The sequence below is a fragment of the Netta rufina genome (assembly GCF_964035555.1).
Source record: "Netta rufina genome assembly, chromosome: 4".
In the NCBI taxonomy this organism is placed as follows: domain Eukaryota; kingdom Metazoa; phylum Chordata; class Aves; order Anseriformes; family Anatidae; genus Netta; species Netta rufina.
The window spans coordinates 76,603,300-76,711,723 of NC_140127.1; the positions used below are offsets into that span (position 1 = coordinate 76,603,300).

At 68.2% G+C, this 108,424-nt stretch overlaps 9 protein-coding genes across 13 annotated transcripts; 5 read left to right on the top strand and 4 right to left on the bottom strand.

Annotated features, from left to right (window-relative positions):
- Window positions 1-6,432: 6,432 nt before the first annotated feature.
- SIGLEC1 (sialic acid binding Ig like lectin 1) lies at window positions 6,433-19,804 on the bottom strand (the record flags this gene model as incomplete). The annotated part of the gene is made up of 22 exons (XM_084286556.1): window positions 6,433-6,450; window positions 6,857-6,929; window positions 7,012-7,111; window positions 7,804-8,100; window positions 8,236-8,490; window positions 8,595-8,888; window positions 9,262-9,513; window positions 9,633-9,920; window positions 10,631-10,885; window positions 11,343-11,645; window positions 12,275-12,535; window positions 13,037-13,336; window positions 14,494-14,760; window positions 15,219-15,521; window positions 15,768-16,019; window positions 16,692-16,991; window positions 17,373-17,427; window positions 17,512-17,711; window positions 17,976-18,239; window positions 18,577-18,873; window positions 18,962-19,318; window positions 19,744-19,804. The coding sequence occupies 22 exons, from the start codon at window positions 19,802-19,804 to the stop codon at window positions 6,433-6,435; spliced, it is 5,052 nt and encodes a 1,683-aa protein (XP_084142682.1).
- An 8,945-nt stretch (window positions 19,805-28,749) lies between these two features.
- Window positions 28,750-42,164, top strand: HSPA12B (heat shock protein family A (Hsp70) member 12B). Its single transcript, XM_084285872.1, has 13 exons — window positions 28,750-28,964; window positions 30,880-30,941; window positions 33,206-33,306; window positions 34,443-34,567; window positions 35,294-35,480; window positions 35,926-36,030; window positions 36,201-36,317; window positions 37,049-37,220; window positions 38,162-38,248; window positions 38,521-38,625; window positions 40,021-40,279; window positions 40,487-40,590; window positions 40,826-42,164. The coding sequence occupies exons 2-13, from the start codon at window positions 30,899-30,901 to the stop codon at window positions 41,476-41,478; spliced, it is 2,058 nt and encodes a 685-aa protein (XP_084141998.1). The 5' UTR covers window positions 28,750-28,964; window positions 30,880-30,898; the 3' UTR covers window positions 41,479-42,164.
- Window positions 42,165-42,168: 4 nt separating this feature from the next.
- ADISSP (adipose secreted signaling protein) lies at window positions 42,169-50,326 on the bottom strand. Of its 2 annotated transcripts, none has more exons than XM_084285874.1 (6): window positions 50,285-50,326; window positions 48,320-48,421; window positions 46,542-46,684; window positions 44,815-44,953; window positions 43,182-43,304; window positions 42,169-42,674 (listed from the first exon to the last, which is right to left on the bottom strand). In XM_084285874.1, exons 2-6 carry the CDS (start codon window positions 48,336-48,338, stop codon window positions 42,574-42,576), a joined length of 525 nt encoding a protein of 174 aa, XP_084142000.1. In that variant the 5' UTR covers window positions 48,339-48,421; window positions 50,285-50,326; the 3' UTR covers window positions 42,169-42,573. The 2 variants fall into 2 exon arrangements, with proteins under 2 accessions (XP_084142000.1, XP_084141999.1); XM_084285873.1 differs by lacking the exon at window positions 50,285-50,326 and adding an exon at window positions 49,124-49,160.
- Window positions 50,308-53,268, bottom strand: SPEF1 (sperm flagellar 1; the record flags this gene model as incomplete). The annotated part of the gene is made up of 5 exons (XM_084286557.1): window positions 50,308-50,384; window positions 50,644-50,704; window positions 51,809-51,965; window positions 52,120-52,231; window positions 53,136-53,268. 4 exons carry the CDS (start codon window positions 53,266-53,268, stop codon window positions 50,690-50,692), a joined length of 417 nt encoding a protein of 138 aa, XP_084142683.1. The 3' UTR covers window positions 50,308-50,384; window positions 50,644-50,689.
- A 2,837-nt stretch (window positions 53,269-56,105) lies between these two features.
- On the top strand, window positions 56,106-61,427 carry CDC25B (cell division cycle 25B; the record flags this gene model as incomplete). The annotated part of the gene is made up of 16 exons (XM_084286559.1): window positions 56,106-56,271; window positions 56,462-56,575; window positions 56,669-56,720; window positions 57,255-57,296; window positions 57,428-57,464; window positions 57,572-57,664; window positions 57,749-57,868; window positions 58,086-58,220; window positions 58,457-58,531; window positions 58,789-58,959; window positions 59,082-59,177; window positions 59,332-59,394; window positions 59,487-59,585; window positions 59,814-59,947; window positions 60,848-60,959; window positions 61,080-61,427. 16 exons carry the CDS (start codon window positions 56,106-56,108, stop codon window positions 61,218-61,220), a joined length of 1,650 nt encoding a protein of 549 aa, XP_084142685.1. The 3' UTR covers window positions 61,221-61,427.
- Window positions 61,428-61,759: 332 nt separating this feature from the next.
- AP5S1 (adaptor related protein complex 5 subunit sigma 1) lies at window positions 61,760-63,123 on the top strand. Its single transcript, XM_084286670.1, has 2 exons — window positions 61,760-61,987; window positions 62,664-63,123. Exons 1-2 carry the CDS (start codon window positions 61,791-61,793, stop codon window positions 63,073-63,075), a joined length of 609 nt encoding a protein of 202 aa, XP_084142796.1. The 5' UTR covers window positions 61,760-61,790; the 3' UTR covers window positions 63,076-63,123.
- Window positions 63,124-64,467: 1,344 nt separating this feature from the next.
- Window positions 64,468-66,532, bottom strand: LOC311209428 (C-type lectin domain family 4 member F-like). 2 transcript variants are annotated; one of them, XM_084286761.1, is made up of 7 exons: window positions 66,430-66,532; window positions 66,203-66,319; window positions 66,029-66,103; window positions 65,908-65,955; window positions 65,658-65,809; window positions 64,765-64,877; window positions 64,468-64,677 (listed from the first exon to the last, which is right to left on the bottom strand). In XM_084286761.1, exons 1-7 carry the CDS (start codon window positions 66,482-66,484, stop codon window positions 64,521-64,523), a joined length of 717 nt encoding a protein of 238 aa, XP_084142887.1. In that variant the 5' UTR covers window positions 66,485-66,532; the 3' UTR covers window positions 64,468-64,520. The 2 variants fall into 2 exon arrangements, with proteins under 2 accessions (XP_084142887.1, XP_084142888.1); XM_084286762.1 differs by lacking the exon at window positions 65,908-65,955.
- Window positions 66,533-70,214: 3,682 nt separating this feature from the next.
- LOC311208622 (RING finger protein 145-like) lies at window positions 70,215-75,361 on the top strand. 3 transcript variants are annotated; one of them, XM_084285460.1, is made up of 10 exons: window positions 70,215-70,534; window positions 71,174-71,282; window positions 71,375-71,466; window positions 72,734-72,969; window positions 73,091-73,266; window positions 73,376-73,516; window positions 73,672-73,854; window positions 73,965-74,112; window positions 74,292-74,648; window positions 74,745-75,361. In XM_084285460.1, exons 1-10 carry the CDS (start codon window positions 70,402-70,404, stop codon window positions 75,189-75,191), a joined length of 2,022 nt encoding a protein of 673 aa, XP_084141586.1. In that variant the 5' UTR covers window positions 70,215-70,401; the 3' UTR covers window positions 75,192-75,361. The 3 variants fall into 3 exon arrangements, with proteins under 3 accessions (XP_084141586.1, XP_084141588.1, XP_084141587.1); XM_084285462.1 differs by having other exon boundaries at window positions 72,937-72,969; window positions 73,736-73,854; XM_084285461.1 differs by having other exon boundaries at window positions 74,777-75,170.
- Window positions 75,362-82,962: 7,601 nt separating this feature from the next.
- Window positions 82,963-92,909, top strand: EBF4 (EBF family member 4). The gene is made up of 16 exons (XM_084286338.1): window positions 82,963-83,079; window positions 83,218-83,281; window positions 83,345-83,400; window positions 83,661-83,734; window positions 84,350-84,418; window positions 88,049-88,130; window positions 88,961-89,078; window positions 90,113-90,243; window positions 90,310-90,436; window positions 90,757-90,845; window positions 91,029-91,094; window positions 91,367-91,541; window positions 91,640-91,822; window positions 91,980-92,183; window positions 92,282-92,357; window positions 92,474-92,909. The coding sequence occupies exons 1-15, from the start codon at window positions 83,008-83,010 to the stop codon at window positions 92,350-92,352; spliced, it is 1,581 nt and encodes a 526-aa protein (XP_084142464.1). The 5' UTR covers window positions 82,963-83,007; the 3' UTR covers window positions 92,353-92,357; window positions 92,474-92,909.
- Window positions 92,910-108,424: the final 15,515 nt, after the last annotated feature.

Consider the following 108,424-nt stretch of genomic DNA (forward strand, 5'->3'; position numbering starts at 1 on the left):
CATGGCCCCAGAATAAATGTGCACGGACACGGGGAAACTGTGCAGTGCATGGGGGAACTGTGCATGGACACGGGGACCGGGCACGGACGTGAGGGAACTGTGCAAAAATAAGGAGATCGGACACGTGCAAGGGGAAAAGTGCACGGCCCCGGAATAAATGGGCTTGGACATGGGGGAATTGTGCATGGACATGGGTGGGGGAACTGTGCATGGACACGGGGGGACTGTGCATGGACATGGGAGAACCGTGCATGGATGCAGGGATCGTGCACGGCCCCGGAATAAATGTGCACGGACATGGGGGAACTGTGCAGTGTATTGGGGAACTGTGTATGGACATGGATGGGGAAACTGTGCACGGACACGGGGAAACTGCATGGACGCGGGGGAACTGTGTATGGACACGGGGAGTGTGCACAGACCCGAGGGAACCGTGCACAAAAACGGGAACCGTGCACGGATACGAGGGAAACGTGCACAAACACGGGAGAACTGTGCACGGGCACGGGGACCATGCATGGAAACGTGGGAACCGTGCACAAACACGGGGATCGGGCACGAGCACGGGGGAACTGTGCACAGCCACGGGGGAACTGTGCATGAACACGGGGACCGGGCACGAACACGAGGAAAACGTGCACGGCCACGGGGGCCTTGCAAGGACACGAGGGAACTGTGCACGGCCACGGGGACCGTGCACGGACGTGGGGAAACGTGCACGAACACGAGGGAACCGAGCACAAACACGGGGCAACGCGCACGGCCACGGGACAAGTGTGCACGGCCACCGCGTAAACGTGCCCGGACAGAAAGCGTGCCCGGCCGCGGGGGGAACACGGGGGAAATGTGGGGGACACGCGTGTGCATGGCTGTGCACGGCCACGGCGCCGGTGTGCCCGGTCCCCGGTGACTGTGCGAGAGGTGGATGGGCACGGGAAAGGTGCACGGGGACGGTGTGAGTGTGCAAGGACACGTTGGGAGTGTGCACGACACGGGGCAACTGCACGGGGTAAACGGGCACGGGAGCAGGGCACGGGCACGGTGTCGGTGTGCACGGGAAGTGTAAGTGTGAAAGGACGCGGTGTAAGTGTGCAAGGACACGGTGTAGGTGTGCGGGGACACGGTGTAAGTGTGCAAGGACACGGTGCCGGTGTGCACGGACACACTAAGGGTGCACGGACACGGGGTGAGCGTGCAAGGTGTGAGTGTGCAGGGCTTCACACGGGCTCGAGGTGACCGCACGGAGACGCCGTGAGCGTGCACGGGGCGTGTGGCTGGGCACGGGCACGGGGAGCCGCGTGGACACGGAGCTGCTCGGCACGGACACGGGGCGGCCGCGCGTGGGTGGGTGCTGTGCAGCCGCGCACCGCTCCCCGCAGGGTTCCCTGGTGCTTTCTCCTTTTTCCCTCGTTCGTTGGTTTTGCTTTTGGTTCGTTTTGGTTGTGTTTGGTTGGGAATTGGGTTGTTTGGGTGCGTGCCTGCTGCCGGGGGCCACTTTTCGTTTGGTTCTCTCGTTGATTTCTGGGGTTGTTTTTTCAGAGCGCACGGCGGGAGCGCACACGCGGCGGGTGTGCAGCACCCAACGTGCCCGTGCCCGGGGGGGGGCAGCGTGCCCGGACCTCGTGTGCCCGCAGCAGAGAGGTGCCGGTGCTCGGTGCCACGGTGGGGGCCCAGCGGGCAAGGTCCCACGCGGCGCTGCGTGCCCACGGGGCGGGGGGCGCTTCCCGTGCCACCCGCCCGGTACCGGGCACTTTCTCCGCAGCCGGGCGGGGGTCGCAGCCCCAGGGCCACCCCCGGGGCCGGTGCCACTGCCCGGCACGGGAGAGTCCCGGGAGGCCTCGGCGGCTCCGCCCGCACGGGCCCCGGTTTCTGCCCCGGGGGCAGCGCCCAGGAGCGGGACGGGGGCGCAGGGACCCCCGGGTCCCCCCCGACGTCGCCCCCGTCCCGGGGCCCGCTGCGCGGTGCCCAGCCCCGCCGCGCCCCGCACCCCGGGACCCCGACAGAGCTTATTTCGTTTGCGGGACCCGGCCGGCCCCGGGTAACCGGGGTGGCCCCGGGGCTGTCGGGGCGAGGGGAGCCCCTGTCCGGCCATGGGGCCGCTCCCCGCCGGGCCCCCCAGCTCCGCAGCCCCGCGGCCGGGATGCGCTGCCCCGGCCCGGCCCGGCCCTGCCCGACCGCCCGGCTTCGGTGCAACGAAATCGGTGGAAATCAAACGAAATCACGGAGCCCGCTGCCGCAGCCGCCCCCGGCCCGGCGGCTCCCGGTCCCGCACCTCCGAGCCCCTGCCCCGGGGCTCCCCGTGCGCCCATCCCGGCCCCGGGCGGCTGCGGGGCTCCGCGCCCCAAACGAGTCCTCGGCCGTGGGGCTGCCCCGAGCCGGGCAGCGGTGGGGACCGGGGATCCCAGGTCCCCCCCGCGCTCCTGGGACCCAATTTCGGGCGTCCTCTCCCCCCGCACCCTGGTTCTGGGAACCCCGCGTGGTGACCCCTGCTTCTAGGGTCCCTGCTCCGTGGGTTCCTGGTCCGAAGACCTCACTGCTGGGATCGCTTCTCGGGCTCCAGGCAATCCCATTGCCCCCCCACATCCCCAGGCACTGGGGTGCGGTGTCCCCACAGAGACCTGTCCCCCTCCCCAGCCCACTCCGTGGCACACCGGAGCTCCAGATCGCAAAAACAGTCCCTGGGGGGGGGGGGGGGTCTGTGTTAACGGTGCCTCAGTTTCCCCTCTCCAGATGTGCACAGCCCCGCAAATACCCACGGCAGGGGACACGGTGACAACAGCTGTGAGGCGGCACCTGGGCATGGGGACCCCAGCCCAGCACAGGGCAGCGTGCACAAACCTCGGGGCTCAGCTTGCCAAAGCGCCTTGCAGGTTGTTTTGCCCTGGAAGAAGCTGCCCTGCGTTTCACAGGCTGGCCTCTGGCTGCTGCTTCACCCTGCACATCCTGAGGGTCCCCAGGGTTTGGGGCAGCTGCACACCGGTGCTGGGCTGGGGTGACCTGGGGGGGTCAGCACGCCGTGCTGCCAGCTGTGCGGAGCCACGCTCTCAACATCTCCACCTTTCCCATTTTCCAGCCCCCCTGCTCTGCCCTCCCACCCCCCCGGTGGGCTGCTTCCTCAGGGGGCCAAAACAGCTCCAAAGCACGGTGCCTTCTGCAGGCACCCATCACTGCCACGCAGAGGCAATTCCAGTTAATGAGCATCAAATTAATGGGGTGGGGGGGCCTTGTCACTCCTCATCCGTGGAGCCCGAGGGTGCTGCTGGGCACGTGGGTTTCAGCAGTGGCCTTAGTGATTTTGGGGTACCAGGAGAGCCCCAATAAATCCCCAAAAAAACCCCTCTGTGAGCAGCAGGAGCAGCAGGGTCCCCTGGAGCTGGCAGGGGGGCTCTGTGCTGGGGATGCTCCTGCAGCACCCGTGGTGTCCCGTGGGTTTATGGAGCAGCATCAGGAGGTGCAGGGCTTGGTGCTGAGCTACTGCCTGGGAGCTCCGGGGATTTCACAGCACGAGGGGCCAGGAACAGGGCTGGGTGTTGGTGGGGGTGGAGGGAAGCCACCCCCATGGGGCTTAACGAGATTCATCGATGACGATGGGGAGGAAGAAGCGGGACGGACTCAGCAGATGTGACCGAGGGTGCAGAGGGACGGAGGAGGACGTGACAGGCGTCGGCGCTGGGATGGAGGAGAGGTGACCCCGGCCAGGACCGGAGCTGGAGCAGAGCAGAGGCAGCAGGGGGGTGCTGCTGATGGTTTATTGTGGGCTGAGGGGTAAATCCTGGGGGCACAGAGCACGGGGGAGGCAGCACGGCGTCGCCCCGCACCTCTCGCCCTCGTGGACACGCGGTAGAGCCCAAAACCGAGCTGCTGGTTTCTGCAGCTCATTTCCCCCCCGCCGGGCAGCAGGGCAGAGGGCAGGGCGAGGGACACATCTGCACGGGGCCGTCACGCCTCTGCTCCCACGGGGCTCATTTCCTGACCGAGCGGGGCCTCTTTTACGCCTCTGAGCCCGGCAGGCCAGCGACGATAATTGCAGCAGTCATCAGCGTCACTGGTGCACCGAGGCACGGCTGGGTGACACTTGTGGACAGCTCCCCCAGCACAAAGCGACGTGAGCCAGCCGAGCCCTCCGCGTGCCCCCACATCACCCCCGCAACGAGCGGCGGGTGCGTTTCAGCCGGCCCGAGGATTATTACTGCCAGCCAACAAATCAAAGCGCGCGCTAATTTATCCGAGGAGAAATGCCTCGCACATCTCTGCAAGGTCCTCTGCCTGATGGCAAATCCCTGGCCTCCAGTTCACCTTCTGACCTGCCCTTATTCCCTTGCTCTGCCTCGAAACCATGTGATGGGAGGATTTGGCTTAACGTGCGGCGCTCCAGAAGGAAAGGAGGAGAAGGAGCTCAGAGGGACCGGAGGTCATCGCTGGCTCCCGTAGCGCCGGCCCTGGATTAAGCAGGGAGCGCACCCCGGTCCTCTCCCAAGCCCTGCAGCTCCCCGGGTCCCCCTGCTCTCCAAGCTTAGCAGAGCTTCGACACAACCACAGCGAGCTCTCAGCTCTCCCACGGTGCCACCCTGTGCCCGCAGCCCCTCTGTGGGTCCCTCAGCAGCTGGGACCCCCCGGTGCCCCCCCAGACCAGGCTGCGGCGGTCGCGGTGCCGGGAAGGGTCCCCAGCTGCCACCAGTGCCCACCAGCATCTGCCCCAGCCCCCCGGTGAGCGGCTGGGCACGGCGGGCAGCAGGGGCCAGCTGGAGCAGCTGGGCCACCCAGGGGGGGGCTTCGGGTGAGAATTAATGAACTTCAGCCTTGCGAGATGAGGAGGGAGGGAGCTGAGGAGCACCGGGCCCCTCCTTGGAGCCCGGGGCTCTGTCGGGTGCAGCGCAGCGAGCGGGTGCTTGGGGAGGATGGAGAGGGCTCTGGCACGGAGATGCCTTGAAAAGGTGATGTCCAGCCCCAGGGGGGGACCTGCCCAGGTCACCCCAGCTCCACCTGGACTCATCTTCCCCGGGCGTGCAGCTTAGCAGACGATGGAGGTTTAACCTCGCCGCTGCTGGATGCGGGGGGAGCTCAGCAGGAGGCTGGGGGGGGGTCCCTGCTGCCCCCACAGGCTCCGCTCTGCTCCCATCACATCCCTCCCCACCCAGCACTCACAAGCTGTGAGAGCAAAGCCAGCCCCTTGCTTGGGGAGCTCAGGGCCCCCCCAGGTCACCATGTGTGTCCCCCACAACAGGTCTCAGCCCCCAACCTCTGCACCAGGAGCAGACCCCGAAGCCCCCCCCAGCTTGCCCAGCCCCTCGTCCTGCCGAGGGTGACTCCCTGGGGATTCCCACAGCACCTCCAGACCTGGCTCCCCCCTTAATCTGTCCCACAGGGAGGGATTAGTTCTGCTTTACCAAATCAGACTTTCTATTTCCGTGACTTGTGTCCTCTGCTCCTGTCACTCTGCTGCCCTCGGGAACCACTGCTGGCTCCAGTTGGGTGGCACCGGGGACCCCACAGCGGGGCAGGGGCTGCGGGGACACCCTGAGTGCTGGCAGGGGGACGTGGGTCTGCGTGTGCCAGCTGAGCAGCAGATTAGCTAGAAATTTTGGATGTGGCTCGAAATTTGGGCCCCTTCCAGCCCAAACCGTGCAGCGATTCTGTGGGGTTTGGGAGTGGAGAGGCAGAGGGGTGCTGGGGCCAGGCAGGGGAGGCGATGGGATCAGAGGGGGGGTGTGGGCGCTGCCCCACGCCCCACGCCAGCCGTGGCACGCTCCCCCAGTAACCAAACAAAGCAGCAAAGCAGCCGGATAACGTGGGATTAAGCGCCCACGTGGGCGAGCATCGCCCCCGCCGCCACCACCCCGCTGCGTGGGCACCCACGGCACAGCCGGCCCCGGGGCACGGGTGGCCTCAGGGTGACATCTAACGGGGAGGGGACAGGGCTGCGGCAAGCAAACCCCCACGGTGAGCCCCTGGCAGAGCCTCCTGCCCGCTGTGCCGGGGAGGTGGGCTCCCCCCGTTCCCAAAACAGCCCCCAGGGCGCAGAGCGCAGCCCCCCCCCGCCCCACAGATGCGCACTGCTCACACTGCTCCGTGCTTTATTTCCAGACAGGTGAGTAGCACGCAGCCCCCCCGGGGGCAGCAGCTCGGTGGGGGGGGGTGAGGATGGTGGTGATGGAGAGGCTGGCACCAGGCTCGCACCCCCCTTCTTGGGAGGGGGGTCCTGGGATTTTGGCAGCTCCGAGCAGCCACGGAGCGCGGCGCACCGCGCGCAGCCGCAGCACCACGGGCGCTGTGCCCAGCACAGCAGGGGAGGGAAGGAGGGAGGCAGGGGGGGCTTGGAGGGGGTGTCAGGATGGGGCTGGGCTGCCCCAAGGTGGCTCTGGGCCCCCCCCGTGTCGGGGGCTGTGCGGTTTCCAGCTGCTACAGTCACTCCTGCGCCAAAGAGCCAGCGGCTTAGGACGCTCCATCCACCTGGAAAGGGCCAGGGCTGGCTGGGGAGACCCTGCCCCATGAGGGGCAGCACCCATGGTACCCCGGGGAGCACCCACATGAAGCCCCCCCCAGGGAGAAGCCCCTCAGGGGGTGCTGGGTTGCAGCCCGGACCCCCAGTGCCCATCTGCCCAGACCCCCACGATGGCCAGACCCCGACCCCAGCCAGCCCCCAGCACCATGCCCCATGGCCACGCCGGGGCTGGGGGCATTCAGGACCCCTCAGAGTTGGTGAAGGGGAGAGAAAACGGGGGAAAAGGGATCGGGGGGGTGAGGGCAGGTTGCAGGGAGCCCGTGGGTGCTCCAGGACGCTGCTCCCCACGGGCACCCGATGAAGGGAGCTCGGGGCAGGGTCCTCAGAGCCACCCCCAGCACTGCCAGCTCCTACCTGCGGCTGCTCCTGCTTCCTGCTCAGCTCGAAGGTGTCCTCAGCCCGCGGCAAGCCCCAAATCTTGCGCAGCCTGGGCAGGAGGAGAGGCAGCTGCCACCCGCTGCGCCCCTCCTACATGTCCCCGTGTCCCCATCCCAGCCAGGGGACATTACCTGGGCCACAGCCTCACGGCCAGGAGGGCCAGCAGGGCCACGCAGAGCAGGGTGAGGAGCAGCCCGGCCAGGACGGTGAACACCAGGAGGTGGGAGAGCGCTGCGGGAACAGGAGGGGGGGGCCCATCGGTGCCGGGGGCTGGGGACAGGCTGGAGGGGCTCTGGGGAGCCTCCTCCTCCGGGTCCCTTCCCCGTGCCTGCAGCCGCAGCGTGGCCCTGGTGTGGGGTCAGTGCCTCGCCCCCCCATGGGACCCTGCAGCTGGGGGGGCGCAGTGTGGCACGGCACAATGGGGACCCCATGGGGACATTTGTGCTGGCCTGTCCCTGCCCGTTTTGCTGTCCCAGGCGGGACAGGCTGGCACATCGCTGTGTGCCCCCCCCGCTGATGGCATCCTGTGCCCCCCTCTGCCAACACGTGGAGGGTGGGGGGGCCGTGCACAGCGGCAGACAGCATGAGCACGCTCTGCTGTTCACTGAACCCTGCCCTACCCCTTTTCTTCTCATTTTTTCATCAAACTTTAGCATTCAGCTCAATTTTCTGCTCGTGGGGGGGGGTGCTGCAGCCCTTACACAGCATCCTGCCGCCCCCAGCCGGGGATGCTGCAGGAGCAAAGCCCCTGGGAACAAAGCACCAAAATCAAGCAGAAAACGCATGCTTCGGCAGCGAATCCTCTTTGCCTTTTCCACCTAAAAACTCAAACCTCTCCGGATTGCTTCCAAAACCTGAAATCCCACAGACCACCCCCCCCCCCCAAAAAGCAGAGCATCCCCGCGGGGTCCGGCCCCACTCACTGCGGGTGTCGAAGTAGGCGCTGGCCGTGGCGTTGCCCAGCGGGTTGGTGGCCACGCAGCTGTACTCGGCCGCGTCCTCGGGACCCAGGGCCGCCATCTCCAGGCGCAGGGCGTTGAGGGAGGCGGCCGCCCGCAGCCCCGGGGTCGAGGCCGTGGCCAGGCTGGAGGCCAGGAGGTGGCCGCGGCGGTACAGGGCGAGGGCGGCGGGCGGGTGGCTGTCGGCCACGCACAGCACGATGCCCACGCGCCCGCTCAGGTTCTCCAGGAAGGTGCTGACAGCCACGGCTCGCGGGGGGTCTGCGCGGAGAGGAGGGGGCTGGAGGTGGGTCATGGCGCAGGGAATCCCCTTCCCGGGTTATAAAGAGAGGAGCGGGGCAGGGAAAGGGGGACAAGAGCCCCTGCCCTGTCCCCGAGGGGCTGGGGGGCACTCACAGAGCACGGTGAGGCTGAGGGGGGGCGAGGCCACGCTGCCCCGCACGCCGCTGGCCCGGCAGTGGTAGAAACCAGCGTCGGCGCTGGAAACGGGGCCGAGGATGAGGGTGCTGGCCGGTCCCTCCCGCAGCCACCGGCTGTTCTTGTACCACGTGTAGTTGGCCTCGTCGCCCACCCAGGGCACCGCCGAGCAGTTGATGGTGGCCGTGGCACCCTCGGGGACTTCTGGAGAGGGCTCCACCGTGACTCGGACACCTGAGCAGGAGGAAAGGGCCGTGCAGACGGCGTGGCACGGGGCTCACGGGGACGCCCCACGGCCGGCTCGGCGCGGCACAAGCCCCGGGCAGCGCGGTGCTCACCGCTCGCCGCGAGGAGCAGGGAGGTGGTCGCGGTGCCGAAGCTGTTGTTGGCTGAGCAGACGTAGAGCCCCGTGTCCCCGGGGCCCAGAGCCACCATGCGCACCCGCAGGGCGTTGGGCTCAGCCTGGACGGAGGCTCGGGGGTCGGAGGGGCCCCGGGTGGAGGCGAGGGGCGCGCGGCCCCGCAGCAGGGTGATGTCGGCGGGCGGGTGGCTGTCCACCGTGCAGAGCAGCTCGGCCTGCCGCCCGCCCCACGGCTCCACCAGGGACACGAAGGACGGCTCCCGGGGCGCGTCTGCAAGGACAAGGACAGCGCGTCGCCTCCTGGCTCCGGGTGGCCTCGGGGGAACGCGTCCCCCTCCGGCTTGGGGGGGTTTGTGCGCTCGTTGCTGGCTCAGGCTGGGGAGATGGGGCACGGTGAGGGTGGGGGAAGCATCCAGCAGCCCCCCCGGTGGGGCAGCAGCGTGCTCTCCACCACAGCACCACCCCACGGGGTTTTACACCATTTTAACACCAAATTATTTCCTTCCCACACCCCCTTCGGAACAGCACCTCGGGCACCCCCGGGACGGGACCAGCGGTCACCAGATGGCGACACAGCCCACGCTTCCCTCCCCATCAGCTCTCCCCGCTGCGGGGCAGCCCCTGCAGCCCCCCCTTTTACTCACACAGCACCCTCAGGGCTGCGGGGGGGGCTCTCCGGCTGCGCGCCCCCGTCCGCGCTTGGCAGCTGTAGGCGCCGGCGTCGCTGCTGCGCGCGGCGTGGAGCAGGAGCGCGGCACCGGGGCCCTCCCGCAGCCAGCGCCCGTTCTTGAACCAGGCGTAGACGGTGCCCGGCTGGGCACCCGCGTCCTCGCAGCTCAGTGTCACCTCCGTGCCCTCCTGCACCTCGCTGCCCGGCCGCACCACCACCCTGACGGCTGGCGGAGACACGGGGAGGGGGGTGCTGGCATGTGGCATGGCACGGGACCCCTCAACGTGCCCACGGCGAGGCTCGGAGGGGGGCACCGAGCCCTGAATCCCCCTGTGCCACGCTCACCTTGCACGTGGAGAGGCAGGGATGTGCTGGTGCTGCCGAGGGGGCTGCGTGCCCGGCACTCGTATTCGCCCTCGTCCTGCGCCGCGGCAGCCGGCAGCTCCAGGCGCAGCACATTGGGAGGGGGCGAGTGTTGGCCGGGGGTCGTGGACACGCTGGAGACCACCAGCTGCCCCCCCCGGTGCAGGCTGACCTCGGCCGGGGGGTTGCTGTCCACGGTGCAGAGCAGGATGACGGCTCTCCCCCCGCTGCTCTCCACGAAGGCCTTCAGCTGCATGTTCCTCGGGGGGTCTGGAAATGAGAGGGGAGGGGGCTGTGGGCCAAGCCCGGGTTCCCTGCGCCTCCCTCGAACCCAAGCCCAGCTCAGCACACGGCACAGCCACGCTCGGAGCCCGTTCCCACCTGCAGCCTGCTCCTGGTTTGGCCCCCCGGGGGGGCTCACACCCGTTCCAGCAACCCCCCCCTCTGCTGGGAACACCAGGGCTGGCGAAATGGCAGCAAAAACCTGGGCTGTAGCTCAGGCCCGGGACACCAAGGTGGTGTTAGCAGCATTTATCCTGCATTTCCCACCCAAAATTAAGAGCAGGGAGAGACGGGACACGTTTTTGAGGCTCTCTGGAGGGTGTTTCCAGGAGATCCCCTCGGCAGCCACCCCTCGCAGCAGACTTATGAGTTAAAACCATCTTTTTCTACTAAAAAGGAAAACCTTCCATTCTGACTTGCAGCTAGGGTTTTTGCACATCTTTTTTTTTAAACAAAGTCTGGTTTTAATTTGCCAAAGCAGGAAAGAAAAAAAAAATATATATATATATATATCCTGCAATCTTCCCCGAAAGCCAAAAATGTTTCTGTTGCAGCTTTGGTTCGAAATGTAAAGAAAAACTCGTGGAGCTGGGAGGAGCGGGGACCTCGCTGGCATTGTCTGCAGCCGCAGGCTGTGCCCAGGGGGGGTTTCAGCCCAGGGAAGGGGACGGGGGCTCCGAAGCCCCCCCCGAACTCACAGAGGACGCTGAGGGTGCTGGGGGCCACGCTGCGGGTGCCGGCGGGGCTCTGCACGGCGCAGTGGTAGGAGGCGGCGTCGGCGGCCACCACGCTGGGGAGGACGATGCGTGGGGCCGTGCCGCTGCTCAGCCTGACCCTGTTCTTGTACCAGGTGTAGGTCAGAGCCTCCTGGGCTGCGCTGTCCACGGCGCACGTCAGGGTCACGGCGTCCCCTTCACGGACCTCCGAGGAGGGCGAGATCCAGACCCGGGCGGCTGCGATGGGAGAAGGAAGAGAGTCAGGAAAAAAAAAATGAGCTCTGGGCTCCAGCACCAGCTGGGGCTTCTCTCTGGGCTCCCTCCCTGCTGCTCCAGGACAGAGGTGATGGGGACACCGCAGCCGTGCCATGGGAGCTTCCTACAGCCACACATCCCCCTGGGGACGGAGTTGCAGCCCCTGCTCCACGTGCGCACTCCCCCTTGCCACCCTCCACCCCATAAACCCGCAGCTTCCACCATTCCTTCCCTATTTCCATCCTATCCTAGCCCTCTCCCCCCTCCTCCTTCCCCCATGAGCATCCTCCAGCTCGTGTCTGCCTCCATCCACACCTTCCCTGCAGCCCCCAGCACCCGTCCTCCCCTTGGCACGCAGCCGGTGCCTGCCTCAGCGCCGTGCCCACCCCGTGCCCACCCCGTGCCCACCCCGTGCCCACCCCGTGCCCACCGCACTCACTCCCTGCCGTGAAGTTGGCGGCGGTGCTCGCGTTGCCGTAGGCGTTGCTGGCAGCACACACGTACTCGCCCTCGTCCTCCAGCAGCACGTCGCCGATGCTCACCCGCAGGCTGTTGGTGGCCGCGGTGACGCTGAGCCGCGGGGAGGTGGCGGGGGCGGGCAGCGCGCTGGAGGCCACCAAGGAGCCGTCCTTGGAGAGCTCCAGCTGCGCCGGGGGGCTGCTGTCCACCTGGCACTGCAGCACGCCCCGACGCCCCCCCGGAGTCTCCAGGAAGGAGCTCAGCACCGGCACCCGGGGGGGATCTGCAGGGCGAGATGTGGATGGGTGTCAGCAAGGTTGGGTCCCCGGGGGTTTTTTGGGTACCTTTTTTTGGGTACCCCTCGGGGAGCACCCACACGGCGGCACCACGCGCTCGCACAAGCATCAGACAACATTTCCTTGCCTGGAGTTTCCCCCCCACTGTCCCAGAGGGACGATATTTCTCCAAAACTTGAGTCTTGAAAAGTGTAATTAGGCCAGTCAAAATGTGTTGTTTTAACAGAACCAAAGCACTGGTTATTGCATTTTTCCCCTTTTTTTAACAGCAGGCAGCTGCGGTCTGGGGTGGCACCGCGCTTCCACCAGACAGCCCTGCCTGAACGGAGACACCTTCAGGTGAGGTGGCTTCTACACAAACCACGGCCTTATCGAGGAGACACACTCCCCAAAAACCCTGCTTTTAACATTTTGCTGTTTTCTCTGGGCAGACAATTCTTCACTGCAGAGCTGTTGCTAAACCCCAGCCTGCCTGCGCGGGGGCCATCCGGGGACGGTGCCAGCAGCAGGAGCCGTGCCGTGCCCCGCTGTGCGCCCCGTGCCACGTCCCACCCCACGTGCCGTGTCCCCACCACCCCTAGGTGCCCCCAGGGGTGCCGTCCCCTCGCCCACTCACACAGGACACGCAGGCTGACGGCCGGGGAGATGCTGGCACCGGTCCCCGCGGGGCCGTGGGCTTTGCAGTGGTAGGAGCCCGCGGCAGCGCTGGCGACGTGGGGCAGCGCGAGGACGCGGCCGGGGCTGTCCTGCAGGCTCTTGCTGTCCTTGTACCAGGAGAAGGCGGCGTCCTCCTGCGGCTCCCCCGGCACCTCGCACGTCAGGGAGACGTCGTCCCCTTCCAGCACCTCGGCCGACGGCGAGATGAGGACGCGGGCGGCTGAGGGAGGAGAAGAGAGCGTGGGGGGCACACAACGCCTCGCAGCGTTTTGGTGCCCCTGCTGCAGCCCGAGGCTGGTGCTGGGCGTTTAGATCAGGGACCCAGCACCATCCCCAGGGGATGCTGAGGCCTCTCCCCAAAAAAGTGACCGGTCCTGAGCACCAGGGTGAGGGGAGCAACCCTTGGAGGCCGTGCCCAGCTGCGGCGCACGGGGTTTTAGCACAAACCACTCTCCCTGGGGGCAGCAGGATCGCACCCCCTGCAGAAGCCCGGCCTCATTCTGCTGTCTGGCCACAGCCTGAGATGCTCGGTGACATTTCTCTGCCCCGCTGTCCCCATGGGACACCCAGGGCCATTATCCCTCCCCACCCGCCGGCTGCGCAAAGGCAGGAGCAACGCAGAAAAGGTCACAGCCTGCGCTGGCTCTCACCCAGCCCTGCCCCATGGCGCTTGCCACCCACCAGGACTGGCCCCAACGCCCGTGCCACAGCCCCTGCTCACCCTGCACACGGAAATAGAGGTGCTGGGACACGGTGCCGTGCGCGTTGGTGGCGGTCAGGCTGTAGGTGCCCTCATCTGCCAGCGTGACATCCCGGATCTCCACCCGGAGCGCGTTGGGGGTGGCCGTGGCGCTGACCCTCGGGTTGGTGCCGTGCCCCGTGCCGCTGGAGGCCACCAGCTCCTCGCCCCGGTACAGGGCCAGCCGGGCAGGGGGGTTGCTCGCCACCGAGCCCTCGAAGATGGCCAGCCGGCCCCGCTGCGTCTCCAGGAAGGCGGTGAGCTGAGGGTCCCTCGGGGGGTCTGTGTGGGACAGCGCGGCCATTGCGCGGATACCTGTCCCCAGCGCCACCTCGGGAGGGGACAGGATGGGGCAGGACGGGATGGGACAGGGACAGACAGCACCCGAGCAGCCCAGCTCACGCTCAGGGGCGGCGGTGCAGGGGGCTGCAGCTGGAGCGCGCCTCCACGGGCCGGCAGGGTGACCTCCGGGGGGCACAGGGGGGGACGGATCCCCACGGGAGGAGGCACTGGGACACCCCGAGGCACTCAGACGTGAGCACCTGCACCCACAGTGGATGGCCCAGGCTGTGGGCATGGCCCTGGGGGCCTCGTGTCTGGGCAGAGGCGTGCGCACTTGGATGTTGGCTACGTGTAAGGACCAACCCCAAGGTAATAACCGCGCACAGACGCGCTGCGCCCCCACCCCCCTGCGCTCCATGCGGTGCCACAGGGCCCCTGCAGCAGCCCGAGGGCGGCCCCTGCCCAGAGAAGAGCAGGGGCAGGCAGAAAGCTGCTCCTGCAGCGCCTGACAGCCCCCAAAACATGCCCAGCACACCAAAGATCCCCAGTGTCCCAACATCCTGAGAACCCCAAATATCCCCAGCTCCCCAACATCCCCAGCACCCCAACATTCCCAGCACCCCAACATCCCCAGCTCCCCAAATATCCCCAGCACCCCAAATATCCCCAGTGCCCCAAATATCCCCAGCACCCCAACATCCTGAGAACCCCAAATATCCCCAGAACCCCAACGTGCCCAGCACCCTAAATATGCCCAGCACCCCAACATTCCCAGCACCCCAACATCCCCAGAGCCCCAAATATCCCCAGCGCCCCAAATATCCCCAGTGCCCCAACATCCCCAGCCCCCCAACACCCCCAGCACCCCAAACATCCCCAGCACCCCAAATATCCCCAGTGCCCCAAATATCCCTAGCACCCAAACATCCCAAGAACCCCAAATATCCCCAGCTCCCCAACATCCCCAGCACCCCAACATCCCCAGTACCCAAATATCCCCAGTGCCCCAAACATCCCCAGCACCCCAAACACCCCCAGCACCCCAACATCCCCAGCCCCCCAACACCCCCAGCCCCCCGAACATCCCCAGTGCCCCAACATCCCCAGAACCCCAAACATCCCCAGCACCCCACACACCCCCAGCCCCCCGCACTCACACAGCACATCCAGCAGGACGGCAGCAGAGCTCTGGCTGCTCCTCCCGGTGGCGGCGGTGCAGTGGTAGAGCCCCGCGTCCCCCCTCACCACCCGCTGCAGCACCAGGGACGCGACGGGGTCGGGGTCGGGGCCCCGGGGGAGCCGCTGCCCGTTCCTGTACCAGGTGACGTTGGGCAGGTTTGGGGACCCGCTGCTCACTTGGCACGTCAGGTTGGCGGCGCTGCCTTCCGGCACGCGGGGGGACGGGGACACCACGACGCGGGCGGCTGAGGGCAGGGAGAAGGCGGGGGGGGGCTCAGCTGCAGCACCCGGAGCTGCAGGGGGGGCTGCGGGGCTGTAAGGATGGATATATGGCCCCGGCACCACGATGCCATGAGCGGCACCACTGCGGTGGGCAGGCTGCGGGCACCTCTGTAGGTATGGCACCGCGGCGTGCGCAGCACCCAGGACCACTGGGAGCCCAGGGGAGGGGTCCACGGGGGCTTTTGGCTGCACCCTCCCCTTGCAGCACCCGCTGGTGGCCCTCCCCAGCACCCTGAGCACACTTTTTGGGATCGATGCTGCTTGCTACCCTGGGTTTCATGAGCACGTGTGCTACCGACGCTGCCTCTGCCTTTACGCACGCAGTACCCACCCCTCTCCACCTCCCCTCTCCCAGGATTTCCCCAGGGTCACACCCTGGGGGCTCAGACCCCGGTGCCCCCCTCCCCAGCACCTCACTCACTCTCGGCACTGAAGGCCATGGAGGAGCTGGCGTTGCCCTGCGTGTTCCTGGCCTGGCACACGTAGGTGCCCTCGTCCTCCAGCACCACGTCCCGCAGCTCCAGCCTCAGGCTGTTGTACGAGGCCGTGGCCTGCAGCCGGGGGCTGGGGGCCGGGGGGCAGCCCCCCGTGCAAGCCAGTGCCTCTCCTCCTCTCCACAGGGTCAGGTTGGCCTCCGGGTCGCTCTCGACGGAGCACTGGATGATGCCCAGCTGCCCGCCCCGGGTCTCCACGAGGGAGCTCATCACCGGCTGCCGGGGGGGGACTGCAGGGACAAAGCAGCGTGGGTGAGAACCGTGGGGTTAGGGGAACCCCCCAAGCTGGGGGAGTCCTGCCTTCCTGCCTGCACCCACCCAAGGTGGAGGGTCCCACGTCCACCCCCTCTCCACGAGGGACCCGCGTGTCCCCAGCACCTCTGAGGACCACGAATTGATATCACGGGATGCTCCTGGGAATTAGGGGCCTTTCTGGACTTCTCCCTCCCCCAGAATGGTTCCCCCAGGGCACTCACAGAGCACTCGGAGCGTGACGGCCGCCGAGCTGTGGCTGTGGCCGCTGCCCTGCGCCAGGCACTGGAAGGCTCCAGCGTCGGCGCTGCGGATGGCCGGGAAGCTCAGCGCCGGCTCCGCGCCCTCGCGCAGCCACCGGCCGTTCCTGTGCCAGGTGAAGGTGGCCGGCCCCACGTCACCCGGCACCTCGCAGCTCAGGGTGACGGCTTCCCCCTCCCGCACCTCCGCCGAGGGCTGGATCAGGACTCTGGCAGCTGCCGGAGGGAAGGGAGAGGCTGAGCCATCGGGGAAACCTCTGCTGCGGAACCTTTGCCCCCCCGTTGTGGATCCGCCTGCACAAATCCCCCCCACGCCACTGCCCTGCAGCGCACGGATCCGGGCAGCCCCCGGACAAGGGGTCACGGAGCTGGGGGGTGGTGGCAGCCAGCTGGGATGTCCCCTCCTGAGCCGTTCTCACCAGTTCTCTGCCACCAGCAGGGACCCACGGGTGCCTTCTGGAGACGTCGGCTCCCTCCAGGCACCCGTGTTTGGTGAGAGGAACCGGGCCAGGAGAGGGGCTGGGGGGGCGGTGAGGGGCTCAGGAGAAAAAAAACCCAGCTATCAGCACCACCCAGACCAGCGTTATTTCCCTTGAAACCTTGAGGTCCATCCTGGTTTTTTGTTGGCATCCTAAGGATGATGCCCCTGGGTGTGTTTTTGGGGGTTTTCCCCTCCTCCCCTCTCATTGCTGCTTCCCCTCCACCCCAGATCTCCAAAGCAGGGGCTGTGAGGAGAGGGAGCAGGGGACCCGCTCCGTGCCCGGGTGCTGCTCCCAGAGGGATCCCACAGCCCCACAGAAACACCCCAAAACCCCCATATCCGTGCCGGAGGAGGTGCCGTGCCCCCAGCCCCGGGGACGGGAGCCAGCTTGGCACAGCGGGACTCACTGTGGGTGACGAAGGGCTGCGTGGCGCTGGCGTTGCCCAGGGTGTTGGTGGCAGTGCAGCGATACTGCCCGCCATCCTGCGGCCTCACACCACGGATCTCCAGGCGCAGGGCGTTTCGGGAGGCCGTGATGGCCAGCCGCTGGCTGGGGGCCGCCTGCGAGCCGCTGGTGGCCACGAGGTTGCCGTCGCGGTACAGCGCCAGGGTGGCCGGCGGGCGGCTGTCCACCGAGCAGTGCACCACAGCCAGCCCGCCGCCCTGCGGCTCCTGCAGCAGCGTCAGCGAGGGGGTCCTGGGGGGGTCTGCGGCACAGGGAGGGGGGGTCAGAGGCTGTGCCAGCCCCCGGAGAACCCCAGCATCGTGGCCCTACCTGGGCGGCCGCGTGCGCGTCACGGCCACCCGGCCCTGCCAGCGAGCACAGCTACTCCTGGGAGCTGCTTTCCCCCTGACGTCAGCGGGTTTTATTTATGAGCAGCAATGTCAGAGCCAAACCCAGGGCTATTTTATTTTCCCCCTGACTTGCAAAAGCTCCTGAGCTGTCATTATCCCCGCTGGCTCCTGGGGTGGTGACCCCCGAGCGGCGTTTGGGGCACAAGGTGCCAAGAGGAGCCTGGCACTAAGGGATTTCGCCCACGGGGGCCCCCCGTCCCCGCAGGGTGATGGCCAGGGCCACGAGCACTCACAGGTCACGCTCAGGCTGACGGGCTGGGACGCAGTGCTGCCCCGGTCGTTGGTCACCTTCACGGAACCACAGAACCACAGAAAATCACAGAATCATCCAGAACCGCAGAAAAATCACAGAATCTCCGAGTCCGACCTCACCTTGCAGGAGTAGAAGCCGGCGTCGCTGGCGGCCAGGCGGTGGAAGAGCAGGGTGTGCGCGGGGCCCTCCTGCAGCCAGGCGCTGTTCTTGTACCAGGTGTAGTTCAGCTCCTGGCCCTCCCTGCCAGGCACGTCACAGGACAGCTCCGTGCTCGTCCCCTCCTGCACCTCGGCCGCGGGGCTCACGGAGATCTCGGCGGCTGGAGGAGATGGGAGCTCGCTCAGGGCGGGCAGGAGACCCCCAGCAGGCTGGGCAGGGGGCTTTTTCCGAATTTAATGCCCCCCGGAGCGAAATCCTGCATCACTGAGGACCTGTGCTTGGGCGCACGCAGAGGTACCCAAGGTACCCAACCCAGGGCAGATGCTTTCCCACCCGGTCCCATCACACCCAGCCTGGATCCCTCATCGCATTGCCCCTTTCAGACTGGGTTCCCCCCCCCAGCCAGCAGCCCCCCAGCACTTACAGAAGACGTAGAGCATCACGGGGGGCGCCGTGCCAGCCCCGAGGGCGTTGTGGGCTTCGCAGCGGTACTGCCCGTGGTCCGCCCGCCGCACGCCCCGCAGCGTCAGGGTGCGCTCGGTGCCCGCGGCGGCGCCGTCCTTGTACCACTGGTACGCAGACACCGGGGGGTAGCTGCTGGTCACCTCACAGCTCAGAGACACCGTGTCCCCCACGAGGATGTTCTGCCCCGAGGGGGTGATCGACACCCTGGTGCCTTTGGGGGCGTCTGCGGGGGGGGACACAGTGACGCGGTGGCGGAGGGGAAGCCGGGAGGGACCCCGGGGATGCTGGCGCAGAGGTGGATGCCGGGGAAAGGAGCCCTGAGAGGCTCTGCACGGAGGAAAGGAGCAGGGAAAAGGGGACAAAGCTGGGACAGAGGTGGCAGAAAGGGCAGGGGGGGGGCACTGCAGGGTGGCTGTGGGACCTGCACGGGCGCTGGTCGTGGAGGAGCAGGGAGGGAGAAGCTGGGGACCCCCTGCTCTGGCTTTCTGCGAGGGACCTCGGGGTGCCTCAGAGCAGCAGGAGAGGTGTCCCCGCGCCGCGCTCCGAGCCGCCCCACGTACGTCTCACCCGCAGGACCAGCTCCCCGCTGGCCTTCTGGGAGCCGTGGAGCACCTCGCAGAAGAGCTCCCTGGCGTGGTCCTTCCAGGAGAAGGAGGTGGCGAGGCTCAGGTGCTGGCCGACCCCGCTGGTGTCCAGCTGCAGGCGGCCGGACACGGAGGAGACGCGTTCATCGTAGCCCGCCCAGCGCAGGGCCACCTCGCTCAGCGGGCACACGTAGGGCGTGGAGCACTGGAAGGTGACCTCGGTGCCCTCCGACACCTCCTCGCTGGCCGCGATGCTGGGGCGCTCCGGGACATCTGGGGACGGGGAGCCGAGGCTGGGACGTCCTCACGGGATGGGTGAGCACGGGGTCGGAGGGGGGGGGGGAATCCCCGCCGTACCCACCTGAAACGCTCAGCTCCACGTCCCGCTCCGCCGACCACCGGTCTCCGTCGACGATCTCGAAGCGGAATTTGTAGGGCCCGCTGTCCTCCGGGGTCACCCCCCGCAGCAGCAGGGTGCAGTTGCGAGCAGCCGGGTCCCCCAGGAGCTGAGCTCGGTCCCGGAACCTGGCATCCACGTCCTGGCCCTCCGAGTGGTACACCACGGTCTTCTGGTTGCTGTAGTCCTTGTACCAGATGGCCACGATGCCTTTGCTGGCCGAGATGCTGTCGGGGAAGCTCAGCGTGCAGGGGAACACCACGCAGGAGCCCGTGATGCTCCTCAGCTCGGGGGGGTAGCTGACACCCCAGGAGCCGTGGGCTGGCGGAGGGAAGGCAAAGGGTGGGCGATGGGGGGTGGCCGATGGTGCCCGGCTGCCCTACGCCACCCCACGAGCCCCGTGCCACTGCTCCTGATCCCAGCCAGCCAGGGCCACGGTGGGGTTTGGGAGAGGAGAGCTGAACCCTCCAGGAGGAAGCGTGGAGGGGGAGATAAATGGGGAAGGGTCCGGCCGGGGGGCGATGCTCCCAGCTGGGCTTCCAGCAGGCAAAAGGCACCGGCTGGACTCAAAGGGCAAAGGCCCTAAATCACCAGGAAAAGGGGAAATTTGCCCTCTGAGCCCTTCGGGAGCTCATTTCCTCACCCCTCTCCCCATCTCCTTGTCCTTTCTCCATGTCCCACCGACATCCCACCCCATCCCACTGGGGGGGTGCAGGGGGCAGGGGGCTGGTGCGGTGGCACCTTACCTGGGGCCACAAGGCTGGCCAGGAGGACGAGCCACTGCAGGGGGGACGTGGCCACAGCCATGGGGCCGGCGGCAGAGGGCAGGAGGTGTCGGGTCGTTGCGCAGCAGCCCCTGATGGCAGAAGGGTGGCCAAAAGCCCCAGAACCACGTTAATACACCCAGCCCCACATCACCTCGCAGCGTCCCTCCTGGCCCCAAAGCCCCCTCACCCCGTGCTGCTGTTCCCAAGGGGTGACCCCAGGAGGTGACCCCACAAGGTGACCCCATGGCTGTCCCCAGCAGCCACCGCACAGCCCCGGCGCGCCGTCAGCGGTCGGGATTAAACAGCAGCAGCACTTCCCCCTTTTTGTGCTCTTCCCATCCGTATTTTGCTCTCTGCGGGCTGGGATTTATTAATCGAGGGGAAGGAAGCGCCGCGGCCCCTGGTTTCGTTTCCCTGCCTCCCCTCCCGGTTTCGTTTTCTGGCGGCGGGGCCGGGGTCCCGTGAGCAGCCCAGTGGGGGCACCGGGGGTTGGGGCTGGGGCACGGCAGCTCTGAAAACCCAAATCTTGGCTGGGTTCAGCAGGAATTGATAAGCTGAGTGTGTGGGACGGAGCAGCAGGGGCTGAGCATCGCCACCCCGACACCGACAGGACGGTGCCTGGATGGGAGAAGGGAAAATGGGGTGATCGCCCGGAGAAGGAGCTGTAACCATCCCCTCTGCACCCACACGCACCCATCTCTGCGGGACAGCCTCCAAAATCCCCACAGGGCTCGCAGGCAGTGCCAGGCAGCTGGCCGGCTCCTTTGGGTGCTGCTGGAACTCGCCCGTGGGGCTGGGCACCAGGAGGGGCACGGGGAAACTGCTCAGCACCCCCAACACCGATCCTGCAGCACCCCCATGGCAAAACTCGGCCCCCAGGGTCCCCTTCCCAGCCCCTCCGTGCCCCGGGGGCAGCAGAATCACCTCGGAGTGACAGCGAGGGTCCGTGTCCCCCGGTGGTCCCCGTGTCCTCCGGTGGTCCCCGTGTCCCCCGGCGGGCGCCCGGCTGTGCCTCCACGCTGCCACCCGTCCCACGTGGCCAGGGGCGAGCTATTTATCTGCTGCGGGGGGTAAGGAGCCCAAATCCACACCACTTCCCCGTTTAGGGGTTTGTCCCTGCCTCCGGTTTTGGGAAGTGGCTGCCACCGTCAGCTCTTTCTTGCCTTCTCCTGATGGGGGCTCTTTTGGGGTGGGCACCAAGGGGGTCCGCACGGGAGGGTTTTGCAGGGGTCCAGGCCCCCAGTCCTATTTGGGGGGGTGAATGCTTTTGCACCCCCTCAGCACTGCTGTGCCATGCCTGGCCAAAATTAGGGCACGGGAGGCACCGACCCACTCCAGGGTCCAGTTTTAGGGTCCCACTGGGTGCCCCTGCTCCGTGCCACGGACCCTGCAGCGGGGTGAGCCTGACAGAGAGCCCCCAGGGCAGGCGCAGCCCCCAGGGCAGGCACGGCCTCCCTACAGCCCTGGGCACCCCCGTGCCAACTTTTGGGGCTCAGCCACCCCCAGAGCCAGCCTGGGGCCCCACAGAAACCAACGGGGCCGTTTGCTGCCCGTGCCGGCGCTGCAGCACGTGGGGACCGCGCTGGTGCTGGGCTGCTCTGGGACAGGGCCCAGGTCCAGCATCTGCTGCAGGTGCCTGGATTTAGGGGAAGGGAACCTGCGCTGTGGCACAGGTGTTCTGTGCTCTGTGCGTTTGAGGACTCGCAGTCTGCTTGATTTTGTGCAAAAGGGGCTGGGAACGTGAGAACTGTGAGCCCTGGGGTGCTGCGTGCACCCTGCAGCACTCACACCACAGCACCCTACAGCTCCCTGCAGCACCCCAAAGCTCCCTGCAACTCCCCACAGCACCCCACAGCACCCCAAAACTCACCACAGCACCCCAAAGCTCCCCACAGCACCCCAAAGCTCCCCACAGCACCCCAAAACTCCCCGCAGCTCCCCACACAGCGCTCTGGTGCTGGTGCCAGGCTGGGCTCACCGCAGCGTGGGTGCAGAGGCAGTGCCACAGCCGCCCCCCCCGCACAGCCCCCTGCCAAAACACCCTCGGGAACGGCCCCCAAAGTGGGCAGGGGGGCAGGGAGCGGGGCTGCTGCCCCCGGGGGGCCTGCAGGGACCTCGTTGTATCAGCACCGTGCGTTTCCAGCTGGGTTTGAGCCGCATCCCCTGACGCAGCACCGCCAAATCCTGACTCTGCAAGGAGCCAGCTGGCCCCAGCGCAGCCCCAGCTCCAGCCCCTCCGCGTGGGCTCCCTCTCAGCATTTTTTTTGGAGCCCCACAGCCCCCACACCCCCACGGCTCCACTCGCCCAGCTCCGGGCACTGCTGGGGCTGGATGCGCCCCTCGCCACGCCGCAGCCTCGTCCCAAATCTGTCCCCACAGCTGCCCAGCGCTGCGATCCCCCTGCCCCAGTGGATCCAGCTCCTTTTTGGACATTTTAACCCCCTCCTGGGTTTCAGGCACCCGGGGGCTCCCCCGGAGCCATGTCCCAGCAGTGAGGCTCGATGTCCCCGCGTGGCACTGGGCACGCAGAGGGTGCCTGCCCGCGGCACCGAGCCTTCATGTGGGCAGCGGGCAGCACCCAGGCTGGAGCCCCCCCCGGTTCCTCTTTCCAGGTCCCAAGACACATCCCGCGAGGGTGGTGCCCGTCTGGAAAGGGGAACCTCCTGGGGAAAGCAAAAGAAATGCAGGAGATGAGTGAAAGTCTGCGCTGTGCCAGCAGAGCCATGCCCCGCGCACGGGGACAGGAGTTGGCGGTGGCGACCTGGGGACCAGCACCCAGGCGGGTGCTCACCCAAGGGTGCAGGGAGGCTGCTGGGGCCCCAAAATCAGCTTCGGCTCCTTCCCCTGCTGTCAGTCGTGGGGGGCTGCAAGGTCACAGGAGGCTGGGGTTGGGGTGGGCACAGGGCACGGGGGAGCCGCCGTCAATGCTGGAGGAGAGCGGGGCTGGGCGCTGCGCCCCGAACCCAGAGCCCTGCGCAGACGGGGGATGGAAGGGTTGGGGAAGGGGTGGGGAAGGGCTGGGGAAGGGCTGGGGGAGGGCTGGGCATTCCCTAAAGCTGCCAGGGAAAAAGGAAGGGGGAGCCTGGAAGTCTCTGTCCGGAGGCAGCCTGCTCCTTCTCCCCAGAGGAATGCGGGACGCCGGCATACCAGAGCGATAAGGGGCTGCCCGGGGGCATCCCAGGAATTTGGGGTGTGAGGTGTTGGGAGGGAGAGAGGGAAACACCACGGAAAAGCGAGCATAAATCAGCAGCAGTGATGTGCGGGGGGGGCTGCAGCCCCTGCTGGCAGTGGTGGGAATGGGGGGGGGAAAAAAATCCCCATGAAAAAATGCGCCTTGTGCCCGTCTGCCTGCTCGGGGGGCACCGCAGGCAGGAGGGGCTCAAGGCTGGCTGCAAACCCCCCCAGGAGTCCCAGTTAACGTCCTGGGGGCAGAGAGGGGAAGAAAAGCATGTTGGCTGACATGGGGCTGACATCGGGGGGCATGGGCCTGAATTTGGGGGGGTCGGGGCAGCTCCAGGACCCTGCCCTCCCCCTGCAGCCAGAGGGGCTGGAGCCCCACAGGGACACCGGGGGCCCCCCGGGGCCGTGCTTTTCTTGGCAGTGGGGTGGGCGCGAGGCCCCCAGGCTCTGGGCCAGGCTCTGCTGAGCAGATTTGGGGGGGGGGGGATTGCAAGCCCCAAGCTGGAGGCGAGTGCAGGGGCCCCGGGAGGGGAAAGGGACAGGGCTGCGGAGCTGGGGACGAGGGGACCCAGGGCCAGGGGGGAAGTGGGGATGGGCAGGACAGACCCTGCACGGCGTGGGGGGGCGAGAACCGGGGCTGCTTTGGGGCTGGGAGCCCCCCTGCAGGCAGAGCAGCCCCCCCGGTGCCCCCGGTTGGGTGCGCACAGCTGCAGGCAGCGCACGGCTCGGCCCCGCGAGCTGGGCTTGCGGGAGCAGCAGCGTCTGGGTTTGGATTTCGGGAGATTTGGACACGTGTAGCAGCCCAGCAGGCTTTCAAGTGCAAAATCAATTCCGACTGCTCGACCCCGGCTTGCACATCTCGGGGACGACGCCGGGCTGAAGCGGTTTTCGGCGCGGCGAGCCAGCGATCCCCGAGGGTTCATTAGCTCGCGCGCCAGGCGGGGGCTGCTGCGAGGAACAGGCGAGAAAAATCGCCTTAAATTATTCCTGAGACACGAGGAGCGATCAGGCCCGAGGCGACGTGATGTGGCACACGCTGTGCTGCTGGAGCTCTGCACGGCCAGGCGAGGGGGAGCGCAGGTCAGCGCCCCGGCACCTCCGGGGATGCGCCCAGAGCCTGGCTCAGCCTAAAATTGGGGTCAATTTTAGGGCTCAGCCTAAAACTGGGGTCAAAATGTAGGGTTTGTGCACGCGGGGGTGGTAACGGGGATGGGGACCCTTGCCTGGTGGCAGCGCTCTGCTGCCAGGGTTTGGTGAGGATGAGGAGGTGCCCAAAAGCCTCGGACCCCTCGGATCCATGGGGATAGCACTGGAGGAGCCCCCTCATCACTGGGGGCTCCCCGAGCACCAGGAGCTTGCCCCCCACGCGTGGGGACCACCAGCTCCTGCCCTGAGGGCTGGCAGCAGCTCCTGTGCCTCGGGGAGGGACGGGGTCCCCAAAGGGACAGCCCCGGCCACGCACCAGCAACCACAATTTCCAGGGCCAGAAGCGCTGGTGCTGGCCACAGGGTGCTGAGCCCTGCTCATGGGGGGGGGGCTGCGGCACTGCAGGGGACAGAGGGGACGGTCAGCAGGGGACAGCGCCGGGGGGGACAAGGGGGTGGCTGTGGGGAGGTTGGAAAGGGGAAGAGGGAACCGCAGCCTCGTCCCCAGGCTGCCGCGCACGTGACACCGAAACCCAGGAAAGCCAGAGCCCCGTGGCACCCCAAAAACCACAGCCCAAGGGCCTGGGGGCTGTGCAGGGGGAGGTGAGGCCCCCCCCCGAGGGGGGTTTGTGCCTGCTGAGAGCCCCCCGGTGGGCGAGGAGCGGCTCCCTGTGCGCGCGGGGTTCTGCGGACATCAGCAGTTTTGCGCTGAAATGCTCTGATTTGGGGATTCTTTCAGATTTCTGGAGGCGAGGAGGCCGTCTCTGCCAAAACTGCTGGCAGCGAGACGCGGACTTGGAAACCGGAGAACATTTTGCTCGGGGAATTACGAGAACGCAGCCCGAAAGGGGGATTTTTAAGGCGTCCTCTCAGGGTGCAGGGCTGGAGACGCGCAGGGTGCCCCCCTCCCCGTGCCAAGGCAGCGAGGGGACACCCTGACGGGTGGGGAGGGGACACAAGGGGGGGGCTCGGGGACATCGCAGCCCCCAGGGTGCCCGCCTCGTGCCGAGCAGCTTGCCGGGGAGGCTGCTGTCAGCTCGATGTCCCCGACACGGCTCTCGCCTGCATCGCATTACGGGCAGCGCCGGCGCCGCCGGGAGCGGGTTAGGGACACCGTGCACGCCTGGCAGCGCCCGCGGCGCCGTGCAGAGCTTTGCTTCTGCTCCTCCGTGTCCTCCCCTCACGGTTATCAGGACCTGAAACATCAACGCGCAGCGCGGGGCTGGCGGAGGCACGTGGAACCCCCCCCGCCGTGAGATTCAGGGCAGAAAAAGGGGTCCCTTGGGCTCCCAGCCCCAAATTTCTCCCCCCAGGGAAGCAGCAGGTCCCTGTGGCTGCAGCCCCCCGGGGCCCACCGCAGCCCCCAGCCCCCAGTTGCCATCCCAGTGCCTTCGTCCCCATGCGCCCACGGAGGGAAGGGACTCGGGGATGGGGCAGGGGGCTTGGGGAGGGGGCCTGGGGACCGGGGATGGGGTGCCCCGTGCACACAGCCCGGTGTGAATTGGGCCCACCCAAATGGGGACCAATACAATATTTTTGACATTTTGGCTGTTCCATACCCACCAGGAACCCACCGAGGACAGCTCAGGGGATGGGGACCCAGGGGGACACACGCCGCACCCAGCCCCATGGGCAGGACCCCCTGGGAACCCCCCAAGCCCCCCTAAACCGGCTGCAGGAGCCGTGCCGGCCCCTCCAGGCCGCGTTCCGACACCGCAGGAAGGAGCTGAATTTGGGTTATTTTTAGTGGTCTCCTCGGCCGAGCTGCTGCCCGGCACGGGGCTCCCAGAGCAGCTCGGCCACACGTGCCAGCATCATCGGGGACATTTCTGTGAGAGGGACAAGGTGCTGGAAAGCCCCGAGCCCGGGCATTTGGCACCGTGCTGGTGTGAAAGTGCTTCGTCTGCACCACCCGCCCGCTGCCGGGGCAGGGAAAGGGGTGGCGAAAGAATGAGGCTTTTTGGGCAAAACCCGCTGCCAGGCGGTGCCGGTGGGTGACCCGGGAGCGGGGGACAAGGGACACGGCTCCGGGCGGCCCAGGGCACGCAGGGGAAGGGGAGAGGCCAGGAAGGAAGCTGGCAGCACCCGACCTGGGGACAATGTGGCCCCGGGGAGCAGAGGTCCCACGAGCAGAGCGCAGGCGCCGTGCGCGGCCGCGGCTTCCTGGGGAAGTCGGGAGTGGGTGTGCGTGGGGAGGGGGGGGCGCAGAGTGCGGGTGTGTGAGCGTGCACGGGTGTGCACGAGCGTGGCAGGGCAGGGCGGGTGTGCAGGGCTGGGAGCTGGCCCCGGGGGTGTGCACAGAGGGGGCTGTGGGGGTGTTTCGGGGGGTCCCCTGTGGGACCCTGAAGGTGCCCGGGGGGCTGCGCTGCTCCCCTGGCAGGGGGGTGTGGGGGCGCAGGGCTGGCAGCAGAACAGCTCCGTGAATGTAGCCCCGTTTGGGGCCAGAAATGGGCATTTCAGCACCGAGCATCTTGGCACGGGGGTGCAGCAACCTCGGGGCACCCCCGCTGCAGCCCCCCCCCCCCGGCACCAAGGGCTGGGAGCAGACGGGACGCACAGCAAGGAGGCTGAAGGAGGGAAGAAGGAAAACCTTTCTACCCATGGAAAGGGGAGCCATGGGCCCCCACGGTGCTCCCCCCCCGAAGCAGTGGGCGCCGTGCTGACCAGGCACTGAGGCACAGGCAGCTGCTGCCCCCCCCCCCCCCGTCCCAGCCCACGTGCGCCGTGACCGCAGATGCCCCCGCGCTCCGGTGCTTTCCTTCGCCCCAGGGTTCCCGTGGGAAGCTGGAGGAGGGGGGTCACCAACCCAAAAAGCCCCCCCCAGGGCAGAGCTTGGCAGCTGTGGAGCAGCAGGCAGGAGGGTGGAGGGGCACAGGGGCGCTGGCTGAGCCCTGGCACCCCCAGGGCAGGGGCAGGGGGGCTGGGGCTGTGCCCAAAAACCCCAGCGGGTGCTGCCCGGGGGACGTGGAGCTGCAGGGAGCAGCGGGGCTGGGCGGGGTGGGAAGATTTGTGAAAGGGTCCTGGGCGCCTGGATAACAGCAGTGGGAAGGGGGGTCCCCGGGGGGGGGGTGGCCCCTTCCTTCGCTCCCCCTACACCGTCCCCAAACCCACACCTGGGGGCAGAGGGAGGTGAGGGGGGGGCGCAGCCAGGTGGCCCTGGTGATGGTGCCACCGGGTGGTGACAGTGGTGGTGATGATGATGATGATGATGATGATGGTGGTGGTGGTGGTGGTGGTGGTGGTGATTGCCCCCCTCACGCTGCACAGCAAGACCTGGCACAGGAGGGGGCAGCTCGGCTTTGCCCACCCAGGCTGGCACGGCCGGCCTCTGGGGGAGCAAACTGGGTGAACTGGGCTGGGTGCGTGTCCAAAGGAGCAAACAAACTGGGTGAACTGGGCTGGGTGCGTGTCCAGAGGAGAGAACAAACTGGGTGAACTGGGCTGGGTGCGTGCCCAGAGGAGCAAACCGGACAGGGCTGCGTGCCCAGGGGCTGCGGGCAGGGGGGCGCGGAGCCACCCTAAAAACATCAGAGGGTGCCCGAGTGGGGGTCACCCATCCTGGCCCACCCCCGTTTTGCCTCTCCACCCCGTACAGCGTGCTTTTTGCGCCCCCAAAAGCTGGGCTGGCCCCCAGCTCTGCGCTCTCCTCCCGTGCTTCCTGCGGCAGTGCTCGGGGCCCTCCTCAATCGCCGGAAAGCGCTACCTCATCCCTTGACGGGGAGCCAGGGAAGCAAACACAGGCGTAGCCCCCTCCGCCCCTCTCTTCCCCTCCTCTTCCCCTCCCTCCGGCAGCTTCCCGGCTCCGGGTGGGGCTGGGACCCCCCCCCGGCACTGGGGGCACAGCCGGGCCCTGCGCCCCCACAGCCCCGGCACCGGGTCCCCCGGAGAGCTGCCCTTGGGACCCCACTGCCCAGCGCCTTCTGGGCTCCTCCCAGTTCCGAAACTGGGACCGAGGGGGCACGGGGTGGCAAAGGGGCAGATAAAGGGGTGCGTACTGCCACCAACGCCACCACCACCAGGCACAGCTCACCCAGCCCTGCTCACCCTCAATCCCCCCCAGGCAGCCCCCCCAAGGATTTGACGCCCTTTTGGCAATGCCAGGCTGGTGGCACGCAGAGGTGGCACGGTGCCTGGCAGCTCTCGGGGACACGGCTCCGTGCCCCGGCCAAAATGCTCAGCTGGAGAGCAGGGAGTGGGGACGGCCACGGGGCTGGGGGAAACGGGGCTGAGAAGGGCTGGGGGGGCTGGGGGCACGGACAGACGGACAAGCAGGACAGACACACAGGGACAGAGGGCTGTGGGGACACGGCCAGGATCTCTGTGGGTGTAAAGAGCGCACAAACCCGGGGAGAAATGTGCGTGGGGGGACACGGGCAGCTGAGGGAACCGAGGGGCAGCCGTGCCCGCAGGCACCGAGGGGAGGGTGCTGAGGGTGCCCCCCAGCTCCCCGCAGCCCCCCCAAGCTGCTCGGTGGCCTCGGCCCCTCGGCGGCCTCGGTCCCTCCCCGGTGCGGGGAGGCCGGGGCCGAGCCGAGGTTTCCGTCCCGGCGGCCGCTGGCCCTGCCTCCTCCTCCCCGCTCCCACATCTGCAGCTGGAATTGCAATTTGAACCGCTGCCGGGGCTGGGCCGGGAGGGAGAGGGGAGCGGAGGAAGGCGCCTCGGGAAGCCAGAGCCAGGAGCAGGGCGGCGGAGCCGGGCACGGGCAGGCGGGGGGCTGGAATCACCGGGCATCACCAGAGCGAGGGGGCAGGAGGGCACCGACGGCACCACCGAGGGCACCGGTGGCACCGAGGGCACCGGCAGGAGCCGTGGGAGCAGCTGGGGAGAGAAGGAGGTGGCCGGCCCTGGGGTGTCCCCGCTGCCCCCGCCGCAGAGGTGAGCGCCTGCGGGGTTCGTGGTGGGACCTGGGGAGCGCAGAGCGGCACCGCCCAAAATTTGGGGCCAGGGGGGACACGGCGCTGGGGAAGGGGCTGTGGGGAAGGTGTCGCAGCCGGGACGTCGGAGGTGTCCCCCCAGTTTGGGGATTTGGTGAGCGAGTGCCGCGGAACTGGGGAGGACTGGGCTGGGCTGGGTCCTGTCCCCAGCCCTGAGCTGCGGGCAGGGAGCACGGGTGGGAGTGGGGGGGGGGCTGTTTGGACCCCCCTGAGCCTCCACGGGCCCTGTCCCACCCCACGCCCCGTCCTGTGGGGACACCACCACAACCCGTGGGGACAACTCGGTGACATCCCAGCACCTTGCAGTGCCAGCAGGAGGTCGTGAGTGGCACGGGGCCCACCACGCTGGGGGCACCCGGTGGTGGCCAAGCGACGGCAGCGGGCAGGATCCTCTCTGCCCAGAGGATTTGGGGGCTCCCCAAGCCCTGCAGCCCCATTTCTGGGGTCACTGCACCCCCAGAGCCTCACGGCTGCTCAGAGACCCCCGGGCTCGTGCAGGTGGAGCCGTGGAGGACCCACACCCGGTGGTGCCGGTGTCCCCGTGCCGTGCGCCCACACCGGCACCCCGCGGTGCCCAGCCTGCCCGCGCCCTCCCGGCCTCGTTTCCTTTCCCCATTTCCCCGAGCCCCCGCAGAAGAGGAAGCGGCAGAGCCCTCGGAACTGCTGCTGCTGCACAATTTGCCGCGAGCCATCGCTGGGAGCCGCTGGCACCCTCCCCGGCAGGGGTTGCGGGGTCTGGTGAGGCTCGTGGGGCACCCCAAAAGCTGTGCCAGCACCCGGACGGTGCAGGGGACAAGTGTCCGGTGCTGCACGGGGACAGGCAGGGCAGGGGCTTGGCAGCTTGGGGACAAACTGGGTGGCCACCAGGCACCCGCAGCCTGGGGCTCTGCTGCGGCTGCTGAGTGACCGAGAGCGTCCCACGGCCACCAGGGGCAAGGACACGAAAGCTCTGAGGCACAAGAGGCCAGCGCCTCACTTCTGCCTCCTGCTCGGGCAGAGGGCTCCGAGCACCCGCTGGAGGCGTGCGGCCTCTTTGGGATCTCCCAGGCAGGACGTGGGGACACAGAGGGGGCTGGGGCACGGAGGCTGCCCCCGCACGGCCCCATCGGTGGGCGCTGGGGTTTTGGGGCTGCCCATCGGGGCTGCCTGGAGCTGGAGGAGCACAAGGGGAGCCCAAACTGCAGGGCAAAGTCACCGTGGCTGGAGATGAGCCCTGGGCAGAGCTGCAGCGAGCTGAGCACGGGGCAGAGGCGCCCCAAAAAAACGGGATTTGGGGAGGCGATGCCGGGGGCGCAGCGGTGCAAGGTGCTCCCAGCACCTCGCCACCTGCCTTTCTTTCCTAGCTCGAGGCCTTTTTTTGGGACTGTGCCCGGGTGGCAGAGCGTGGGTGGGTTTGGCTGGCAGCAAAGCCCCCTCCCCACCTTGCTCAGCCCCGTTGGGAGCCCGGGGGGCTTTGTGGGATGGAAACCACTGGTGGGGGCACGGCACCTCGGGGGCGGCGCGATGCTCTCACAGCAGGCAGGGCGCCAGGAGCCCCTTCCTCAGCCAGGGGAGAGGGGTTTTGGAGCGGGTCCCTGCTGGATCTGCCCCCCAGGACAGGCAGGGACACCTTGGGCCACAGCCAGTGCCACCCCCCCTGTCACCACCGGTGTCCGACAGACCTCGGGCTCCCCACCACGGTCCCTGCTCCTGCGGGGTCCCGGAGGGCGCAGGGTCACTTCAGCCCTGTCCCCATGGGGTCATTGAGTGGGGTCGAGCCTGGGCTTCCCCGGTGACCCCAGGGGACCCTGTGGGTGGCCCGGAGTGTGCGGGGGGCTACAGGGCACTCGCCCACCACCCGCTCTCCCCCTCTGCAGCCGGGAAGGCGAGGCCGCGATGGCGACGCTGCTGGAGCCCGGCGTGCGCAGCCTGCGCGTGGGTAAGTGCCGCGGGGAGGGCGGCTGGGGGGGGTCCGTCTGCTCCCCCCACCCCCCCCCCCACACACACAGGGCAGCCGCTGTCCCCAACGCCACCCCCCGAGCTGCTGACGCCGTGGAACCCCCCCCCCTGCGCCCCTAATGAGCCGCGCTCCCCCGCGCCCCATAACCAGAACCAGCTGCTGCCGCGAAACCTGACGCCGCGCCAGCAGCGGCCCCAGCAGCGGCACCGCACGGGCCCCCCCCTCCACAAATCCCCCCCCCCCCGTGCATGTCCTGCGGCCCCCCCACGCCCCACGCACCGCCCCGTGTCCCCCTGTGTCCCCCCACCCGCCCAGCCCCACACCCGCTCCGCTCCCTGCCACCCTTTGGGGCGCCGCGCTGTGCCCCCCCCCCCAAAAAAAAAACAGAGGCTGCGCTGCCTCCCCCCCCCCCACAGCCCCACCGCCCCGTCCCCAGGGACTTTCCTTTTTGTCAGGGATCAAATATTCATGCCGCAGACACGGATACAGGGAAAGGCACTTATGGAACAAGCGTGAAGGACGAGGCCGTGGCGTGCCGGGGAGCAGCCGAGCCCCCCCCCGGACCCCCCTCCCGTCAGCTCCTGGGGGGGCCCAAAGCAAAATCCGGCCTCTGGCAGCGGCACGCACGGTGCTGAGCCCTGGTGAGCCGTGCGTGGTGCTCGGCTCCTGGCCAGCCCGGGAGGCAAAGCAGTGGGGAACGGCCGGGACCCCCACTGCCGGCGTTGGGGTGCCCACCACCAAGCCCAGCCCCAGTTTTAGGGTCGCAGAGGACCCCCCCGCTGCAGGCCGTGGGGCTCCCAAGCTGGATTTAGGGAGCTGCCCCTGGGGTGTCACTGGGGTCACTGGGAGCACGGGGGGGTTCACCTGGACACAGATATTTGGGCATCCGTGCCGGGTACCCCTGGCGGGGGGACACCCCCGCAACCCCCCTGGGGCATTTATGGCAGCTCAGGTGGATGCAGCGAGCGCAGCCAAGTGTGGGCATCCCCCCGCAGGGAGCAGACGCTGGGCATCAGCCCTGCCCTGACCCCGACCCCGTCCCACCACCCCCATGCCTGGCAGCCCCCCCGTTCCTCGCCCTGTGCCGCTCTCCAACCACCCGCAGGGGGTCCCGCGCCCGTCCCCAGCCCCTGTCCCCAGCGCAGCCCCGTGGAGCCCCCCCGGGCCCGCAGCTGGAGCCTGTCCACCCCTCGGTTTGTGCACTCGCAGGCGGGTGATTAATTAATCAGCCCCTCTGCTAATTGGAGCCATGTGCCGGGGGGGGGGGAGCGCAGCCAGCAGGCAGCCCCGGGCACGAGGCACGGCTCCGGCGCTGACCCCATCCCGGGGCTGGCGGTGAGGGGCTGGGGTCGGGATCCCCCCGGGGCTGGGGCACCAAAACTGAGCCGGGCACCTCGGGGACGAGCTCAGGACCTCGACTTGATGCTGGATGTGGCCGGTGGCAGCCACGGGAGGAGGCACCGGGGTGGCTGGCACTGCCAAGCGGGGGGCACCAGCGCTGCGGCTGCTCGCCCCCCGGCACGGCGCAGCCCCCGGGGCTGTTTGCAGCCGTCCCCGGCAGATGTTGCCAATGTTGCCACGCCGAATTAACATGTGTTCGTCACACGTCCACGGCCGCCTCGACTTAAAAATAGCAGAGCCTGGAGATCCCAGCGCATCCCTTACGGCTGCAAAGACGTCACGTTGCGTGAGGCCTCGCGCCTCTGCCGTCAGCTTGCAGGAATGGGATCCGGCTGCTCCTTCCCTGCTCAGAGACCCCCCCCCCCTCTCTCTCACCGTCCCAGTTCCCACTGGGGAGCGTCCCAGTTCCCCACAGAGGCAGGGCTCACCCCACAGCTCGCCCATCCCAAAGGGAAGGGGCTCCACCTGCACAGCCCGGGGGCAGGAGCTGGGCTTGCAGGGTCACCCGGAGAGCTTCCGACACCGCTTTTAGGGTGAAACGAATCCTCCCCCGTGTGCCAGTTCCCCTCGGGTGATGGGGAAGGGATTCAGCCCTCGCCTCACCCCCAAAGCCTGCCCCACCAGCGAGCTGGGTCCCCCGCTGACCCAAATCAGGCTGTCCCAAATCTCTGTGCTGCCCCTCCCCGTGCCCCAAGGAGGGGTGCCTCGGTTCTGGGGCTCTCCTCCGACCACGTCCCCATCCCTGCACGAGCTGTGACCCCTGACAACCCCGTACCCAAACCAGCACATGGGGAGGGGACAGGGCTCGTCCCCGTGCCAGGCTCACCCCGCTGTGTCCCCAGGTGCCGACGGGGAGCAGTGCCCCACGCCGTCCCCCCCCGGCTCCCCGGGGACGCACCACGACAGCTGCAGCATCGCCCCGCTGACGCCCTCCCAGTCCCCGGTAAGGCAACCTCGGGGTCCCCGCGTCCCCACGTGGCTCCCTGCCCATCGGTGCTCGCCCCCCGCTGTCCTCCCAGCCCACCCGGGCACCCTGCCCCTCCCTACTGGCTGTGCATGGGGTTGGTGCCCAAACCCGTGCCCGTGCCAGGGGATTTGCAGCACCCGCAGTTTTCCCATCCGTGCCAGTGCCCGTGGGTAGCGTAAGGGCATGGCTCAGCAGCAAGGGGGGTGGAGGAAATACCAGCAAAGTGCAACTCTTCCCAAAGCTTTTCTCCCGCTAGTTCCACTCGCTTTTTTTCTGCTTGCTCCTGTCGGAATATCCCGGGGGCTGCGAGGACAGACGAAGGCGCGTGCCGGAGCGGGTCCCTCCCGGGGGCTTGCTGTCCCTGCAGTCACCAGGCCGTGCACATTTCTGAGACAACTACATCACCCATGCTAACAGGAGCGTGTTTTCTGAGGCTCGCTGATGTCTGCATTTATCAGATCTGAACGCATTAAAAACTTAATGAGGGCTTTTAGCTGCCTGCCTCTGCCCCGCGAAGGTGCGGGCGGTGCTGCGCGGGGCTCTGCGCCTCCTGGTGCACAGACGGGTGGGGACACCCCCTCCTGGGCACCTGGACGTCCCCCGTCTCTCAAGCAGGGAGGATTTTGGTGAAACAGAGTTAAAAGTTGCAGGGTTTGAAGGTAGCACACCCCCCTAACAGCAGCTCCACACGGGGAAGAGCGGAGACCCCCGGGCAGCCTGCGTGGGCTGCGGGCGCATCTCCCTCCAGCTGGTTTCTGGCCACTTCCCATAGAGGTTGTCTTTGGAAACCGCTGCAGTGAGGCACCACGAGGCCGAGCACGCAGGCAGCCTCTTTTCTTTCTGTTTTTGGAGCTGTGCAAGAGTAGAAATTGCCCCGTGCTGTAGAACCGCAGAGCATCATTGCAGAGGAAACCACGGCGTCACCGCGTCCCTGCCCTGGTGTGGGGTCAGGCTCAGAGAAATCACTGCGGGGACAGCAGCGATTTTTTTCCAAAACAGGAAAAATTAACCCCTTCGGGAGGCTTTATCCCTTTTCCCAAAGCAGCTAGCGCTGCTTCGTGCCCACCCTGTGCGAGCCGTGCCCCATCCCTAACCTCCTCCTTGTGTTGCAGAGGAGCGAGGCGCGCTCCCTGCAGAGCCCCTCCTTTGCCGTCGTGGTGGCCATCGACTTCGGCACCACGTCCAGCGGCTACGCCTTCAGCTTCTGCAGCGACCCCGAGGCCATCCACATGATGAGGTAACGCGCAGCTGAGGCCCCCGCGCTGCTCCTGCCGCCCACCCGGGGCTTCTGGCCAAAAGCAGCCGGGAGCCAGCTCGGGGAGATGAGGGGGGGACCACCACCGGCGGTGGGGGTGCTTGGGCGCACGGGGTGGAAGCGCCCCAGTTGAGGGGCCCTGCACTGACTGGGAGGACTGGGTGAGCACCATTTAATTGGTGCTCCGTCCTAATTACCTGTGCGGGTGCCAGAGGAGCACTGCAGGGGCCGTGCACGGGGAGCAAAGCAGTCTCCATGCGGGTGTGAGCACGCACCGAGAGCCTTCCTGGTGACTTTGCCCTTTCCTTGTCCCTCTGCGGGGCATTTGAGCCCACAAAAATAAACCAAAGGGGCCGGGGTTATGGCCCTGCAGCCACCCTCTCCTCGGGCAGGGCTGGTGGCCACGGGGGCTTGGTGGGCTCCGTCCCCCTCCCCAGCTGCCCGCGTGCAGCTGTGGCTCTCCCTGCCCCGTGCCTCCTGGCCGGTTCCTCACCATGCCAGGGGGCTTGGCAGCAAGGAGCAGCCCAGCGCATCCCCCGGCGTGGGGGTCCTGGGGGGCTTTAAGGTTCCTGCGTGCTTTGGGGAGGGCTGTGGTGTGCCATGGGGTGCTGCGCCATGCTGTGCCATGCCGTGCCGTGCCGTGCCGTGCCGTGCCGTGCTGCACTGCCTGCCCCTCAGGGGCTCAGCACCACCGGCCGCTGTGTGCAGGAAATGGGAAGGAGGGGACCCGGGGGTGGCCAACCAGAAGACCCCCACCAGCCTGCTGCTGACGCCGGAGGGCAGCTTCCACAGCTTCGGCTACACCGCCAGGGACTACTACCACGACCTGGACCCCGAGGAGGCCCGCGACTGGCTCTACTTTGAGAAGTTTAAGATGAAAATCCACAGCACCAGCGTAAGGCTGCGCCCCTGTGCTCCTGCAAAGAGAGGGGCTCTGGGGGGTGGGAGCAGAAATTTGGGGGGCTGGAGGGGGGGGCAAAACAAACCTCTGAGTGTCAGCATCCACAGAGTGCGCCCAGCGCCCTGCTCGCTTGTCACGCATTTTACGCTTTGCAACATGGCCCATTTTGGGGGGGGATTTTTCGTTCCCCCATCTGAGCTGCTTTGGAGCGGGCACGTGCGGCTGCAGCGCGGTGCTGTGGGCGCAAACCGCAGCCGTGCTGATAACCCGGGGGCAGGCAGGCAGCTGGGTGCCCCCGGCCCTGCTCCTGTGCCCACCACGGGGACCCCGAGGCTGGGAACGGCCGTGGCCGTGCTGCCCGTGGGGCTGGCCGTGTCCCTGCTCCGTGCCCCTGCTGCCAGCCGCGTCCCATCGGCCGTGCGCTGCTCTCCCCGGCCAGGACCTCACCATGAAAACCGAGCTGGAAGCTGTGAACGGGAAGAAAATGCCAGCCCTGGAGGTGTTCGCCCACGCGCTCCGCTTCTTCAAGCAGCACGCCCTGCAGGTAGGGCACCCACGGGGCTCCTGTGCCCCCCCTGCAGCAGCACCAGGGGCCGTGGCTCTGCACCCCCTGCCCGGACACGGTGCTGGCCCCCTCCTCCTGCGGCTTCTGGCCCCTCGCCCACCGCCCCGGGGTGGAAATTGGGGTGGCAGCGGCTGCTTCTCGCCCGGCAGGAGCTGAAGGAGCAGTGCCCGGCGCTGCCGGAGCGGGATGCCGTCCGCTGGGTGATCACCGTGCCGGCCATCTGGAAGCAGCCGGCCAAGCAGTTCATGCGGGAGGCTGCCTACAAGGCGAGGGGGGCAGCTGGGGGGGGGGGGCCGGGGGGGGGGGAGCGGCTCCCCTGGGTGAGGAGGGGTCGCTGTGGGGATGGGGTCGGGGAGGGGGAGCCGGGGGGCCAAGCCTCAGCCCCATCCTGCAGCCGCCTGGGTGTGATGGGGAGCGTGGCATGAGGAGGGCATGGGGAACCTCCCTGTGCAGCACCACGGGGAGCGTCTGCCTGTCGCGATATCCTGTCCCTGTCACGATAGCCTGTCCCTATCGTGATACCCTGTCCCCATCACGATAGCCTGTCCCTGTCATTATACCTTGTCCCTGTCACGATGCCCTGTCCCTGTCACGATGCCCTGTCCGTGTTGTGATACCCTGTCCCTGTCATGGTGCCCTGTCCCTATCATGATACCCTGTCCTTGTCGCAATACCCTGTCCCTATCGTGATACCTTGTCCCTATCACGATACCCTGTCCCCATTGTGATACCCTGTCCCTATCACAATACCTTGTCCCTGTCTCGATACCCTGTCCCTGTTGCGATACCCTGTCCCCATCACGATACCCTGTCCCTGTCGTGATACCCTGTTCCTATCACGATACCCTGTCCCTATCGCGATACCCAGTCCCTGTCACAATACCCTGTCCCCATTGCAATACCCTGTCCCGCCATGATACCCTGTCCCTATCACGATACCCCATCCCTATCGCGATACCCCGTCCCTGTCGTGACACCCCGTCCCCCCCCCTCTCAGGCCGGGCTGGTGTCCCCGGAGACCCCGGAGCAGCTGCTGATCGCGCTGGAGCCCGAGGCCGCCTCCATCTACTGCAGGAAGCTGCGGCTGCACCAGCTGGTGGAGCTGAGCTGCGGGGCCCCCCACAACGGGCTGGGCCCCCACCGCGACATCGACTCCAGCTTCAGGCAGGGTGAGCGGGGGGGGGGGGCCCGGGGGGTGTTCCCCAAATGCCCCCCTGTTTGGGGACAGCCCTGTCCGGGGACCCCCAGCTTACCCAAGGCCCCCCTGCTCCCTCCCAGGGTGGGTGTTGTTGGGAGGAGCCCCCCACCCATAAAGCCAGCAGGGTCCTGGTGCTGCCCCGAGGACGGGGATCGGAGCCCCCCCATCCCCCTGTGCCGTATGGGGATGGGGGAAACTGAGGCTGGGGCAGCCGCACCCCCCCCCCAAAAAAAAACAGCCCCTGCCCTTCCTGGCTGCCCTGATGGCCCCGGGAGGGGACAGGGCAGAGGAAACCCCACCCGGATGGGACACGCTGTGCCGGTGGGGGAGAGACAAAGGGGGGGCACCACGGAGACACGGGGGTCCCATGGGGTGTAGTGGGGGTCCCTTGGGGTGCTGTGGGGGTGCCGTGGGGTGCTGTGGGGGTCCCTTGGGGTTCTGTGGGGTCCCTTGGGGTGTCGTGGGGGTCCCATGGGGTGCTCTGGGGTCCCATGGGGTACTGCAGGGGGTCCTGTGGGGTGCTGCAGTGGGTCCATGGGGTGCTGCGGGGGTCCCATGGGGTGCTGTGGGGTCCCTTGGGGTGCTGTGGGGGTCCCACGGGGTGAAGTGGGGTGAAGTGGGGGTCCTATATGGTGCTGTGGGGGTCCCATGGGGTGCTGCAGGGGTCCCTTGGGGTGCTGTGGGGTCCCTTGGGGTGCTGCAGGGGTCCCATGGGGTGCTGTGGGGGTCCCATGGGGTGCTGTGGGGTCCCTTGGGGGTCCCTTGGTGTGCTGCGGGGGTCCCGTGGGGTGAACTGGGGGTCCCATGGGATGCAGTGGGGATCTGTGGGATGCAGTGGGGGTCCCATGGGGTGCCGTGGGGGTCCCTGTGCGCCCCCCCCAGCCTGACACCGCCCCCCCGTTGCCCCCACAGCCCGCGAGCAGCTGCGGCGGTCGCGGCACAGCCGAACCTTCCTGGTGGAGTCGGGCGTCGGGGAGCTGTGGGCAGAGATGCAGGCGGGTAGGAGAGGGGGCGGCGGGGTGGGGGGTGGGGGGGGGGGGGACAAAAAGGGGGGGGGTCCTCAACCTAAATTGGGGTTTGGGGGGTTCCTCGCTCCAGCCAAACGCCGCCACGCCTGCGCCCTTCCCCTTGGGGGCTCCAAAACCAGCTGGGGAAAAAAAATTAAAAAAATTTAAAAACATTTAAAAAAAGGCAAAAACAACACAAATTGGGGTTCGAGCTGCCCGTGGCTGCATTGTGGCCCCCCCCCAATCCTGTGTCCCCCCCCCCAGGTGACCGGTACATCGTGGCGGACTGCGGTGGCGGCACGGTGGACCTGACCGTGCACCAGATCGAGAAGCCGCAGGGGACCCTAAAGGAGCTCTACAAAGCCTCGGGTGGGGTGCAGACCCCCCCCCCGGACCCCCCCCCCACGGGAAAAGGGTTTTGGGGGGCTTCTGGGGGGCACCGTGGGGCTGGGGGGGGTTGGGGGCTGGTGGGGTTGGGGGGGGGGTTTGGGGATCGGGGGGGCTCTGGGGGGGGGGTTGGGGGCGGTGGGGTCCGGGGGTGCCCCCCCCCCGTGCCCCCCCCCCCGTGGCCGGGCTCTGTCCTGCGGCGCCCCCTGGTGGCAGCGGGGAGCGGGGACGGCACTGGGGGGGGGGGGGAGGGGAGGGGGGGGCGGCTGGGGGCTGCGGGGGGGGGGGAGGGGGACGGGGGGGGTGCAGTGGGATGGGGGGGGGGCCGGGGCAGAAGATGAGGCTGAGGTTCGGGTTTGGGGATGAGCCCACCGCCCCCCCCCCGCAGTGGTGTCCCCCCCCCCCCGGATGTGCCTTGCAGCCCCCCCAGCACTGACGGGGTGATATGGGGTGGGATGGGGTGACATGGGGTGACAGGGGGTGGCACAGGGTGACAGGGGGTGACAGGGGGTGACACGGTGATAGGGGGTGACACGGGGTGTTATGGAGGTGCTACAGGGTGGCATGGGGTGACGGGGTGACAGGGGGTGGCACAGGGTGACACAGGGGTAGGATGGGGTGACATGGGGTGACATGGGGTGGCACGGGGTGGCACAAGGTGACACGGGGTGACACAGGGTCACAGGGGATGACATGGGGAGACACAGGGGTGACGTGGGGTGGCACGGGGTGGCACAGGGTGACATGGGGTGACATGGGGGTGCTACAGGGTGGCATGGGGTGACATGGGGTGACACAGGGGTGGCATGGGGGTGACATGGAGTGACACGGGGTGACACAGGGGTAGGATGGGGTGACATGGGGTGACACAGGATGACATAGGGTGACATGGGGTGACATGGGATGACATGGGGTGACACAGGGGTGACACAGGGGTGACATGGGGTGGTGCCACAGGGTGACATGGGGTGGCACAGGGTGACACAGGGGTGACACGAGTTGGTATGGGGTGACATGGGGATGCTACAGGGTGACAGAGGGTGACATGGGGTGACAGGGGGTGACATGGGGTGACACAGGGTGACACAGGGTGACATGGGGTGACATGGGGTGGGATGGGGTGACATGGAGTGAAGGGTGGCACTGGGTGACATGGGGTGACACTGGGGTGACAGGGGGTGACACGGGGTGACACGTCACCCCACTCCCTGCTGGGGGGAGGACATTCCATGTCCCCTGCCCCTGCAGGACCCCCCCATACCCCCAGCTCACCCCCAGACAGGAGGCTCCCCTCTGCATCCCCCCACCCCACTGCCTGCCCCATGCCGTGGGGCCGGGGTCTCTGCCTGACCCACGCCCCCCCCCCCCCCAACACAGGGGGTCCGTACGGCGCCGTGGGGGTGGACCTGGCCTTCGAGCGGCTGCTGTGCCACATCTTCGGGGACGATTTCATCGCCACCTTCAAGGCCAAGCGCCCGGCCGCCTGGGTGGACCTCACCATCGCCTTCGAGGCCCGCAAGCGAGCGGCGGCCCCGTCCCGCGCCAGCCCCCTCAACGTCTCCCTGCCCTTCTCCTTCATCGACTTCTACCGCAAGCACCGGGGCCAGAACGTGGAGACGGCGCTCAAGAAGAGCAAGTGAGAGCCCGGAGAGGGTGGGGGGCACACGGGCACCCCCAGCCCCATGGCACCGCACGGCACCGGAGGGTCCCCGTGGAGACGTGGAGGGGCTGAGGGGGAGCACAACGCTGCCCTGGGGGGGGGTTGGGGGGGGTTTGGGGGGCTGGGGGGGAGCTTTTGGTGAGGGTCAGCCCCACGCGCCCCCCTCCTCTCCTCCCTCCCCAGCGTGAATTTCGTCAAGTGGTCGTCCCAGGGGATGCTGCGCATGTCCCCGGAGGCCATGAGCGAGCTCTTCCAGCCCACCATCACCCAGATCATCAACCACATTGGTGAGTGATGGTCTGCAACGGGGTGGGGGGGTGCTCCCTGCCCCCCCCGGCACCATACAGAGCACCTGCAGCACCCCCACACAGCCCCCAGCACCCCCCAGAGATGGGGAGCCCCTCAGTGGCTCCCTCGGCACCGAGTGCTGCCCGGACCCAACCCTCCTCCCCAACTCACCGGCACCGGGGGGGCTCCCTCGCCCCTCGCCAAGCCCCAAATCCCCTCTCTGTCCCCCCCCAGACGCCCTCCTGAAGAAGCCCGAGGTGCAAGGCATCAAATTCCTGTTCCTGGTGGGGGGCTTCGCCGAGTCGCCCATGCTGCAGCACGCCGTGCAGGCCGCCTTCGGCGCCGCGTGCCGCGTCATCATCCCCCAGGACGTGGGGCTCACCATCCTCAAGGGCGCCGTGCTCTTCGGCCTCGACCCCACCATCGTCCGCGTGCGGCGCTCCCCCCTCACCTACGGCGTGGGGGTGCTCAACAAGTTCGTGGAGGGCAAGCACCCGCGGGAGAAGCTGCTGGTGAAGGAAGGCAAGAACTGGTGCACCGACATCTTCGAGAAATTCGTCTCCGTCGATCAGTCGGTGGCGCTGGGGGAGGTGGTGCAGCGCAGCTACTGCCCGGCCCGCCCCGGCCAGCGCAAAACCATCATCAACATCTACTGCAGCGCCGCGGACGACGTGGTCTACATCACCGACCCCGGCGTGCGCAAGTGTGGCACCGTCAGCCTGGAGCTGCCCCAGTTGGGCGGCGACGCCGACGCCGCCGGCTCGCCGCGCGCCCGCCGCGAGATCCGCGCCGCCATGCAGTTTGGGGACACGGAGATCAAGGTGACGGCCGTGGACATGAGCACCTCCAAGACGGTGCGGGCCACCATCGATTTCCTCTCCAACTGATGGGCCCAGCGGGGCTGGCAAGGGGGGGCACCCTGGGGTGCCGGGAGCCGAGCGCTCGCCCCCTTCGCCGCGCCACGAGGCCGCCGCCACCCCGCAGGGCGCCCCGACGCTGAGAATCGCTCCCCAAAAAAAAAGGGCTGAGGGGCTGAATTCAGAAGGCATCAAGCCAGCCCTGGCACGGCCACTGCCCCCAGCACCCAGGGAGGGGTCTGGGGCTGCCCCCCCCCCCGCTGCTGGAGCCTGCATCATGCTTCCCAAACCCCAAATTTCTGATTTTTTTTTACTGCTCGTCGCTGCGGGTGCCACGCTGAGCCCCGGGGACGCAGAGCGTGCGGGAAGGAGCCCCGCACCCAGCCCGGGGCTGCCTGGAAATGCTCAGCCCCCCCCCCAAATCCCCTGGCTGCCCACACACCAACAAACACATCCCCACCCCCCCGGGAGTCTGAGAGCTGCAGGGAAAGGCAGGGGGAGCCCCCCCTCCGTGGGTTTTAATCGCATTTAGGAGAGAAAATTGCCCTTGAGGGTGCAGCGGAGGGGGGGCCGCAAACAGGCTGAGCTCTGGCACGGTTTGAGCTGACATTTATTAGTTACCTCTATAGATATTATTTTTTTTCCTTTTTTTTTTGTACTTAAAAACCCGCCCGCGCACGGCCATGTATATATATATCTATATATTTATATCTGTATAGGCACGCCGAGCCTCCTGCTGCTCTCGGCACCGAGCCGCTGCTCCCAGCCCTCGCGCCGCGGCCAGGGGGGGGGACGGGGAAAAAAGCAAAATGGGGGGGGAAAACACGAGGTGGGGAGCAAGGCGGTGCTCGATATGGACATGGACAGGCAAGGGGAGCCAGCCCCAGGAGGTAAAATTTAACCCGGGGGGGCCCAGCTTGGGGTCTGCCCCCCCCCCATGCCCCCAAATGCCCCCTCCTGGGGAGGACGGGGTGGGAGAGAAGCGAGGGGGAAGCAGCAGCAGGGGGGCAGCACGGGGGGGGGCCTTTCCCCAGCGCAGCCCCATCCAAGGCAGGAGCTGCTGGAGCACTTCAGGAGCCTCGGAGGGTTTTGGGGGGTTTTGGGGGGACGCCCCCACCCCGGGGGCTAGTCGAAGCCGTGCCAGTCGCTCTGCTCCGAGTCGTACTCCAGCTCCGCTCCCACGCAGCGCACCCCCTCCAGGAGCATGGGCGTGCCGTGGTGCCGGTCTGCGGGACGAGGGGGGGGAAAAATTGGGAAATGGGGGCACGGGCACCGGCCTGGAACCTTCTGTGACACCAGCACTCCCTTTTTGGAGCCCTTTTGGGGTGTGATCAGGCTCACAGGGCCTCGTGTCCCCGTCCCCCCCCCAGGGAACGCTATCACCCAGGGAGCTGGGGGGGCCTCCCCCTGCGCTGTCCCCTAGCCCAGGGGATTTTGGGGTGAAAAGTGTGCTGCTTTAGGACCGTGGCTCAGAAACCTCCACCGGGGGGGGGAGCAGTGGCTGGAACCGGGAGGAATGGGGGGCACAGGGGGCTGCAGAAGCAGGGACCCCCAGAAGCAGGGGCTGCAGCCAGCTGGGAGGAATCCCAGCACCAAAACCCAGGGAGGTTTTGAAGCGTGAGGCCCACGGGAGCTGCACGTGTCCCCCCCCCAAGGCTGTGAACCCCCGGGGGGGGGGCAGGACAGACATCCTGGACCCAACCAGACGCCCCCAGCCCCACGGCAGCCCTTACCCATCACGCGGGCCTGCACCACCACCTTGAGGCAGGCGCCGTCCCCGGTCTCGCTGGCGAGGAGCATCTCCTCCTTCAGGACTCCCTCCTTGTGCGCCGTGTACTCGCACTTGATGCTGTAGCCTGGGGACGGGGGGGGGGGGGCAGGATTTTGGGGGGCAGGCAGGAGCTGCTGATGTCCCGGGGGTCCTGATCTGGGAGCCTCCAGCCCCGAGCTGCTGCTGGCATCACCCAGGGCAGGAGCACGGAGCTGGTGTTTGTGGTGCCCGGCTCAGCGGCACCACAGCACCCAACCCCAAATCCAGCAGCACCCTGAGCAGCAGCACAATGTGCAAACAACCCCAAAAGCACCCAAAGGAAGCACCCTGCCCTGCACACAGCCACGGGTGGGCACCCGTGCCGTGCCCCAGGTCACCACCTCCCCTCAGCCGGGCACCACAAACCCTTCCTGATATGAGAACCCGTGCCAAAATACTTCAAATGCCCCCGTGCAGGGCAGGGGGACAAGGAAACGGCCCCAAAGGCAGCCAGGAGAAGGGCAAAGGCTGGCCCCACAGCCCTGTGTCCCCCCCCCCCCGGAGCGCAGGCACAGCTGTCAGAGCCGGAGGAGGCGGCTGCTTTCCATCCAGAGGGAAAAAAGCTCTCAATAAAAGCAGGGAGTAGGCAGAAAAATAAACACCTGCGGCAGCTCAGCAGAAGAAAGGCGTCAGAGCAGCCCCGGGGCCACGAGCCTGCCCGAGCACACGGCACAGCGCGGGGGCAGCGGCTCTGGGGGGCCCCCAAAAATGGTGCTGGGGGGGGGAAATACAAAGGTGCTGAGCACCAGGGGTGGGGGCTGCCACGTGCCCAGCTCCGGAAGGGCTGGGAGGAGGCTGAGCTGCTGCAGCAAAACAAATCCCAGGCAGCAGAACCACGGCATGGTGCTTGTGGCCAGGACCACGCTCCCCTTCCCTCCCCGGCACGGGAATTGGCCCCGAGCACGAAGCCGGGCTGAGAGGCAGGGCCGAGGCAGCCCCCACCCCCCCCCCCCGAGGACCCTCGGTACCGGGGAAGGGGCAGAGAGAGCAAGGGCGAAAAATCCGAGCGTGCCTGGGCTGCGTTCAGCAGGTTCCTGGGTTGAAATCCCACAAAAAAAGGTGCTCCCGAAGCGGGGTCAGGGGCGGACGCCTCCCGGGGGGCGCGTGGGAACACGGATTCCTTCCCCATGCTGTCACGGCGAGGGGCAGGCGCTGGGACACGGCCCCCCAGCTCCCTGCAGGGGGGGCTGCCCCCACCCAGGAGCCCCCCCAGGGGTTCCCAGCTCTGCGCTGTGGTGCCCGGGGGTCTCAAACCCAGCGCTTGGCACCCTGCGCCCTGGCTGCTCCTGCCCCAAACTCCCCATCCCCTGCCGCACGTTGCTCCACTGGGATTGGGGTGGCATCGGGGACGTCCCCAAGCAGCAGGGGTGACGAGCTGGTGCCACCCACACGGGAACACAGCTGGGGACATGGGGACAGCAGCAGGAGCCGCTCTCCATCACACATCCCCATTAAGCCCTCGTTAAATCACTTCTGGATGGCAGGAAGGTGCCCCCCCGGGAGACAGAAGCCACCCCCAGGACCCCGAGGGGAGGCAGAGGACACGGGGCCCTTACCTTCAGGCCCCGAGGTGACGCTGAGGACCCTGAGGTTGGGGTTGGGGAGGGGCAGGGCGCAGACGTCCTTCCCCAGCCGCTGCGAGGGGGGCAGGAGGAAGGCGATCTCGTACTTGTGCAGGATCTTCAGGAAGCCCACCTGCGGGGGGGAGAGGGGCGCAGGGGTCACGCCGGGTGGGATGAAGGCAGGGCGAGGGGCTCACAAACCCCCCACATCCCACCCCACACCCCCTCCTGTGGGGCAGGGACCCACCAGCACCCGGCGCTCGCCCCCGGGCGCCACGGAGGTGGCAGCAGCCACGGGGAGTTGGAAGGGGGGGGGGGGGGGGGGGGGCGTTTTCCCAAACACTCAGGAAAATGGAATAAACACGTTTATTTTAAGCTGCACAAGGAGAGCGGCAGAAATAACCGCTGCTGGGAACGGCGCTGCTGAGAAGGACCCCGGGGACTTCTTGGGGGGCAGCAGAACCCATTTCCCCCCCCCCCCCGTGGAAGCCGAGCAGCGCTCGGGGACCTGAGGCAGGAGCCAGGACACCAGCAGCATTTATCCACTCTGACAAAAACCAGAGCCCTCTCCCAGCCTCCATGCTGGTTTCCATCATGCTCAGCGATATATGTTTTGGGAAGGGCCCCCCCCACGGCCCCCAGCACCCCAGAGCCCCCCGAAAAGGGGGACGCCACCCTCCGAGCGCCCCAACTGCTGCAGCCATGCGGGCAGGGGGAGGCGAGGAGCTGATTGCTGCTGGGGGGGGGGTGTGGGGGGAGCTCCTCTGGGCAGATATCACCCTCTGGCCCCAAAAACCCCCCAATCTCAGGATATGGGGGATGTGTGACCCCCGCTGCGGGCACATCCAGCCGGGACAGGCAGCTGTGTGCCACCCCACCACGGTGCCCGAGCCTCAGCCGCCACCCTCCATGTAAACAGATCCTTTTTTACGTGATCTAACACACACACACCCACACAAATACACAAAGTGCAAGCCCCGTGCCTCGCACAGCAGCCCTCCTGCCCGTGAGCAGCTCGGAGACATCGCTGTGACACCACAACCAAATGTTCCGGGGGCTTTCAGCACAGGGACACGGGGTGAGCAGCCCCAGCGAGCCCATCGCACCCCCGGCACGGGGACAAAGCTCTCCTCCACCTCCAACGTGCACAGGGCAGGCTGCACGGGAAGCACCGCAGCTCCTCGGGGCTGGGAGAGCCCCAAAACCACCCCCAAATCCCCCCCCGTGAGGAGCAGCAGCTGCCTCGGGGACCCTCCTGCAGGGCACGTGCGGTGCCGGCAGCGCAACGCCAGCAGCCACCCCCGGGGCGGCGATCGCTCAGCAACCCGCAGCAATTTTTAGGGGCAATAACCCATCAAATAACTGACTCAGAGCTCAAAAGGGAATTTTAAATCGCTCTTGCCTCACGCAGCGCCGGGGTGTACCTGCAGAGCCCTTCGCTGGTTTTATTCCTCGTGGAAAGGAGCCCCCCTCTGAGGGGTCGGATCCATCCCAAGGGTTTCAGGCAAACGCAGCCTGGCCCGGGCAGCAGCAACGGGGTGGAAATCGGGGGTTATCCCCACAAATCCACACCAAAACATCCCCATTCACAGCCACGCCCCGAGGAGCCCTCACAGCCACCCGTGCAGAGGGATCCCCATGGCACCCGCGGGCTCCCCGGGCACGTGTCCACCCCCAGCAGCCCCCCAAAAAGCAGGTGTGCCCCCCCCCCAAAATCCCACCTTGACGAGGAAGTGCCCGTCCTTCTCCTGCGTCACCATCACCGCCGAGTCCCGCAGCTGCTCCTGGAAGTGGACGTGGCCAGGGGCCCCCTCCGCGGGCTGGCTGGGGGCGAAGCGCACGCCGCCCGCCTTGGCCTTGCCGCCTGCAGGGGGTGAGAAAACAGAGCCCACGCCTCACCCGCTGCCCCCGGGGACACAGAGCCACAGGGCAGGGTGGGCTCCGCGCCCCTCCCCAGCTCCTGAGACCCCCAGACGCCCACCAGGAGCGGTGCTGTGCGCCCTGGGGCTTTGTGCCTCTGCAGGATGGGGTCTGCGGGGTGCCAGGGGGAGATAACTCTTCCTCCTCTTCCTCCTCCTCCTCCTCCTCCTGCAGCAGTGACCCTGGAAATGGCCCGGCCAGGCTGCCCGCATGGGGTGAGGCACAGCCCCCAGCAATGAGATGTGGGGGGGGGGAAATCCTGCTGCAGGGGCTGGGGGGGGGCACTCACAGCACGGGCTCTGCGGCCAGGCACCGAGCTGGGAGCGGGGCCGGGCACACAGCAGGGTCCCGGTGATTTCAGCAGAGATGTGGGGCAGGAGGACGTGTGGGGACTGCTGGGGCGTGTGGGAGGGGGGGGCAGAACCCCCCAAAAAAAGCCGGGAGCTGCGGCAGCGCTGCCCCTGCGTCGTGCTGCACCCAGCAGGGGCGAAGCCCCCTCCCCAGAGCCGCCCATCTGGCAGCAGGCAGGGAGCAGATTGCTGCCTCCTTGAAGAAAAGGCTCTTTGTGCCCGATTTACTGACAGGCAGGAGATTTAATAACTCGGCATTGTTGGGCAGGAACAGCTTGGCGAGGAACGCTCCTCGGCGTGCAGGAGGCAGCGGGCCCGCGGGTGCGGGGCCGTGGGACGGGGGTGTCCCCACCTGAACTCACAGACACCCCCCCCCCACCCCGGGGGACGCACGGTTTGGGGGGAACCCAGCACGGCCCCGTAGGATCATCGTGGGGAGCCCTGGCTCAGATCCCAGCCTGCTGCTGGACCCAGAGCCCGAGCAGCAGCCCCCCGGGCACCTCTGTGGGGGCGCCCTGCCCACGGGGGACGGGGCCCCCACCCCGAGTGCTGGCACCACGCAGAGCCCAAATTCCTGCTGGCAGCCCCAGCACTGAAATTAGGGGTGCAATCCAGTCGAGCATCCTGCACACACCCAGGCAGCCACGCCGACAGCTCCGTGAGTCAGCCTCGGGCAGCGGCTGACCCCCCCCCGGGGCCGTTTTGCTTTATCTCCATGGGCTGGGGGCTGCACCGAGCCCCACCACAGCGGCAGGAGGGTCGCCGGGCCCCTCCCTGGGGGTCACCGTGCCAGCAGCCAGCCCCGGCGCTGGGCTCCCCAGGCTGTAAGTGCCACCTTTTGTCACAGGGTCCCCGTTGTCCCCCAGTAGGCAGCACTGGGAGCACTGGGACTGCCCCAGCAGCGAGGGCAAGGAGGCGACGGGCAGCCTGCCCTTGGCACCGCGGCCACGGGACCGGCAGCGCTGCCAGGAGAGCCTCAGGTGATGACAGCACGCGGCGCAGGGACACTGGCGCCGTGCCCCCGGGTGGGCTGTGCCAGCAGCCTGGGGGGCACGGAGAGGTGGCCACGAGGAGAGGAGAGCACAAAGAGCTCCCGGGGCTGTGTCCTGAGTGCTGCAGGGCCGGGAGCGCCGCGGCTTTTCCGTGTCACCTCCATGCACCGAGCACGCAGCGGCACCGGGAGCACCCCGGGAGGCTGGGGGGCACCGGGGGGGGGTAACGGGACTCACCCTTGCTGGCCGCAGCCATGGGTCCCCGCCGCCGTGCGGTGTCCTTGTGCCGAGCTTCAGAGGCGGTGGAGCCAGGCCATGCTCCGAGGGGCGCCGCCGGAGCTGGGGGGGGGGGGAAAAGGGGGTCGGTGAGCACCGGGAAGGGCGGAGAGCACCGGGAAGGGCCGGGGAGCACCGGGAAGGGCCGGGGAGCACCGGGGATGCCGGGGGGGAGCCTGGGCACCGGCACCGGGGCTCTGCCGGTGTGAAAGCTGGACCCGGGGGGAGGTGGTGGACCCCGGTGCTGCCCCCCCAGTGCTCGAGGAGCCGCCCCCGGTTCCGCGGAGCTCCCCAGGGCCACGCAGCTCCCACGGCCTCGGGGTCACCGCGGCTGGGACCGGGCCAGGAAAGGCCCCTGGGGAGGGGAAAAGGGGCCCGGGGGGGGAGCGGCGGGGTCGTGACCGGGCCGTGACCCCGGCACTGACCCCGGTACCGGCCCCCGGGATGAAAAGGGGAGGGGAGGGAGGTGGGGGAGGGGGTAACGGGCACAGCCCCGGGGCGGGGGCCGGGGCTGGCACCGAGCACGGGGCGCTGGAGGGGAGGGCGCCGGAACGGAGCGCGGAAACCAGGCGGAAACGTTAAAAACGGAAAACGGTAAAATGTAAAAAAAAAATTAAAAAATTAATAAAAAATTAAAAAATTAAAAAATTAAAAAAATCAAAACCCACGCGCTTTTAGGGGGCTGGCGGGGGGCCGGTGGGGACCCCCGGGGACCCCAATGCACCCCCGAGCCCCCCCCCCGCCGCCGGTGCCGTCCCCGCTCACCGCCGCGTCCCGGGCGCTGCCCGCTGCCCGCTTCCCACTACCGGGACACGCCCCCCGCCCTCCTATTGGTCACCCCGCGCCTCGGACACACCCCCCCGCCGCTCCCATTGGCCCGCCCGCTCCGCGGTCACGCCCCCTCCCCCGCCACTCCCATTGGCTCCGGTTCCTACGCGGCCCGCCGGCAGGGTTCTCGCTAAGGGGCGGGGCCGGCGCTGGGAGGGGGGGCGTGGCGATGTTAGAGAACAGCCAATGGGGAGAGGGTGGGCGGGGCTTTGGCGGCGGGAGGCCCCACCCCGCGCGACGCGGTTGCCATGGGGACGCCTCCCCCCGGTGCCCCCTCCCCTCCCCGAGCCCCGCACCGGGACGGGCGGGGGGGGCTCGGGGGGCACCGGGGGCAGGGACGGGGGGGTGGGGGGGGCACCGAAACGGCTCCGCGAAGGGATTAACGGGCAGCACCCCTGGGATTAGGCATCAGACCCCAACAGGGATTAACCGGGACCCCCCCGGGATTAACCGGGAGCCCCCCGGGATTAACCGGGACCCCCCCGGGGATTAACCGGGAGCCCCCCCGCCGCCCCCGGAGGGAAGGATGGAGCACAGCACGGATCAGCATCGCCGAGGCACGGATGGGGAGGCACGGTCAGGGTGGGTACGGGGCTGTAATTCTGCTCCAGCCCCCCCCCGAGCACCGGGAGGGCACCGGGAGGCACCGGGGGGGCACCGGGGGGCTGTGCTCAGCGCTGCTCCCGCTGCAGGCGCCGGCTGAGGTCGTCGATCCGCGTGTCCTTGAGGCGCAGCAGCTGCTCCAGGCGCCGCACCTTCAGCTGCAGGAGCTGAGCGGGACCTGCCCTCAGCTCGGCCCCCCCCCCCACCGGGCTCGGTTAGCCCCGGGAGGGGGGGAAATCGGGAGGGGGGGGGCACCACGGGGCGGGTGGTGCGGCCGTGAGAGGGGCAGGAAGCACGGAGCAGCCCCAGAGAGCTGCAGGCGTGGGGAAACTGAGGCAGGGCAGCACCTGCGGGGGATCCGGGCCCCGTTCCTGTCCCACACCCAGCGGTGCCCCCCCAAAAAAAAAAAAAAAAAAAGGGCCCTGGAGCACGGGGCCGCTGCAGGACAGGCTCGGGAGGGCACGGGGAGCCCGGCCCGGTCCCGGTGCCGCTCACCTGCACGGTTTCCTGGGCCAGGAGCAGCGCCTGCTCCTTCTCTGCCAGCTGCAGGCGGACGGCAGCGGCGTCACCCATGGGATCCGGGCTCCTGCTCCCCCTGGGACAGGGAGGGGAGCACCCAGGACAGCGACTGAGCCCCCCAGCAGCACCCACAGCCCGTGGGGCTGAGCCCCCCGGCCGTGCCCAGCACCTTTTGGGGTCCAGGAGCCTGTGCCCCAATGGACCTGCGGAGCACAGCCCGCAGGGAGCCCCCAGGAGGGGCACAGCCCCCACAGAGCCCCCCACAGAGCCCCACAGAGCCCCCACAGAGCCCCCACAGAGCCCCCACAGAGCCCCCACAGAGCACTAAGCCTTACCCCACAGCCCTGGGGGGCTCCTGGGCACAGCCCTGTCCCGTGCTCTTCACCTTGGGACACCCTGTCAAGAGGGACACAATAAAACAGAGCGGAGAGGTTGGGTCCAAGGAACCTACAAAGCTCATCGAGGCCGCCCGCTCACCCCAAGGCTACCAGAAGCTGCAGCACGGCACCCAGGGCATGTCCCAAATGTGTCCTGGGTGCTGACAGGCGCCGGGCACCCCGCTCGGAAACCCCTGCCAGCTCTTGGCCACCCTCACTGTAAGGAATTTTTTCCTCCTGCGCTGCCTGGCCCTCCCCCTGCGCAGCCCCGTGCCCTTTGCACGGCTCCTGTCATCAGCTACCTGGGTCCCTGAGCGCAATTAGGGTCAATTAGCACACGGAGCACCTCCCTCCATCAGCACGTGCCCTGCCCAAACAGCTCTGAGCCCTGGATGCCCCCCCCCCAAGCAGGAGGCAGGGACCAGAAGGCAGAGTTTGGGTTAGGAGGGGGGGGCCCCGAGGTGTAGGGGGGCCCTACCCGTCTCCAGGTAGCCCATCTCCTCCTGCGCCGTCCTCACGCCCAGCTCCTGCACGGAAAACCCCCCGTCACCATGGGGGCGAGCCTGCCAGCAGCCCCCCCTGCTAGGGGGGCGGTCCTGGCCCACCCCCCTGTCAGGAAAAGGGGACACGGAGCACCCCAACCCATCGGCTGCCCCCGTGGCAGAGGTCGGCTCAGAGCAGGGGGTTCCCAGCAGCGTGGTGCTGGAGCTACCGCCCGAAGGCAGGGCTGGGATCAATTTGCCCGAATTCCTGCGCAGCCACAGCCCCTCCCGCAGCCGAATCTGAGCTGGCGGACTCAGCCCAGCCAGCCCCAAGCCCCCCCAGGCTCGTTGTCCTCCTCTCAATGCCAGGATTGGGACCCTCGTGGGCTGCGGCAGGAGAGGAGGCGGCCGGGAGCTGCTGCCAGCCCCCATCCTGGAGCTGCTCAGCCCTCAGCACGCCTGCCAGGGCTGTCACAGCGAGGTGACGAGCAGCGACAAAAGAGGATGGCGGAGGAAACGTCCCCAAACCTCCCCGGCTCACAGCGGCTCCTCCGGGCTGCTCAAGAGAGCCACAGCAGGCCGTGGTGCTCCCCGGGGGGGGCCGGGAGGGGCTGGCCCTGCCGCCTGCCTCGTGCTCTGACCTGGTGCGGGCCAGGCAGCGCCTTGCTCTGCTTCTGCTTCTCCTCGATCTTCTGCCGCAGCAGGAGCAGCACCTGCTCCACCGCGCCCGGCCGGCACTGCGCCACCTGACGGATCACCTCGTCCGGGAGGGAGAAGTTCAGCTTACTCAAAACCTTCCTAAAACAGACAAATAATAATAATAAAAAAAAAAACAAACAGGAGCCAAAACGGCAGGCGGGAGGGCAGGGCACCGAGTGCCCACAGCCCCGCTCCGAGGGGCAGCGCATCCCCCCCAGCCCGGCGGGGAGCGGGGGCGCCGCCACCCCGCTACCTGTTGAGGTGTCCCCAGTTGGCCAGCTTCTGCGGCGTGGAGCTGGCGGGCACGTAGCTGTGCAGCTGCACCATGGCGGGGAAGAAAAACTTCACCACCTCGGCTGCCAGCACTGCGGGGGGAGGAAGAGGAGGAGGAGAGGTGGTGGGACGCGGGGCCTGGCCCTACAGCAGGCCCGGCCTGGCCCCCACAACCACAGCCTGGCCCCACAGCAGGCCCCGGGCCTGGCCCTACAACCACGGCCTGGCCCTACAACCGCAGCCTGGCCCTACAACCGCAGCCTGGCCCTACAACCACAGCCTGGCCCTACAGCAGGCCCGGGCCTGGCCCTACAACCACAGCCTGGCCCTATAACAGGCCCGGGCCTGGCCCTACAACCGCAGCCTGACCCCACAGCAGGCCCGGGCCTGGCCCTACAACCACGGCCCGGCCCTACAGCCGTTAGCCTGGCCCTACAGCCGCAGCCTGGCCCTACAACAGGCCCAGGCCTGGCCCTACAACCACAGCCTGGCCCCTATAACAGGCCCAGGCCTGGCCCTACAACCACAGCCTGGCCCTATAACAGGCCCGGGCCTGGCCCTACAACCGCAGCCTGACCCCACAGCAGGCCCGGACCTGGCCCTACAACCACAGCCTGGCCCTACAACCACAGCCTGGCCCTAGAACAGGCCCGGGCCTGGCCCTACAACCACAGCCTGGCCCTATAACAGGCCCGGGCCTGGCCCCACAGCCACAGCCTGACCCCACAGCAGGTCCAGGCCTGGCCCTACAACCACAGCCTGGCCCTACAGCAGGCCCAGGCCTGGCCCCACAGCCGCAGCCTGGCCCTACAGCAGGCCTGGGCCTGACCCCACAACCACAGTCTGGCCCTAAAACCACAGTCTGGCCCTAAAACCACGGCCTGGCCCTACAACCACAGCCTGGCCCTACAGCAGGCCCGGGCCTGGCCCCACAGCCACGGTTTGGCCCCCCTAAAGCCCCCTCCCGGCTCCCCGGAGGCCCGGAGCCGCTCGCACCGCCATCGCTGAAGTCGCGGGCGACGTTCCTGCGGGGCCGGGAGAGCGGCAGGGCGTCCAGCCAGCCGTACAGAGCCCGCAGGCCGCCATCGCCCGCCGCTCCCGGGCCTAGGCCCAGGCCCAGGCCCGCCATGGCGCCCGCCGCGTCGCCATGGCAACGGGGCCGCGCGGGGCCTGCTGGAGCGCGCCGAGGGGTTGCCTGGCAACGGGGGGGGGCAGGGAGATGGGGGGGGCTGGGGGGGGCTGGGGGGGAGCAGAGAAATGGGGGGGCTGGGGGGGGTCTCAGGGCTGGGGGGGGCCTGAGGAGGGGGCTGGGGGTTCTTGAGGGGGGGCACAGAAATGGGGGGGCTTGGGGGGGTTGGGGGTTCTGGGGGGGTCTGAGGGATGGGGGGGCCTAAGGGGGGGCTGGGGGCTTCGGGGGGGGGGCAGAGAAATGGGGGGGACCTGAGGAGGGGGCTGGGGGCTTCAGAGGGGGGGGGCAGAGAAATAGGGGGGCTGGGGGCTTCTGGGGGGGCCCTGAGAGATGGGGGGGCCTGGGGGGGGGGGGCAGAGAAATGGGGGGCTTGGGGGGGGCTTGGGAGCTTCTGGGGGGGGTCTGAGGGATGGAGGGGGCCTGAGGGGGCTGGGGGCTTCTGGGGGGGGGGCAGAGAAATGGGGGGACTGGGGGGTTCTGGGGGGGGCACAGAGAGATGGAGGGGTTGGGGGGGGTCTTGGGGGGGGCTGGGGGCTTCTGGGGGGGGGTCTGACGGATGGGGGGGCAGCTGGGGGTCCTGAAGGTTGGGGGGGCACAGGCAAAGGGGGGAAAGGGGGGGGGTAGGATGAGATGGGGGGGGCTGAGATATGGGGGGGGGGGCAGCTTGGGGTCCTGAGGGATGGGGGGGGGGCTCTGAGCAATGGGGGGGGTAAAATAAAGGGGAGGGGAGGCCCTGAGGAATTGGGGGGGGGGGGCAGCAGGGGGTCCCGGGGGATGGGGGGGGGGCTCTGAGCAATGGGGGGAGCTGGGGGTGCAGGACCAGGGGCGGGGGGGGACCTGACCCCATGGCGGGGGGGCCCGGCACAAAGGGGACCCCCCAGGGCAGGGGGCAGCCCCCCCCCCGCCCCGGCCTCGTTAATTAGAGTGATCATTAATTACGGCAGCCATTAAAGTGAGCCCCCTGCCCCTGTTTGCCCCCCCCCCATAACCCCCCCCAAAATGCCACAAATTGCAGGGGGGGGGGCACAGGCCCCCCGCCCAGTCCCCTCCAGCCCCTCCAGGGCCCCCACAGTGCTGCCAGCGGGGGCCGGGTGCCCACCCCCCCACCCCCCCAAATCCTTGGGGGGGCTGCCCCTATTTGCCCCCCCCCCCTCGGGTCAGGCAGGGCTCGCCCCCCCCCCCTTTTATTGTCCCCTCTGAAAAGGGAGAAGGGGCCGGGACAATGGCTCAAAGCCCCTGCTCTGCATCAGAAAGGCCGGGGGGGGGGTTTAAGGGGGGGGGGGCACCCCCAAAAGGACAGCTGGACGGACGGACAGATGGACCAAAACCCGACACCCCCCCCCCCCCAAAGCAGGGCCGAGGCTGGGGGCTCGTGGGGTCGGTGCCACGTGGTGGGGCCGAGCTGGGACCCCCCCCCCGGAAATTTTTATTTTATTTTATTTTATTTTATTTTATTTTATTTTATTTTATTTTATTTATTTTATTTTATTTTATATTTTGCTTTATTTTGCTTTATTTTATTTTATTTTGCTTTATTTTGTTTTTATTTTGTTTTATTTTATTTTATTTTGTTTTGTTTTATTTTGCTTTATTTTGCTTTATTTTATTTTATTTTATTTTATTTATTTATTTATCTTACTTTATTTTACTTTATTTTATTTTACTTTATTTTATTTTATTTTATTTTATTTATTTATTTATTTATTTATTTATTTATTTTATTTTTTGGGGGGGAGGGGGGGCAGCGTCCGAGCACCCGGCCCCCCCCCCCCCCGCGTCCCACCACCCCCCTCCGCGTCCCCCCCTCTTACGCCCCCAGCCGTGCCCCCCCCATAACACCCCCCCTGTACCCCCCCATCCATGTACCCCCCCCCCCGACCCCCCCATTGCACCCCCCCCACGCATCCTGCCCGCTGCACCCCCTCCTTGCTCCCTCCCCGGCCCCTAACCCGCCCCGGCCGTGCCCCCCCCCGCCCCGCACTTCCCGGCCCCGTGCCCCCCCCCCCGTGTGCCCCCCCCCGTGGGGCCGGGCTTGCGGCGGGGCCGGGCTCGGGGGGGCGGCGCCGCTGCCGCTGTTATTTTTCGAATAGGGACTGGGGCGGCACCGCCGCCTGCGGGGGCCCCGGCTCCGGCCCCACACCGCCACCCCCCCCCCCCTTTATCTTTCATTTCTCTTCTTTTTTGTATCTTGTATTTTTTTAATTTTCTTTTTTTTATTATTTTCATTTTTTTAATCTTTTTTATTTTTTATCTCTTTTCTTTTTTTTTTATTTTTTAAGTTTCTTTTCTTTCATTTTCTTTTCTCTAGTTTTCATCTTTTTCCTTTTTCATCTTTTCATCTTTCATTTTTATTTTTTAACTTTTTAATTTTTCGTTTTTCTTCTTTTTTAATTTTCCATTTTTCCCTTTTTCATTTCTAATTTTTTACTTATTTCATTTTCATTTTTTTCATTTTTCATTTTAATTTTTATCTTTCATTTTTTATTTTTATTTTATTTTTATTATTTTCTTTTTACTGCATTTTTATCTTATTTTAATTTTTATTTTATTTTAGTTTTTATCTTTCCATTTTAATTTTTACCTTATTTCAATTTTTATCTCCTTTCAATTTTTATCTCCTTTTAATTTTTACCTTATTTTACTTTTTATCCCCTTTTACTTTTTATCTCCTTTTAATTTTTACCTTATTTTAACTTTTACCTTATTTTTCTTTTTCTCTCCTTTTCCTTTTTACCCCACTTTACCATTTCTGCCTCTTTTCCCGTTCCCCCCCCCCCATGGCGGCTCGGGGCGCCCCCAGCCCCCGCCGTCCCCGCGGGCTGCCCGGGCTGGCGGCGCTGCTGGCGGTGGCGGCGGCGGGGGGGGGTGGGGGTCCGGGGGGGTCGTCGGGGATGTCGCCGGTCACCACGCTGGCTCGCGACATGGACAAGCTGGCGGGGCTGGGCAGGTCAGTGTGCGGGGGGGGCTTTTTTTTTTTTGGGGGGGTGCTTTATTTTTTTTTGGGGGGGTGCTTTGGGGGGGGGGGGGGGTGGGTGATGTTCCTGGGGGTTTCACGGCCCTGGCGTGGGGCTGGGGGCGTTGTGGGGCTGCGGGTGGTGGTCCCAGCCCCGTGCCCCCCCCCCCTTGTCCACAGCCACTGTGACACCCCCCGGAGGAAGGCTCCGGGGGGGCCCTTCCCTGGCCCCCCGCTGCCGCCTGGCCCGCGCCTCCTCGGGCTCATCCCAGAGCTCCGACGCCTCGGACGCGGGTGAGTTTTGAGGGGGGGGGGCACGGGGGGGTCCCTTGGGGTGTTCCAACCCCCCCCCCCCACAACCCACCCCCCCCACCCTGTCCCCCCCAGGACTGGGCCTCGACTCCCCCACGCAGGAGGACCCCGACGCCCTGGAGGACGTGTGAGTGCCCCCCCCCCCCCGGGGAAACCCCCCCTGTACCCCCATAAACACCGCGTGGGGGGGTCCCAGGGGGCTGCAGACAATCAGGGGCAGCCCCCCCCCCGGGCTGTGTGTGGTGGTCCCCCCCCCCCTTGCACGGTGCCGCCTTTACCCAAAATCCAGCCCGGGGGGGGGGGGGCAGGAAGCCACCGCCTGTTCCGGGTGGTGCTGGGCGCTGGGGGGGGGCAGGATAAAATGGGGGGGGGGCTTCAGGAGGGTCCTGTCCCCCCCGTGCCCCCCCCCCAGCCGTTGGCTATGGGCAGATGGCTGCTGGGGGCCAGCTGGCGGGGGCAGCGCCGGTGGCCCCCATTAGCATACAGGTGGGCAGCGGGACCACCCGCGGGCCCCCCCACAGCCTGACCCCCCCCCCAGGGCTGTGCATCAGCCAGAGGAAGCCCTGAGGGGCCCCCCCCCCCCAAAAAAAAAAACACAAAGCAGTGCCCGGGCTGGGGGTCCAACACCCCCTGACCGCAGCCCCCCCCCCTCTCCCCGCAGCTTCGAGAAGGCCGTGCTGGGGGCCGGCAGGGTCGTCACCGAGTAAGTTTGGGGGGTGCCCCCCATCCCCAGACCCCCCCCCCCGAGGCTGGGTCACCCCTTTTTGTGGGGGGGGGGGGTCCCCACGGCATGCGGGGGGGGGCACATTGATCATTCCCCTCCTTGTCCTGCAGCAACAAGCTCCTGGCGCGCAGGATCCACTCGCTGCCGGTAAGTTTTTTTGGGGGGGGCAGATCCATGCAGGAGCACAAGACCACGGTCTGGGGGGGGCCGTGCAGCACCTCTCACCCCCCCCAAAAAAAAAAACAACCCCACAGCCACGGCTCCTGGGGGCCAGCCCGGCCCTGAGGAACATCTCCAACTGCAGCGAGTTCAGCAGCCCCCCCGCCAGGGAGCAGCCCCGGGATGATGTGAGTGGGGCTTTGGGGGGGGGGCTCGGGGAGGGGGCAGAGGGCTGCTATAACGCTGTGCCCCCCCCCTGGGCCTTCCCGCAGGAGGGGTTCGTGTTTAAGAAGCCGCAGAGGCCGGGGCACCGGGGGCGGCTGCAGGCGTCGGAGGGGGGGTCGGGGAAGGAGCCGTTCGCACGCAGACCCAGCTCCGCGCCCAGCCTGCTGGTGAGAGGGGCTGGGGGGCCTGGGGAGGGGCCGGGGGGGTCGTGGGGGGGGGCTGCTGCTGCTCACAAGAACCAAATCCGTCAGCCTGGGCACCCATGGGTGCGGGGGTGGCACTGTGGAGGGGATCGGGGGGCCACATCTCCCATCGGGGAGCACCATGGGGGGGCCCCAGCTCTGGTGGTGCTCAGCCATGGGCTGTGGGATGTCCCCCCCCCAGTTTGACACCCCCGAAAAGGAAAACCTGCCCGAGGGCGAGAGCCCCGTGGTGCTGCGCCGCTGCTCCCTCACCTCCTCCATGGGCGAGGAGGATGATGATGGCTTCATGGAGATCCTGGACGAGGAGGAGATGAAGGTACGGGGGGGGGGGGGGGCTCTGCTCTGCACCGTGCCCCCCCCCCCCCCGTGTCCCCCTCCCATTTTTATGACTGCACTGAGTTCCTGGGGTGGGCGAATCCCTACGGCTGGTGACACCCAGGGGGTGTCGGAGCTCAGGGACACCCCAAAACTGGGAGTGGGGTGACTGAGCTGCTGGGGGGGGGGGCAGCAGGGCCGAGCCCCTCACTGTCCCCCCCCCCACCGTGGCAGCAGAGTGACGCCGAGGTGCCGCCGGGGATGGCGAGCCTGCTGACGGCCCCGCTGGTGAAGCAGGAGGAGGCAGAGCCGGTAGGTGCAGCCCCCCCAAACCCCAAAGACCCCCCCCCAAAAAACTTCCAGCTTGGCTGGAAGCCCCCCCAGGGGGCAAAAACTCCCTGGCTGGGGGGGGGGGGGGGCAGCAGCAGCCCCAGGGCTTGGGGCACATCCTGGGCTACCGGAGCTGGGATCCTCGCCCCGGTGGGGGACCGGCGGAGCTTGTGGGGTGGGTGGGCATTGCGCAGGGCACCCACATGGGGTTGTCCCGTTCTCCCCCCCCCCCCCAGAAGCCCCCCACCAAGCGCAGCAAGTGCCGGCAGCTCTTCCGCTCGCCCTCCATGCCCAGCAGCGTCATCCGGCCCATCCTCAAGCGCCTGGAGCGGCCCCACGACAGGGACACCCCCGTCAAAACCAAGCGGCGCCGCAGCGTGGCCGGCACCCCGGGAGAGGTGGCGGAGCCGGTGGGTGACTGGGGAGGTGGTTTTTGGGGGGGGTCTCCTGCCCGCCCCCCGTGCTCCTGATCCACTCCTGGGGGTGTTTTGGGGTTTGTTTTTAATTTTTTTTTGGTCCTGTTTCCTGGCAGAAAGCGCGGCTGCTGCGCTCCAGGTCCTTCTGCCAGGAGGAGATCGAGAACATCCTGGCCAACGACCACCGTGAGCTCATCGGGGACTTCTCCAAGGTGGGGGGCTGGGGGTGATGGAGGGCACGGGGTGCCCTCAACCCCCCCCAAAGTCCAGGGTGGCCGCAGAGCCCTGCTGGGGGCGACCCCAAGTGGTGAGCCCGAGCCGGGTGGGTGCCCCCAGTCAGCCCCTGACCCCGCACAACGCCCCCAGGCCTACCTGCTGCAGACGGTGGAGGGCAAGCACCAGGACCTCAAGTACATTTCCCCCGAAATGGTAAGGGAACGGCCCCGGGAGGGGTCCCGGGAGCCCCCCCACCTCGCCCCCAAGTGCCGGCGGGGGGCTGACGGGCTCCTGGCGCCCCGCAGATGGTGGCGGTGCTGAGCGGGCAGTTCAGCAGCTTCATCGACAGCTGCGTGATCGTGGACTGCAGGTACCCCTACGAGTACGAGGGAGGCCACATCAAGGTCAGAACCGCTGCTGCTGCACCCCGGGGGGGGCTCGCCCTGCCCTGTCCGAGTTGGGGGGGGGCGTTAAAAATATCAAACGCCGCGGGTTTGGGACGCTCTGAAGGCGCTGAGCAGCGTCGCAGAGGGTGCTGCGTGTGCATGGGGTGGCGTGGGGGGGGTCTCACCCTGGCAAAAGGCCGGGGGGGCAGCGGGCTGAAGGCGCCTCCTGCCCCCCCCCACCCCCAGGGTGCTGTCAACCTGCCGATGGAGCAGGACGTGGAGGAGTTCCTGCTGAAGAAGCCCATCGTGCCCTTTGACGCCAGCAAGCGCGTCATCCTCATCTTCCACTGCGAATTCTCCTCCGAGCGGGGACCCAGGATGTACGTGGGGGGCCGGGGGGTGGCTCTTGGGGGCTGGGGGGGGCGGCTCCTGGAGCTTGGGGGGCTGCTCCTGGAGACCAGAGGCTCTTGGGGGCTAGGGGCTGCTCTTGGGGGCCTGGGGGGCTGCTCTTGGGGCCAGGGGCTGCTCCTGGGGACCAGAGGCTCTTGGGGCTCGGGCGGCTGTTCTTGGGGGCCAGGGGCTGCTCTTAGGGCCTGGGGGCGGCTCTTGGGGCTTGGGGGGCAGATCTTGGGGCTTGGGGGGCTGCTCCTAGGGGCCGGGGGCAGCTCCTGGGGACCAGAGGCTCTTTGGGGCCAGGGGGCTGCTCCTGGAGCCTGGGGGGCTGCTCTTAGGGCCTGGGGTCTGCTCTTAGGGTCTGGAGGGCTGCTCCTGGGGGCCAGGGGCAGCTCTTGGGGCTTGGGGGGGTGGCTCTTGGGGGCCGGGGGCAGCTCCTGGTGACTGGGAGGCTGTTCTTGGGGCCGGAGGCTGCTCCTGGGGGCCAGGGAGCAGCTCTTGGGGCTTGGGGGGCAGCTCCTGGGGGCCGTGGGCAGCTCTTGGGGGCTGGGGGCTCTTGGGGCTTGGGGGGCGGCTCCTGGAGACCAGAGACTCTTGAGAGCCGGGGGCTGCTCTTAGGGCCTGGGGGGCTGCTCCTGGGGGCCGGGGGTCTGCTCTTAGGGTCTGGGGTGCTGCTCCTGGGGGCCAGGGGCAGCTCTTGGGGCTTGGGGCCTGCTCCTGGGGACCAGAGGCTCTTGGGGGCTGGGGGGCTGTTCTTGGGGCTTGTGGGGCAGCTGTTGGGGGCATTTCTTGGGGGCCGGGGGGCTGTTCCTGGGGCTTGGAGGGTGGCTCTTGGGGACCAGCACGGCCTGCCCCAGGCCTACCCCAAGCATTCTGCCCCCCCCCAGGTGCCGCTTCGTCCGCGAGAAGGACCGCGCCTGCAACGAGTACCCCCACCTGCACTACCCCGAGCTCTACGTCCTCAAGGGGGGGTACCGCGAGTTCTTCCCCCAGTACCAGGTGAGCCCCCACGACCCCCTCCTCACTTCCCAATACCCCCGGTGCCAGCAGCAACCCCCCCACCCCCCCCCCCCAGTGTCCCGGGGGTCTCTGACGGTGCCGGGTGCCCCCCCCCCCCAGGCACACTGCGAGCCCCAGGACTACCGGCCCATGCACCACGCCGACTTCAAGGAGGACCTGCGCAAGTGCCGCCTCAAGAGCCGCACCTGGGCGGGCGAGCGCAGCCGCCGCGAGCTCTACAGCCGCATCAACCACTGCTGAGACCCCCGGGACACCGGGGGGGGGGGGGGGCCCACCGGGACCGGCACCGGGACCTGGGGGGGGTCTCAGCTCCCCCCAAAGGGGGGTCCAGGCCTCGTCCTGCAGCACTTGCAGCCCCCTCCCGGGGTTTGTGCCCGCTGGGGGGCTGCAGAGAAGCACTTAGAGCCCCCCCCCACACACCCCTCGTGGGTCGGTGCCCCCGGTGAGGCTGTGGGGGGGGGGGCGGTGCAGTGGGACCGGGCAATAAACGGGGCTGGGGCCTGGCAGGCTGCCCGTACTTCCGGGTACAGGCAGCGGCTTCACCGCCTCGCCCTCCCTGCTTGAACTCCGCCAATCACAGCGCGCCTTCCGCGTCGGTTCGGCCAATCGCGTGGCGCCGCCGTCACGCGCAGGGGGCGGGCCGCGAGCCTCGCCGCCCGCCCTGCACCCGCTTCTCCAATCGGATCCGAGCGTCTCCGCGCCAGCCAATCGCAACGCGTTGAGATGGGTGGGAGGGAGGAGCGTTAGCCCGGCCCCGCCCCGCTCCCACGTGACTCGCGGCGGGCCGGGGGGTCGCGGCGCGGCGTTGCCATGGTGCGGGCGCTGCTGCTGCTGGCGCTGGGCGACCCCGGCCACGCCCCCGCGCCGGGCCACGCCCCGGGCCACGCCCCCTGCCGCGTGCTGCTGGCGCGCTCCTTCGAGCCCCCCGGGACCCCCCCAGGGACCCCCCCAGAGTCCCCCCCCCGGCAGCGCCTCCGCCACAAGGAGCAGCTGCTGGCAGCGGCCAGGTATGGGGGGGGGCTCGGAGGGACCCCCCCGGGGCTGTGGGACCCCCCCCAGGGGCTGTGGGACCCCCCCCCGGGGGCGTCCTGTTTGGGGGGGGGGCGCTGGGCTCGGTGGGAGGGCTGCGGACCCCCCCCAATACCCCCAGGGACAGGGGACCCCCATTTTGAGGGGGGTCTGGGCTCAGTGGGACCCCCCCAGCACCCCTACTGGAACCCCCGGGCTGTGGGACCCCCCCAGTAGGAATCCCATTAGGGTGGGAGGGGAGGCTGGGCTCAGTGGGAGGACTGTGGATGCCCCCCCAATACCCCCAGGGATGGGGGGATCCCCATTTTGGGGGGGGTCTGGGCTCAGTGGGACCCCCCCCAGTAGGAATCCCATTGGGGAGGGGGGAGTTTGGGATCAGTGGGAGGGCTGTGGACCCCCCCCAGTACCCCCAGGAATGGAGGACCCCCATTTTGGGGGGGTTCTGAGCTCGGTGGGACCCCCCTGCACACCCCCTATTGGGACCCCTGGGCTGTGGGACCCCCCCAGTAGGAATCCCATTGGGGAGGGGGGAGTTTGGGCTCGGTGGGAGGGCTGTGGACCCCCCCCAATACCCCCAGGGACAGGGAACCCCCATTTTGGGGGGGTCCTGAGCTCGGTGGGACCCCCCCAAACCCCAAATCCCCCCCCCCCCAGACAGATCGCCTCGCACTGCCACCTCCAGCACTCCTCCTGCGGCCGCCCCCCGCCCACCCCCCAACTCCCCGAGGACCCCCCGACCCTCCAGCACGCCCCGGGGGGGCTTTTCCAGCTGCCCCCCGGCGACCCCTTCCCCGAGCCCACCCCGGTGGCTTGGCTGGGGGGCTCCGGGCTGGCCCTGGCCCTCCTGTGCCACCCCCGGGACAACCTGGCGCTGGCCGAGACCACCCTGCGGCTCCTGGCCCCCCGCCTGCTGCCCGCCCTGCGCCCCCCCGGCCCCCCCGGCCCCGGGGTCCTGCTGCGCCCCGACGCCGCCGACCTGCTGCTGGAGCGGCTCCTGCCCCGCGGGCAGCTCCTCTTCCTCACGCAGGCCTTCCTCCAGGCCGGGGACAGGGGGGGCGCGCGTTGAGATGGGGATACCCCCCCCCCCCCTGCTATGGGGTGTGGGGTTTTGGTTTTGGGGGAAAAAAGGGGGAATGGGGGTGCGGCGGGGTGCTGGGGGAATAAAGGTGTGTGATGGGGAATGGTTGGTGGGGGATTAATGGGGGGGGTCGGGGTGGGGTGGGGGGGTCAGGGTGGGATGGATGGGATGGGGATGGGGATGGGGTTGGGGTTGGGATGGGGATGGGATTGGGATGGGATGGGGATGGGATTAGGGATGGGATTGGGATGGGATGGGGGTGGAAGGGGGATGGTACTGAAATGGAGATAGGATGGGGATGGGAATGGGATGGGATGGGGATGGGATTAGGGCTGGAGATAGGATGGGGATGGGATTGGGGATGGGATGGGGATGGGATTAGGGCTGGAGATAGGATGGGGATGGGATTGGGGATGGAAGGGGGATGGGGATGGGGTCACGGCGGGGCACTGGGGGGAATAAAGGTGTGTGATGGGGAATGGCTGTTGGGGGATTAATATGGGGAGGGCTGTGGGGGGGGTCATGGGGATGGGATGGGATTAGGGTTGGGGTTGGGATGGGGATGGGATTGGGATGGAAGGGGAATGGGATTGGGGATGGGATGGGGATGGAAGGGGGATAGGATTGAGATGGAGATGGGATGGGGATGGGATTAGGGATGGGATTGAGACGGGGATGGAAGAGGGATGGGATGGAAGGGGGATGGGATTAGGATGGAGATGGGATTGGTATTGGGATGGAGATGGGATGGGGGTGAGATTGGGATGGGGATGGGATTAGGGGTGGGATGGAGATGGGATGGGGATGGAAGGGAAATGGGATTGAGGATGGGATGGAAGGGGGATGGGATTGGGGATGGGATTAGGGATGGGGATGAGATTAGGGATGGGATGGGGATGGGATTTTGAATGGGATGGGATTAGGGATGGGGTGGGATAGGAATGGGATGGGATGGGGACAGGCTATTGGAATGGGATAGGGATTCGATGGGGTGGGATACAACAGGACGGGATAGCATAGGACAGAACACTTGGTTGGTTTGGGTGGGGTGGGGTTGCACAGACCCTATGGATCCCATACCCCCCCCCGAGCACCTCGGGGCTCCCCAGGGGCCGGGTGCTGCGGGCAGGGGGCACCGGGGGGGGGCTGCGGGGCTCTGCCCACCCTGGGGGGGGGGGGGGCAGCACCGTGGGTGCCCCCAGCACCGGGACCTTCCTGGCCCTCACTGGGGGGGGCTGGGGGCTGCGCACGGGGGGGTCCCGGGGCAGGAATGGGGTGGCCATGGGGACACCGGGGGGGTGGCAGAGGGGGCACGGGGGCGCACGGAGATGGGGACACCGGGGGGGCCCGGCGGATGTTTAATCCGATTTAATTGGGGGCAGATGGGCACCACCCGCCTCACCCCGGGATTGGGGGGGTTGGGGGGGGGGGTCTCAGGGCCCCCCCAGGCCCCTCTTGCAGATCCAGAGGAAGGGGACGTTGCAGTGGTGGTCGTTCCAGAGCCCGGTGCCCACCGGGTGGATCTGGGCGCACCCCTCGCGGCCCTGCTGCCCGTGCTGCTGCCGGTCCGGCTGCCCCGGCGCCCAGAAACTGGGGGGGGCACAGCATGTCGGGGGGGGGCCCAGCAGGGTCCTGTAGCCCCCCCCCCCTCGCCCCAAATCCCCGTCGCCCCCCGACCTGTTGGCCGGGCTGTACTCGGTGCCGTCCACCCAGCGCCAGGTGTCGTTGGGGCCGCCGTCCTCCAGCCCGATCCAGTAGGAGCCCCCCCGCGCCTCCCGCGCCAGGAACTCCTGCAAGGGGGGCTCAGGGGGGGCAGGGGGCGAGTGGGGGGGTCGGGGGGGTGAATGGGGCATGGGGGGGCGTGAATGGGGGCGCAGGGGGTGCATGGGGCAGGAGAGCGCATGGGGTGGGAGGGCAGGGGGCTCATGGGGCAAGGGGGGGCAAATGGCACAGGGGGGCACAAGGGGCAGGGGGGTGTAGGGGGCAGGAAGGCACGGGTAGGGGGGTGCACGGGGTATGGGGTGTATGGGGTGGGGGGCACAGGGGGCAGGGGGTGCAGGGGATGGGGGGTACATGGGGCAAGGGGGGCAAATGGCACAGGGGGTGCATGGGGCAGGGGGGTGTATGGGGTCAGGGGGCACAGGGGTGCATGGGGCAGGGGGGGCGAATGGGTCACAGGGGTGTATGGGGTGGGGGGGCATGGGGTCAGGGGGCACGGGGTGCATGGGGCAGGGGGGGCAAATGGCACAGGGGGTGCATGGGGCAGGGGGTACAGGGGGAAAAGGGGTACATGGGGCAGGGGGGCACATGGGGCAGGGGGGCGAATGGCATGGGGGGCACAAGGGGCAGGGGGACGCATGGGGTAGGGGGTGCAGGGGGCAGAGGGGTGCATGGGGCAGGGGGGTGTATGGGGTGAGGGGGCACAGGGGGCAGGGGGGTGCATGGGGCAGGGAGGTCAAATGGCACAGGGGGTGCATGGGGCAGGGGGCTACATGGGGCACGGGGGGCAGGGGCAGGGGCAGGGGGTACCCAGGGGTGTCCGCAGGGCGCAGCCCCCCCCCAGCTCCCACCTGCTCGTCCCAGCTGGTGATGGAGGTGAGCTGCGCCTGCCGGGAGAGGCAGAACTCCCTCGCCTGGCGCCAGGGCTTCTTGTCCCAGGAGAAATAATAAATCCTCCCCCCGTGGTACCGCCAGCCCAGCCCCAGCCCCTGCAGCCAGCGTCCTGGGGACAGCGGGGGGGCTCGCTGCAGCCGTGCCGGGGGGCTCACGGGGGGCGCACGGGGGGCACAGCCCTGCCCCGTCCCCACGTCCCCACGTTACCCAAAGCGTCCCTGCGCCTCCGTGCCACGTCGGGGCTGTCACTGGGGCCTGGGGGGGGGACAGCAGGGACAGGAGCCTGGCACAGCCCTGCCCGCGCCCCCCTCCCACCAGGCACACTCACCCTCGGGGCCGGGCAGGGGTCCCAGCACCTCCAGCTCTGCCCGTGCCACCCGCAGCTCCGCGCGGTCCCGTGCGCCTGGGGAGGGCGGGGAGGGGGTCAGGGCAGCCCCAGCCTCCCTCCTGCCCCCCCCCCCCTCACACAAGGGGCGAGGGTCTCCAGCCTGGTTGTGCTTACGCAGGGTGGCCACGGCCGTCAGGGCGGCCCCCAGGGCCAGGAGGGTCGCCAAGCCCACGGCCAGCAGAGTGCCCAAAACCCGGCGGGACGGGGGCGGCCGGGCCCCCAAATCCAGAGCTGCGGAGAGACGGCAAAGGGACCCTCAGCGGGGGCTCAGCCGGACCCCCAGGACCTGCACCCGGGGGGGTCCCAGCCCCACGGAGGAGCCCCGGGGTCAGGGTGCTCACCGCGGGGGTAGCGGATACGGAGGTTTTCGTACAGGTTGGGCCCCTCGCTGCCCATCCTGCTGCCCCCCGTGCCCGCCGCCGCTTCCTCCCCGAGCCCCGCACGCGGCCGCCGAAGCAACCGAAAGTGCCAGGAAAGGGAAGGAGGCAGCCGGGGGGGGGGTGCCACCACCCAGGCTGGACAGGGATTCCCCTATCCCAATGGGGTCAGGCCTCCGCGCAGGGCTTGTGGCCACCCCATTGGGACACCCCACAGCACGGGGGATCCCTGTCCCGCACCCCACAGCCAGCCCTGGGCTGCGGTGCCCCACGGGTGGCTCCCCTGGGGGCACATCTGGCTCGTGGGGACGGCACGGGGGGGGCAGCCCCAGCCGTGCCCCTGCTCCCGAGCACCCCCCCGGCGCAGCCCTGTTCCGCTTTTTTGCCCTCAGATGCAGAACCGGGTCCGGGAAACAGCGGGGGAAGGCTGGGGGGGGGTGGGGGAGGGCATTGGGGCCGTTTCCTGGGCTCAGCACCCCCGGTGTCCCCCCCCCAGCACAGCCCTCACCCATGCGCCCTTCCCCGTGTGCCCCACACCTCGCTGCGGGTGCCCCGGCTGAGTTATTTCACAGCTTTCTGGGTGTTTTTTTTTTTTTTTAATTATTATTATTATTATTTTGGTTTCTGTGTGTGGTTTTTTTTGTTTTTTTTTTTTTTTTTGCCCCATCCATCGTGGTGCTTGGCGCAGGCTCTGGCAACAGCTCCAGGGATGAGCCGGGGATGTGATTCCCCCACCCGCCTGCAGCCCCTCACCAGGCTCAGCCCCAGTGGCCCTACTGGGATGAACTGGGAGCCCTCGTCCCCCCCCAGGCCGCTCCTGCACAGGGCTGAGGCCCCCCGGGATGAGGGGTCCCGTTCTCAGCACCCCCAAAGAGCTCCTGGGGCCAGGAGGGTTTGGTCCCTGCTGCTGCGGGTGTCCTGGACTCGATGATCCCTGGGGGTCCCTTCCAGCTCGGGGGGTTTTATGGCCTTGGTGTTTGGTGCTGGTGGGGGTCCCGTGGGGAGCAGGGGGAGGTCGGGGTGGGGTGGCTGAAAGCCCCAGCACGGGGAGCTTCACAAGGGAGGCAGACTGAAAAAAAACACCGAAAGAAGCAGCCCCAAAACCGAAGCTGGCTACCCAAAACAGCAGCACAGAGCCCGCTGGGTGCATCCAGAGCAGCTCAGCACGATGTGGCACGGCCTGAAAGGAGGGATGGGGTCACCGGCTGCAGCCCCTGGGTTATGGGGTCAGACACCATCCCGCCACCAGCACCACCAGTACCACCAGTACCAGCACCACCAGATGGCTCTTGGTGGGGATTCCTCTGCTTCAGCTGTGAGCAGCGGCTGCCCCAGGCTCCCCCCCTCCTTGCCAGGCACTGGGCAGGGTGCTGGTCCCTGCTGGGGGGGCTTTGCCATGCAGACTGGCCGCGTCCCCATCCCCTGTCGGTGCCAGCAGCTCCCCCAAATGCGGGGGGCAGCCCCAGCTGGGGAAGGGGCAGCCTCTCCCTCCAAGCTCCCTGGCACAGCCCCGGCGTTTGGCAGTCACCACAACCAGGGGTGCCTGTCACTGCCCCCCCAGTCCTCGCTGTGGGTGGGGGGTGCCCCAGGCTCCCTGCACCCCCGCTGCCTGCACCCAAATTCTTGCCCGGCCATTCCAGGCTGAATCTTCCTGACGAGGCACCTCAGGAAGATGTTTTGTGCTGGGGCTCTGGGGGAGCTCACCCGCACCCCGCAGCCCCCCGGCGCTGTTGGGAGCCCTCCTTGTGGCACCCACACCCCGAGCGTGCCCACGGCCTGATGGCAGAGCTGCTACAGCCCGCACCCCCGGGGCTCCCTGTGCATGAGGAGCTCCCTCTTTTCCAGGAGTATGTTCCTGTCCGTCCATCCGTCCATCTGTCCGTCCATCCATCCACCTCAGCACCAGGGCGCGCTGCCAGCACCCTGGGGTGTCCCCGGGGCACCCTGCGAGGGGCAGCGGCCACGCTCGGGGCCGGGAGAGCGAAGGCAGCCGCGGGCAGGGGCACCGGAGGCACCGGAGATGCTCGGGGGATGCGGTTGAGACCGGGGGGGTCTCGGGTTGGGGGTCCAGGTGCGGGTTTTCCAGGAGATCCCAGGATGCGGGGTCCCCGGGCGGGGGTCTCCCGGGGCCGGCAGCGCTCGGGCACCGGGCACGGGGGCTCCCGGAGCCGCGGCCCCTCTGGGAACACCGGGGAGACCGGGAGCCGGGACGGAGATACCGGGCACACAGGGGCAGCGACCGGGGATGGAGACCGGGACTGCCTGAACCGGGGAGCCCCGGCCGCTGTCCGCGGTGCTGCGGGCCCGGAGCGGGTGGGGGGCAGCAGGGGGACGGGGGAGGAACGGGGGGGACCGGGAGCGGGCCGGGGGGCGCGCCGAGCTGAGCCCGAGGGATGGAGACACCCAAGGGTGCGGCATCGGGAGCGCCCGTCGGTCCGTCCGTGTGCCTGTCTGTCTGTGTGTCCATCCGTCTGTCCCTGTGCCCATGTGCACTGGTGGGGGCGTACAGCCGGGACAGGCTGAGAAAAATCTCAAATAATTTTATTCGGACGGGACCTTCTGTGAAGCTGCTTTATTCGCGATTGCAGTGGCGGGCATCCTGCCAATGAGGGGTGCATTATAGTTAAACCTAACCTTTTATTCCCTATTCCCCGACACCCGATCACCTCCTGTTTCCTCATGGCCGAGTACTGCAGGTTCACAAGCTACTCAATGCTCCTCTACACCATCTATGTACAATTTTTATTTTTTTTCAACCCTTTAATTTACCCTTTCTTATGTTTTGAGAACCTGTGATCCTTGTTTTACAGTTCCCACATTGCTCATCCAGTTTTTCTCAAGTTTCTGCCTTATTCTGGAACAGCGAGGCCTTCTGTCCACTTACTCACGTAGCGTTTCTCCTTGTTATGACTACACAACCACCTCAGAATACAGAAAATTGGTTCTCTACTGCAAAAACACAACTTCATTTCTCACTGAATGGGTTAAAGTTGCACCAGGGGAGGTTTGGGTTGGATAATTAGGAAGAATTTCATTACCGAAAGGGTTGTGAGGCACTGGGATGGGCTGCCCGGGGAAGCGGGTGAGGTATTTAAGAGACATTTAGATGCAGAGCTCGGTGATGTGGGTCAGTGGAGGGCTGGGTTGGGTTGGGTCAGAGGCTGGGCTGGGGGATTTGGGGAGCTCCTCCAACCGGGATGGCTCTGGGGTTCTGGAATTTGGGGATTCTGGAACTTTGGGATTCTGGGATTCTGGAATTTTGGGATTTGGGATTCTGCGATTTTGTGATTTTGTGACTCTGTGACTGTGGGATTCCATGATTTTGTGAATCTGTGACTCTGGGGTTCCATGATTTTGGGATTCTGTGACTCTGGGATTTTGGGACTTTGTGATTTTGGGGTTTTACGCCGCTTTGGGCTCTGTTTCTTAGCAGCACGGAGGCGCTGCAGACGCCCCCCCCCTCCCCGCGCCCCTCTCAAAATGGCGGCCGCGGGGTCCCCCTCGCAGCCTGCCCGCACCCAACATGGCCGCCACCCGGCCGGGCGGGCGTCACCGGGCCGGGCCGCGCCCCTCTCCAAAATGGCCGCCCCCAGGCGCATCGCCCTCACCCAAGATGGCGGAACGGCGTGAGCCAAAGGCACCCGGTGCCCGCTTCCAAGATGGCGGCCGCAGCTTCAGCCGCGGGCGGGCCCTCGCTCCGGGCCTCCCCGCCACGCACCGGGAACGCGGCGCGGGGGCGGAGCGGGAGAAAGCGAAAGTGGCGGCGGGCGCGGGGCAGGCACCGGGAGCGGGAGGGGCGGCGGGGGCGGGGCCTGGGCCCGCCGGGAGCCCCCGCACAGGGCCAGGCCGGGCGCCCCCCGCCGGGCCAGGCCGGGCCGGGCCGGGCCGGGCCGGGGGAGCTCCCCCGGTGCCCCCCCCGGTTCCCCGGTCCCGGCCATGTCGCGGCTGGAGGCGGCGGCCAACGTGGCGCTGCGGGTGCCGGCGCTGGCGCTGCTGGACGCGCTGTACCGCTGGGACACGGCGGGGCCCGGCCCGCTGCCGGTGCTGCCCGGGGCCGCCTCCTGCCTCGGTGAGGGCCGCAGGGGGGGCGAGGGGGGGGGCACCGGGACCGGTACCGGGGAGCCCGGGGGGGTGGGAGCTCTGCCTCGTGCCCCCCACAGCCGCCCCGGTGCCCGGTGAGAGCCCCGGCACCCAGCGGGGTGACGGGTGTGGGGTGTGGGTGTCACGGCCCCGGTGGGTGAACCGGGACGGTGCCGGGTGGCTCCGGTGGCACCGGTGGCAGCACCGGGTCCCCGTGAGGGGACATCACACAGGGGGGCTGCACAACCGGCCCCGTGCGGCTGCGGGGTGCGGGAGGGCCTGGAGGCCACGGCCGCTCACCGGGGGCCAACGGGAAGCCAAACGTTGACCCAAACGCCCCAAAATGTTGGGAGGGGACGGGCAGAAAGCCCCAAACGCCCCAAAATGTTGGGAGGGGACAGGCAGAAAGCCCCAGATTTCCCAAAATTTTAGGAGGGGATGGGCAGAAAGCCCCAAATTTCCCAAAATTTTAGGAGGGGATGGACAGAACGCCCCAAACACCCCAAAATTTTAGGAAGGGATGGACAGAATGCCCCGGCCATGCCCGTCCCGTGGCGGTGCTGGGGACACGGAGGGGCCCCCCCAGGGACCCCCCCCTTGTCAGCGCCGTCCCCGCTGCTCCCCGCAGGCCACGTGCTGTGCCTGGTGCTGCTGCTGCTGCCGGTGCGCGCCCTGGTCCGGCTCTACCTGCACCTACTCACGGCGCTGCTGCTCTGCGCGGGGCACCAGGCGGCCAGGTGAGGGGCACGGCACCGGGGGAGGGGGTCGGGGGTGGTTTTGGGGGGTCGTAGCGGGGGGATATGGGGGTGCTGAGCCTCTCTCCGTGCAGTGAGTACGTCCGCGGCGAGCTGGAGCACGGCTTCCAGGGCGCTGTGTACAGCGACGCGGCCGCGTTCAGGAGATTCGCCACGGCCCTCGCAGGTGAGCCACCCCCCGGGACCCCCCCAACGCGGGGACGGTGGCACCAAAAGGGTGGGGAGCGGCTGCAGGATTGGGGACGAGGCAGAGGATTTTGGTGACACGTCCCAGGGCACAGCCTGGGTCTGCCCCAGGGTTTGCGGGGAAGGGCTGAGCCCCCCCTGGTGCCCGGCTCTGGCAGTTTTGGGGTGGTGCTGTCCCGTTGTGGCTGGGCGTGCTGTGTGTGCCCCAGCTTGGGGTCTCGCCGAGCCCCCTGCCCTCATTTGGGGCTGGGAGGAGGGTCGTGGGGGCTGTGGGGTCAGGGGGCTGCAGGGTCAGGGTGCTGGGGAGTCGTGGGGGCTGCGGGGTCGTGGGGGGCTGCAGGGTCGGGGTGCTGCAGGGTCGGTGGGGCTGCGGGGTCAGGGTGCTGCGGGGTCAGGGTGCTGCGGGGTCGTGGGGGCTGAGGGGTCGGAGTGCTGCGGGGTCATGGGGGCTGTGGGGTCGTGGGGCTGCAGGGTCAGTGGGGCTGCGGGGTTGTGGGGGCTGCGGGGTCATGGGGCTGCAGGGTCGTGGGGGCTGCAGGGTCAGGGTGCTGACCCTCCCCGTCCCCCCTGCAGCCCAGGTGTGTGTCTGCATGTTCTGCGGGGTTGGTGGGGCTGCAGGGTCGTGGGGGCTGCGGGGTCAGGGGGCTGCGGGGTCATGGGTTTGCGGGGTCGTGGGGGCTGCGGGGTCAGCAGGCTGCGGGGTCAGGGTGCTGCGGGGTCAGGGTGCTACGGGGTCGTGGGGGCTGTGGGGTCAGGGGTGCTGTGGGGTCAGGGGTGCTGTGGGGTCAGGGGTGCTGTGGGGTCAGGGGTGCTGCGGGGTCGTGGGGGCTGCAGGGTCGTGGGGGCTGCGGGGTCGTGGGGGCTGCGGGGTCGTGGGGGCTGCGGGGTCAGGGGGCTGCGGGGTCAGGGGTGCTGCGGGGTCAGGGGTGCTGCGGGGTCATGGGGGCTGCGGGATCAGGGTGCTGCGGGGTCAAGGTGCTGCAGGGTCATGGGTGCTGCAGGGTCGTGGGGCTATGGGGTCAGGGTGCTAGGGGGTCATGGGGGCTGCGGGGTCAGGGTGCTGCGGGGTCGTGGGGGCTGCAGGGTCATGGGTGCTGCAGGGTCTTGGGGCTGCGGGGTCAGGGTGCTGCGGGGTCAGGGTGCTGCGGGGTCAGGGTGCTATGGGGTCAGGGTGCTGCGGGGTCAGGGTGCTATGGGGTCAGGGTGCTGTGGGGTCAGGGTGCTGACCCTCCCCGTCCCCCCCGCAGCCCAGCTGTGTGTCTGCACGCTGTGCGCGCTGCTGATGAGGACCCGGCAGGCCTGGCTGTTCGCCGCCCCGCTGCTGCCCGTGCTGGCCCGGCTGTGCGGCGTCCCCCTGCGGGCTCTGCCCCTGGCCAACACCTTGGCCGCCGCCTGCAGCAGCGCGGAGGTGCTCTACGTGCTCAGCTCTCACCTCCTCGTCCCCTTCCAGCTGGCTGCCGCCGCCTGCCGCGAGGTCATGCAGGTAAGGGGGGGCTGCGGACCCCCTGCGGACCCCCTGACGTGGCCCACCACGACCCCTCGGCCCCCTGCACACGGGGCAGGACGAGGCAGCCCCCTCCCCGCTGAGCTGCGCTGTCCTGCAGGCCATGGAGGTGTACCGGCTGCTGGCGCTGGGGGTGTCCCTGTGGAGCCAGCTGGCCGTCCCCCTCCTCTTCCTCGTCTTCTGGCTGGTGCTCTTCTCCCTGCGCCTCTCCTCCTTCCTCGCCTCCTCCGGCAGCGCCGTCGCCCAGCAGGGGCTGCTCTTCGTCCTGCTCAGCAGGTGGGTGCTGGTAGAGCTCAGCCTTCCTCCCTCCTGGCCTCAGAACGAGGAGGAGGAGGAGGAGGAGGAGGGAGGTGGCCGGGCTGTGCTGAGCCCGTCTCCCTCGCAGCGTGGCCGAGTGCTGCAGCACGCCCTACTCCCTCGTGGGCCTCACCTTCACCGTCTCCTACCTGGCCCTGGGCGTCCTCAACCTCTGCAAGTTTTACCTGCTGGGCTTCGGCGCCTTCCACAACGGCAACGTCATGCACCGGTCAGCACCGGGGGGGGGCTGGGGTGGGGTGGGGGGCGTCCCCTGTCCCAGCCCTGCACGGGACTTGGGGGTCAGGAGCGATCCCGCAGCATCCAGTATGGGATGAGGAGGGGCTGGGGTGTGGGGGTCCCGTCCTCACCCCCTGTTTGTGGCAGGGGGGTGACGGAGGGCGTGACGCTGCTGCTGCTGGCGCTGCAGACGGGGCTGCTCGACCTGCAGGTCCTGCAGCGGACCTTCCTCCTCAGCATCATCCTCTTCATCGTGGTGACCTCCACGCTGCAGTCCATGATCGAGATCGCTGACCCCATCGTGCTGGCGCTGGGGGCCTCCCGCAACAGGTACTGGGCACCCAGGGGTGGGCAGCAGGAGGCAGCCCGGAGGCAGAGGGTGCTGCTGGGGGGTGCCTGGAGGGGGGAGGCCCCCTCTGGCTGAGCTGTGCCCCCCCCAGGAGCCTCTGGAAGCATTTCCGTGGTGTCAGCATGTGCCTGTTCCTGCTGGTCTTCCCCTGCTTCATGGCCTACAAGATCGCCCACTTCTTCCACCTGGATTTCTGGCTGCTCATCCTGGTCTCCAGCTGCATGCTCACCTCCCTGCAGGTACGGGGGGGCCCCCTGCTCCTTTTTGGGGGGCACATCCCCTCTCACGGCCCCGAGAGCTCCCCAGCCCTGAGCAGGCTGAGCAGGGCCTCCCTGGGGTGCTGGAGATCAACCGTGGGGGTGGTGTTGGGGCGTGCTGTGCCCGGCCAGCAGCACCCAACGCGTCCCGCCACCCCTAGGTGCTGGGCACCCTGTTCATCTACGGGCTGTTCGTGGTGGAGCTGCTGCAGGACGCGCCGCTGGAGCGCATGGACGAGATCATCTACGGCGTCACCGCCGTCAGCCGCGTGCTGGAGTTCCTGGTGGCCCTCTGCGTGGTGGCCTACGGCAGCTGGGAGTCCCTGGTGGGCGAGTGGAGCTGGGTGGGCGCCTCCGTCATCATCGTCCACTCCTACTTCAACGTCTGGCTGCGCGCCCAGTCGGGCTGGAGGAGTTTCCTGCTGCGCCGCCAGGCCGCCCAAAAAATCAGCTCCCTGCCCCGGGCCACGCGCGGGCAGCTGCGGGACCACGACGACGTCTGTGCCATCTGCTTCCAGGTGAGCCCAACAGCCCCCCCGGCACCCGAGGGGGGTCCCGGAGGAGCCCCCCGGGGTCTGTGGCACCAGGTGATGTCCCCCCGTGTGCCCCCGCAGGACATGCAGGTGGCCGTCGTCACCCCCTGCAGCCACTTCTTCCACGGCGCCTGCCTCCGCAAGTGGCTGTACGTGCAGGACACGTGCCCCATGTGCCACCAGAGGGTCGCCCCCGTGGCCCCCCAGGACGACGCCGGCAGCGGGACGGGGACGCAGGAGGGGGCGCCCCCCGAGGACGAGGGGCTGGAGGACGCGGGACCCCCGGCACGGCCCCGGGAGGACGAGCCCCCCCGTGGGGACGGCGTGCTGGCAGGCCCAGGGGACAGCGGGGCTGGTGCCTGCAGCCCCGATCGGGGTGAAGAAGCAGCAGGGGCCCCCCCACAGCCCCCCGGGCACCCTTGGGTGCCCCCCAGCACGGACTCGCAGCAGCTGCTGCCCTCCCCTGCCAGCCCCGACACCGCTGCGGGGGACAGTGGGGACAGGCACAGTGGGCACCAGCCCTCCTAGCACCCCCCCTCCCCATCCCATCCCCTCCTGCAGCCCCCTGGGCCCCCCCCCCACCCACCAGCAGCCCCCGGTGCTGGGGGGGGGCTCCAGGCCCCCAGGGTTGGGGTCTCTCTGCGGGGTGCAGGGGCTGTGCCCCAAGGACAGATTTTTGCAATAAATTTGGAGCTGAAGCTGCTGTGCCCCCCCTGCACCCCCCCCCCTCCCACAGGACCCCAATGGGGGGGGGGCTGGGCTGGGGCCGCATCCAGCCCTGCGTGCTGGGGGGGCGCAGGGTGGGGGTCTGCCTGGCTGGGGGGGGCATGGCTGGGTGTGGGGGGGTGCTGGGCTTGGTGGGGGGCTGGCACAGGATTTGGGGGGGCTTGGCGGGGGTCTGGCCACCCCCAGCCCCCTCCCAGCCCTGCTGCCAACCCCATTTCCCCAGTGCCATCCACATGCTGGGGGGGGGGGGGACGTGGGGGCCCCTCTGTTCCCAAAAGGGGCTGGGGTCCCCGTCCCTGGGGTGCTCAGCCCCACTGGGGCTGGGGGGGGGTCCCTGCTGGGGGGCACGCAGCCCCTCTGCAGCCCGGCGGGGGAGGCAGGGAGGGCCCCAAAAGGGCCGGGGTCCCTGGGGAGGTGGTAAATGGCCCCCCCCCCCCCCCTTCCAGCTCAGCCCCACCCCGCACTTACCCTAAGGAGGGTGACGCAGCGTCCCGGGGGGGCCCTGTGCAGCCCATTAACCTGGGGGGGGGAAGGGAGAAGCGGCCATAAAACCCCTCGGGGGGAGGCTCCCTCCCCCCCTGCAGCCCCCCCCAGCCCTGCACCACCATCTCGACCCCCAGACCCCCCCCCCCTGTGCCAGGAATGGGGCTCACTGGTGGAGAAACCCAGTGTGTCCCCCCCACCGGGTGTGTCCCCCCCCCCGGGCATGGCTCCGAGGGTGCTGCCTGGAAGTGGGAGAGGTGGGGGGGGGGCGCAGGGCTGGGGTCCCTTGGGTGCTGCCCACCCCTGGGTGCTGCCCCCCCTGGGATCCCAGCACCGGCAGCATAATGGGGGTGGGGGGAGCACCCAGGCGGCCCCCCCCCGGGGCTGGGGGGGTGCCCGGGGGTGGGGGGGTGCTCGGTGGGCTCAGCTCCCCCCCGGGGGGGTCCCTGCAGAGCCCTGGTGCAGAGGCTGTGAGGGGAGTGGGGGGCTGCAGGACACCAATGACCCCCCCCCCCGACCCCCCCGGGGCTGTCCCCTCCCAGTTTGTGGTGGGTGCTCATTTGGGGTCACTGTGGGGTACCCAAGGGGCTCATTTGGGGTCAGTGTAGGGGATGCAGGGGACACAACGAGGGGCACTGGGGGCTCTCAGGAGGCGTGGGGGGGTCATTGGGGTCTCCTGGGGTCCACCCGGGGTCTCTGTGGGGCACCAGGCGATGCGGGGGGGTCCCTGGGGGACGTCTCCTGGTGGGGAGCCCACGGTGCCTCTGGGGTCACCCCGGGACATCTGGAAGGCCACATTCGGGGCTTTTTGGGGTGAATCGCGGGATGCAGTGGGGTCAGTCTGGGGCATCCCTGGGAGCAGTTTGGGGTCCTTCTGGGGTGTCTCAGGGGATGCAGTGGGGTCGCTCTGCAGCATCCCCAGGAGCATTTTGGGGTCCTTTTGGGGTTATCTTGGGGGATGCAGTGGGGTCACTCTGGAACATTTGTGGGACCAGTTCGGGGTCCTTTGGGGTATCCTGGGGGATGCAGTGGGGTCACTCCGGGGCATCTGCAGGACCAGTTTGGGTGTCTTTGGGGATGTCTTGGGGGATGCAGTGAGGTCACTCTGGGGCATCCATGGGAAGAGTTTGGGGTCCTGGGGTGTCTCAGGGGATGCAGTAAGGTCACTCGGGGCCATCTGCAGGACCAGTTTGGGGTCCTTTTTTGGGTGTCTCGGGGGGTGCAGTGGGGTCACTCTGGGGCATCCCCGGGAGCATTTTGGGGCCAAGTTTGGGTGTCTTGGGATGATGCAGTGGGGTCACTCTGGGGCATTCATGGGAATGCTTTGGAGTCCTTTTTGGGGTGTCTTGGGAGATGAAGCAGGGTCACTCTGGGGCATCTGCAGGACCAGTTTGGGGTCCTTCTGGGGTGTCTCAGGGGATGCAGTGGGGTCATTCTGGGGCATTCATGGGAATGCTTTGGAGTCCTTTTGGAGTGTCTCAAGGGATGCAGTGGGGTCACTCTGTGGCAGCCCCAGGAGCATTTTGGGGTCCTTTTTGGGTGTCTTGTGGCAATGCAGTGGGGTCACTCCGGGGCATCTGCAGGACCAGTTTGTGTGTCTTTGGGGATGTCTCGGGGGTGCAGTGGGGGTCACTCTGGGCATTCATGGGACTGGTTTGGGATCTTTTTGGGGTGTCTTGGGAGATGCAGCAGGGTCACTCTGGGGCATCCACAGGACCAGTTTGGGGCCCTTTCGGGATGTCTCGGGGGATGCAGCGGGGTCACTCTGTGGCACCCCTAGGAGCGTTTTGGGGTCCTTTTGGGGTTATCTTGGTGGATGCAGTGGGGGTCACTCTGGGGCATTCATGGGAGCAGTTTGGGGTCCTTTAGGGGTGTCTCGGGGGGTGACTTGGGGTCACTCTGCGGCATTCCCAGGGACACTTTGAGGTCCTTTTGGAGTGTCTCGGGGGATGCAGCGGGGTCACTCTGCGGCACCCCCAGGAGCACTTTGGTGTCCCTTTCGGGGCATCTCACAGGTTGCACCGGGGCCACCCACCAGAGCATCCCCCACACCCTCCCCGGGCTCCCAACCACGACCACCCCCCTACCCCCATCTCCCCCCCGGTTCCCCCCCGGTTCCCCCCCCGGTCCCCCCCGGCGCCGTCCTCAGCGGCGCTGCCCGCGGAGCCCCTCGGCGGCTCGGGGAGGGGCCGCTCCTCCCCGGAATGATGTCAGCCTGCCCGGCCGCGGCCCCCCGCCTCCCCCGGCGGCTCCGGCCCCTGCCTCCCCGGGGGAGGGAGGAGGCGGCGGCGGCGGCGGCGGCGGCATGGCCCCGTGCCGGCGGGGCGGCGGCGGGGCCGCGGCGCCGGGTGCTGGTGCTGATGGTGCTGGTGGCGGCGGCGGGGGCGCCGGGGTCGCGGCGGGGGTGGAGGAGGAGGAGGAGGAGGAGGAGGGGGTCGGCGGCGGGGCGGGGGGGGCCGCCCCCGCCGGGCTCCCGCCGCCCCCGGTCCCCCCCCGGCCGCCCGCTGCTGCTGCTGATGCCGCTGCCCGCCGTCGCCGCCGCCGCCGCCGCCGTCGTCGCCCCCCCCGCACCGTGCCCGCCGCCGCCCGTCGCCGCCCTCCCGGCCGGTAACGAGCCCCCCGCCCCGGGCCGCGCCTGCCCCCCTCCCGCAGCCCTCCCTCCTCCTCCTCCTCCTCCTCCTCCTCCTCCTCCTCCTCCTCCTCCTCCTCCAGCCCTCCCCCGCGCCCCGCATCCCTCCCCCAGCCCCCCGAGCCTCCCCCCAGCCCTCCCTCCACTCCTCCTCCCAGCCTTCCTCCCTCCCTCCCTCCCCTCCTCTGCCTCTCCCCCCCCCCCCCCATCCCTCCCTCCCTCCACTCCTCCTCCTCCTCTGCCCTCCCCATCCCTCCTCCCCCCCCCCCCCTTTTCCCCGCCGCCCCCCGCCCCTTCCCCTCCCGGTCCCCGCACTTGGGCTCCTCCGTCTCCAACTTCTCCGGCCCTGCCTCCGCCCGCCCCCGCCCCCCGCCGCCCCGCCCCCCCGACCCCCCCGGTCCCCCCCCCCCAGGCTTCCCCTCGCTGCCGGCCCCCCAGCAGCCTCAGATGCCGCTTCCCCGGCGGCCGGGACGGCGGCGCCCGGCACCTGCCCGGTTCTGAGCGCTGCGCGCCCGGAGGAGGTGGTTTTTTTTGGGGGGGGGGGTCGCAAGTCGGGGGGCGGCCGCTGAGCCCCTGCCATGTTCTCCGTGCAGGAGGCGCTGCCCCGGGGGGGGCTGCCCATGAAGGAAGAGCCGCTGACGGCCGGGCTGCCCTCGGTGAGGTGGCTGCAGGGCACCGGCATCCTGGACGCCAGCACGGCGGCACAGAGGTAAGGGGACGGCGGCTCCCAGGGCACCCCAAAACACCACGGGCACCCAAACACCACGGGCACCCCGGGCTCCACGAGCATCCTGGGCTCCGTGGGCATTCCCAGCACCATGGGCACCCCAAACACCACGGGCATCCCAGGCTCCGTGGGCATCCCAAACACGCTGGGCACCCCAAGCTCCGTGAGCATCCCCGGCACCATGAGCATCCCAGGCTCCATGGGCATCCTAAACACCAAGGGCACCCCAAACACCACGGGCACCCCAGGCTCTGTGGGCTCTGTGAGCATCCCGGGTACCACCAGCTCCACGGCACCGCAGGTGCTGCGAGCACCCCGAGCACCACAAACAGCCCGCACCCTACAGGCACACCCTGCGCGCTCCGAGCACCCCAGGCACCCAACCCCCTCAGCATCCCGGGGGCCGTGGGCAGCCGGGTGCTTTGGGCATCCCTAGTGCCCGCGGGGGACTTTGGGCATCCCAAGTGCCCCCCACACCCTGGGCTCCCCAGGCCTCGCGGGTTATCCAGACCCCTGAGATCCTTGGGTACCGTGGGGACCCCCGGGGACCTCAACAGCCCTGGGGGCACCCCAAATGTGTCACCCCACGGGTGTCAGGCTGGTTGCCCCGTGCTGGGAGGGCTGGCAGGTCCCGCAGCGGGGCAGGTGCTGCTGCCAGAGCTGCGAGGGGCTCATGCCAAGCTGCGTGCTGCATGGCTTGGGGTGTCTTGGGGCTGGACCCGCACCCTGCACCCCAGCTGTAGGGCAGGGCTGGCGGCGGCGCCTTCCCCTGCTCCTGGGCAGGGCTGGTGGCATCGGCCAGGGGAGACACCGCTCACGCAGCCTGCACAGCCCCCCGTGCTCTGCCTCACCCCGTCCCCTGTCCCCATCCCCTGTCCTCCCTGTCCCCGTCCCCTGCCCTCCCTGTGGGGCTCCCCGTGCTCCACCCCGTCCCCGTGGGTGCACAAAGCTCCCCTGCCCTTCCCCAGCCCCGTGCCCAGAGGGGTCCCGGCAGTGGCAGGGGGACACCTCCACCCCTGTCCCCAGCGCCCCTGCTCCTGCTGTCCCCGTGGGCTGGGGGGCTCGCTACGGGGGTGCCGTGCTTGCGGCGTGCTGCGGCTCTGCCTGGGGGTGCCAGGGGGTGCCGGGGGTCCTGGGACAGCCTGGACACAGCCCAGTGAGAGTGCTCCCCCCGGGGGCTGCATTGGAAGCCCTGGGGTCTCCCCCGGGACCCCCCCAGCTGCTGCACTCGCAGGCACTCCGGGGTGCTGGGAAACTGCAGCGATCCTACTGCGCCCCCCTCCCCAAAGCCACCCGGCCCCCGCTGCACCCCAGCAGAGGGGCTGCACTGGGGGGGCTGGCCCGGCCCCGGGAGGTGGGGAGGGGGCTGCAGAGGGGGGTGAGAGCCGGGGCGCAGGGAGGGGGTGGTCATTGTGCTCCCAGAAACTTCCCCGTGCCCTGGCGTGGTGGTGAGGCGGGTGGGTGACATCCGTCCCCTGCCACTGCTCCTGCAGCACCTCGCAGCCTCGCTCCCCACGTGCTGCCCGCGAGCAGCCCCGGGCACGTCCCGGGGGTGACTTTTAGGGTCGGGGTCCCGGGGACAAGCCCGCGCCGTGCCTCGGCTCCTCGGGCTCCCCCCCACCCTCCCGCAGCCCGAGCGCGGAGCCGGGGCTGCGTAATTGCGCGGTGCCCCCTGTTCCTGGAGGATCCGTGAGTGGAAGATGTTGCTTTCCTGTAACAGACATTCGCTGGTCTCATTTGCTAGGAAATGCTCTGATTTCCTTTAATAATTAATGGCAGCCGGGCTCGGCTCTCGGAGCGCCGGGGTCTCGGCAGCGCTGGGAGCAGAGATGCAGCTATTACCCGGCCGGCAGCCCGAGGGCCCCCCCGCTCCCCCCCGCTGCACTTTAGGGCCAAAAAAGCCTGGGGGAGGCGGAGGGGAATTAAAAGGCCGAGGCGAGCGCTGGCTCTGCCTGCTGCTGGGGCCGTGCCACCTTCGCATTAGCCAGGAGCCCCGTGGCCGGGCTCCAGCGCGGACGGCAGGGTCCCCGTCCCGGCAGCACCGTGGGGCTTCGTGCACCCAGCTGGGGTCCCCGTGCGCTGGGGGGTCCCGGGCTCAGCACCCACATGCGGGGAGGATGGTCCTGAGCTCGGAGCGTGGCACTGCCAGAGCCCCCGCTCATGGGCACGGAGGGGGTTTGGGGAGCGCCCCCCACGCTGCTCGGAGCCTGGGTGCGAGGCAGCGAGGGCACGGGGGTGTGAGTGTGCACGGAGGTGTGCACGGAGCTGCCAGCAGTGCACGGGGACAGCGAGTGTGAGCGTGCACACCCGTGTCCAGCCGTGCACGCTGCAGTGAGCTCGGGCACCCCTGTGCCAAGCAAGCGCGGGGCACTGGCACCCGCTGCGTGCCGAGGGGCTCAGAGCCCCCCCGCGGGCAGCCGGGTGGGCTGCGCGCCCCCCGGCCTCGGAGCGTCCTGGAGCTTTGGTGAGGGGCTGGGGGGCCGGAGGGGGGTCTGGGGGCCGTGCCCCCCCCCCCAGGCCGTTCCCGAGCCGGCCATCAGGTGGCGGCCGTGCCCCGGCGCAGCGGGGGGGCCCCGTACCGGGACCGGCTCCGGCAGCGCCCTGGCCCCCACCGAGCCCTGTCCCCTCCCCACCCCGGGGGGCTCCGGGGCTGGAGCAGGGCCGGAGGGGTCGAGTCCCTCACGTTTGTGCCCCCCCCTCGGTGCTGACCCCTGCCTGCGCCCCGGCTGCCCCACAGCGGGGGGGCTGCGGGCGCAGGGGGGTCCTGCCCCACGGCGGGGGTCGCTGCGGGCCATGGGCTCCCCGTGGGTCCCCGGTCCCTGCCCTGCTGGGGGGGCTCGGAGGCAGCGTGGGAAGCGGCTCCGGCAGCCCGAGCCCCCCCGAGGCTGCTGCTGGGGGGGCCGAGCCCCCCGCCCCCGGCTCGCTCCCGGCCCGCTGTGTTTTTAATCGCGGAAGCGGAGAATTTCTTACAGCCCCGTGTTTGTCTTGGCCGCGCCACCCCCCTGGCTCCTGAGCTGCACGGCAGGGCTGGGTCCTGCTCCCGCGGCCCCCCACGCGGATGTGCGGGGCGGGGGCGGCCCTGACCCCCCCCCCCTTGGGTGCTGACACCGCTGCGGGGACGGGGACCACCCGCCGGGCTGGGGACGGTGCCGGCCGTGTGGGTGGCTGCGTGTGCCGGGGGGACGGGCAGTGCCGGGGGTGCTGCCCGTCCGCTGACCCCCCCCGTGCCACCCGTGCCTCGTCACCGTGTGCCATCCGAGCCTTGTCACCCTGTGCCACCGCTGTTTTGTCCCCAAGTCCTTGTGAGGACAGCAAGGGAGTCCCGTGAGGCTGGGCTGCTGCTGCCCGCGTTCGCCCCGGCTGTGCGCACGTGGTGGGACCCCGCTGTGACAGTGGGATCTGGGGGGTCCCCGTGGCTGCCCCCTCTGTGCGCCACGGCCTTCGGCCTCGCTCATCGTGGGGGTGAGCTGGGTGGGGGCACGGCCCAGCTGTGGTGCAGGGCTGGGGGCCGGGGTCCTCCCCGCTTCCATCCCCGTAGCATCCCCTGGGTACCGGGGACACCCTCGCCCCGGGGGCACCATGGTGGGCACGGCACGCCGGGTCCCTCCCGGGGAAGGGGCTCCGTGGGGGGACGCAGGCGGCCCTGGGGAGGGGGCGCAGGGCCCTGCACTCACCCCCTGCCTCGTCCCCGCAGCGGGGTGGGCCTGGCCCGAGCCCACTTCGAGAAGCAGCCCCCCTCCAACCTGCGGAAATCCAACTTCTTCCACTTCGTCCTGGCCATGTACGACCGGCAGGGCCAGCCCGTGGAGATCGAGCGCACCTCCTTCATCGACTTCGTGGAGAAGGAGCGGGTGAGGCCGGGGGGCACGGGATGGGGGGGGGACACACCATAGGGTGAGGGGTCTGCGGCTCGGGACTGGGCTGGGGCTGCACCCGGGGGACGGTGACACCCCGCGGCCCCCACCCGACCGTCCTCCTCCTCTCCCCAGGAGCAGAACGGCGAGAAAACCAACAACGGCATCCACTACCGGCTGCAGCTGCTCTACAGCAACGGTGGGTGCTGGGGGGGGGGCGCGGGGGCGCGGGCCGGGCTGACCGACCCCTCTCGCCCCGCAGGGGTCCGGACCGAGCAGGATCTCTACGTCAGGCTCGTCGACTCCATGTCCAAGCAGGTAACGCTGGGGGGGTCCCCGTGGCCCCCTCCCCTTGCGTTGGCCACCCCGTCCCATGAAGCCGCCGAGCCCTACACGTGCACGGGGGGGGTGTGCAGGATGGGCACGGCCGCGTGCATCCGTGTGGGCACACGTGTGTGAACGGGCACACGCGTGTGCACGCACCCCCTGGCTGTGGGCACACCGCTGCTCCCCGGGGGTCCCCGTCCCCGCGGGTCCCAGCCCGGCGGAGCCCCCACCTCCCGCTCTCCCCCCCCCAGGCCATCATCTACGAGGGGCAGGACAAGAACCCCGAGATGTGCCGGGTCCTCCTCACCCACGAGATCATGTGCAGGTAGGGGGCCGAGGGGGGGGTGGGGGGCTGCCGGCCGCAGCTGCCTGGTGCCAGCGCGCGGTCCCCGGTGCCCCATTAGAGCCGCTCTTGTTTACCGCGCTCGCTCGGTGTTTGTGCAAATTAGCACTCCGTGCCAGCGCGGCTAATTGAGCTCCAGGAGCCGCGCTAACGATGCTGTGGCCGGGCCCCCCTGCTCCCCGTGGGGCTCGGCCCTGCCGTGTCCCCCCTGTCCCCGTGGGAGGCTGCGGGGCGTGGGCGTCCCCGGCGCACGGAGCCCACCCGTGGCACCCCGGTGCGGAGCCCAAACTCAGAGCCTCATGGCACAGTGGGACCAGTGAGGGGGGGGCTGCAGCAGGGTGGCCCCTGTGGCACCCCAGTGCCCCCCGTGCCCTGGCACCACGTGGCCGATGTCCCTGTCCCGGGGACCCCTCCAGCCCTGCTCCCCTGGGGGCTCGTGGCTGTCCCTTCCATAGCTGCCCCCCACTTTTGCTCCCCAGTAAAGGGATTGGTGATGGAGGGGGGGGGGGGTTCTGGGGCTGGGGGGGTACCCTTGGGGTCCTGGGGGGCCGTGGGGCTGTCCCGGCACCTCTCCCTCACTCTGCTCCTCTCCCCCAGCCGCTGCTGTGACAAGAAGAGCTGCGGGAACCGCAACGAGACGCCCTCGGACCCCGTCATCATCGACAGGTACGGACGGGGCAGCGCCGGGGGGTCCCCGGGGAGCCAGGGCAGGGAGTCCCTGTGCAGGGGGGGGGGGGGACGGATGTGAGCGCTGCCTCGTTAGCGCTAACGACCTCGGAGCCTCTCCGCGCTCCCTGCTCCCTCTTCTCTGCTGTTTGTGCAACTGGCACTGCGGCACCGGGTCCTGCCCGGGGCCCTGGGGGACAAGGGGGAGCCCCCCCCCCCCCAGCACGGGCCATTGCCTGCGGGTGGCATCGGGTGGCACCGAGCGAGGCAGCGCCTCGCCTCCACCCAGATGCTTGCTCCAGCAGCACTGTGTGGCCCCACAGACCCTCACCCCGGTGTCCCCATGTCCCACATCCCCGTGTCCCCATGTCCCATGTCCCCGTGTCCCCCCACCGGGCTGTGGTGGCAGCCAGCCGTGACAGATGGGGACGCGCCGCTCGCAGTCAGCGCGGCACTGCCACCGTGCATCAAACAAATCAGTAACTCAGCCACTGCCACCAGCCAGACGGGGCCGTGGGGCAGCCCCCCTCCTGGCACGGTGTCCCCAGGCGTGTCCCCACAGGGGAGGGACAGCCCCGAGTCCCCCCGAGCCTCCTGCTGCGTGGTGGGTGAGCGCTGGCACCCCTGTGTCGTGCCCGGGGTCCCCGTGTGTGCCCCCCATCCCTCGGTGCTGGGGCTGAGCAGGTGTCACCCCCCGGGTCCCCATGCAGGGGCTGACACCCCGGGGGCACCCCGACCCCAGGATAGAATGGGGTCCGCCCTGCAGCCCCCCAGACCCCGCTGTCCATCCGTCTGTCCGTCCATCCTCCCGTCTCCCCACCCCGGTGCCATCTCTCCATCCCTGTCCCCACACATCTCCCAGCACGGCGGCACCCTCCTGGTGTCACCACCGGGCTGTCGGGGCCCTTGGGGACCCGCGTCGGTGGTGGCACCGGGGCTGTCCCCTCAGGGGGTCGGTGGCACTGGGGGGATGCCGGGGCCGTGCCCCCTCCTCACCTCACCCCCGTGCCCCTTGGTCCCTGGGGGCCACCTGGGATGTGGGGGGGCTCTGGCGGTGCTCTCAGGCCGTGTCCCCGTGTCTCCATCCCCGTCCCCTGCCCTCCCCGGTGTGACCCCAGCCCCAAGGGGGGTGTCAGGTCCTGGGGTCTGCCCCCCCCCACCAGCAGCAGCCAGCTGTGCGTGGCCAGCTGTGCACGGCCAGATGTGTGTCTGCCCCCGCCCTATGGATCAGGAAATCCCCAAAACAGCCGCGGGACCCAGCGGCCACAACCCGGCCAAGACAAACTCCCGGTACCAGCCGGAGGGTCCCCGGTGCCCCGGCCCCCACCCCCTTCTTCCCCCCACCCCATGGGGACGGGTCCCCCACGCTCCAGCCACCCCCTACCCCTTTGGCCACGGAGACCCCCGGGGACCCCTGCCCGGTGCCGTGCCCGGGGGTCGCGGCTCTGTCCCTGCTCCTGTCCCTACCCCATGACCCGGCCCTATTGGGGACCCCCCCGTGCCCCCCGTCCCTCTCCGTGCCCGGGGCCGGCCGGGTCCCGCCCGGCGCCGCCGCCCCCCGGCCCTGCCCCCGCGCCCGCTCCCGGCCCGACGCCCGGCCCCACTGGTTTAGAGAGCCAGATAAGTGCCCTATCAACATGTTAATCAAATTACTTAGGAGCTAAAATTGACGCTTTTCATTAATTATACAAGATTATTCTAATTGCGAATTCAAATTTATGCGCTCGGAACAGAAGGTGTTCGGCAGCACTGCCGGGAATTTGCATATTAAATGGGGAGCGCGGCGCATCAGGATGCTAATGGATGCGCCGCGCGGTATTTTTAACTCCGCGCCCATCTGCGCCGTGCCGGAGGGGGCCGCCCGCCGCCCCTCTCCCCTCTCGGCGGCGCGGGGCCGGGCCGGGCCGGGGGGGGGCTCGCCCCGAGCCGCCCCTGTCAATCTCCTGGCGGGGGGGGGTTGCTTTCCTGGCCCCCCCTCCCCGCGCCTTCCTTCCGCTGATTACCACCTGCGAGGCCGCGGCCCCGCGCCCGGGACACGGGGGGGGGGGGTTTGGGGAGGGTTGGGGGGGTTGTGGGGGGGCGCTTCCAGTGCCCTTCCCGGTGAAAATGTCCCTGAGCTGGCTGGGGACAGGAGTAACCCGGGGGAGAGTGGGGGGGTGCTCTGGTGGGGATGGACAGGGCGCTCGGGGGTCTGCGCCCCCCTCCCCTCATGCGTCCTGCCCCTCCCCGGCTCCTCCCCAGGAGGATGGGGATGGGGATATGGGATGGGATGGGGTGGGATAGGATGGGATGGGGATGGGATGGGGATATGGGATGGGGATGGGATGGGGATGGGGATGGGATGGGATGGGATGAGATGGGGATGGGGAGGGGGATATGGGATGGGGATGGGGATATGGGATGGGGATATGGGATGGGGATGGGATGGGGATGGGGATATGGGATGGGATGGGGATGGGATGGGGATGGGGATATGGGATGGGGATGGGATGGGGATGGGGATATGGGATGGGATGGGGATGGGATGGGGATGGGGATATGGGATGGGGATGGGATGGGGATGGGGATATGGGATGGGATGGGGATGGGATGGGGATGGGGATATAGGATGGGGATGGGATTTGGGATGGGATGGGGATGGGGATGGGATGGGGATGGGATGGGATAGGATGGGGATATGGGATGGGGATGGGCTGCTGGGGCAGGGTACCAGGGCAGCGTGCTGGGCAGGGTGCTCAGGGGATGCTGGAGCAGGACGTTGTGGTGCTGTGTCAGTGTGGGGTGCTGGGATCAGGCACTGAGACAATGCTGAGGCAGGACGGGGGCAGGACAGCACCCCAGGGTGGTGCGGGGGGGCTGGGGCTGCCCCGTGCTGGAGCAGGGGAGGGGGTGGCACAGGGGGACACGGTGACCTGGCACTGCTTGGTGGCCTGGCGCAGCAGGGACCTGGCGTGGAGCAGGGACTGGGGCAGTGACCTGGGGCAGTACCTGGGGGGGGGGGGACCTGGCACACCCTGGTGGCTTGGTGTGGGTGGTGAGTGGGCACAGCACCACGACCTGCTCAGCACCACAGCTCGGGGGGGTGTATGTGTGTGTGGGGGGGTGCGTGGTGTGGCTGTGGGCCCAGGGGATGTGTCAGTGATACTGGGGGACAGGTCTGTGCTCCTAGGCGTGTGCCTGTGTGCCATGATCCCTGCGCATTCCCCATCCCATCCCCATCCCATCCCATCCCCATCCCATCCCATCCCCATCCCATCCCCACCCCATCCCCATCCCACCCCACCCCATCCCACCCCACCCCACCCCATCCCTGCCCCTAATGTGAGTGCTGCTGCTGCTCATTAATTATTGAGGGGCCGATGCTGATTAGGGCCATGGACAAGCAGCCTGAGTATTTCATCAGGCCGGGAGGTGGGGGGGGCAGCTCTCCCTGCTGCCCACCCATCTCCCAAAACTGCCCCACTCTCCTGGGGTGCGTGTGAGCACGTGGGGGTGTCCGTGCAAGGTGTGCACACACACCGCTGCGAGGTGCATGGGGGGGGGGGAGAGCACCTGAGCACGTCTGGCTGGGGACATGGGGACAGCGGGACGCTTGCCCTCACCCCACTGGCCTCCCTCCTTCCTCCCCAGATTTTTCCTCAAGTTTTTCCTCAAGTGCAACCAAAACTGCCTGAAGAACGCAGGGAACCCACGGGACATGCGGCGCTTCCAGGTGAGCCCCGGGCCCCCCCCTCCCAGCCCTGCCCCACACATCGGGATCCTCGTCTCCTCCTCGGAGGGGCCGAGGGGAATTGGGGGGGTTCGATCTGACAAAGGAGGCGAATCAGATCCTAAATCCCCCCCCGACCCCTTTGCAAAGTGTTCCCCAGCGTCCCCCTTCCCACAGCTGGAGTTTCCGTAGTGAAGCGGGGGGGGGGGGGCTCTGTCCCGTCCCCCACCCAGCACGGGCGCCTTCATTAGGGCCTCTCGTAAAGATATGATAATTGTGACATTTTTACATGATTAACGACCTATCCAATTTGCATAGCGCCAAGCAGCTCCGGGAGAACAGCCAAGTCCACGCCGGAGGGAGGGAGCGGGGAAGGTGGGGTGGGGGCGCAGGGGGCGGGCTGGGGTGTCCCCGCCGTGCTGGACCCGGGGTGTCCCCTGGGGGTGGCGTGGGATGGGCAGGTCCTGGTGGTGCCGGGGGGGTGCTGGGGGGTTGCAGCACCGGGTTCTGTGCAGGAACGGCACCCGTGGAGCACACTAGTGCTCACCAGCACGGTCAGGTACACCCCCCCCCCCCCCTTGGCTCCCCACCTCTATGCACACACATGGTACGTGTTGGCACACGCATCGGGGGGGCTGGGGGGCAGGCGTGACAATGGTGGTGTGCCCAGAGGCAAGAGGGGACACCAGAGGTGACCGCGGGACCCCACCCGTGGGTGCCGTACCCGTGGCAGGGCGCCCTGCGGGGTCCCCACGGGGACGGGCACCAGCGCCCCATGGCTGCGCCCCCCGTGGGGCAGGAGGGGGCGGTGGCGCTGACGGTGGGTCCCGCAGGTGGTGGTGTCGACGACTGTGAACGTGGACGGCCACGTGCTGGCCGTGTCCGACAACATGTTCGTGCACAACAACTCCAAGCACGGGCGGCGAGCGCGGCGCCTCGACCCCTCCGAAGGTGAGCCCGAGCGCACGCACACACACACACACACACACACACACACACACACACAGACACACACACACACACACGCACACGGGACTTACACGTGTGCACACGAGTGTGCCGTGCTGCTGGCACGCGTGCACAGCCGTGCGCAGCCCCACGTGCACACCCATGGGTGCTTGCACACCCAGAGCCACACGTGTGTGTGTGCGCACAAGGGGTGGCCGGGCACGGGGCTGGGACAGGGGAAGTGTCCCCAGCTGTCCCCAGGCTGCGGGGTCTGGCACAGCCCCACGGCACCAGGGCAGCCCCCAGCCCCAGGGGACCGTGTGCCCATGCTGGGACCCCCGGGTGGGGGCCGTGCAGTGCCCCCGCTCTGCCCCACGCTGCTCCGAGCCTGCGGCTCCCTGGTCCCGGCACCTCCCTGCCGGGTCAGCGGGGCGAACGGGCACCCTGGGGTGGGCACTGAGCCTGGGATTTGTGCCTCGTCCGTCTGTCCGTCCGTCCAGCACACAGTCTCTCCATCTCCCCGCCATCCCTGTGCGTTTTCTGTCTGTCCCTCCGCCTGTCTGTCTGTCCGTTCAGCACGTCCAGGCTGTCCTGCCGTCACGCACACACCTCCCCTCCAGCCACTCTGTGCGCCCCTGCCGTCCGTCTGTCCGTCTGCCCGATGCAGACGTGCTCTGCCTGCCCACCCGACACGTCCTGTCCCTCTGTCCGTCCGTCCTGTGCGCGCTGCCTGTCCGTCCGCCCGCCCGCCCCCGTGGCACCGTCCCCGTCCCCCCGCCGCCCCCGCCCGTCCCCGTGTCCCGGCAGCGCCAGCCATCCCGTGCTCACGCGTGGCGTCTGTCCGTGTCCGTCTGTCCCCGGCCGCGCGCCCCCGCCGCCGCCGCCTGGTTCTCACTCTCTGCCTCTGCTCTCCCTCTCTGCCTTCTCTCCCCCAGCTCGCGCCCCCGGCCCCGACCCCGGCGCCCCCCGCTCCCGCCACGCGCGCGCCCCACACTCACTGCTGCCCTGTCTCTCCCCCCCCCCCCCGCCCGAAGCAGCCACCCCCTGCATCAAAGCCATCAGCCCCAGCGAGGGCTGGACCACCGGAGGCGCCACCGTCATCGTCATCGGCGACAACTTCTTCGACGGGCTGCAGGTCGTCTTCGGCACCATGCTGGTGTGGAGCGAGGTACGGCACGGGGCGGGGGGGGGCGCGCAGCCGGCCGAGGGCTCAGCCCCCTCCCTGTCCCCGCAGCTCATCACGCCCCACGCCATCCGGGTGCAGACCCCCCCGCGGCACATCCCCGGCGTGGTGGAGGTGACGCTCTCCTACAAGTCCAAGCAGTTCTGCAAGGGCGCCCCGGGGCGCTTCGTCTACACCGGTGAGGGGCCCGCAGCACGGGGAGGGGGCACGGCCCACGGGGGTGCCGTGGGGGTCTCCGTGCCCGCTGCCGGCCCCAGGGCTCAGCCGGCGCAGGATATGGGGGTGCCAGGGGAAGGGGCTGCGGTGGTTTGCATGGGGGGGCACAGGGGTGATGTGGGGGGGTCCCTGCAGTGGGAGGAGAGACCCCGGGGTCCCCCTTTCCGCTGTCCCCTGCTCGGCTCCACGCACGGTGCTCCGTGCCTCGGTTTCCCCAGCGGACAGGGCAGGTTTGGGGGCCCGGGGCTGGCCTCACCGCTCCCCCCTTCTCTCCTCGGCCAGCGCTGAACGAGCCCACCATCGACTACGGGTTCCAGCGCCTGCAGAAGGTCATCCCCCGGCACCCCGGAGACCCCGAGCGCTTGCCCAAGGTGGGGACAAAGTGGGGCAGCGCTGGGGCCCGGCCCCATGGGGCTGATGTGGGGCAGGGCTCGGGGCATTGCACGGCAGCCTGGGGAGGTGACAGCGCTGCGGGAAGGTGACACTGGCATGGGGACGTGGGGAGGTACAGGGGGGGCCGGGTTCCACCTGACCCTGTGCCCCTCGCTGCCCAGGAGGTGCTGCTGAAGCGGGCGGCCGACCTGGTGGAGGCTCTCTACGGGATGCCGCACAGCAACCAGGTACCACGGCCCCCTCCCACCCCACAGCCCCCCTTAATCTGGCCGGGCCCAGCTCCTGGAGCTGGAGCAGGGCCGCAGGAGCCGGCCCCACATCTGCTCCGCGTTAGGACTCCCTGGGCACTGAGTCAGGGGCCGCGGGACCCCCCCGGCGCAGCCGCCCCCGAACCTGTGCGGAAGCCGGAGCCGCCCAGGTCCGGCCGCAGGAGCTGCCCCGCTCCCACGGCCCTGCTGGCAGCCGGCCCCGGGTGACGCCGTGCCCGTGCCATCCCCAGGACATCATCCTGAAGCGCGCGGCGGACATCGCCGAGGCGCTGTACAGTGTCCCCCGCGCCCCCGCGCAGCTCTCCTCGCTCGGCAGCCACGGCCCCGGCGCCGTGATGGGCGTCAACTCCTTCGGCAGCCAGCTGGCCGTCAACATCGGCGACTCGGCGCAGGGCCCCGAGCAAGGTGGGCTGGGGGCTGGAGGGGTCTGGAGGGGCCGTGGGGGCTGTGGGGGCTGTGGGGGTCGTGGCCCTGCCCGGTGCCACCTCGGCTCTCGCCCGCAGGCTACTCCCGGAACACGAGCAGCGCCTCGCCGCGCGGCTACGTGCCCAGCTCCACGCCGCAGCAGGGCGGCTACGGCGGCGCCTCCGGCATCAACGGCTACGGGGGCAGCAGCATGGCCGGCCTGGGGGTGCCCGGCTCCCCCAGCTTCCTCAACGGCTCCACCGCCAACTCCCCCTACGCCAGTGAGTCCCCACGGGGGGCCGTGCTGCCGGCTCTGCCCTGGCTGAGGGCACCCCCCTTGAGCGCCAGCCCCGGCCCCATCCCTGTCCCTTGCCTTTGGGTCCCCCCCGGGGGAGCTGGCGCAGGGGCTGGGGGTCCTGAGCGCCTTCCCCCCCGCAGTCATGCCCGCCAGCCCCCCCCTCGGCGCCTCCTCCATCACCCTCCCGTCCGGCACCGCCACCTCCGCGCCCGCCGGGGGCTTCTCCTTCTCCCCCGTCAACATGATCTCGGCGGTGAAGCAGAAAAGCGCCTTCGCCCCCGTGGTGCGGCCGCAGACCTCGCCGCCACCCGCCTGCTCCAGCACCAGCGGCAGCAGCCTGCAAGGTGAGCCTGGCCGGGAAGGGGCTGCCCCCAGCCCTGTCCCCATCCCCGTCCCTGTCCCCGTCCCCTCTCGGCTCACCCTCTCCGTCCCCACTGCCCAGACCCGGCTTTTGAGGACTCGGACAAGTTCCACACCCCTGCGCGGTCGCTCCAGGGACTGGCCTATTCCTAAGCACAGTAGGTGCCTGGTGCTGCACGCGGGGCTGCATCCACACCTGAAGGGGACCAGGCCATGCAGGGCTGGGGTCCTGGTCCCCCCCCCAGCACTGCCAACCCCTCACCTTCCCTTACAGCCATGCCCAGGCTCCTCGTGCTGCCCGCAGGAGCCGGGACAGCCCCGAGCAGCGGACAGGGACGGGACTGAGCACAGCCATGAGCGTGGCGGTGCCGGCCCCTCCGACCCGTGCTCAGGGCTGGGGGGGGGCTGCAGGGCCAGGACCCCCTTTCCCGGCTGCCCACGGGTCCCGGAGCTCAGCCCCTGCTGCAGCGGGGTGCCCCCGGGGCTGTGGGGTGCCCCTGGCCAGCACGACCAGAAGGGGCCAGCGTGGCCGGATCCTGGTTTCGGCACAGCCCCTCGTGGGGCCAGACAGACCTCGGGGGAAGCTCCCGGGATCGAATCAACCCCTCCGAGGTCAGCCTCAGAGGCACCCCGAGACCCGTGCAGCAGGACCGGGACCCCCGTGCGGGGGCAGCTCCGGGAAGCGGGGCGGAAGGCTCAGCCCTGCTCCCCCCGGCTCGCCCAGCTGCGCGCTTCCAGATGTGCGGCCGCCCACCCGCAGCTCCCGGGCGGCCGCGGCCGGGGCTCTGCCCCCACACAGCACCGGGGCCGTGCGGGGGCTCAGCCCAGCCCATCCTGCCCAGCTGGGGGGGCCACGCTGCCCACCCCCGGCCCGAGCACTTTGCCCACCCTGAGCCATCCGAGCCCCTCGGCGCGGTTCCCGGCAGCGCACGGAGGCAGCAGGCACAGGACACAGGACAAGGAACACAGGACACGGGACACTGCTGCAGCCCCGTTGCTGCCATCAGCACCACGGTCCCTGCTAATGCCATCAGCACTGGTTTTAGCCACAGGTTGGGCCATGTGGGAGCCCCCCAGGGCTGGCACTGCCCCCCCTCCCCATTGGGGCTCTGCTGGCACTTCCAGGCAGGGGGGGAGCGGACAGAAATTTTGTAAATAAAGGGAAAGAAAAAAAAAAAAACCACCACTCCCCCCACACACCCCCGTCCCTGTCCCATCCGCACCCCCTCGCAGGGTGGCCGTGCCCCCGTCCCCCTGCCACAGTCGAGGTGACGCCTCCGTGCCCAGCCCGGAGCTGGGGCCTCACCGGCTGTCCCCACCGGTCCCCAGCTGGGGGTCCCAGGGTAGAGCCCCCCCCCGGTGACCCCCAGCCACCAGTGCCGACCCCTGTCCCCAGCCCAGCCTCGAGGCCAGGGGGCTGGGGACGGGGTGGCCGGGATGGGGTGGCCACACTGGGGTCCTGGTGCCCCCCAGGGTGGTGGCACGGGGCGGGCGGTGCAGGCTGGCTCGGAGGGGGGGGGCTTTTTGAAACAGAAATAAAAAAAGGACTTGCAGAAAGGCAGCGGCTCAGCAGGGTCTGTGGGCGGGGAGGGGGCTGCCCCGAAGCGGGGGCACAACCAGCACCACAGCACCCCTGCACCCCGACCCCCATCCCGGGGCTGCCTTGCACCAACCCTGGGGCAGGGAGAGCGCATGGGGGTCCTGGGGACAGGGAGAGGGATGGGGACGGGGACGGGGATGGGGACAGAGAGGCTCTGGAAGGTGCTGGAGCCTGGTGCCACGGCAGGGCTGGGGGCTACAGGCTGCCCGGGGGGGTCCCCTCTCCGTGTGGCCGAGCTGCTGCCCCGGTCCTGGCCCCCTGCACCTGGAAGCGCTCAGCCCCAGCCCCAGCCCCAGCCCCAGCTCTGTTCCCATTGCCGGAGCACAGCGGGGTGGGCGCGGAGCTTCCTCCCCACGCCGGACCCCCGGGACCCCAAGGAACGCGCCCGCTCCTCCCCGCCCTGCAGGGTCAGAGCCCGGGGGACGTGGGGCCAGCCCCCAGCCCTCGCAGCTGCTACGGGGGGGTCCACGGCCGCCCCCGGACCAGGCTCGCCACGGTCGCTGGGAGTGGATGCTGTGGGATCTGGAGGTGTGGGGCTGTGCCTGCCCCACAGCCAGCCCCAGGGGCTCAGCACAAACAGGGACTGAGCCAGCATGCGTGGGGGGGCAGCGGGTTGTGCCCTGTCCCCTCTTGCCCCCACAGCCCAAAAGCGGCCTGGGACCACCCTGCAGGAGGGAGAGGAGCCGGGTAGGGGGACATGGGGGGGATACGGGGGGGACAGGGGGGCTTGGGGACCACCCTGGCCACAAGGAGCAGCAGGGCACGCTCAGGCACCAGACGTGGTTGGGGTTTTCCACCCAGCCCCAGGTGCGAGAGCCACCCCTGTACATGGGGGGGGTCGCAGGGAAAGGGGCACACAGCAGACACACGTGTGCACACACACACATGTGCAAGGGGAGGACCCCTGTGCCGCTGTGCCCCCGAGGAACCCAGGGGGTCTCAGCACCCCCCCAGCGCCTGCCCCACACCCTGACCCCGTGCACAGAGGGGGGCACAGCCGGCAGTGGGGCACACGCGTGTGCAAAGGGCGGGTGGGGGGCCCTGCTGCCACACTGGGGGGGGTGCACGTGTCCGCAGCTCCCTGCTGGCACACCCAGTGGTGTGCACCCGCCTGTGTCCGGGGCACCAAGCACCACGGGTGGGTGCAGGCAGCTGGGCAGTGCTCAGGGGGGTGGCAGTGCAAATTTGGGCCCCCCCAGACCCTCTCAGCCCCCCACACTCTGCAGCACCCACACGGAGCACGAGCAGGACCCGGAGGGGCCGGTGCCCCCTCCCCACCCTGCCCTGGGTGTCCCCAGCCCCCCGTGGGGTTGGGGTGGGGGCCGGGGCCGTGCTGGCAGCGAGGAGGCATTGCGGTGGGACGGCGCACACCCCCCCCCACCGAGCGGCGTGCCGGCAGCCTCCGCCTCGCACAGATGCTGACAGCATCTGCCTGGAAGGACCATAAATATTTATGGCCCCCGGCGCAGGCAGCAGCTCCCGTGGTGTGCCTGCAGCCCCCCGGATTCCCCCCCCCAAGCTGCCCCCGAGGGCTCCCTGCCCCTCGGGGATGGGGCACCCCAGCACCCGCACCCACATCGGGACCAGGGGCCACATGGGCTGGGGCCCAGGGCAGCCCCCAGACCCCCTGAGCTGCCCCCCCCTCCCCAGGGTCCCCCCAGCCCTTAGGGTGCCCCAGCACATCTGGGCTCCCCCAGTGTCCCCCCCCCCACATCCTCCCCTTTGTGCAGGGGTCTCCAGCCTGGGGGGCTGGGACAAGGCGTGCAGGGAGGGGACCCCCATCGGGGCGCCCTGGGGACACCCCCAAACCCCCCAGCTCATCCCAGTGGCTGCGGGTGCCAGCTCCCGCCCCCAGCCCCGCGGAGCAGCACAGCCTGCGATGTTTAGATTAGAGGATAATGTGCTGGAAATAATTGCCTTAATCAAGAAAGGTTAATGAGGCTGCCTGTGTGTACAACTGCGGCGGGCGCCGGCGCAGCGCGGGGCGAGCGGGAGCGCTCAGCGAGCGGCACCGCCGGCACCGGGCACCGCACGGGGAGCGGGCCCGGGGCCACCTCGTCCCTGTCCCCTCCTGGGGACACGCCACGCATGACCCACAGCAGGTCTGGGTGCACAGGACCCATCGCCTGCACGGGGCCCCCGCCCGCAGCCCAGGTGCCCCCAGGTGGCCATCACCTGCTGGGGGATGTGGGGAGGGTCTGGGGGGACCCTGGGGTGCCCACCCTGCTGCTGGCACTTGTCACTTTGGGGACATCGCAGGGGCTGCCCGGGCTGGTGCTTGAGGCAGAGGAGAGAGCACTCCTGTGGCTGGGAGGGGACGGGAGTGGAGCCATGGGACTCTGGGGTTCCCTCTGGCCCCTAGCCCCAGGACCCCCTGTGCAGGGGGCAGCCTCGCTGGCAGGGGTCCTGCACCCCCTGGGGTCCCCCAGCGCCTCCCCAGCTCCTGAGAACCCGCTGCCACCAGCACTCTGCCCAGATTTCTCCTCGGCTGTGGCACCCAGAGGCCATTCCCCAGGGAGCAGCACTCAGGGACGGGTGTCCCCAGCACCCAGGCGGTGTCCCCAGCTCGCGGGGGTGACCGCAGGGAGGGGGCTCAGCGGGGACCCGCGGTGCTGGGGGGGGGGGCGCAGCACGGCCGTGCCGCCAGCCCCGCTGTGCATTTGGTGGGAAACAGAGACATCTGCAGGCCTGCGCCCTGCTCGCACGCTGCAGTGGTGCCGCACGGCTGCACGCCCCCCAGGGCTCGTGGCACACTCGCAGCAGGGCCCTGCACACGCGTGCTGCAGCCGTGCACACTCGTACACTGCAGCAGGGCCCTGCGGGTGCACCCCCCTCACACTCCTGTATCTGTGACCTCCACGCTTGCACGCTCAGAGGGGCCCCTCGTGCTCAGCCCTGCACACCCACGGTGCTGCTCCGCACACGCTGCTTGCACGCTCACCACTGCCTTGTGCGCACACCGCTGGGGCACAACAGTGCCCTGCACACACGCCTGGCTCGCACAAGCCTTTATTAGTGCCCCACACTCACACCCCACCTGCACGAGCAACACACCAACGCCGCACACAGCCGAGCCCTGCACACGCATCCCACTGGCACAAGCAGCAGGACCCGTGCACCCTCCTTGCACGAGCACCACGCTCACCTTGATGCCCACACGGCCCTGGTCCAGGAGCGACGTGTTCACATCAGTGCCCTGCACACCCATCCCGCTTGCACGAGCACCGTGCTCACAGCCACGTCCCCTCACCCTGCACCTTCTCCTTGCACCCCCTGCCACGCACCCAGCCCACGCCCCCTTCTCCTGCCCCTCTCCGCCGGCTGTGGCAGCGCGCGCGGCGTCACGCCCCGGCACCCTCAGCTGGCTCCTGCGGGGGACCCGAGGGTGCCCTGGGGGGCAAGCCCGGGGGGGACATGCCCAGAGCAGACTGGGGGCAGCCACCCCACAAAAACACACACCCCCTGTGGCACTCCCAACCCCGGTGCACCCCGCTCCCCTGCGGCCGGTGGCCCCGGAGGGCCCCAGCACCTGGCTGCGGTTGCGGCGCTGCGCCGGGGAGACGCTGACATTTCCAGCAAGCGGGACGCGTCGGGAGCTCTCAGCCGCTCCTCGCGGCTCATTAAAAGCCAGACGAGCTGCAGCAGTAATTGCTTTAATTTATTTGCTTACGGCTGGGGCAGAGGGGAGAGGCATGTGGCACTCGCTGCCTTTATGGGAACCATATGGAACCCATTTATCACCATTTGCTGCAGCGGGGCAGGGGGAGGCAGCGGCTCCTGTTAACTCGCTGCTAACGTTGAACTTTTCTCATCATCCCCTGCTGCAGGAGAGGCAGGGGCACGGCACTGGGGGCCCGGGCAGGGGTCTGGGCAGGGGCCCACAGGGCACAGCACCCACCGGGCACAGCACCCACCTCCCCTTCCCCACACGCAGCCCCTCCTGGCAGCATTACAGCAGCACCCAGTGCCCCCATCCCAGCCCCCACAGAACAGGGCAGGGGGCAGCAGGGATGTGACCCCCCCACACCCCTCTCCTAACCCAGGAGCTGTCCCTGCAGGGCAGAGGAGCTCTGTCCACAAGGGCTGTACACATGGGGTGCACCTCATGGGGTCCAGCTCAGCCCCCCCCCAGCACCCCCATCCCGGACTGCTCCATCCCGCTGTTAGTGGCTGGAGGCAGCGGGCTGGGGGCTGCGTGCTTGGCTCCAGGACAAGGAAACGGCCACGTGCCAAAAAGCTGCACCTGGGGTAAGTCAATTCACTCCGGTTGGTGGGGGCTGTCAGCCTGCATTGCTGTCCTCTGGGACCTTAACGGGGGGCAGCAGCAAAGCGGGGAGGGGCTGCGCTGCAAAGTGGCTCCCGGGGTCCCCGGGCCATGCAGAGCGTGGTGCTGGGGGTGCCCAGGATGCAGAGGATGCGTGGGGTTTGTGGGGTTTGTGGGCTGCACTAGGGGTGCACGGAGGGCACGGGGCATGCAGGGTGCTCGGGGAGGGACCACAGTGCGGTGACGCTGGAGCACCCCCAGGGCACAGCCCCCTCCTGCAGCCTCGAGGTGTGCAGCTGGGAGCACCCAAGGGTGGGATCCGATCGGGTCTCACCCCTTGACCCCCCAGCAATGGATCCAGACGGCGTGCTGGGAGAGGAGGAGAGGGGGGTGAGGTGGGACCTGTGGCATCCCAGGGATGTGGCCGTGCCGTGGTGTTCCTGGGGACGTCCATCTGTCCCGGAGCTGAGAGCCCAGCTCCAGTGCTGGCTCTGTGAGTGGGACCTCAGCACCCTGCGGTCCTCCCACCCCCAGTACCACTGCCCCACATCCCTCCGGGCTCTGCCAGTGCCCGGTCACCTCCCAGCCACTGTCCCCAGCACGTGGCAGGACACCAGGGACACTCGCTGGTGAGGGGCCGGCAGCAGGCGAGGCCGTGAGGCTGCAGCACGAGGCACGAAGCCCCCTGGAAGGCGCAAGCAGGAGGCGGACTCGTGGCAGTGCCGGAGCTGTATTGAGCCACGGGACCCTCACCACAGCAGGGCCAGGGCCTGGGCAGCCAGAGGCAGCAGCAGCTGCGTGCCGCAGAGGAGGATGATGGTGGGTGGGAAGAGCGCGGTGAGGAAGGCGGCCAGGGCCGGCAGCAGCCCGTTGAGGAAGCCGTCGGCGACGGGCAGCATGGCACGCAGCAGGGCGAGCAGCGCCGGCAGCACGTGGTCGTGCACCACGAACACGGGCAGGAGCAGGAGGAAGAGGAAGAGGAAGGCGGTGCGCAGCAGGAGGTCGCAGAAGGCCACGGTGACGGCCAAGGACAGGAACCTGCGCAGCGGCTGCGTGCAGCACTGCAGGGCGCACCGCATGCTGCCGGGGCCACCCCGCGCCCAGCCCGCTGCCACGCGCTGCCTCTGCCTGGGGGGAGACCAGAGGGGGCTCAGTCCCTTCCCACAGCTGCCCCCCACCCGGCTCGGCACCCCAGGGCTGTGGGAAGGGGATATGTGGTGCCCCGTCCCCATCCCAGCCAGGATGCCCAGCGATGCCCGGTCACCCCATCACGCCCCCCGTGCTGCGGGTGCACAAACCCTGCCCTGCCCTGAGCACCAGCACAGCACAGGGAGGGTGCGCTCCCCCAGGGCCACACTGAGGGTAGGGGACAGGGGACTTTTAGGACACCCCCCGGGGCCATCAACCTGGTGCAGAGCCCAAGGGGGGGCCGGGCAGCCCCGACCCACCTCCGGCGCAGGCCTGCCATCAGCAGGGCAGCGTCCCGCAGGCACCGCGCGCTCCTCTGGGCTCTGCCAGCCCCGGTGCTGCAGCTCCTGTGAGGTCACAGAGGCCACGTGCAGCTGGGGACAGGGGGACAGCAACGGTGTCCTGCAGGGACCGCAGCTGGGACATCCAGCTTCCCCCTGACCCCAAAAAGCCTCCCTGGAGGTGTTAATGGCAGCTACACGACCCCCCCTCACCCAACGTGACCACAGGGGTGGGACGGGGTCCTTGCCACGAGCAGAGATGGGCTGGGGCATGGGGAGAGGGCTGGGACATGGGGACAGGGCTGGGACATGGGGACAGGGCTGGGACATGGGGACAGGGCCAGATCCCCCCGGCACAGGCAGGCAGAGCCACCTCTGTCCCTGCACGCACCCAGCCCTGGGCTGCACAAGCCCCGAGCACCCGCCAGGTGCTGCCCCCTCCTTGGGCATGGGACGGCCCAAAAGAGCCGGGCACCACGAGCCCCGTGGGGCAGACCCAAAATGGAACCGCAGGGGACTGGTGGCCAGGGCATGGGGACACCCCGGTGCTGGCTGTGGCCATGCAGACACCCTGGCACGGTCACCCCAGGACACAGAGCCCCTCTGGGACATGGACCCCTGGGACATGGACACCGTGGGCATGGACCCCCTGGACAGGCTCCCCCTGCACCCGGACCCCCTGGCCACGCTCCCCCTCGCCCAAGGCCACCCCGGGACATCCCCCCCGAACCCGTCCCCCCCCGGGCCACACGGCGCCACTGGACACAGACAGCACACGGGGCCTGGTGCCACGTCTCGGCTTTATTGGCAGGTGTTTGGGGCACAGCAGCAGGGCCGTGTGGCGCGGTGGTGCGGCGCTGCGCGGGCGGTGGCGGCCGGGGCTCCCATCAGCGGCGGGGACGGCTCAGTAGCGGCGGCTGCGTCTCCCGCGGCGGCGGCGGCGGCGGCTCCTCCCGTAGCGGCGACGCCGGCTCCTCCCGTAGCGGCGGCGACGGGGGCTCCCGTAGCGGCGCTGGCTGCGGCGGCGGCGACGCCGGCTCCTGCTGCGGGTCCTGCTGCGCCGGTAGCTGGCCATGCTGGGCTGGGGGCGCGGGCGCGGGACGCTGGCCCTGCTGTGCCGGTGGCTCGCGCTCTGTGCCCCCGCGCCCCTTTTATAGGGGCCCGCGGGCGAGGCCCTTTGTGACGGGGCGCGCGTGCCACTGAGCGGGGACCCCCGGCGGGGCTGGGGCGGGGTGGGGGCGCAGAGAGAGGCACGGAATCCCAGACCCCCAAAATTCCAGGGTCCCAGAGCCGTCCCGGCTGGAGGAGCCCTCCAAGGTCGCCCAGCCCGACCTCTGACCCAGCACCACCCAGCCCTGCACTGACCCACATCACCGAGCTCTGCATCCAAACGGCTTTTAAAGACCTCCAAGGATGGTCACTCCACCACTTCCCCGGGCAGCCCATCCCAATGCCAAACACTTGGGGTTGGAGCAGGCGGGGGCCTGGGCTCTCCTGCGCCCCAGCTCCTGCTGCCAGGCACCGAGCCCCACCAGGCGCCCGCCTTTCCCACCAGGATTTGATGCTGAAATGGCAACGAGGTGCTTGCAGCACCCCAGTGCCCACGTGCTGTGCTGGGGATGCTTCGCCCTGGCAGCGTGGTCCCAGCCCCGGGGGTGCTGGCTAGCCCCAGCTGTGGCCACACGGGCTGCTGCGGTCCTGCTGCAGAGAGACACAGAGACACAGTCACAGAAGCATCTAGGTGGGAAGAGCCCTCCAAGATCACCGAGTCCAACCTCTGACCCAACACTACCCAGTCCTCCACTAAACCATATCACTAAGTTCAACATCTAAATGCATTTTAAAGACCTCCAGGGATGGTGATTCCACCACTTCCCCGGGCAGCCCATCCCAATGCCTCACAACCCTCTCAGTAAAGAATTCATTCCTAATATCCAGCCTAAACCTCCCATCTGCTCCTTGAGCTTCCCTGGTACTGAGGTCAAACTGACAGGCCTGTAGTTTCCCGGGTCTGTCCTCCGGCCCTTCTTGTAGATGGGCGTCACATTTGCTAGCCGCCAGTCAACTGGGACCTCCCCTGATAGCCAGGACTGCTGATAAATGATGGACAGTGGCTTGGCCAGCTCCTCTGCCAGTTCTCTCAGTACCCTTGGGTGGATCCCATCCGGCCCCATCGACTTGTGCACATCTAAGTGCCGTAGCAGGTCACCAACCAGTTCTTCATGGATAATGAGGGCCACATCCTGCTCCCCATCCCCTTCCACCAGCTCAGGGTACTGAGTATCCAGAGAACAACCGGTATTGCCGCTAAAGACTGAGGCAAAGAAGGCATTGAGCACCTCCGCCTTTTCCTCATCTCTTGTAACTAAGTTTCCCCCCGCATCCAGTAAAGGATGGAGATTCTCCTTAGTCCTCCTTTTTGTGTTGATGTATTTATAGAAACGTTTTTTGTTATCTTTAATGGCAGTAGCCAGATTGAGCTCCAGATGAGCTTTGGCCTTCCTAATTTTGTCCCTACACAGCCTTACAACATCCTTAAAGTCCTCCCTAGTGGCCTGTCCTCTTTTCCAAAGCTTATAAACCCTCTTTTTCCTCCTAAGCTCAAGCCACAATTCTCTGTTGAGCCAGGCCGGTCTTCTTCCCCGCCAGCTCGCCTTTGGGCACGTGGGGACAGACCGTTCCTGCGCCACTAAGATTTCCCTCTTGAAGAGCGCCCAGCCTTCCTGGACCCCTCTGCCCTTCAGAACCGCCTCCCAAGGGACTCCACCAACCAGTGTCCTGAGCAGCTCAAAGTCAGCCCTTCGAAAGTCCAATACAGCGGTTTTACTGGTCCCCTTCCTGGCCTCGCCAAGAATAGAGAACTCCACCATTGCGTGGTCACTCTGCCCAAGACAGCTCCCGACGATCACATCCTCCACCAGTCCTTCTCTGTTTGTGAAGAGAAGGTCCAGTGGGGCACCTCCCCTGGTAGGCTCACAGCGTCAGGAAGCTGTCTACCAGAAACCTCCTAGACTGCTTCCTCTGAGCTGCATTGCATGTCCAGGATATGTCAGGGAAGTTGAAGTCCCCCACGAGAACAATAGAATAGAGAGCCACCCCACCACCCCTTCTGTGCTGCCTGTCCCTTCTGAAGAGCTTATAGCCAGGCATTGCAGCACTCCAGTCACGAGACTGGTCCCACCACGTCTCCGTGATGCCAACCAAGTCGTAGCCTGCCTGCTGCACGATGGCTTCCAGCTCCTCCTGTTTGTTACCCACGCTGCGTGCATTGGTGGAGATGCACTTCAGCTGGGCCATTACCTTATCCCCCAGCCCTCACACTGTTCCCGCTGGCACACCTCTAACGAGCCTTATTCCCTCCCCATCCCTGTCCCCGTCCCCTTTCCTGCCTAGTTTAAAGCCCTCTCACTGAGCCCTGCCAGCTCCTGGCCCAGGATTCGTTTTCCCCTTTGAGACAGGTGGGATCCATCTGCAGTTAGTGGGCTGGGTGCCACGTAAAGCGCCCTGTGGTCAAAAAAAAAAAAAACCACAAAATTTCTGTGTTGGCACCAGCCTCTGAGCCAGGTGTTTATCAGGTGGGCTTTCCGTGTCCTCTCTGTACCTCTCCCTGCCACCGTAGGGATGGACGAAAACACCACCGGCACTCCTGCTCCATCCACTAACCGTCCCAGTCCCCTAAAGTCCCATTTGATAGCCTTCAGGCTTCTTTCTTCAGTGTCATCACTGCCCGCCTGGACCATTAAAAGAGGATAATAGTCAGAGGGGCGAACCAGGCTGGGAAGCATCCTGGCAATGTCCCTGACCCTGGCCCCAGGGAGGCAGCAGACTTCCCTACGGGTAGGGTCAGGCCAACAAATAGGACCCTCTACAACGATTACCCTTCTGTCTTTCTTGGTGCAGGCAGTCCTGAGGTGTGGAGTCGACTTCCTCGCCCCAGGCATCCTCCTGGGTGGACTTTCCACCTCGTCCTCACCCAGCAGGCTCTCAAACTCCAGGGCCTCAAAACTGTTGTGTGTGGGCATCTGGGGAGGCAGGGCTGGTAGGGACAAGGGTCGTCTGCGATGCCGAGCAGGGACCTGCTTCCATTCCCCATCTCCCATTTCCCCTCCCTCTGCTCAGCAGGGCAGGGGTCCACCCCCATTTGGGGAGTCTCACCCCATTGCCTTTCCCTCAGGCTTTGCAGGGAGGTGCCCCACAGGTTTGTGTCCCTCTCACAGAGGTGCCACAGGGCCTCGGCACAGGGCGCACTGCATGGGGTGCGTGGCACAGGGCCCCCGTGCGCAGCCCCACACGTGGCACAGTCACAGCCCAGGGCACGGCTCAGGACCGTGCCCTGCTGGAGGCTCCTGTGCCTGTGATGACCCCAGCAGCAGTGAGCCCGCCTTGCCTGTGGCCGTGCCCAGCTCCCCCTTTGCTGGGCAGGGGTCCCAGGCAGGCTGCCTGTCCCCTCAGGGACAGCCCCGGGTCCTGCAGGACCCCGCAGCCATTCAGTGCCACCAGGATGGTGCCGAGCCTTGCACTCCTCTTAGTGCTTTGTGCATGGCTGCAGTGGGGCGCTCCACATCGCCCCGCTGTCACGGCACTGTCATCGACCCCAGCTGTCGAATCCCTGTCCCCACACTGTCCCTGTCCCACTCCCGGTGTGTGCAGGAGCTGCTTGGGTCGGAGCGGGGCCAGGAGCAGCCCCTGTGTGGCACGGAGCAGTGTGCGTGCTGGGTGTCTGTGTCCTGTGTCCCCCATCTCCATGTCACCCCGATGCAGTGGGGGCACCAGCAGGACCCAGCCCAGAGCCCCCTGTCCCCAGGATGCCAGCCCCTGTGTGCAACCTGTGGGCATCCCTGGCTCCCAGTGGGCCACCCCCAAACCCACCCACGGTGCTCACAGTGAGCCCCCCTGGCGCTGGGGCTGGGAGCTGGGGGCTGGACAGGGCTGCGAGGGAGGTGACCCCGGGCAGATGGGGTCTGGGAGGAACCAGGGGCGAGCGCATTGGGGCCGGCGGCAGCAGGAAGGACAGAGGAGGCTGTGCAGGATGACACGCAGCATTTAATGGCAGATGATCCCCAGCAGCTTTCGGGGAGCACGGCTGGGGCGGGTGGCAGCGCCCACGGGTGCTCCAGGCGTGCAGGCACGGCGAGCGCTCACCAGGCCCTGCTCCTGCGGTAGTAATACACCGTCTTGGCTTGGAAACCTGCAGGAGAGAAGCGAGACTGAGTGCCGTGCCCACTACCACTCCTGGGGGCTGGGGAGTTCGGGGTCCCCTCCGGGTCCCCTCGGGGTCCCCCAGGGGTGCAGGGACACCGCCACCTCTCCGCTGCCTCTTCCCACGGCGCCGCCTGCGCCGGCTGCTGGTCCGGCGGCTCCTCCTGCGCCGCCTTGCTGGGGCGTGCGGCCGGGGGGCCCAGCGGCACATGGTGGTCCGGGGGGTGCGGTGCTGCCTCCTCCTGCCGCGGCCGCTGGCACCCACGGAGCCCAGGCGTGATGCTGCGTAGCCATGGGGACATTGTGCTGTCACCGCGATGTCAGCGGGGCCGGGGTTCTCCCAGGGCCCCAGCCCGCTCTGCAGCCAAGCTCTGTGCCCCCCAGGTGGCTGGGGACCCCCTTTCCCACCCAGCTGGGGTCTTCTGAAGGGCCCCGCAGCCCCCTCCCCAGCTCCCAGTGTCAGGGAGCAGCTGTGGGGATGTTTGCTCATCCCAGTCCGTGTGTTTTACCAGGGACATGCAGACACAGAGGGGTCGTGGGGACAGTGTCCGAACACGGGGACATGCCAGCCCTGCACAGCCCCCAGGTTGGGTCCCCTGCCCCCCCAGCCAGGGGGATGCAGGCTGCAGGCGCAGACCTCCCCTGGCCCAACAGGGATGCTGCCAAGCTGGGGGCTCAGCAGGGAGCTTGCTCCCAAGTGTGTGGGGTCCTGTGTGGGGTCCCCATGCTCCCTTGTGCCTGAGGACCACCCCGAGCTGTGCTTTAACCCGGCCGGCAGCTCAGCACCACGCAGCCATTCACTCACCCTCCCCCTGCCCTCTCTGGGACTGGGGAGAAAAACGGGAAAATGAAGACTGTGAGTTGAGATAGAGACAGTTTATTAACACAGGGAAATAATTATAATGACAATAGTACTACTGTGATGTGTACAAACAAGTGATGCACAGTGCAATTGCTCCCCACCTGCTGACCGATGCCCAGCCTATCCCCAACAGTTGCACCCCCCATCCCAGCCAGCCCCCCCATATAATTGTTCAGCATGACCCATATGGTACAGAAGAGGATAATAGTCAAACTTTGGCCAGTTTGGGTCAGCTGTCCTGGGTCTGTCCCCTCCCAGCTCTTACTGCACCCCCAGCCTGCCCGCTGGCAGGACAGAGCAAGAAGCTGAGATGTCCTTGGCTTGGTGTAAGCACTGCTCTGCAACAATTAAAACATCAGCATGATATCAACATTATTCTCATCCTAAATCCCAAACACAGCACCCTACCAGCTACTAGGAGGGAAATTAACTCTGTCCTAGATGAAACCAGGACACCCAGACATCCCCTGGCGGGTCTGGGGGCACTAAAGAGGGACACTGGGCTGCACTGTGCCTGGGGGCAGCCCTGCCACCACGTGCCAGCCACCGAGCAGGGAGGTGGCCAGAGCCCAATGGGGCTGGCCATGGGTCAGCAGTGGGTCACCACTCCCAGCAGACACGGGGACAGTGATGTGCCTGGCCATCACATGGGGGTGACACATGGACAGGCCTCATGCTGTGGCCCTTCTCCTTCCCCTTGCTGGGTGCATCCTCACTGCTGCAGGGCTGGGCATCGTCCTGATACCATCACGTACTAAGGAGCAGCCCCAGGAGCACAGCCACAAGCAGACAGCACACAGGGCACCACCAGCACCACAATGGGGAGAGGCGGGCGCCTGGTGGAGCTCAGTGCCTGGCAGCAGGAGCTGGGGCGCAGGCGAGCCCAAGGGTGTTTTAGGTTGGATATTAGGAAGAACTTCTTTACCAAAAGGGTTGTTGGGCATTGGGATGGGCTGCCCGGGGAAGTGGTGGAGTCACCACCCCTGGAGGTATTTAAGAGCCATTTGGATGCAGAGCTCGGTGATGTGGGTCAGTGCAGGGCTGGGTGGTGCTGGGTCAGAGGTCGGGCTGGGCGACCTTGGAGGGCTCCTCCAGCCGGGACGGCTCTGGGACCCTGGAATTTTGGGGGTCTGGGATTCCGTGCCTCTCTCTGCGCCCCCACCCCGCCCCAGCCCCGCCGGGGGTCCCCGCTCAGTGGCACGCGCGCCCCGTCACAAAGGGCCTCGCCCGCGGGCCCCTATAAAAGGGGCGCGGGGGCACAGAGCGCGAGCCACCGGCACAGCAGGGCCAGCGTCCCGCGCCCGCGCCCCCAGCCCAGCATGGCCAGCTACCGGCGCAGCAGGACCCGCAGCAGGAGCCGGCGTCGCCGCCGCCGCAGCCAGCGCCGCTACGGGAGCCCCCGTCGCCGCCGCTACGGGAGGAGCCGGCGTCGCCGCTACGGGAGGAGCCGCCGCCGCCGCCGCCGCGGGAGACGCAGCCGCCGCTACTGAGCCGTCCCCGCCGCTGATGGGAGCCCCGGCCGCCACCGCCCGCGCAGCGCCGCACCACCGCGCCACACGGCCCTGCTGCTGTGCCCCAAACACCTGCCAATAAAGCCGAGACGTGGCACCAGGCCCCGTGTGCTGTCTGTGTCCAGTGGCGCCGTGTGGCCCGGGGGGGGACGGGTTCGGGGGGGATGTCCCGGGGTGGCCTTGGGCGAGGGGGGAGCGTGGCCAGGGGGTCTGGGTCCAGGGGGAGCCTGTCCAGGGGGAACATGTCCAGGGGGAGCGTGTCCAGGGGGAGCGTGTCCAGGGGGAGCATGTCCAGGGGGTCCGGGTCCAGGGGGAGCATGTCCAGGGGGTCCAGGTCCAGGGGGAGTGTGTCCAGGGGGTCTCCGTATCCCAGGGTGTCCATGTCCCAGGGGTCTGGGGGGATGTCCCGGGGTGGCCCTGGGCGAGGGGGAGAGTGTCCAGGGGGAGCGTGTCCAGGGGGAGCATGTCCCAGGGGTCCGTGTCCCAGAGGGTCTCCGTGTCCCAGCGTGTCCATGCCAGGGGGTGTGTGTGGCCACAGGCAGCACCAGGGTGTCCCCATGCCCTGGCCACCAGTCCCCTTTGGTTCCATTTTGGGTCTGCCCCACGGGGCTCGTGGTGCCCGGCTCTTTTGGGCCGTCCCATGCCCAAGGAGGGGGCAGCACCTGGCTGGTGCTCTGGGGCTCGTGCAGCCCAGGGTTGGGTGCGTGCAGGGACAGAGGTGGCTCTGCCTGCCTGTGCCTGGGGGGCTGGCCCTGTCCCCATGTCCCAGCCCTGTCCCCATGTCCCAGCCCTGTCCCCATGTCCCAGCCCTGTCCCCATGTCCCAGCCCTGTCCCCACGTCCCAGCCCATCTCCACTCATGGCAAGGACCCCGTCCCACCCCTGTGGTCAAGTTGGGTGAGGGGGGGTCGTGTAGCTGCCATTAACACCTCCAGGGAGGCTTTTTGGGGTCGGGGGGAAGCTGGATGTCCCAGCTGCTGTCCCTGCAGGACACCGTTGCTGTCCCCCTGTCCCCAGCTGCACGTGGCCTCTGTGACCTCACAGGAGCTGCAGCACCGGGGCTGGCAGAGCCCAGAGGAGCGCGCGGTGCCTGCAGGATGCTGCCCTGCTTATGGCAGTGGGAGGGGGCTGCCCGGACCCCCTTGGGCTCTGTACCAGGCTGATGGACCCAGGGGGTGTCCCAAAGGTCCCCTGCCCCGCAGCATGGCCCTTGTGTCCCATGGTGTCCCCTATCGTGTGTGTCCCATCACATCCATGCCTTCTGAGCGTGCATCCCCCAATGTGCACACCCCGTGCCCCCAGCTGTGTACCCCCATCGGCT

What these genes read in the sequence shown, in the direction of transcription:
- HSPA12B (XM_084285872.1), top strand. Translation starts at nt 30,899, where the DNA reads ATGGCGACGCTGCTGGAGCCCGGCGTGCGCAGCCTGCGCGTGG. An exon ending in CGTGCGCAGCCTGCGCGTGG is followed by an intron (nt 30,942 to 33,205) that starts GTAAGTGCCGCG and finishes CTGTGTCCCCAG; the next exon opens with GTGCCGACGGGGAGCAGTGC. An exon ending in CGACTCCAGCTTCAGGCAGG is followed by an intron (nt 37,221 to 38,161) that starts GTGAGCGGGGGG and finishes TTGCCCCCACAG; the next exon opens with CCCGCGAGCAGCTGCGGCGG.
- ADISSP (XM_084285874.1), bottom strand. An exon ending in CGTCACCTCGGGGCCTGAAG is followed by an intron (nt 43,305 to 44,814) that starts GTAAGGGCCCCG and finishes CCCCGTCCCCAG; the next exon opens with GCTACAGCATCAAGTGCGAG. An exon ending in GGTGCAGGCCCGCGTGATGG is followed by an intron (nt 42,675 to 43,181) that starts GTAAGGGCTGCC and finishes CTCGTCCCGCAG; the next exon opens with ACCGGCACCACGGCACGCCC.
- AP5S1 (XM_084286670.1), top strand. Translation starts at nt 61,791, where the DNA reads ATGGTGCGGGCGCTGCTGCTGCTGGCGCTGGGCGACCCCGGCCACGCC. An exon ending in CAGCTGCTGGCAGCGGCCAG is followed by an intron (nt 61,988 to 62,663) that starts GTATGGGGGGGG and finishes CCCCCCCCCCAG; the next exon opens with ACAGATCGCCTCGCACTGCC.
- LOC311209428 (XM_084286761.1), bottom strand. Translation starts at nt 66,484, where the DNA reads ATGGGCAGCGAGGGGCCCAACCTGTACGAAAACCTCCGTATCCGCTAC. An exon ending in CCGTATCCGCTACCCCCGCG is followed by an intron (nt 66,320 to 66,429) that starts GTGAGCACCCTG and finishes GTCTCTCCGCAG; the next exon opens with CTCTGGATTTGGGGGCCCGG. An exon ending in ACCCCTGCCCGGCCCCGAGG is followed by an intron (nt 65,956 to 66,028) that starts GTGAGTGTGCCT and finishes TCCCCCCCCCAG; the next exon opens with GCCCCAGTGACAGCCCCGAC.
- LOC311208622 (XM_084285460.1), top strand. Translation starts at nt 70,402, where the DNA reads ATGTCGCGGCTGGAGGCGGCGGCCAACGTGGCGCTGCGGGTGCCGGCG. An exon ending in CTCTTCGTCCTGCTCAGCAG is followed by an intron (nt 73,267 to 73,375) that starts GTGGGTGCTGGT and finishes TCTCCCTCGCAG; the next exon opens with CGTGGCCGAGTGCTGCAGCA. An exon ending in TCTGTGCCATCTGCTTCCAG is followed by an intron (nt 74,649 to 74,744) that starts GTGAGCCCAACA and finishes GTGCCCCCGCAG; the next exon opens with GACATGCAGGTGGCCGTCGT.
- EBF4 (XM_084286338.1), top strand. Translation starts at nt 83,008, where the DNA reads ATGTACGACCGGCAGGGCCAGCCCGTGGAGATCGAGCGCACCTCCTTC. An exon ending in GCGCCTCGACCCCTCCGAAG is followed by an intron (nt 89,079 to 90,112) that starts GTGAGCCCGAGC and finishes CGCCCGAAGCAG; the next exon opens with CCACCCCCTGCATCAAAGCC. An exon ending in CCATGCTGGTGTGGAGCGAG is followed by an intron (nt 90,244 to 90,309) that starts GTACGGCACGGG and finishes CTGTCCCCGCAG; the next exon opens with CTCATCACGCCCCACGCCAT.